Source organism: Oncorhynchus nerka, linkage group LG27, assembly GCF_034236695.1.
Source record: "Oncorhynchus nerka isolate Pitt River linkage group LG27, Oner_Uvic_2.0, whole genome shotgun sequence".
In the NCBI taxonomy this organism is placed as follows: domain Eukaryota; kingdom Metazoa; phylum Chordata; class Actinopteri; order Salmoniformes; family Salmonidae; genus Oncorhynchus; species Oncorhynchus nerka.
In genome coordinates this window covers 38,388,772-38,532,950 of record NC_088422.1, presented here as the reverse complement: position 1 = coordinate 38,532,950, position 144,179 = coordinate 38,388,772, and the positions used below count along the sequence as shown (strand labels likewise).

Here is a 144,179-nt window from a genome sequence, read left to right as displayed (position 1 = left end):
GAGCAAGTGCAAAGAACTGCAGGATGCACTCATAATTTTAATGGTCCACTGATGGTGAGATGGGCTAGGGCTTTCCTCTCTCTCTCTCTCTCTCTCTCTCTCTCTCTCTCTCTCTCTCTCTCTCTCTCTCTCTTCTGGCTTTGCAGTGATTGATTTCAGACAGGTCTGGATTTACAATCACAACCCTGCACCATTACAGAGCAGCTCTGTTCCAGCCGGCACCTCTCTTCTCATTGTGCCGGGCATAATGACACGCTGATGCACTCTGGGTAATAGGCAGAGGAGATGGAACACGTCTAGGAGTTGGAACGCCCTTGATATTTCAAATCAAATACCTTTCTAACCCTTACAGAAATTGATTCCTTAACCCCAGAGCCCACTCCACTTGAACTCGGAATTATGCCCTAAAAAAAAGAATAGGAAATGTGGAGTTATAGCCTTCTTTCACACTAGAAGGAGGTTTGTTTATGTAGAAGTTTTCTCTTGCAGAAAAATGTGGTTGTGGCATCAGCAGTCAGTCTTTCCAGATGTGCTACACTGCTAGGCTACATCATCCTATACAAACAAACTAACATCACTTCTCTTACACATCAGCAAACAAAGCTTTATTTATTATTTATTTATTTATTCTTGCTCTCCCTGAGGAATCTCCACTGATCTCTTCTATGATAGAGCTTTATTAGTGAGATAGGATGGGAGTTCTATCTATGGTGAGTCACAGAGGTGGCTGCTGGTATAGTGCAGATTAGGCTGAGTCCCAAACGACACCCTATTTCCTATTTAGTGTGCTACTTTTGACCAGACCTCTAAAGTACACTATATAGGGAATAGGGTGACATTTTGGACGCAGCCTAGGCCTAGATGTAACAGATTACCTTCACCATGTGCTGTGCCTAGCTGTACTGTGCCATCCCCTGCCTGTCCCTGGCCACCTGGCCTACTTCCCAGCCCACTGTTACACGCAAATTAAAGGCAAATTCAAATACATGCTAGTCTCTTTTTTTTTACGAGCCATGGTGCTATTTATAAATCCATGGTCTACATTTTTTAAGATATGATCATGCATTTTGTGACCTTTCGAAGAGAAAAGATGCTATGCAGTTGCTGGGGAAAATTAAACACTACAACAATTGACCTATACAGTAGTGATGTACTGTACTAGCATGAACCCTGGGTTTGTTGAATGCAAGCCAAACATATCCTACATGACCACTATGAAGTAATACCATATTTATATACAGCTGGCCTATATCAATATGTCAGTATCCCATACCACACAGTGGTTGCTATAGGTCACATTATAATGTACTTACATTTATATTTGTCTATCACCCAGAACCGCTGAATAGAATGCTATTTCACACTGGCACCTTGCAGTAAGGCACATTTATTGAAAAGCAAATGTTCCGTAGGACAGAACTGTGCTTCAAGAAGAGAATCACTTTGGTGAAATGAGACCTTGACTGACCTGTCACACTAGGTTTTTTTTAATGGGACCTGTCTTGCCAAATAGTGTCCCCCTCTACGTCACAATGGGATTCGATGAGTTCTAGCTTCTGTTGCTCGAACTTGCCAAATACTTACGGATTACATAATGAACCAAAGCATCTGTTGCTATGCTGGTTGCTTGACTCTATTTCACCTCATAGCGGTGTCATAAGGAAGGAGGATGCGGGCAGTTCTAGTTATATTTCACCGCATAAACGCTTGCTCAGTCCGTGCAAAATTATTACCTCAGATTTGCTCTCCAAGGACGATGTTTTTGAAGATGACAACCTGCTGCTTCAAAGGACCGAAATGGCTGGAAAGAGAACACTCTTTCTTTACTATATATTTGTCTTTATATAAGTAAATATTGTTAAATAGGAATAAATAATTTAAGATGTTTTATATTGAAGTTGCTAGCTATTGTACTTATTTACGTGGGCCTGCCTAGCAGTGGTGTAAAGTACCTAAGTAAAAATACTTAAGTACTACTTAAGTTGTTTTTTGGAGGTATCTTTACTTTACTATTTATTTTTTTGACTACTTTTGCTTTTACTTCACCACATTCCTAAAAAATATATTGTACTTTTTACTCCATGCATTTTCCCTGACTAACAAAAGTACAAGTTACACTTTTTTTATTTAAATTTTTTTAATATATTTTTTAATTTATAATACAAAAATACACTTACATTGCTACATCAAACATGTCTAGCAAACCAAACACAGGTATTAACACTACTCAAACATACAATGATGATGATAATGTAATGACCTGACTAGATCATAAATGAACAATTGTCCAGACAGAGGCTTGAGTTTGCGAATTGACGGTTTATTGAACCAACTTTACACAGGCTACTGTTTGGGCCGTAGCACACGCCAAATAGATGACAGATAACCCACAAGCCAATCGTGACCTTCTCTTGTGAAGCCCAGACGTAAGAGAGAGAGAACAAAGGCTGAACCTGGTCTTAACTTCCAATGCCCAACCCCCCTCCACGCCACTCCGCCAACCACCAGGATGCCCGGCATCAGAACATTCCAGGCATTCCCGTGATTGGCAGATAGCAGGTTGATTGACATGTCGGACCCCGCGAACACCGGGTACTGGTCAGTACAACACAACCACCTCCTAGCCTAGCACATAACACACAGCTGTCTGTGCGGGTCGCTACAATAATGATTCATGAAGATGTTATTCTTGTTGTTATTCACTAGGGTTAATGTTTTAATTCATAAGATAATTAGATTCAATCAGAAAAATGTGTAATTTTGGTATGGAATTTTGAATTTTTGTTTGTGTATAAAGTATTTGGCAACAATAATAAAAAAAAATAACAATAATTTCAGTGGTTTTGTTATCATTGAAAATGTAACATTTTATAACTTTTATGTCAAAAATATAGGTAAATATGTTCCCTGCAAGGTTTTCCCAAAATTCTGACACAAATTTACATTCAAAGAACAAGTGTGACAGATTCTCACCTTCTTTTTCACAGTACTCGTTACACTTTGAATGCTTAGCAGGATAGGAAAATGGTCAAATTCATGCACTTATCAAGAGAACAGGTGGGCATCCCTACTGCTTCTAGCCTGGCGGACGCTCTAAACACAAATTCATCTTTTGAAAAGCCCTTAGCCATCCGTACATTTTTAAAACAAGAAAATGGTGCCGTCTTTGCTTAATATAAGGAATTTTAAGGGATTCATATTTTAGCAATTACATTTACTTTTGATACTTAAGTATATTTTAAACCAAATACTTTTAGACTTTTACTCAAGTAATGTTAGTATTTTACTGGCTGACTTTCACTTTTACTTGACTAACTTTCTATTAATAAGGTATCTATACTTTTACTCAAGTATAACAACTAAGGGATACCGTTGAAGTGCAAGCTACATGCAAACAGAAAGCTACAACAACAGTTACAGTAGAGTAGATAGAATAACAAGAAGAAAACGTTAAAGTAGCTAGCTAACGTTAGCTAAATAAAACTATCTGGCTAGCTAGTTGGGTAGCTGGCTAGAATCTGTCTCACTTGTTCCTCCACTGCTGCCTAGTCAGCTAGCCAGCTACCCAACTAGCTAGCCAGACAGTTTTATTTAGCTAACGTTAGCTAGCTACTGTAACGTTTTCTTCTTCTTCTATCTACTGTAACTGTTATTGTAGCTTTCTGTTTGCATGTAGCTTGCACTTCAATGGTATCCCTCGAGGAAATTGTCTTTTATCTTTCCAACCAGGCGAAGTACTATGAAGACACCACTGATCTCGACAAGAGGTGCAACATTCAGGGAAATTCACAATTCAGGGTAACGTTGAGCAATTAACTTCTATTAGATAACTGGACGGATTTGGGTATGTACAACCATTTTCTAGCTAGTTGCTATATAGTTCAGTGGAGGCTGCTGAGGGGAGTATGGCTCATAATAATTTCAGTAATGGAGTAAATGGAATGGTTTCCATGTGGTTGATACCATTTAATTGACTCCATTCCAGACATAGTTATGAGCCGTCCTCCCCTCAGCAGCCTTCACTGATATAGTTCTATGTCTGTCATATTGATAAGTTAAACCTGATTAATCAAATGGATAGGTGTAAGCAATTATGGTCATTCCAAATGTCATTAACTAGGTGTATTCACCTTGGGGGGGGCCTTTTTAAGGGAGTTTTTCCTAGCCACCGTGCTTCTACACCTGCATTGTTTGCTTTGGGGTTTTAGGTTGGGTTTCTGTACAGCACCTTGAGATATCAGCTGATGTTTATTTACCTTTATTTAACTAGGCAAGTCAGTTAAGAACAAATTTTAAAATTCTTATTTTCAATGACGGCCTGTTCAGGAGAAGAACGACAAATTTGTACCTTGTCAGCTCGGGGGTTTGAACTTGCAACCTTCCGGTTGCTATATAAATACATTCGATTTGAAGTGATAGGCAGAACCTCCCACCCACAAAGCACCTCTATATATATATCTATATTCCACACACCAGAATTCAGTATTTTAGTCTATGATTGCCATGTGAGTGTACAACATATCTGTGAAAATAAATGAATGACACAACTGTACCAAAAACTATCAATGTTGATGTATTCAAATCTTAAATATTGGCAGGTTGGTTTTCAAAGCTATTTCACAAGGTGTTCATTATTGTAAGTTGTACGGTATCCTTTGGTGGTATTTATTTGTTCCACATTATTTGTTGTTATATCCTAGGACCTACAATAGATGCATATATATATATATTCAACCACAAGGGTGTAACGATGAGCTATGCGAGATAGAAAAAAAGGAATTTATAATCGAGGGGCAGGTTCAAATAAAAACATGGCAGCCAGACAAGCCAGTGTATGAATCAAATGGATTTGCATATGAATGGAGTGGAAATTAGCTGACTTTGTGACCTGTAAGATAAGTAACTTTGAAGTGTCAAGCAGATTAGACATATTCTTTGACATTTCCGAAATGCAAAGTTTAAGGCATGGATTTAATTTTGTACTGTTAATAACAATGTACGCAAAAGTAGTTTGAATTGATGTTTTAATTTGATTAGCTAAACAAAATTAGTTTAAATAGCGAAACTGTCATAGAAATCATCGTTGTTTGCATAGAGATTATGAAAAGTATGTAATTTAGGCTGTAATGATCTCCAAAAACGTAATCATTAGTTAACCACACCGTTGATATAGCAACGTTCACTAATAGTTTATGAAATCCCATTGAGACCCAGTGGGGGACACTATTTGGCCGCGGGACATTATTTGGCATGACAGGCCTCATTGTATTTGTCAAGGCTGTCTCTACATGTCAGGCCTGTTGTCTTTCATTTGGAGTGGATGGAGAGAAGTGTGTGTGTGTATGTGTGTGTATGCGTGCGCTCATGCGAGTGGTCGTGCTACTGCATTCAAGTGTTTGCATGCATTCACTGCCAGACCCCTCCCTATTGAGAATGAAATGATTGGTCATGTCCAAAGTGTCTCTGTCACCTTAGTCGCACAACAGATATGACTTACCAATTCACACCATCCATACGCCTCTGGTGTTAACTTGGCCGTTACAAATATGGAGAATGTAGCATAATGTGTGAAATATATGTCTGTCATTGTTATGAGTTATGAGAGAGTCTTGTCAAAAATAACAAATTGTTTTCGAAAACAGACATACTGAAAAAACGTATAGGGCTTTTATACCAGCAATGGGAAATTATAGATCATAATATGTGGGGTGGTAATTGAGTGAAAGGTGAAGATACTATGAACCAACATGAATTGTTTGCTTCAAAGGGAAATATTTGTGAGAAAAATAATGTTCTAGTGTACATATTGATTGGATATGCCTCGATTTTCCATTTCCTGCACTTTCTATGATTATCTCTGTGATTTATGGTGATTTAGGTCAGTGCTACACTCCCCTAGTATTGCACTTGAGGGTCTGAGTATTTCATTCTGACAGGAATACAAAATAAAAAATAAGAGTAAAATAAGTGTCTGGCCTTGCTGGTGTTTCTCCCTCTCCATCTTTCTCAATTAAGTTCAATTCTAAGGACTTTATTGGCATGGGAAACATATGTTTACATTGCCAAGCAGGTGAAATAGGTTAAATAAACAATCATAGAAACAGTGAACATTACAATCACAAAAGTTTCAAAAGAATAGAGACATTTTAAATGTTATATTGGATACCAATAAATATAGATTGTATTTAAAATGGTGTTTGTGCTTCACTGGTTGCCCTTTTCACGTGGGAATAGCTCACAAATCTTGCTGCTGTGTTTCACCTAATAGATATGAGAGTTTATCCAAATTTGATTTGTTTTCAAATTCGTTTTGGGTCATTGTAATCTGAGGAAATATGTGTCTCTAATATGGACATACATTTGTCAGGAGGTCAAGAAGTACAGCTCAGTTTCCACCTAATTTTATGGGCAGTGTGCACATAGCATGTCTTCCCTCGAGAGCCAGGTCTACATATGGTTGCCTCTCTCAATTGCAAGGCTATGCTCACGGAGTCTATGCATAGTCAAAAGCTTTCCTTCATTTTGGGTCAGTCACAGTGGTCAGGTATTCTGCCACTGTATTATGTTTAGGGCCAAATACCATTCCACTTTGCTCTGTTTTTTGGTTAATTATTTCAAATGTGTCAAGTAATTATATTTTTGTTTTCTCATGACTTGGTTGGGTCTAATTGTGTTGTTGAGTCTGTGTTGTGAACAGAGCCCCAGGACCAGCTTGCTGAAGGGACTCTTCTCTTGACTGATCTCTCTGTAGGTGATGGCTTTGTTATGGAAGGTTTGGGAATCACTTCATTTTAGGTGGTGGTAGAATTTAACAGCTCTTTTCTGGATTTGGATAATTAGCGGTTCTATCCTAATTCTGTTTTTGCAGAATTCTGAATGTAGAGTCGCGATTTGGTGTTTGTCCCAATTTGTGAACTCTTGGTTGGTGAGTGGACCCCTGGGCAATGGGTTCTATAACTGATTCAAAGTATTTTTTGCCAGATCCTAATAGGGATGTCAAATTTTATGTTCCTTTTGAAGATGTAAAAGGCCCCTCTTGCCTCTCAGATTGTTCACAGCTTCGTGGAAGTTATCTGTAGTGCCGATGTTTAGGCCGAGGTAGGTATAGTTTTTTGTGTGCTCTAGGGCATCAGTGTCTAGATGGAATCTATATTTGTGGTCCTGGCAACTGGCCTCTTTTGGAACACCATTATTTTTGTCTTACTGAGATTCACTGTCAGGGCCCAGGTCTGTGCAAAAGATCTAGGTGCTTCTGTAGGCCCTCCCTGGTTGGAGACAGCACTAGATCATCGGCAAAGTAGACATTTGACTTCTGTTTCTAGTAGGGTGAGGCCGGGTGCTGTAGACTGTTCTAGGTGCCCTTGCCAATTCACTTGTATATACATCCTATTCTCACCCCACGACTCTGCGGAAATAAATATGTGTTTTTTGCTCATTTTAACTACACAATTTAAGTTTGTGTACACATATTTTATAATGGTGCATGCTCTCTCTCTCTGTTTCTCTTTCTCGCACTCATTCTCTATTTCTATCGCTCTTGCTCTCTCTCTCTCTTATTCCCTCCCTCCTTCTTTCTCTCTCTTTCTCCATCTCTCTCCCAGCGGGGTGAGACAGGGCAGTGGAGGGCCAGGCCAGTGGAGGGTCAGAGGATGGTCTTGCTGTGCATGAGTTATGATCACACTGAGGTCCAAACAACTCCAGAAGCTACTGAGGCAGAAATAAAAGTCACACGTGATGTCTGCACAGGGTCCCTCCCACCGCCCCCAGCCAAGCCTCATCAGGAAGTCTAGAACACTGCTCCTCACTCAAATCTAATGTATCTAACTGGGAGAGGAGGGTGAGAGGAGGAATAGACAAAAGAGATAGTGAAAAAGGGACAAGTGATAAAATAGGGGGAGAAAGATAGAGATACAGTGAGAGTGAGCAGAAGAGAGGGGACAGAGCAAAAGGAAGGACAGAGAATAGAGAAAGGTGGACTGAGAGAGATAAAGACAGACAGGAGTGAGCCACACAAAGAAAGATGGACGTAGAAATGGCGAAAGAGAGCTCCAATAGAACTGTTGATGGGCTTAGTATGTTTAATCTGTGACGCCTCCTACTGAACTAACTGTGATAGGAGGAGAGGAGAGGAACCACTGGATACTTCAGATCCCCGTTTACTGTCTGATGGAGAAGTCCAATGAATTACATAATTGTAGTCATTGTGAGGGTGACACCCTGAAGAACACAATGGTCGTACTGTTTTTAAATGCTGTTGGTGTTTATGCTGCTACCTCTTGGTCAGAGAACAGGATTTAAAAATAGATTAATATCTTAATGGAACTCAACTGGATAAATGAAGGATACATAAAAAGGTGTTTAGTAGCATGCCGCCATTGCATTATTGTGGAGGCTCAATGTCACCTTGAGGCCTAGAGACCAAATGGGCTCTCTTCCATAGTGACCATCCCTTTAAATGTCTGTGGGAAAATCATCAAAAATAATCCCTAATGCCACCGAACGATTGCATCTGTGGCAACGATTGTTGTTGTAGAAGGTATGCCTAACGTGTACCTTGTAAGACCCATTATTTTAGAAAAGGTGATGAATCTTTTACGATTACTATAAATTAATGCAGTAAAACTGTGGTTATAGCCTGCTGTAATGGTGCTATAAATTGTGAGTGAGTTAGAGAGCCACTGAGGAGAGATGAGATGAGAGAGGCTCCTGAGAAACACAGCTGTAAGGAAGCAGCACATCTGTTCTGCAGGAAAGGGTCTCATGTGCCAATGACTATAGTCATTATACAATGCATATTATCCCAGGGAAACAACCACAGTGGCGGCTGCTGTGAATGCCTGTGCCTTAGGGGACCACTCAGAGCCTAATTTATGTTGTTGTCGTTATTGTTGGAAATCAATAGGCTTCCATGGATGTTGTGCGCATCCCAAATGGCACCCTATTCCCTATATTGTGCTCTACTTTTGACCAGAGCCCTCTGGGCCTTGTCACTATTTAGGGCATAGGTGTCATTTGGGATGAAGTCGTTGTTTTCCTGTACTGTAAAAAATATATGATTCAATGTACAATTATATGTACAATTATAAGGTAACCAGCTGCAATAGGATTCTGAGTTTGCAAAAATCTGGGCATATACCTGAATCAATCACATTTATTTCTAAAGCCCTTCTTACATCAGCTAATGTCACAAAGTGCTGTACAGAAACCCAGCCTAAAACCTCAAACAGCAAGCAATGCAGGTGTAGAAGCACGCTGGCTAGGAAAAACTCCCTAGAAAGGCCGGAACCTAGGAAGAAACCTAGAGAGGAACCAGGCTATGAGGGGAGACCAGTCCTCTTCTGGCTGTGCCGGGTGGAGATTATAACAGAACATGGCCAAGATGTTCAAATGTTCATAGATGACCAGCAGCGTCAAATAATAATAATCACAGTGGTTGTAGAGGATGTAACAGGTCAGCACAGCAGGAGCAAATGTCAGTTGGCTTTTCATAGCCGATCATTCAGAGTATCTCCACCGCTCCTGTTGTCTCTAGAGATTTGAAAACAGCAGGTCTGGGTGAACAGGTCAGGGTTCCATAGCCGAAGGCAGAACAGTTGAAACTGGAGCAGCAGCACGACCAGGTGGACTTAGGACAGCAAATAGTCATCAGGTCAGGTAGTCATACATTTTCATGTTAAATTGTATGTTCGCTCAACTTAGAATTTTAGGTTGAGTGAACGTATAGGTAACTGCCAAAATAAAGGAAACACCAACATAAAGTGTCTTAATAAGGCGTTGGGCCACCACGAGCCAGAACTGCTTCAGTGCACCGTGGCATAGATTCTATAAATGTCTGGAACTCTATTGGAGGAATGTGACACCATTCTTCAATAAGTAATTCCATAATTTGGTATTTTGTTGATAGCGGTGGAAAACACTGTCTCAGGTGCCGCTCCAGAATCTCTCATAAGTGTTCAATTGGGTTGAGCTCTGGTGACGGAGACTGCCATGGGATATTTACAATGTTTTCATGCTCATCAAACCATTCAGTGACCACTCGTGCCCTGTGGATGGGGGCATAGCCATGGTAGCCCCCCAGAAATGGCATGCCCAGCATGTATACATGACCCTAAGCATGATGGGATGTTAATTGCTTAAATAACTGTGGAAGCACCTGCTTTCAATATACTTTGTATCCCTCAATTACTCAAGCTTTTCCATTATTTTGGCAGTTAACTGTATAATTCAATTTAAGAATTTATTCTACCTTACTTGCATATTTCCCAGTGTAATATGTAAAAACACTTTTTTAGGGCCTAGTTACATCCACGTCAAGCCTGCATGTCACATTATTCTGGCTTACAAAGTGATGTGTCATTACTAATGGATTTCAGCCAGAGTGAGGATATCCAACAATTGGAACTTAGACTCACCTACAACATGCATTGTGAATAACTGCCAAGGTATAGAAGGCTGATATCGCTGTCTACCTAAATCATATAAACTGGAACAGCCATTTCAGTAACAGGATGCGGAAGTCCAAGTACTAATAGATTGGATTAGTTTAGAAAAATATGTTATTTATGTTTGTGTAGCATAACATTAATCAACTAATCAATGTACATGCAAAAACATTTATTGAAACCAACAATTTTGAAAATCAACCTGCAATAGAGCATGCTGGGAAATATGATAATGACAGGCATGGTTTTGAGTGGTTTTAAGCAAAACTACAGTTCTCTTCGAGCAGAATTTGTTGATTTGTGCTCAACATTTCAATCAAATCAAATTTAATTTGTCACATGCTTCGTAAACAACAGGTGTAGACTAACTGTGAAATGCTTACTTATGGTGTCACGTTCTGACCTTTATTCCCTGTGTTTTGTATTTAGTTAGTATGGTCAGGGCGTGAGTTGGGTGGGCAGTCTATGTTTGTTTTTCTAGGTTTTGGGTATTTCTATGTTTTCGGCCTAGTATGGTTCTCAATCAGAGGCAGGTGTCATTAGTTGTCTCTGATTGAGAATCATACTTAGGTAGCCTGGGTTTCACTGTGTGTTTGTGGGTGATTGTTCCTGTCTCTGTGTTTGCACCAGATAGGACTGTTTTGAGTTTTCACATTTCTTGTTTTTTTGTAGTCAGTTGTTCATGTGTACCATAACCCATTAAAAAGAACCATGGACACTTACCACGACGCATATTGGTCCTCCGATCCGTTTCGCCTCTCCTCTTCGGAGGAGGAGGAAATTCATTACATATGGGCCCTTCCCAACAATGCAGAGAGAAAAATAGAAACATAATAGAAAGATAATAATGCAAGGAATAAATACACAGTGAGTAACGATAACTTTATAAATGGGGTACCAGTACTGAGTCAATGTGCAAGTGTACGAGGTAATTGAGGTAGATTTGTACATAGGTAGGAATAAAGTGACTTGGCAACAGGATAGTTAATAAATCGTAGCAGCAGCGTATGTGGCGAGTCAAAAGAGTTGGTGCAAGGGAGGTCAATGCAGATAGTCTGTGTAGCTATTTAGTTAACTATTTAGCAGTCTTATGGCTTGCGGGTAGAAGCTCTTCAGGGTCTTGTTGGTTCCAGACTTAGTGCATCGGTACCGCTTGTGTGCGGTAGCAGAGAGAACAGTCTATGACTTGGATGGCTGGAGCAAAATTAATGATGGTGTAGGAGTCTTGCATGGCCACACAGTCATGGTGAACAGGGACTACAAGGAGGAGACTAAGCACGCACCCCTGAGGGGCCCCTGTGTTGAGGGTCAGCATTGCAGATGTGTTGTTGCCTACCCTTACCACCTTGGGCATAGTATATAGCTGAACCAACATATAGTGTTATCTTCCAAAGGCAAACATTAATTTGTAATTTGACTCAAGTTTTTATACAGTGGGGCAAAAAAGTATTGTCAGCCACCAATTGTGCAAGTTCTCCCACTTAAAAAGATGAGAGAGGCCTGTAATTTTCATCATAGGTACACTTCAACTATGACACAAAATTATCCAGAAAATCACATTGTAGGATTTTTAATGAATTTATTTGCAAATTATGGTGGAAAATAAGTATTTAGTCACCTACAAACAAGCAAGATTTCTGGCTCTCACAGACCTGTAACTTCTTCTTTAAGAGGCTCCTCTGTCCTCCACTCATTACCTGTATTAATGGCACCTGTTTGAAGTTGTTATCAGTATAGAAGACACCTGTCCACAACCTCAAACAGTCACACTCCAAACTCCACTATGGCCAAGACCAAAGAGCTGTGAAAGGACACCAGAAACAAAATTGTAGACCTGCACCAGGCTGGGAAGACTGAATCTGCAATAGGTAAGCAGCTTGGTTTGAAGAAATCAACTGTGGGAGCAATTATTAGGAAATGGAAGACATACAAGACCACTGATAATCTTCCTCGATCTGGGGCTCCATGCAAGATCTCACCCCGTGGGGTCAAAATGATCACAAGAACGGTGAGCAAAAATCCCAGAACCATTATGATGACAATTACAGGCCTCTCTCTTTTTAAGTGGGAGAAATTGCACCATTGGTGGCTGACTAAATACTTTTTTCCCCCACTGTACATTTAGCTCACTGTGAGCAAAGTTTGTTCAGTGAACATGAGATGCATTTCTTGTCCTTCTGAAGTCCATCCAACTCACAGGATAACACTGATTAAGCAATTGTTTAAGTTGGCTTTTTTTTACAGTGTGAGTGTTAGGCTGTTGTGCCGTGGGGGGATCCATTACTAGCTTACAGTTACAGAACCATCATCTCATCGTTCTGAGTCTGTCACAGCAGAGAAGTAGGGGCCATATAGTAACATTAAAAACACTGTTGATTTCGATTGAACGACTGCACTCTTAAGTAGTGTAAATCTCTAACTGATTAGTGGGCCTATGTGTGGCTTGCCAGGCCAGGCTTGATCATATGGAGAGCAGAACAGATCTTGCCAAGGTACCACTCACTCTCTGTCGTCAGAGAGCGTTTCTTTCCTGGAAAGGTAATCTCATTGCCAGGGGTGTACCCATCACCTTGTTCTAGCTAATACAGTCTCTGTAACTACGGATCACCAGGTGACGGTGTGGACAGCAGATAAACACTGTCAGAATGTTTTCATGTGATAACAGCAAATAGGAATGGCAGGGAACATGTTGTTTTTTGCCCGGGCTCCACTGCGAATAACCATTTGCATGAAATGAATATGTGAATGGGGAAGAAAATGGCTGAGCACTCAAGTTAAACTAATTAGCAAGCCCAGCAGGGGCATTTGTTCCACAGCTATCAAGGAATTCTGCGCTGAGCTTTTCATTATGCATTCAATTCCAACACTCCCAGTCTCTATTTGGTTGGATAAAAAGCATTTAAGTACTAGAGATGGGGAGAAAAAGCAATGCTTGGAGCAATATGTTAAAAGTGGTTGTTACATTTTAGAGGAGCCTTGCTTGTTTGTTTTTTGTTTTGTCTAAAAGGACACATAATTCAGATGTCACTGACGGGGTGTTAATGTTACTTTGTTAGGGTTGTTGCTTCCATTTTTGTCAATGGTGCTTTCATTCTCTGTAATTCATTTTTAAATAGTGGAATACTCAAACTAGGGCTGCACAACATGGCATGTTCTTAACTCCATCACACAGCCCTAACTTAAATTCAATTATTCCTCAGTTATGACTTGCAAAAAATGAATGCTTTCCTTTATCATGTCTTTTGTAGCATGTAAAAGGAGCACAACTTTAAACTCCCTGAACCACCCAGGACCTTACCGTTTTAGCATAGTACTGTGTAGATGCAGAAGGGAAATTCCATGGTAACGACATTAAGCTGAGACTCTGATTTTTCACTTTAAATGTGCACAGTAAATTAATAAATATATTTGCTGGAAAAACTGCAGATGCAAAGATTTGGTAACAGATTTATGGTAAAACTCAAGTTTTATTCTGTTACCAAACATTGCATGTGCACAGTGATTCCTGTAAATGTATTTTTGTAAAATGTTCAGTGGAAATTGTTAAAGGTTGTCCTTGTGCATAGTAGTTCTATGGTTTGTAAAACTTTGAAATCAATTGTTTGTGTTTCATAGTGAAATGATCCAAATTGTTAAAAGACCAGGAGATACGATACACAAGTTAATCCAAAATTGATGAGCGGTTGACTCTCAACTTTCCAATACTAATGTCTTCCAGACAGTCGCAGTGCTGATTACAATATTCAGTATGATTGATCCCAGACTGAGCCTTGCTGATAGTGATGTCTCTCCTCTGCAGAAGTGTCAACAGCTCAATATACTGGCCATGTCCCAAATGGCACCCTATTCCCTATGAAGTGCACTACTTTTTACAAGTTAAAAATGTTCACTCTACATGGGTGTCTGGTTACTTAAGTATTCCTGTAAGGTGAATGACTTTGAAGCAGTACATCCATTTTGTAGAAAATCTAGCAATGTTTATAGCACACAAAACATAAAGCTAACCTGCCACTGGAAATACCACAGTGGAATTTTTATTTTATTTACTTGTATTTAAATTTTATTTCACTAGCCAAGTCAGTTAAGAACAAATTCTTATTTACAATGACGGCCTACCAAAAGGCAAAAAGGCCTCCTGCGGGGATGGGGGATGGAATAAAAATGTAAAAATGCAAAATACAAATGTAGGACAAAACACACATTATGACAAGAGAAACAACACAACGCTACATAAAGAGAGACCTAAAGACAACAACATAGCAAGGCAGCAGCACATAACAAAACAGCATGGTAGCAACACAACATGATTGCAACACAACATAGTAGCAGCACAAAACATGGTACAAACATTATTCGACACAGACAACAGCACAAAGGGCAAGAAGGTAGAGACAACAATACATCACGCAATGCAGCCACAACTGTCAGTAAGAGTGTCCGTGATTAAGTCTTTGAATGAAGAGATTGAGATAAAACTGTCCAGTTTGAGTGTTTGTTGCAGCTCGTTCCAGTCGCTAGCTGCAGTGAACTGGAAAGACGAGTGACCCAGGGATGTGTGTGCTTTGGGGACCTTTAACAGAATGTGACTGGCAGAACTGGTGTTGTGTGTGGAGGATGAGGGCTGCAGTAGGTATCTCAGACAGGGGGGAGTGAGGCCTAATAGGATTTTATAAATAAGTATTAACCAGTGGGTCTTGCTACGGATATACAGAGATGACCAGTTTACAGAGGGGTATAGAATGCAGTGATGTGTTCTGTAAGGAGAATTGGTGGCAAATCTGACGGCCGAATCGGAAAGAAAACCTAGCCGCTCGAGAGCACCCTTACCTGCCGATCTATAAATTACGTCTCCCTAATCCAGCATGGGTAGGATGGTCATCTGAATCAGGGTTAGTTTGGCAGCTGGGGTGAAAGAGGAGCGATTACGATAGAGGAAACCAAGCCTAGATTGAACTTTGTGATGATATACAATGCCCTTTGTCCAGTGAGAGAAAAGAAAACAACATTGCAGGTTCTATATTTGTGATAAGGTCTAATTCTCCCTGCTTTTGTGTAATCAGTTAATCAATGTTGCTCCAGCCACCAAGACATAACAGGTTCCATGAAAAAAAGTTAATCTGCTTAAAAGAGACTCAAGGTTGTCACAGTGATAAAAAGCTGGGTAAATTCAATTGGATGAAATGAGTTGAGACAGTTAATACGAGAGCTGCTTGGCTGATGAAATGGATTCATTGTGACGGCTGCAGATAATAAGCTTTGCTCAATCAGCTTGAGAGTGCATCCAACTGCCATTTCAATTGCTGCTACCTTGCAATACTGATTGAATAGAGCCCTTTGTGTCTATTGGGGACACATACTGTCAGGGAGAACAGCACTGTATTGTAGTGTTATCAAAAGAGACCGCCATAGAGCTGGGTTAGAACATTTGAATCTGTTACAATGAGAAAAATGAACAATTTAATGTTAAAGAAATCCTTCAACATAGGGGTTTCAAATACAAATGATTGTTATTATTGCGCAATACACATCCAATCCATTGAAAAGTTGAATTGTAATTTTCATTGAAAATGAATGGCTTGATAAACATATGGTAAACATCCTTGACAATATAGTAAGCACGTCCTCATTTCCCCATGCGAGACATGGTCCATGATCATCAATATCAACAATCCTTCAACAAATCACTTAACTGACCCTAGATCGTTATTTTGCTGTGTTGATCTTGATCACCCTTTAGCTGTGTTGACGCTGAAATGTTTTTTGGGATCGTCATTTATAGGTCATTTTAACAGGAGGATTTCAGAAAACTGGCTTTTCTCACAAATTACAATTTTATGCTCCACTCTATGAAATCAGGATGTGCATATGGTAGCCTGCTTAATAGTAGTTATCTTTTATCTTGTACACAAGCCACTACAGATAATCTTTTTATGGCCACATATGGTAATTGATTGGTTGGCACTGTCACAGGGTTATTACTTACCGTGATCAATTTTTAAAATCATGTTCATGTTACTAGAAAAGTTTTCTGCAATTCTCATTTCAATCCATATCCATTCACTTTATTGGAAGAAAAAAATCAATCGAACTCTCTCCAATGACTGTCAATGCAAAATCTTTCTGCCCCAAGCTCTAGTCTAGTAGTCACTAAAATGTAAATGAGGAATTCCTCAAACATAGCATTTGAGAAATGTTCATTTCAGAGACAGAGATTTCTTTTGGGGAAATATATAATGTGACTTCCACACAGTGAGACATTTTCCTCACATGGCCAACTGGAAAAAGTCTGTACATCAAAGAATACATATCTTAACATCATGCTTTTAAAATGTTCTATTTGCCTCAGGCAGAAGGAATTTTTCTACAATCATCTTCCAAATGCTTTGGGAGTCATGAAAACATCCTTTTACACAGTCAACAAATCCTTGACTGTGATGTCCTTCTGTTGTCTCATCTCAGGAGCTTTTAGGTTATTTGAGGATGTTATATGGCAGCCTGAGTATGGAGACTTATGAAGGCTGGAATCCCTGTCATGTCATTATTGATCATTCAGCAATGAAAAAGAACATGGACAACTAATGCAATATCTGCTGTCCATCCAAAAGCAGCCAACTATTCCACTGACAAACCAGCAGATAAACGGTTACCATACAGAATTATTGTGAAATGCTACACCCAATGACATTGGGCAGTAAATGATTTAACTCCAAACATACAGTATTGGTATAGCCTATAGTGTCCATACCATCCACCATCAGTGCTGGTTGTTGTTTAAAAAAAGCCTTGAATCAAGTCAAGTCGCAGCAGAGGGGCGACATGTGAAACACAAACATTTACTCTGGGAGATATCTCTGAATAATTACCTGTGTGTGTGTGTGTGTGTGTGTGGTTTCAAATGAAACAATTGAATAGTGCACAGATTAAAGGAATCCGTCCTCCAGCAACCATTAATCAAAGACATTCGAATTAACTTTCAATTGACTTTCTTACCTTTGGGGCTAAAATAGATGTCACACTGAAAAATGGGGTAAGCAAGCAATCTGTAATTCAAACTTGGTTCGTTTCTGTGCTCAGTCTGCTGGTAGGCCATTCAAAAATAACTTTTGAAAAATGCATTATCTAAAAGCCTGATGTCTATTAAATATGCCAAGTAGTTAGCATAATAGATCGTAAGCACAATTTACTTGTCACGCCCTGACCTTAGTTCCTTTTTTATGTCTCTATTTTGGTTTGGTCGGAGCGTGAGTTGGGGTGGGCATTCTATGTGGTTTTTCTATGTTTTCTTTTCTATGTGTTTGGCCTGGTATGGTTCCCAATCAGAGGCAGCTGTCTATCGTTGTCTCTGATTGAGTACCATACTTAGGTAGCCGTTTCCCACCTGTTGTTTGTGGGTAGTTGTTTCCTGTTTTGACCTTTCAGGACAGTTTTGATTTTAATTTCTTACATTCACTTTGTTAGTTTGTATTTTCATGTTCTGGTATAAATAATAATCATGGACACTTACCACGCTGCGTTTTGGTCCGATCCTTCCTACTCCTCATCCGATGAAGACGAAGATCGTTACATTACTATGTTTCTCTTGCCAATATTTGTATTTCTGCAGGCAATGGCAACACTTTACATCACATTGCTCCTATGTACCTGTATAGAAACACTATGCTTTACTTACTGTACTATAGTAATAGCATTATGCATGTAAAGTGTTACTTATGTATTGACCATTGCTATCTACATCATATAGGCCCTTATATTGTATAGCATATTCTGCTTCCACACTTCTTAATTCCATTACCACCTTTCTATTATACCACCTTTCTATTACCATCTTCCAAACACGACAGTGTCCTCCCAGGGGGTGAGGTGGTAAAACAGGGAGCAGAGAGAGAGAGTTCCATTGGGAGAGGAGTAGTATTGAGCCCCTGTAGTCCCCCCATATGTCACCCTTCCTCTCAGTCGTCTGCCCACCGGCGCCCTGCCTGTAGCCTTTTGCAGTCACCAACCACCGCCCTCCTGCATCAACTTCTCTCTTTCTCCATCGCCACACAATCATTTTCTCTGGAATAACTTCCCACGTCTCTGTCTTTAATTAAAATCACACAGACGAGGGCTTTAGCAAGGGGAGAAAGAGAGACACACGCAGCTTTGATGTCGGCTGGCTCCTGTGCTGTGTCTCCATTTTTTAAAAATGGCATTAATGCTGTCTGACTAATTCCCACAGTATATGTTTGTTCTCTGTTAAGTAAATAAGAACACATTCTTGCTGTTATTGAAAGTATGTTACAAAGGCTTTTGATAGGAGAAACGCGGATGTGATTTGGCCTGACACAGTGGCTCCCCAATGCAATGTTCCAAATGTGGATTTTAGTCTGGCCATCTGGGCTGCTCTGATCTGTGGTGCCAATTCCCACTTTTGGTGGATTGATCTGGATGCATGCACTAGGTTATTCATAAATCCACTCAGTAGCCTTGTTATTAGGTACACCCATCTAGTACCGGGTCGGACCCCCCTTTGCCTCCAGAACAGTCTGAATTCTTTGGGGAATGGAAACATTGCTCAATTGGTATCAAGGGACCTAACCGCCACAAGGCTGTACCGATGACACCAGGCAGGATGTGGTAATTGATTCATGCTGCTTACGCCAAATCCTGTCTCTGCCATAAGCATGACGCAACAGGAACTGGAATTTGTTTCTCTACTCCTCAATTGTTGAGTGTTGGTGATCGCGTGCCATCTGGAGCAGCTTCTTCTTGTTTTTAGCTGATAGGAGTGGAACCGGTGTGGTCGTCTGCTGTAATAGTCCATCTGCGACAAGGACCGGCTAGCTGTTTGTTCCGAGATGCCGTTTTGCACACCACTGTTGTACTGTGCTGTTACTTGCCTGTTTGTGACCCGTCTGTTAGCATGCACAATTCTTGCCCTTCTCCTTTGACCTCTCGTCGACGAGCTGTTTTCTCCAACAGGACGGTGACTGGATGTTTTTTGTTTGTCACACCATTCTTGGGAAAACCCGAGACACTGTCATGTGTGAAAAGCCCAGGATGCCAGCCGTTTCTGAGATACTGGAACCGGCGCACCTGGCACCGATGATCATGCCACGCTCAAAGTTACTTAGGCCACTCGTTGTGCTCATTCTAACGTTCAATCAAACAGTAACTGAATGCCTCGATTCCTGTCTGCCTGTTTTATTTAGCAAGCCACGGCCATAGAGTACGACCTTTCTTCACACAGGAAGCGGCAAAGGACCTAATCTGGGCACTTGCCATCTGACGTCTGGACTAATGAAACTCTCTGTTGGCTGGGCTCCCCGCTTGTGCCATCAAACCCCTGCAACTTACCCAGATGCTGCAAGCACACCTGGTGTTCAACCTTCCCAAGTTCTCAAATGTCACTCTGCTACTCTGCACACTCCACTGGCTTCCAGTCAAAAGCTCTCATCCACAACAAGGCCATGGTGCTTGCCTATGGCTAGAGGGAAATTCTCCTCCCTACTTCCAGGCTATGCTCAAACCCTACACCCCAACCTGAGCACTCCGTTCTGCCACTGCTGATCTCTTGGCCGTCTCACCCCTACGGTGGGTAGGCTCCTGCTCACCCCAGTCAAAGCTATTCTCGGTCCCTGGACCCCAAAGGTGGACCGAGCTTCTCCCTGACGCTAGGACAGCAGAGTCTCAGCCCATATTCTGAAGATGTTTGTCTTTTCCTACGGGCACTGACTTTGCTGGAAAAATGTACTTACTACAACTGTGATATGTGTTTGTCTCACCTATCCATCTTACCAAGCTAAATGACTCAAATGTAGAGACCTTCGCCACAAATACACACGCACCCTCACACCAACACACACACACACACACACACTGCACAGTAGACCCACATGTGGAATGCACACAGTACATGTGGATGTTCATTCCAAGCAGCCTGGCCAGGACGACTACAGTAAATTGTTAACCATAAGAAATAATGATCTTTCTATTTTAGCATTCAGACAGTAAATCATAAACCATAAGCTTTGGGAACGTTCACTGTCTCCAGCGACAAACCTACAGAGACCCAATCAATCTGCATACTTACAGGAACAGAGCTGGATCGTCAGTATAGAATAATGATTAGTGTGCACACAGGGATTTAAAACAACAATCTGTCTGGAATAATGATGAGGTAATATGGATAGTCCATTTATCTTTGATTAGATTTTTGATGCAGTGATTCATTCCCTTGGCCAGCTGTTTCATTATTATTTCTAATTACCTGGACCGATCTCCTATCAACGCTCGCTACACTGGCGAAACGTAATTGCATCTGCCATAAATCAAGAAACATTTCAGGGGAGTCTGGAGCGTTCCCACCCTAGTCAAATGGAAAAAGTCAGGTTTATGCTTGTATTGAATTGTATTGATAAACCCCATAATTTCAGTTTGACATCATGTCCATACCTTTGAGCAGCTGTCCGAACAACCATCTCAGCTCAAGGCCAATGTGTTGTGTTGTTGTCAAACAGACAACCTCCCTCAAGAGTGTCTGTTTGGTCGAACTTATAAAAAAAACGACTTGCATCTGAGACCAGAGTGGTTAAGAATGATGAATTATGGGTAGCGGTAGACTAGTGTATGAAGCTCAGCGAGCACATTGTCTCTTAATGAGGCTTGTTGCTTAATAAACACTCCGTCCAGTCGGCCGGCTCAGCTGCCTCCTTTCAGTGAGACTGCATTAGTCTGGGAAAAACAAAAGCGCCATCAACCCATTTCAAACTTAACAGTCCACAGGGTTTTTCATATTGTAATTGACGTTAAAGCATTAGGCAAATCAACGGTCCCATTTGTACTGCAGGAGAAGTGGCTTGGGCGGGTCAAAATCAGCCAAGTTAAGGCAGATAGATCTGGGTTAGCCTGAGGTCAAAGTGATAAATTATGAACTTAGAACTGGCACACTCTCAGGGCAGGCACCACTGTACAGGAAGGTATGTTTAAACGAGACACAGTTTTTGCCTGTATACGTGTACATCTGAGAAAAGCACAGTAATTAACTCTGCATCCACTACCAGTTATTGTAATCCCAGACGCACATTGGTTTTTTTTCTTCTGTATTGTGTTAGTTGCTTTCATATACTGTACTCTGAAATGTACACCTGTTGTGTTGGCACTTTATTTTGCAGTTCAGAAATGATCATTGACATGATGAAATTGTAATTACACAGTAATTACCCATGAATTCTTTGGTAGCAAAAAACATTAACCATATGCTAAAAGAAACAGTAGCCACAACTTTGTCTAATAGGTAAGGAAAAGTTACATCAAAACCTCCATTACAAGTGGACAAAAGGCTGAACAGTGAAACATCCTTTAACACCTCCTACCTGCTAAAGTAGTGCAATAAACTCTACATTTGGCCCTTGTCATCTGTTTCCTGAGAGTGGGTGTCTATTTGCACTCTGTCTGCTGTTTCCTTTGGTCTGGACATTTCTACAGTAGACTCACAGCGTGGATGTCCATGATCGGTCTGACCTCTGGGTATTCTTGCATAATAGCATCTCTTCTGACCACAGTACATCTCTAAAGGATTCAGCAGACTATGTATGTGTCCCAAATGACACCATTTCCCCTATGTAGTGCACTACTTTTGATCAGGACCCATGGGGCTCTGGTCAAAGGTAGTGCACTATGTAGGTAAAAGGGTGCCATTTGGGATGCAGACAATGGCTGACTCCTGTGAACCACATGCGGACGGAGAGAGGCTTCAGAGGATGAGAACGTTCTGCGCACTCATTTAAAAGCATCCGTTCAAGGTTGGGGAAACAAGTTGTGTAGACTAAATGGCTCACAGGAGTTTTCCTGACTAGGTGACTGACTATAGTTACATGAAAAACTGTAGGCCCGTATTGAACATTTCTACTTACAAGTTCTTAACATTGTAGGATATTGTATATATGGGGACATTTCTTTAGCATACTAATACAAGGGACACATGCTCAATTACAGCGTATTAAAACATTCCAAATTGAGGCATTTCTTGTCAAATGTCAATTTGATTTGATTTGGGGCTCTACATAGAATATGAGGCTCCGTAGCCTCCTCCTCTCCATCATGTCACTTTCATAGGTTTGATAGAGAAGTGCAGAGACACTGTGAGGTGGATGAGTAAGGTGTGTCTGACAGCCTCCAAGGCTAACACGGCTAAAAGGCCTCAGAGCTAGTTTATGTCTGGCTAAGCTGTCTTGGGCTACGTGCTGAATACACAAAACAGGAACCGGTCACATAGAAAGTTTAGGAGAGGAGGGGAAAGAAGGGGGAAGAATGAAGGTCGCACAATAATATACTATATTTATGTAAATTAGGTATTTCTGTTTTTCTATTTTTAATATATTTGGGTAAAATTTCTAAAAACCTGTTTTCGCTTTGTCGTTTTGGGGTATTGTGTGTAGATTGCAGCAGCAGCAGTGATATTGGTATCATAATCGTAGTCATAATAGTAGTAGTAGTAGTAATACTAATATTAATAGTATGAACAGCAGTGGTCCAGTGGGCTACTGAATGAATTCCTCTGTTTCAGCAGCAGACTTCACTCTCCACAAACCAAATCAGCGTATTTTGTAATGTGATTCATATTCAGCAGGAAACCTCATTAAGTTCTGCAGATAAAGCCAATTATTTCAAATCTACTTGTCATGCAGAGCATAATATCTAAAGGGATAGATACATGTGTATGAATAACAGCCGAGGAGCCAACATGTTACCTAATGTGTTACCTCTTCTGAGCCTAGCAGGATAGACCATGGCCTATCATTATACAGTTGTGAAGTTCAATAGATTAATGTCTTTCATTAACATTGAATGTCAAACAGTCCATATGTCCTGTTTTATCTCATAAATTGAAAATTCACTATTCAGATTGGTTTCAACTAGAATGGCTTCAATTAAGTAAAACATATGCTTGGTTTAGGGGGAAAGGCTGTATGTACAAAGGATGTTGTCATTCTTGATTTGGAGATTGAAGAAAGTAATGGTGGGGCTAATGAGCACCCATATCAGTTTGATGTATTTTGGGGGCATTAAAATGCCATTACCAATGTGGGAAAGTTTGAAATGAGAAAGATCTCCCTGATAAGTCTAACGCTGGCAACCAAGTTGTCCTGATAAAAGAACCACAGTTGTAAAATGAAGAATGCTAGTTCTTGAAGGCCTTGGTATCAGACTAGTTTCCTGAAGAAAAACATGGATTGGTAAAAAGAAAAGGTCTGCAGGGACTATCAACCTCTATCTGTAAAACGTTTATCTTAAAATGTCTCAAGAAATGTACTCTAGTGCGAGAAAACATTTATAAGCCTTGAGCTCTCCGTACCCCTACCATTCAATAAGCGTTTTACAGTTATAGCCCAATTCTAATTGTATTGGAAAGTCAAACAAATCAAAGAGCATAAATCTGCACTTGGCTCCTCTGAGGAGAAAGGCCAGGGATGAAAATGTTTTGGAAGGCCCTTTTCTGGGTTACTCTAATCAAGAGAAAGTACACAGGGACTGGCTCTGTTGACTGTAATTTACTAGAATCGTGATTTATTTGGAACCACTGATCAGGCAGCAGTTGGTCTCTGGCAGGCAGGGTACACAGTGGTGAGCATAGATAAGAGCTTCAACTGGCAATTGGGTAGATGGAACCTCCATTCCGAGGACTGGGGGACTGATTTCTTGGAGGATTGTGTTCTTGAAATAGGAAACCTTTTAGCCATTGAAGTCAGAGGCTTGAAATCAAGGAATTTGTCTGGAAATGTTGTAAAAAATAAAAAAATAAGTAAGGAAAGAAAATAGAACACCCTTTTATAGGCTATTATCAAGGGTATTAAAACCTTACAGTATTTACAGTGCCTTATGAAAGTATGCATACCTCTTGACTTATTCCACATGTTGTTGTGTTACAGCCTGAATTCAGAATGGATTTTCTAACCCATCTACATACAATAGATACCCCATAATGAGACAAAGTAAAAAAGAAATAGTATTCATTGCAAATTTATTGAACATCAAATACAGAAATATCTCATTTACATAAGTATTCACAACTCTGAGTCATTACATGTTAGAATCACCTTTGGCAGCGATTACAGCTGTGAGTCTTTCTGGGTAAGTCTCTAAGTGCTTTGCACACCGGGATTGTACAACATTTGCCCATTTATATATATTTTTTATTATTCAAGCTCAGTCAAATTGGTTGTTGATCATAGGTAGACAACCCTTTTCAAGTGCTGACAAATATTTTCAAGTTGATTTAAGTCAAACTGTAACTCAACCACTCAGAAACGTACACTGTCTTCTTTGTAAGCAACTCAGTGTAGATTTGGCCTAGTGTTATAGGTTATTGTCCTGCTGGAAGGTGAATTCATCTCCCATTGTCTGGTGGAAAGCAGACTGAACCTGGTTTTCCTTTAGGATATTGCCTGTGCTTAGCGCCATTCCTTTTATTTTTCATCCCCAAAAACTTCAGAGTCCTTGCCAACGACAAGCATACCCATAACACGATGCAGCCACCACCATGCACTCTTACAAAAAATGGTTCCAAAAGGCTTCATTGGCTCTCCCCATAGGATAAACTATTTTGGGTTTCATGTAGAATACTTTGTGTAAAATGTTCTACATGGAACTCAAAAGGCTTATACAGTTTAAGTCGTAAGTTTATATACACTTAGGTTGGAGTCATTAAAACTCGTTTTTCAACCACTCCACAAATTTCTTGTTAACAAACTATCGTTTTGGCAAGTCGGTTAGGACATCTACTTAAGTCATTTTTCCAACAATTGTTTACAGACATATTATTTCACTTATAATTCACTGTATCACAACTCCAGTGGGTCAGAAGTTAACATACTGTCACGTTCTGACCTTTATTTCCTTTGTTTTGTCATTATTTAGTATGGTCAGGGCGTGAATTGGGTGGGCAGTCTGTTTGTTTTTCTATGTTTTGGGGTATTTCTATGTTTCGGCCTAGTATGGTTCTCAATCAGAGGCAGGTGTCATTAGTTGTCTCTGATTGAGAATCAAACTTAGGTAGCCTGGGTTTCACTGTGTGTTTGTGGGTGATTGTTCCTGTCTGTCTGCACCAGATAGGACTGTTTAGGTTTTCTCACGTTTGTTGTTTTTGTTAGTTATCTCATGTGTAGTTTCTTTATAAATTAAAGAACTTGAATATCCACCACGCTGCATTTTGGTCCGCTTCTCCTTCACCACAGGAAAACCCTTACACATACACTAAGTTGACAGTGCCTTTAAACAGCTTTCAGAAAATGATGTCATGGCTTTAGAAGCTTCTGATAGGCTAATTGTTACGTTTTTCTTCCGTCGAAGGAGAGTCAGACCAAAATGCAGCGTGGTTAGTTCGATACATCTTTAATGAAGAAAAAACACGAACAATACAAAAACAACAAACGGAACGTGAAAACCTATACAGCCTATCTGGTGAATAAACAAAAGACTGAGACAGGAACAATCACCCACGAAATACTCAAAGAATATGGCTGCCTAAATATGGTTCCCAATCAGAGACAATGAAAATCACCTGACTCTGATTGAGAACCGCCTCAGGCAGCCATAGACTATGCTAGACACCCCACAAAACCCCAAGACAAAAACGCACCACAAAAACCCATGTCACACCCTGGCCTGACCAAATAAATGAAGACAAACATACTATACTTCGACCAGGGCGTGACACTAATTGACCTCATTTGAGTCAATTGGAGGTGTACCTGTGAATGTATTTCAAGGCCTACCTTCAAACTCAGTGCCTCTTTGCATCACATCATGGGAAAATCAAAAGAAATTAGCCAAGACCTTAGAACAAAATGTAGACCTCCACAAGTCTGGTTCATCCTTTGGAGCAATTTCCAAACGCCTGAAGGTACCACGTTCATCTATACAAACAATAGTACACAATAGTACATATAAACACCATGGGACCACGCAGCTGTCATACTGCTCGGGAAGGAGACGCGTTCTGTCCCCTAGAGATGAGCGTACTTTGGTGTGGAAAGTGCAAATCGATCCGAGAACAACAGCAAAGGACCTTGTGAAGATGCTGGAGGTAACAGGTACAAAAGTATCTATATCCACAGTAAAATGAGTCCTATATCGACATAACCTGAAAGGCCGCTCAGCAAGGAAGAAGCCACTGCTCCATAACCGCCATAAAAAGCCAGACTATGGTTTGCAACTGCACACGGGGACAAAGACTGTACGTTTTGGAGAAATGTCCTCTGGTCTGATCAACGTTATGTTTGGAGGAAAAAGGGGGAGGCTGGAAAGCCGAAGAACACCATCCCAACTGTGAAGCACCATGTTGTGGGGGTGCTTTGCTGCAGGAGGGACTGGTGCACTTCACAAAATAGATGGCATCATGAGGACGGACAATTATGTGGATATATTGAAGCAACGTCTCAAGACATCAGTCAGGAAGTTAAAGCTTGGTTGCAAATGGGTCTTCCAAATGGACATTGACCCCAAGCATACTTCCAAAGTTGTGGCAAAATGCCTTAAGGACAACAAATTCAAGGTATTGGAGTGGCCATCACAAAGCCCTGACCTCAATCCTATAGAAAATGTGTGGGCAGAACTGAAAAAGCGTGTGCGAGCAAGGAGGCCTACAAACCTGACTCAGGTACACCAGCTCTGTCAGGAGGAATGGGCCAAAATTCACCCAACTTATTGTGGGAAGCTTGTGGAAGGCTACCCAAAACATTTGACTCAAGTGAAACAATTTAAATGCAATGCTACCAAATACTAATTGAGTGTATGTAAACTTCTGGCCCACTGGGAATGTGATGAAATAAATAAAAGCTGAAATAAATCATTCTCTCTACTATTATCCTGACATTTCACATTCTTAAATTAAAGTGGTGATCCTAACTGACCCAAAACAGGGAATTTTTACTTGGATTAAATGTCAGGAATTGTGAAAAACTGAGTTTAAATGTATTTGGCTAAGTTTTATGTAAACTTCTGACTTCACCTGTCCCTGGAACCAAAAATGGTTCTTAAAAGGGTTCTCCTATGGGGACACCCAAAGAACCCTTTTGGTTATAGATGGCACCTTTCTTTCTAAGAGTGTGTTTGAAGAGTGTGTTTAAGAGTGGTACTCAGTGATGTGCTGCATTTGCCCCAATTATAACACTTTGTATTCAGGACTAACATGACACAGGATAAGACCCAGATGCAGACACAGGAGGCAGACAGTTCAAGTCTCAGAAAACCGGGGGCAGGTAAACGGCAGGTCCAGGGCAGGCAGAGGTCAGTTATCCAAGAAAGGGTCAATAAGGGATAGAACAGAAGGCAGAATGGTCAGAATCGGGAGGACTAGATAACAGAAACTAGAAATACTGGACAACAGGCGAACTTGCTGGTAAGACTTGACAAGACAAACTGTCAACAGACCAACAGAAAATGCAGGTGTAAGTACACAGGAGATAATGGGGGGAAATGGGAGACACCTGGTGGGGGGTGGAGACAAGCACAAGACAGGTGAAACAGATCAGGGTGTGACAAGGACAAAAAGTTCATTTATTTTCCAGATTTTTTGCAGTATTACTTTAGTGCAATGGTCACCAACCTTTTCTGAGTCAAGATCACTTTCTGAGTCTAAATGCAAGCTGAGATCAACCACTCAGATTTGTTTTTAAACGTGACTTTAAAAAAAGTAAGCCTATGTAATATCAACCAATTAAAACAGCTCTATAGCAATGACGTTTGTGCAGTAGGCTATAGGCCCAATACATTACCACTGCATACTATTTTTTAATGGACAGGTGGCCTGCATCTGATGGTCAGTCTGAGGGGAGGGAGGGAGCAACCGTGAGGCTTTGACCCGACTCACCGTCCCTCTCCCTCCCTCCACTGAGTAAAGGGGACACAGTCTTCTAGCTGATGGTGAAACTCAAGTCACACTGCATTATTTCTGCCTCAAGCACCAATTCATGTTGTTACTCCTATGACCAGAGAAAGTGAAATATTCCTTGATATTATAAGACACAAAATGCTTAAAATAACAACGGAAGATTATCGGAACACTTTGCTCATACTCATTCATTGCAGCTGGTTGTAGTGTGATTGGATTTAGGGAGAATGCACATTTTTTGGCTTCCAAAAGTATTGACAGTGCTGAATAACAACTTTAACATGAACTTACTAAAAAAAACAGCAGGTCTTTGCTGTATTCGTTGAGTCTCTCTAGTCATGGTTTTAAAAGTTTTGTAATCTCACATTATCAATTTTGCTGCACGTTCAAGGCTTCTTCTGGGCCTGCCGTGTAGGTAGTGTTCTACCTTCAAACACATGAAATGGTTCAACATGGGAACACTGCCTTCCCAGCGCCAGGGCTGCTTAATCAAGTGCACCTACCGCCAACAACGCCAAACAAATCAAATCATTTGGAACGCAAGGCTTTATTGTTTTTGTTTTTTTACAGAGATGCTTGGTGATTAACTAGGAATGACTTGGAGATCGCTATCGACTGGTTGGTGACCACTGCTTTAGTGCCTTATTTCAAAGAGGATACATTTTTATTCTTTACAGGCTTCCTTCTTTTCACTCTGTCATTTAGTTTAGTGTTGTGGAGTAACTACAATGTTGTTGATCCATCCTGTTTTCTTCTATCACAGCATTTTAATAACTCTGTAACTTGTTTAAAATCACATTTGGCCTCATGGTGAAATCCCTGAGCGGTTTCCTTCCTCTCCGTCAACTGTGTTAGGAGGAAGGTGTATTGATTCACCACCCAAAGTGTATAATAATTAATAATTTCACCATGCTCAAAGGGATATTCAATGTCTGTTTTTTTACCCATCTACAAATAGGTGCCCTTCTTTGTGAGGCATTAGAAAACTTCCTTGGTCTTTGTAGTTGAATCTGTGCTTGAAATTCATTGCTTGACTAAGGGGCCGTACAGATCATTGTTATGTGTAGGGTACAGAGATGAGGTAGTCATTTGAAAATCATGTTAAACACTTATTGCACACAGAGTTATTCCATGCAACTTATTATCTGACTTGTTACACAAAAGTTTACTCCTGAAATCATGTAGGCTTGCAAAGGGCTTGAATACTTATTGAGACATTTCAGCTTTTAATTTTATATTACTTTGTAAAGCTTTCAAAAAACATAATTCCAATTTTGACATTATGGGGTATTATGTGTAGATCAGCAACACAACATCTACATTTAATCCATTTTAAATGCAGGCTGTAACACAACAAAATTTGGAAAAGTCAAGGCACTGTACATTATATTTTGCATTGGTAGGTGATGTCAAGCCCTGATCTGTTTCACCTGTCCTTGTGCTTGTCTCCACCCCCTCCGGGTGTCGCCCATCTTCCCCACTTATCCCGTGGGTATTTAAACCTGTGTTTTCTGTTTGTCTGTGCCGGTTCGTCTTGTTTGTTTAAGTCAACCAGTGGTTTCTCAGCTCCTGTTTTCTCCCAGTTTTCCTCTTTTTCCTCATCCTCCTGGGTTTGACCCTTGCCTGTTCTGACTCTGAGCCCGCCTGCATGACCACTCTGGCTGACCCTGAGCCTGCCTACCATCCTGTACCTTTGCCCCTACTCTGGATTATCGACCACTGCCTGACCTGACCCTGGGCCTGCCTACTTCAACACAGTCTGCACTTAGGTCTGATAGGTGAAGTTGATACACCTTTTTACGTCATAGGCTACTTACACCTGTGATACCTGTTTGGATTTTGTGTAGCCTAACTAAATTAAGATATCTCTAAAGAGGTTGACTTGAAATCAATCAGCAATCAATTAAATCATATACCAACAATAATTGATAAACCATTTTCTGGCTGTTGTTCTGAAGGGGAGATGAAAAATATATAGGTTATGGTATCTCAATCAACCTGACTATTTTGTGTGATTTATTCTGTTGGTGTTAGGATAATACAATCAATCTCGAAGTCAATGCCAGGTCAAACGTGTTTGATTCATTTGATATTAATTTTACCCTCTAGTATTGTCCTTAAAGGTTGTTTTTTTTAAAGCTGCCTGAGACCTAGCAAAAATAAGTTGGGGAATTATATATTTTTTACATCACAGAAGTCTTTGGGGTGAAAACCATATGTTTCAAAGACACTGTAGTGGTCATTAGGACTTGGTTGATAGTAAATATGAAACATTTTCCAATACAGTAAATGGGTCAGTAAGTAAAAAATATAGTTAAAATGTATGCATATGTAGCAAAAAAGTAGTAATAAAAACTGAAAGATACTTGCCCTAGCCATAGAGAGGCTTTTATTCTCTATTTTGGTTAGGCTAGGGTGGGCATTCTAGTTTCTTTATTTCTATGTTTTCTATTTCTTTGTTTTTGGCCGAGTGTGGTTCCCAATCAGAGGCAGCTGTCTATCATTGTCTTTGATTGGGAATCATACTTAGGTAGCCTTTTCCCCACCTGTGTTTTGTGGGTAGTTGTTTTCTATATAGTTGATTTGCCTTACAGAACTGTTCGTTTTTTCTCTGGTATTTTGTTCGAGTGTTTTGAGTAATAAATAATCATGCGCACCATGTCTCCAGTGCGCAGTCACAGCCCGGTGCACTATATTCCAGCTCCTCGCATTGGCCGGGCAAGAATGGGCATCCAGCCAGGACGGATGGTGCCGGCTCAGCACTCCTGGCCTCCAGTGCGTCTCTTCGTCCCAGGATATCCTGCGCTGGCTCTGCGCACTGTGTCTCTGGTACGTCTGCACAGCCCAGTGTATCCTGTGCTAGCGCCCTGCATTTGCCGGGCGAAAGTAACCATACAGCCAGGACGGGTTGTGCCAGCTCTACCCTTTAGACATCCAGCGCGCCTCCACGGCCCAGTGTATCCGGTGCCTGCTCCACGCACCAGGCTTCCAGTGCATCTCCCCAGCCTGGTAAGCCCTGTGGCAGCTCCACGCACCATGCTTCCAGTACGTCTGCTTCCTGTTCCGGCTCCACGTAGGAAGCCTCCAGTGATGATCCATGGCACGAAGCCTCCATTGATGATCCATGGCAGGAAGCCTCCAGCGATGATCCGTGGCCGGAGCCTGCAGCAAGGATCCATGGCACGGAGGCTGCAGCGAGGATCCATGGCACGGAGGCTGCAGCGAGGATCCATGGCACGGAGGCTGCAGCGAGGATCCATGGCACGGAGGCTGCAGCGAGGATCCATGGCACGGTGCCTGCAGCGAGGATCCATGGCACGGTGCCTGCAGCGAGGATCCATGGCACGGTGCCTGCAGCGAGGATCCATGGCACGGTGCCTGCAGCGAGGATCCATGGCACGGAGGCTGCAGCGAGGATCCATGGCACGGAGCCTGCAGCGAGGATCCATGGCACGGTGCCTGCAGCGAGGATCCATGGCACGGTGCCTGCAGCGAGGATCCATGGCACGGTGCCTGCAGCGAGGATCCATGGCACGGAGGCTGCAGCGAGGATCCATGGCACGGAGCCGCCGCCATGAAGAGATGCCCACCCGGACCCTCCCCTGTAGAGGAGTCCGCATCTTTGGTGGGGGGGGGACATTTTGGTTAGTACAGGGTGTGACTAGGGTGGGTTTTCTAGTTTCTTTATTTCTTTGTTTTTGGCCGAGTGTTGTTCCCAATCAGAGGCAGCTGTCTATCGTTGTCTATGATTGGGGAATCATACTTAGGTAGCCTTTTCCCCACCTTTGTTTTGTGGGTAGTTGTTTTCTGTATAGTTGATTTGCCTTACAGAACTGTTCGGTTTTTTCTCTTTGTTATTTTGTTCGAGTGTTTTGAGTAATAAATAATCATGAACACTTACCACGCTGCGCTTTGTTCCGATCCTCATTCTGACGAGAGACATGACATATATATATATATATATAACTATATATATATTTACATTACATTTACATTTAAGTCATTTAGCAGACGCTCTTATCCAGAGCGACTTACAAATTGGTGCGTTCACCTTAAGACATCCAGTGGAACAGCCACTTTACAATAGTGCATCTAAATCTTTTAAGGGGGGTGAGAAGGATTACTTTATCCTATCCTAGGTATTCCTGAAAGAGGTGGGGTTTCAGGTGTCTCCGGAAGGTGGTGATTGACTCCGCTGTCCTGGCGTCGTGAGGGAGTTTATATATATAACGCATCCTGGTGTACATTACAGATAACATGTATTAACAAGCTCTTATTTAGCTCTTATTTAATGTGAAACATTATTACACTACTCTGAAAACCCACCAAACTATTCCTGAGATATTTGCATATTAGAAACAAGTGTGGTGGTAGTTGTGATGCTAGCCATTTTGAAGAACCAGAAAAATGTATCAAGGTGATAAAAGCCTCTCAAAGGTACAACACAGTGGCATGTAAAGGCCTTAGAGATATGAACCAAAAACGAATGTCCATTAGAAAGGACAAAAATTAGGAGCAGATGTCCTCTGGAATGTGTTGGCAGACTGGACATAACAACTAATGCTGCAATGGGAAAAACAGTAGCTATGATACTTACAAGCTCATCAACTCGAGGTACAATAGTCAATACACATAGTGGACATAGCCTAGGGTTGCATAATATATTTTCTAATTACATATTAAGGTTATCATGTTATGTTATTATTAAGTGGCCGGAAACAGTGCACCGTAGGAATTCAAAGAAAATAGATTTTTATATTCATGTGTATTTTATCCCCGAGACAGCTCGTGAATATTCATGACTGTGCCGCTAAACGTCACAACGCAGTAGCGCTTTCCCTGCGCTCTTCCTCGGAGAGACGTCTGAACAGAGTGAGGGTGGGATGCAATACAGCATGCGAGAGCTGGCAACAGAGAATGGTTGGCTCGCTCACCATGCAGAGAGGCAGTGCGAGCATCGGAACCGTTTGACAGCATTTGAGGACAAACCCGTTCTGAACTTCTGTCACCACCTCAACGTTCTATTGCGACCAATGGTGGATTGATGGAAGAAACTCACTGCATAATTGAGGGAGGCATGTGCACATTTTGAGATACATCCGAATCTGTTTCAGGATCAGGCCGAATGCTGTGACCACAACGCCTTTGAGAGAGGAAATGTCTAAGCAGTGATATCCAATGCAGCTTCGCAAATACGGTATTATGCACTGTTAAGGATGGACGAGCTGATGTTGTCCTTGTGACTGACATTTGACGACTTACCACATTACAGTGCACGTAGATATGTCTTGCTACAGTACATATGATCTCCTATTTAAGACTTTGGTTCGTGTCTGACGTAATGTATTTATAGTGGACACCACAAGACATTTCTCTCCACCAGCAGTGAGTCTGTAAAGGTATAGGGGTACTGCGTTGATCTAAAGAGAAAACATTGTTTTGTCCAGCATGCCTGTCAACCTTCAACTTCTACAGTACAGCATCTGGATACACAGTCTGGGAGACCATAAGCTTGAACAGTAGTAGCTCCACACCAGCCCTAGAGAAGCTGCCGCCGGTATCTCAGTGGTGCTGAAAAGACAGCTCCTCGTTTCAGGACTCCCAAAGTTGACTTCCACTGAAAGCGTCTGCTTTTCACTGCTACAGAGCCGAGAGTTAGCTAAATACTCTAAATGGGATATTATTTGGCTTGAAGGAGTAAGCCCGACTGTTCTCTTAGGTTACATGGCTGTGGCACGCAAAATAAAAACTTTGCTCACGGTTAACATTTTTGTTTTTGTGGGGATCATATTGTTCTCAGTGTACTGCAGAATACAAGACCGTTCTGAGGAACTCATTCAGATCGGCAGGATATCAGACCAGAGACTGAGAACCAGGAATGGAAAAGTGTCCAACTTAGTGGACAGGCAGTCTATACTCCAGAGGCTGGAGCGGCTCGAGGACGTTGTCTACAACCAATTAAACGGTATGGAGTATACTTACTTAACAACATTCAGTATAGTCTTCACTCAAGTATGAGATCTTTTTTTAATTGTCAGTATTAATTTTGGAGACATATCTCTATAGTTATGTACATCCTGAGTTACTGTCATTTTACTACAGAGCAACTATAAACAGCCCATGTTTGTTTACATTGGACTTGATCAGACAATGGTCAATAAGATATTATGCAACTGGTATATCAGCCAATCAGATGGTGTCAGTCAGTATGATACAGTTATTTTGTGCAGCGTGAGTCATCCTGTAATGGATGGTGGCTCTTCATGGTGTTACAAACTATTGCCAACTAGTGAATATATTTTACTCAAGTAGAATCAATGCTACAGTTCCTAATATGTTCACTTAACTTGGCATGATCCCTATCAATAACTGAAATCAACGACCTTAGCCAATAGTTGTATATTATTCCCATAGGGGAAAACAACCCTGCCTCTGGCTACTGAGTTCTGCTTTTCTCATTCCCTTGGCCCCAATACAATCATCTTGATGGGCTGTCTGAAATCTAAAAGAAGTTCAAAAAAAATGGTTCTTCATCAAATGAAAAAACAGCTTTATTTTTGTTATGTTGCCATTAATCACTGAAATGTATTGTAGGAGATTTGGTCTGCCTGGCAAAACAGCATCCTTTAAATCGTGTTAAAAACATCTGTGTGTTCCATGGTCCTACGCACTCATGAAACATGAGAGCCATAGACTGAAAAGTCCAACATTTAATTTGAGAGGTCCTTTTAACCCTTGTAGAGAATATTGAGTATGCAGCATTTTATACAGTCAATTCCCCAAATGCAGTAAGAATCAGCCATATGTTATCAATAGTATATACAAATCCTATTATAAGCAGCCTGTGCCATTACTGATTTGTTTGAAGTAGCGAATCATTCCCTCAATCTCCCTATTCAGTCGACGTCAACAAAACTCCGCTTCAAGGTGAAAATGTTAACATAAAATCATTTCCATAGAGGCAGGTTCTTAAAAGATAAGTTGTGTACTCACTGTATCAAACCACCATAGTGAAATTGGGCCTTGGTGCCCAGCAAAAGGCCTATTAATGCCGGCACTATTGTATTTTGAACAGGATTTTGGTGAAAGTGTTTGTAGTCAGTTTATTCCCTTTCTCAAGAGTTGTCAAGGCCTTTGGAGCAAAGCCAGGAGGCACTGCCTCACCAAATATATGATGCATCCTCACATTCAGGGGGCTTTATCTAGTGTAAGGGGCCGGGGAGCCACCATGTATTTATGTATGTAGGGCAGCAGGTAGCCTAGCAGATAGAGCACATGGCCAGTAACCAAAAGGTTGCTGGTTCGAATACCTGAGCCGCCAAAGTGAAAACTCTGCCGATGTGCCCTTGAGCAAAGGACTTAACCTTAATTTGCTCCAGAGCCACTGAACTACTATGGTTAACTGTAAAAAAAATAACATTTCACTGCACCTATCTGGTGTGTGACAATAAAAACATTGTTATTCCCAAACATTTTTTTATGTATGTTCTCTAAATATATTTTCCAGTAATGATAGTGTGGCAAAAAATGTATTTAGTCAGCCACCAATTGTGCAAGTTCTCCCACTTAAAAAGATGAGAGGCCTGTAATTTTCATCATAGATACACTTCAACTATGACAGACAAAATTATCCAGAAAATCACATTGTAGGATTTTTAATGAATTTATTTGCAAATTATGGTGGAAAATAAGTATTTGGTCACCTACAAACAAGCAAGATGTCTGGCTCTCACAGACCTGTAACTTTTTCTTTAAGAGGCTCCTCTGTACTCCACTCATTACCTGTATTAATGGCACCTGTTTGAACTTGTTATCAGTATAAAAGACACCTGTCCACAACATCAAACAGTCACACTCCAAACTCCACTATGACCAAGACCAAAGAGCTGTCAAAGGACACCAGAAACAAAATTGTAGACCTGCACCAGGCTGGGAAGACTGAATCTGCAATAGGTAAGCAGCTTGGTTTGAAGAAATCAACTGTGGGAGCAATTATTAGGAAATGGAAGACATACAAGACCACTGATAATCTCCCTCGATCTGGGGCTCCACGCAAGATCTCACCCCGTCTGGTCAAAATGATCACAAGAACGGTGAGCAAAAATCCCAGAACCACACGGGGGGACCTAGTGAATGACCTGCAGAGAGCTGGGACCAAAGTAACAGAGCCTACCATCAGTAACACACTACGCCGCCAGGGACTCAAATCCTGCAGTGCCAGACGTGTCCCCCTGCTTAGCCAATACATGTCCAGGCCCGTCTGATGTTTGCTAGAGAGCATTTGGATGATCCAGAAGAAGATTGGGAGAATGTCATATGGTCAGACTTTTTGGTAAAAACTCAACTCATCGTGTTTGGAGGACAAAGAATGCTGAGTTGCATCAAAAGAACATCATACCTACTGTGAAGCATGGGGGTGGAAACATCATGCTTTGTGGCTGTTTTTCTGCAAAGGGACCAGGACGACTGATCCGTGTAAAGGAAAGAATGAATGGGGCCATGTATCGTGAGATTTGGAGTGAAAACCTCCTTCCATCAGCAAGGGCATTGAAGGTGAAACGTGTCTGGGTCTTTCAGCATGACAATGATCCCAAACACACCGCCCGGGCAACGAAGGAGTGGCTTCGCAAGAAGCATTTCAAGGTCCTGGAGTGGCCTAGCCAGTCTCCAGATCTCAACCCCATAGAAAATCTTTGGAGGGAGTTGAAAGTCCGTGTTGCCCAGCAACAGCCCCAAAACATCACTGCTCTAGAGGAGATCTGCATGGAGGAATGGGCCAAAATACCAGCAAGAGTGTGTGAAAACCTTGTGAAGACTTACAGAAAACGTTTGACCTCTGTCATTGCCAACAAAGGGTATATAACAAAGTATTGAGAAACTTGTGTTATTGACCAAATATTTATTTTCCACCATACTTTGCAAATAAATTCATAAAAAATCCTACAATGTGATTTTCTGGATTTTTTTATTCTCATTTTGTCTGTCATGGTTGAAGTGTACCTATGATGAAAATTACAGGCCTCTCTCATCTTTTTAAGTGGGAGAACTTGCACAATTGGTGGCTGACTAAATACTTTTTTGCCCCACTGTATGTAGATAAGGAATCATCTACCAAACATTTTCAGGAACAGATGATAATCATTTCATCAGTTCCTGTCTTTAGGAATTTGAATCTCCAATGAATTCACCGCCTCTTCTGACAATCTGCATTCTATCGACAGGATAATGTCACTTTGGGAAGAGCGAAAGATTTCATACGGTGGTTATTTTGAAACTTGAATTTGATTCCCTACAAAGCCCTGATATGAATATGTCCTTGCCCTCCTAAATGAGAGGTTAGATCCTGCTCCTATCTGGACATTTCACTGAACCTATCTGGTGTGTGACAATAAAAACATTGTTATTTAAAACATTTTTAAAATGTATCTGCCCTGAAGTGTACAGAGTCAGACAGAGTTTGGAGGAATCCTCCCCCCCTGTCACCAACCCCTCCATGTTTAGCATCCAACTATTTATTGACACACTTAATCATACATTTATATCCCGATTTATTGCCCAATATGTAAATGGGGCACAGACCACTAATTGTATTCTATTGCAATTGGGATTGGCTGTACAGAGTGAGAAACTTGCGTGCCAATAACTATTACCATGTCCAGCAGCGATTTGAGGTAATTGCCCATTTTTCAGTTGTTTATTGTCCAACAGTGACATGCCAATGGATTAAGACAAGGCCCAATTAGATTTAGAGGACATTTAAAATGCCCAATCTTCTATTACATGGCTTTGCAAAGTGATGCAGCTCCTGTGCATTGTGCAAGCATTTGTTCCAGTACTGCTCAGTCAGTGATTTGGACAATGTGCCCTCATTTTGTATTTGACTTTATGGTTTAAATATTCCATAGATTTGTGAACCAGTCAATTTGGTTGCAAAGGCCGCTTCACTGGCATCACAAATGTCACTCTACTTCCTATAGTTAGCACCCTACTTCCTATAGTGCACTGCTTTTGACAAGGACCCATAGGGCAAGTAGTAGTGCACTATACAGGATAGGGTATAGTGACATTTGGGATGCAACCACTATCTAATATCATCTAACACTATCTAATATTTCAATGAGGTCATTGCTCACAAAAACAACAGTGAAGTGTGTTATCAGCAACTCTTTCAGTACGGAAATAACTGACAAGAGGGTTATCAGCATCTCTCCTCTGCTGAAGAGGCACTATCCTCTAATGGATAAGCGTCTATCTGGGTTTAAGCTTCTGGTTAACAGGCTTATAGGACAGTGTTGTGACCTAAACAGTATATACAAAATGCCAGATCTCTACTTACTATCAGTGCAACTTTAGATTCACAGATAGATCCTCTCTGATCGGTGTATTCATGTTAAGGCCAAAAGTGTATTTGTTTATCAATAATCATCAATAAATACAGTGCCTTTGGAAAGTATTCAGACCCTTTGACCTTTTCCACATTTTGTTATGTTACAGCCTTATTCTAAAATTGATTAAATCGTTTTTCCCCCTCATCAATCTACACACAATATCCCATAATGACAGAGCAAATAACAGGTTTTTATAAATGTTTGCAAATGTATAAAAATTTTTTTTAAAACTTTAACACATTTACATACTGCAAGTATTCCGACCCTTTATTCAGTATTTTGTTGAAGCACCTTTGGCAGCGATTATAGCCTGGAGTCTTCTTGGGAAGGACGCTACAAGCTTGGCACACCTGTATTTGGGGAGTTTCACCCATTGCTCTCTGCAGATCCTCCCAAGCTCTGTCAGGTGGATGGTCACTGTTGCTGCACAGCTATTTTAGTTTCAACATCAGTTGCATTCAGATGTCACAGCCTCCAACCCAATGCTGTCCTAAAACAGACAGGCTGAGCAGAGCAGGGCTGAGTGTTTGTCATCAGTGATTCATGTCACTCTTGGTTTCATCCTGTGTTAGTGGAGGTGATGAGATGGCATGGACGTGATGAGATGGCATGGACGTGATGAGATGGCATGGACGTGATGAGATGGCATGGACGTGATGAGATGGCATGGACGTGATGAGATGGCATGGACGTGATGAGATGGCATGGACGTGATGAGATGGCATGGACGTGATGAGATGGCATGGACGTGATGAGATGGCATGGACGTGATGAGAGGGCATGGACGTGATGAGAGGGCATGGACGTGATGAGATGGCATGGACGTGATGAGATGGCATGGACGTGATGAGAGGGCATGGACGTGATGAGATGGCATGGACGTGATGAGAGGGCATGGACGTGATGAGATGGCATGGACGTGATGAGATGGCATGGACGTGATGAGAGGGCATGGACGTGATGAGATGGCATGGACGTGATGAGATGGCATGGACGTGATGAGAGGAATGGACGTGATGAGATGGCATGGACGTGATGAGAGGGCATGGACGTGATGAGATGGCATGGACGTGATGAGATGGCATGGACGTGATGAGATGGCATGGATGGCGTGATGAGATGGCATGGACGTGATGAGAGGGCATGGACGTGATGAGATGGCATGGACGTGATGAGAGGGCATGGACGTGATGAGATGGCATGGACGTGATGAGATGGCATGGACGTGATGAGATGGCATGGACGTGATGAGATGGCATGGACGTGATGAGATGGCATGGACGTGATGAGATGGCATGGACGTGATGAGAGGGCATGGACGTGATGAGATGGCATGGACGTGATGAGAGGGCATGGACGTGATGAGATGGCATGGACGTGATGAGATGGCATGGACGTGATGAGAGGGCATGGACGTGATGAGATGGCATGGACGTGATGAGAGGGCATGGACGTGATGAGATGGCATGGACGTGATGAGATGGCATGGACGTTCCATCTGCAGCACTAGATATGACTCATATCTATAATGCCCAATTGAAGAGTTTAATTTCAAAACGCGATATATATACATTTTCTGAAACATTGGTAACTTAGCTTTAGGTTTTACACAAATGTATCAAATAACCACTTCTAATTAAGACATTTACAAATGATACATTTATGACGTCAATATTAAAAAACTTCAATACAGTAAAATGAGATCTGTATGTAAAACATTTACATTTGACATTTTAGTCATTTAGCAGATGCTCTTATCCAGAGCGACTTACAATAAGTGCATTCATTTTAAGAAAGCTAGGTGAGACAGTCAAATATACAGGATACGAACATTCCATTTCAACTGAACAATGGATATATAGTGTTTTGCAAAAAAATGGATTAGTACAAATCTGAGAATTGTAATATTTTACACACCCATGAAGGTACCAATATGCAATAATTTCTAATGAAAATAAAAACAAATGTGAAAAATTGGTGGGTAAAGCATTTGGGAGATAAACTCTTCGATTATGCTGCAGTGAGCAATGTTGTTAATAAAGCCTGGGGGGAGAGAAATCCTGACAAGGAATTAGAAATGTAATTTTGTCTCATCTCCCATACCTTAATAGTATTCATCAGTAATTCTACAGTATATTGGAGAGCCCACAGACAACGCCCCAGCAGATTGGAGTGGGGGAATGGAGCCTGTGAAGGAATCCAATATATTTTCCAGTAATGATATGTCGATAAGGAATCATCTACCAAACATTTTCAGGAACAGATGATAATCATTTCATCAGTTCCAGTCTTTAGGAATCTGAATCTCTGTAATGAATTCACCGCCTCTTCTGACAATCTGCATTCTATCGACAGGATAATGACACTTTGGGAAGAGCGAGAGATTTCATACGGTGGTTATTTTGAGACATGAATTTGATGATTCCCTACAAAGCCCTGATATGAATATGTCCTTGGCCTCCTAAATGAGAGGTTAGATTCGTGTGAAAAATATTTCCTTTTCATTAGGAAACTGGCATATTACATCATTTATAGACAGATATACTGTACCAGATTAATAAAGTATTTTTGCCTTATAAATGCTAAATGGTGCTATTGTGCACTTCTTCTTTTGAAACAGGTCTTTCCACTCTCAGACCTTTGCATGTGTTTCCATGCAAGCTTAGATTGTTGTGATGGCACATTGGGTCTCGAGATATCATTCTGATCATTTCCAGATACGAGTCACCCCTATGACTCATTGGTTTGTGTTTTTTGAAAAGAGCAGAAAATGAGGACTTTATGTGTAATGCCTTTTTTCCCACGTTGCCAATGTTTTATGGATCGCCCACATTGTAGCTTTTACAACCAACCACAGGGAGTTATTTTCCTCTTCTTGAACAACAGATCACTCGACCACATCCAAGACATCAATATTTATAACATCTCAGCTTCACTTTTGACACGCATAACTCCACTTTTCCTTTAAATCATTCACAAAATTGGGATGTCTTTTAGTTTGACATCTATCGAAAAAGCCCAAGTTAGACACTTTTTTAAGGTTATTGCATAATTGATCACTGTAATGCCTTTAATGTATCATGTTGCGGGCGCCTCTGTCAAAATGGATTCTGAGGTGAGCGACTGAACATCAAGATAGATATGCACTTGGACATAGTGCACCTAGATTGATGTTTGATGGTAGTCAGTCTTTCTCGTTCTCATATCTGCACAGACACATCTGTCCATCTGAGTGCATAGGAACAGTACATCATCCTCCTCTGAGTCCCAAATGGCACCCTATTCCCTATAGAGTGCATTACTTTTGAACAGGGCTCTGGTCAAAAGTAGTGCACTATGTAGTGAACTAGGGTGTCATTTTGAATGCAAACCTTTATCTCCCAATAGCGTGCTGCAAATCTCGTAATACAGGGAATAGCACCTGTGTGTTTACGGTGGAACAACCAGATGTTTCCCTGTAATTATCTCATTGTGGGATAATTAAGGTGTTTTGCTAATGTGTAGTTTGAAGAATGAAACTAGAGGAAGTAGAGGATATTGGGTTGAGGATGTGTCAGTGATACAACATGAATCTTCACAATAGGATAGGATTACACACGTCTGTTGATATGCTTGTGTTTACGCTAAAAAGCTTGACGCTCTTTTTGGTGGCTTTGCCATAGTGAATAAGCAATGTACAGTTTTACCCCAGACAGAAAAGTCATTTAAAAGTGCCCTATAAGTCAGTCTAATAAACCTGTTGTCATTGTCCTGGACAAATCTTGTATACCTGATTCCCCCTACCCTTCCTTCCCAGATTTATTCTGCTTCATAGTCACAGAACGACATCATGGTAGGCATATTGTCTGCCTTGACTGAACAAATGAATGTTTCTGCACATTGTATACAGGTCCAACCCAATGGAGCAAGCACAGTGCTCAAACACTGTGGTCAACTGTACAGTAACACGATTAGTCATAGAGGTGCACTGACATTCAGAGTTCTGGCCAAACACTGTGGTAGCTGGAGCATATGCCATTCTTGTTTCCCCAGTAGTTTGCCCAACCTGATTCACAATAATCCTTACTCTGAACGAGAGTCCAATATATTTCAATGATGAATCGCACAAGCATATTACTGTTGTATTTTGTTGCCTTGTCTGAGATGTCTCTCATTGTTGTAGATAATGAGTCAACCTACTCATGGGTTTTAGTGAATGCAATCATTCAATGTTTGATTCGGTCTGGAATATGAATTATATTAAATGGCTTGAGGCTTGTCTAATTTAATATATCAAGTAGCTTTACACACTTAGCAATATCTACCGTACCAATTCAGAGTGGTTTGTAATAAAACCCAATTTAATTTATACATCCTTGTAGCGGACTTGTCGTTTTTCATCCAAAGCTTAACCCCTCTGTTTACACTATTAAGTTGTGGCATTGTAAGGATTCCTTGCTTTGCTCCAATCAACAGAATGTTCACCCTCAAGAGAAAAAAAAACATGAAAAGATGAATCAGCAGCAGAGTGAGAAATTGTAACTACAACAAATTGTTCTCTGAGGTGTTATCAAAGCCCAAATGTTTTGGCAGCAGCACAACAAAGGCAGCTCCAAACCAATCACCACCAAATCCCTGAGCCGGTTCTGTTTGCTGTTGCTGCTCAATAATGTGTAAAACCAACACAGGATAAAACCAGTACTCTGGACCACACTCCCATGATGAGCAGTGATGTAGTGGTAAAAAAATAGGAAGGTAAACTCTGATCCTCAGTCACGGTGAAAAAAATAACGTTCCCTAGACTTACAATGGATTTTTCTGCAAGGTGGGTTAACTGTCACGCAAAATAGAAAAACTGTATTTACCCTCCACTACACCACTGATGATGAGTAACATTGCTTTAGACGTAGAGTTGCATTGGCTTCCTGGACCACTGACTAAGATTTAGCTTAGCGGGCTAATGTGCTCTTGTGACGTGTAAGAGACCAGGGTTGGAACCATGTCAGTAGCACGAGGCCTATGTTGAAATACCTCTTCACCACTCTGTCAGGCAGCAGCAAATGGCAGACAGACTTCCTGGCTCAATGTGCATCCGCTCATCCTCTAATGGAATTTTCTTCAACCAGCTAGAAGAAGCGGAGAGTGAGGGGAGCAAAATAACAAGGACTGCGGAAAACAAAACCGCGGGGATGTTAGGCTGTTTCCGAGTCTCACGCAGAGGCACTCCAGATTTTACTTTCAGTTGCTTCTTAGATTGCCTCAGTGTTATGAGAGCGGCGATTGGGATTCAGACTGGGTTCATAACGCTACTGAACCCCACCCAGGGTGTCAGATGACACCACTGCGTGTCCCCTGATGTGATCCCTCTCGTGACAGGTGACAGCTTGCAACCGCCAACCGTTCAGCTCCAATGGCAAATCTCCCAGAACCTCAAAGCCCTCATCCCCAAAATGTTTTCTTTGCAATGGCTTGGGGAGAAGATCTTCATTAGTATGGCCTGTTTACTTGCTGTTTCTTTTCATCTGTTGAGAAGAGGCAACATGGTTTACCTGTGGAGATCACACTGGAAGTATGACACACAGATACAATTAAGCCCCTACAATGTCACTGTGCAGCATGGTTTAACATATCCAAACCAGAAACGCTATGAGACTTCATACCTATAGTAGACAAGGTGCAGCAGAGTATCCATACTTAAACAGACAAGGTTAAAGGTAAAAAAAGAAAGAGCCAGGAATATAAATACAAACCAAAACTATCATTAAGAGCCAGACTTTGAAGTCGTTCTGGAAAGTTTAACAGCAAAATATCACTGTCTGTGATTAAAGACTGAACTTCCAAGAGCATTCACTTGATGAGTTAAATAAAGGTTAAATGATTTTTAATATTTTTTAAATGAGACTGAGATCTCGGAAAATCTAATTTCTGATAACCCATTGTACCCTTAATTTCTGATAACCCTTTCCCCTTTACAAATGTCACAGACAGGGGAACAATGTATGATACATTCAATCGGATGTCAGTCACAATCAGTGCTGTAAAGTACTTAAGTCAAAATACTTTAAAGTACTACTTAAGTAGTTTTCTTTAGGTATCTGTACTTTACTATTTATATTTTTGACGACTTTACTTTTACTCCATTACATTCCTAAAGAAAAGAATGTACATTTTCCCTGACACGCACAAATACTTACCAGGACAGGAAAATGGTCCAATTCACTCACTTCACTCATCAAGAGAACATCCCTGGTCATCCCTACTGCCTCTGATCTGGAGGACTCACTAAACACAAATGCTTTGTTTGTAAATGATGTCTGTGTGTTGTAGTGTGCCCCTGGCTATCCGTAAAAAGAAATCTGTCTGATGTGCTTATTATAAGTAATTTGAAATGCTTTATACTATTAAGGAAGGTGTCTATACTTTTACTCAAGTATGATAAGTGGGTACTTTTTCCACCACTGGTTACAATAGTGGGAGACTTAACTGACAAATGTATTTCTGATGTGTGATCCACTGTGCACAGTAGACGTCAATTCAACATCTATTCCACATTGGTTCCACATAATTTCATGAAAATGACATGGAAACGACGTTGATTCAACCTGAAGACGTAAAATCACTTAGTGAACGACCATCAATGTGTAGTTGAAAAGCTGTTTTTGTTTGTTGATAGATTTTGTATTTACAGCGCTGACCCCTTCCTCTGCAGGGAATTATAACAGTCTAGAGAACTGCAATAGTGACCAATAGTATCTGTAAACCTGTCAGTCCCAATCAGTTTCTGTCTAATTCTAATTAGGTTATAAGGAAAGCGTATCTAATGTGCTTCTCCAAATGAGGATAATTCCAACAGTGATTTTAGACCTGATATCCTGGAAAATGATCAGTACCAGGGAAATGTAGACTGAGTGTACAAAACATTAAGAACACCTGCTCTTTCCATGTCATAGACTGACCAGGTGAATCCAGGTGAATGCTTTTATTCCTTATTGATGTCACTTGTTAAATCCACTTCAATCAGTGTAGATCAAAGGGAAGAGACATGTTAAAGATTTGTTTTAAAGTCTTGAGACAATGGCACACATACACAATCCATCTGTATGTGTGCCATGGATTGTGTATGTGTGACATTGAGGGTAAATGGGCAAGACAATATATTTAAGTGCTTTTGAACAGGGTATGGTAGTAAGTGCCAAAACTCCTGGGTTTTTCACATTCAATATTTTACCTTTTTAACTAGGGAAGTCAGTTAAGAACAAATTCTTATTTTCTAAGAATTTAGGAACAGTGGGTTAACTGCCTTGTTCAGGGGCAGAACGACAGATTTTTACCATGTCAGCTCGGGGATTCGATCTTGCAACCTTTAAATTACTAGTCCAACGCTCTAACCACTAGGCTACCTGCCGGCCCAATAGTTTCCTGTGTGTATCAAGAACGGTTTACCATCCAAAGAACATCCAGCCAACTTGAAATAACTGTGGGAAGCATTGGAGTCAACATGGGCCAACATGGGCCAGCATCCCTGTGGAATGCTTTCGCCCCCTTTTTGATTCCTTGCCAACTCAATATTAGGAAGGTGTTCTTAATGTTTTGTACACTCAGTGTTCATATCTCCAATGCAATGCTTGTGCCATAGAAGTAGAATGCAGATGTTATACTTTATATGTCTCTCTATGTCTTGCACCACTGTTTTCTTCTCTGCTGCTCGCTCTACTCTGTCATCTTGAGAAACCCACGCCCAGGCTGGTATTTTCAGCACCTTTAAAGACAGATAGGGTAATGATGCACTCCCCATGATTCTCACAGCCCATAAATGTCAATCACCTGTCCCTCTGTATGGCCTCTCCTCTCACCTACCACTCTCTGTCTCTTTTTTTGTCTGTCCGTCTCACTCTCTCTGTGTGTGTGTGTCCTCTAGGGCTGGCGAAGCCCATGGGGCTGGTGGAGGGGCCTGGGGGTCTGGGCCAGGGAGGAGCAGCTGCCACTCTGGGGGATGACAGCCATGTTGACGGGGAGGGGAAGTACGAGGAGTACGGCTACAACGCCCAGCTCAGTGACCGCATATCCCTGGACCGTAGCATCCCGGACTACAGACCCAAAAAGTAGGTTTGACTTTATTTATTTATTCATTTAGTATTTTGTATTATATTTATTTGTGGAAAAGAAAATAACATTGTCTGTAGGTAATAGAAGACCCAACTGAATTGAGGTAAAACAGTGAGAACCCCAAAATGGGTTTTTAGATTTGTCTTGTCTCCGTACAGTAGCTAGGCCAGGGCAGCTGCATTAGACATGAGTATTCCTTACATGGAAAGACATTGTCCCAGACAGCCAGAGAAGATGTTGATAGTGGGGCGGCAGGCTAGTTAATAATGCAATAAAAGAGAGAGTCCAGCAGTATTTCTTATGAAAGAGACCGTGGAGACCCCAGTAGGAATATTAATGGCCTTTTTAAAATGAATCTTATATTTAGAATGTGGGACTACATCTGTGATACAATGACTGTGAGCGAATAATAAGGCATGCCACTGGTGTTCAGACCAGCCCGTGTCAGAGAACAAAAACAGACAGACAGAGAGAGACGTCCAGAGACTTCTTTGGGCTTTGCTGGGGATAACAATTCATTTCATCCACATCCGCTTTGTAATCCCCTTTCTTTCATGCTGGAAAATCAACGAGAGGAGAGAGCGAGCAAGGGAAAGAGTGAAAAGACGGGTTACTAATTAATAACCAGCTGAAAATTGCTTGGTGGAAAAGAGGATTTGAGGAAATGATTCTTTATGAGGAGGATAACGTCTACAGGAAGTCAGTGTTAACGGTTTGATCAAGTGTACAGGAAGTCAGTGTTGAAGGTTTGATCGTGTGTACAGGAAGTCAGTGTTGACGGTTTGATCGTGTGTACAGGAAGTCAGTGTTGACGGTTTGGCTAGACCATGTATTTCCATATATTGTTTACTCCCTCGTGATAGATAATCATACCCCCAGTCCTGTGTTTGACATATAATGCAAGGGGCAGCTGTATGTTATGTATACCCTGTGGAAATAATAATGATTCATGCAGTTCTATGCTGTGTGTGTGTGTGTGAGACGTGTGTCTCTATTTCAACACAATTGGTCACGCCATTAACAAACATGTGCAGCAACATATGCTCTTTCTTTAGATGTCATTCCAGAGGGTGAAACCCTTCCCCAAAGCCAAGCAGTTCATAACAACCATATAGACACAGTGTTTGATGAAGATACAGTGGGCTCCCTATGCATAAAGGAAATCAATATGTTTAAGCTTAACATATTCATGTCTCACTGTTCTGCGTATTATTGCACCATGGCTGGAATGATATAAAACAAACATTGTCCCTGCACTTTGAACGACCTTGTTGGGGTAATTAATTAGACATAGGTAGCAAGATGTCTACTGATTGGAACAAGACAAGGACTGTGATTGTAATCAAAACATGGGTCCTTGGTGCAGGAATGGGATAGGGCTATTTTCATACCATGTGGGTGCATTGCATTGCGTATTGGACTGAATTGGGCTGTGCAGAAACACACAAGACACACCTTCAATATACTGACACCATTTCCACACTACTGAGCCGAGCCAAGCCGATCTGTACCGCATTGCCCTGCTTATGCGGCCGCCTTGATTTCTGAAACATTGCCTGAAAGGACAATGTGAAAAGAAAATACCTTAGCCAGCAAAGTATAGGATTGTGGTCTGTAGGATAGTGTGGAAAGGGTAACACAAGACACCTCTGGTCAAATGCCATAATTGCACGGGAGTCATGGAGCGGAGAAGGGGGGAGATTATTGAATGATCTCTACATCCACACTCCTCATCCCCTCTGTATTACACTGTCTTTCTCCTTTTGTAGGGTTTTAAGACCTACCTCCGATATATTCATTCTAATTACAGCCCACTATCATCATGGTCAAATCAAGACTTGTCAAGACGGACCATTTTCCTAAACCCTTTTATCCCCCATTCACTGTCCAGTGGTCTGAGCTTTATGTTGCCAATCCTTCCAGCGGTGACATTTTCTAACATTGATCCAGAGGAAGTTAACTTGAGGCTTTATTATCCCATCCAGGAACTGATTTCACACCACACCATGTTGCCCATCCTTTGGTGGCCTGTAGCACAATGCTGCAATACTATCTCTTAGAGAAGGGATGGGCCAATAAGAATGATGCACTAGCTAGCACCTGAGGTTCACAGAGGGCAGAAGAGAATAGCATCTGAATGAGAAAGAAAATGAAAGACACGTCTAGCCTATACCTCACAGACAATGTGAAAATGTCATTTCCATGCTGTTAGCTCTCTGTTGCTCTCTAGTTTGGCTCTTTTAGCCCCTGATGCGAAGTTGTACAATATTTTCTATTTCAATTCATCTATATCATCTGTAATCATTTGTAGCAAGACATGTCACAATTTTTCTCCTATATTCATTGAGATCAAGCAATGCAACAGATGTTGAGGTTGGTTCCCCATAGACTTCCCCATAGACGTATCTGGGACTTGGAGAACTAGACTATAAAGCAGGAAGGTCACGCGGCTGGGCGCTACCTAATTTCTTAAGCCTCTGATACCCTGGAATGGGATCGCAAGGTCACCGCAGCGGCCATTTGTAAGTAAAAGGCTTCAGCTCTAATGTTTCTCCCACAAAAGCTGAGTTTATCTCCTCAACAAGGCAGCGAAATGACAAGGCAAACTAATGTCTTTTTGAGAACAATCTTTTCTATAGGGGTAGAGTTGCTTTCATTTCCTGTGCAGCACAGGTTATCTCAGGTTAATGTGAAATTTCAAAGCGAATAACATGGCTGTGAAAAGCAGGCGGGCCGGCCAGCCAGCGTCGCAGGCCGAAAAGGGAGTGTGATGGGAATAAGTCTTAATCTGGCGCTCTGTTTCTGTCACAGATCGTTCTAGGTTGAATTATGAGAGCTTGCCAGTGCGCTTAGTTCCATTACAAACAGATGAGTCGATCGCTCATACTGTTATGGACCTACAAACCTCCCCGTTCCAGCAGACAGGCACAAATTTAAGGTTGAGCAATGTCCTAAATTGAATTCAGTAACTAGGGCATTGGAACTACAATATCACTTAACAACCTCAATACTGAATTTGCCCATAGACACAACTCAGCTGAAGTGATCTGGTGCCTTTCTCCAGTCCCTTCTGGCTTTTATTCTTATGGTAACCATATTCATACACATACTAGCCATGACAAATTAAACTTTGCCCAAATAAAACATACATCATTCGATTTGGCATGGTTGTCAGCTTGTGGCTGTCCCCCCCACTAAAGGAAAACTATTGCACAAAGATTCACTTGTATTCACTGCCAGACATGGCTTCGTGTTTACGTATAAATGCATGTATGGCTGATTGAAAGAGGCAGTGGAACAGCTATGAAAGAGAACAAAATAAACTTGCTGAGAGAAAGGGAATCCTTTTGGAAGGATTTCAGGAATACACTGAAAAGCTTATCAATCAAAACAGTCCTGTTTGCTATTATTGAGAGGAAACATGGAACTTTCTGTATAGAATCAAAAACAAACTAGGAAACCTACAGTATATAAACTGATATGTAAACCAATTCTGATTTTCAATCAAATCATTTCCTGACAGAATAAAATAGAAATGGACTGTGACTGAAATAATTGTATAGAACTTCACTTTGAACTTGAAAAGGGTCATATACTGAAAATAATACATTAACAGTATGACCCATTTAGACAAAATAATGTACAGTACAGCGTCAGTTGTTTTGTAGCTCTGCCTTGGAGCGTTGTAGGGAGAAGGATTGTTTCCCCCTTTCAGTCCTGAGAGCGGAGGCTGTAGGATTGTGATTTTTGTTGTTAGTGAGGAGCAAAGATATGAGTGATCTTGCATAAGTTATGAGCCTAAGTGCTTCATGATACACTGTGGCCAGCACCCTAAAGGTACTGGCGGAAGCTTGCATGTAAACAGTGTCACCAGAGTCCAACACAAATACAAGTTCCTTTCTAACTGACATAGAAAAACCTGATTTTTGTTTTTCAAATAAAAACCTATTTTCAGTTTCTACGCCAAGTTTTTAATGTGCTGTTTTTAAAATGGAGCTTTTCATTTAACCAGATGCCACTTAACCATTTATACAAGAGGCACAGGAGTAAACAATTGTGTCGTCAGCATACAGGTGATGTTTTAAACATTCCTACCAACATCATTTGTGTACAGTTTAAAAAAGGACAGGCCCTAAAATGGACCCATGTATAACACCCTTACAGTCTCCTCCTCTCCATATCACTGTACATATCTCTCCTGTCATTTCCCATTGCTGTGAGGTGAGAAACAGTTAGTGCAGGCCAAACACACACACACACACACACACACACACACACACATCATTGGTTTATGCAGAACTGACTGACTGCACTATTCTCAAGTTTAGGTGGGTAGACAGGACGCAGAGCAATGCTGGGTTCCATCTGATGCACACACACACACACACACACACACACACACACACACACACACACACACACACAGGGTCAAATATTATACCCCCAAGACATGCTAACATCCTCTGTTGTTGGTAATGGTAAGAGGTTAGCATGTCTTAGGGGTATGATCTTTCACCCTCTAACTTTCTCACTCATCATTATCCACGGTTCATTCACGATTATCCTTAATCATGGTAGCATCCACATTAATGTAGAAGTGTTTAGAAACATATTCTATTCTTATTTACAAAAGAAGTGACTCCAAATCACACAATATATTATTTACCATTAATTTCTATTGGGCACAAAATAATATGAAACACAACCGAAACTAACTGCAAATGCATCCAACAAGTTTGTCACAAGCTTGATGTAGTCATTGTGTAGTAGGAATATGGGACAAAATACTAAACTTTTTGTGGGGAAGATTATGGAAACAGTAGGGAAAACAGCGCCACTGTCTGCCCCACGGCTGTTGTTTTTGTTTTGTTCATGAAGCAGAGCTGGGGATCCTCGTGCTTCGTGGTAAAAATAATTGCAGCACATATGCTGCTGTTCTATTATGCATGATGTCTAAGGGGGAAAAAAACTGTGGTCGTTTGTAGTAAAAGTCTTTGTTGTTGTAATTTCGCAAACGGACTGTGGCAGTTTCACCATTAAGGATTCCAGCTTTAAATGACTAATTGTGTTTGTGACCTCTGCTCTCATCTACTCAGAGCCAAGCCGATTTAAGTTTTGAATTAATTTGTTGTGTTGACGTTTTGCCACCACCGCCTCATAAACCATTCATTTCAACCATAGGTGAGAACATTGTTGAAAATATAAACACATCTTATTGTGACTAGTACTTCATTAACACCTAATTGTGGTGCAATATGATTACACACCAAAAGAAATCAAGATGAAATAACACCCCACGTCAATTGAACGCCTAGTCCACGTTGGCTCAACGTAATTTCACAGAAATGATGTGGAAACAACGTTGATTCAACCAGTGTGTGCCCAGTGGGACAGCAGTTGAAATATAATTAAGGTGCTGGTGGGGGATGGTTTACAAAATGTGGTTGTTGCCATAGGAATCCGTTTCAGTATGACCAGCTTTACCTTTAGATGCCTGCAAAGCCTTATGCTACTGTGAAAGCCCTAGGGAAACGCAATGGGAGGAGTCAAAAAGACTATGATGAACTGCATATAAAAATATACAAAATCTAAACGCTACTGTATGGTGCCTGTTTACGTGCTTGTGTACAGCAGCAACCACTACTGTGGGCGTGTGCAATTCATTCCATTAACTGGGTCATTGAAAACGACAACATGAAATTGGATTGCAATCACAAGAATCACTGCTCCACAGCTCCAGTTACCATGCGTTGGTGTGAGAGGCCTAATCAGTGGCTGCAAGAGCGTTTTCTCTAGTTGAGATCCTGGGCTGTAGAGAGAGAGTTGTGGGAGATGGAGGGAGGAGGGATAGGGAGAGACACAGAGAGATAGACTTGGCTCTGGAGACTGGAGAGGGAAGCCAGAGAGAGAGATAAAGAGAGAGAGGGAGGAAAGGCCTAGCCCGTCAGTGTTGGTGTCATTCCCAGCCCTGTTCTCTACACCTCATCTGCCTCTCACCTCCAGCTTATAGATCTAGCTAGCCAGGAAGGGGCTGCATCTTTCATTTGCAGCCAGGCTGCAGCTTTCCCTTGCCACAACCCTCACATTAAAGAGTGTTCCTATTTCCCCTACTTTGCTTTGTCAGAAAATGTTTCGGGACCGTGGTATGCTTTAAGGGGAATCGACTTAAAACACTATTAATTCACTGAGCATACATACACAAGTCTTCCTATATTAAATGTATGAAGACTTCTGTGTGTATGCTCAGTGAATGAATAGTGTTTTATGTTTGAATGTTCTGAATATATGCTATTTTTTTTTTGCATTTCAATATCTTCCTTTTACAATGAAAGTTCAGAACTTTCAAACAAGACTTGGTTTATTCAAATGAAAGAGGGCAGCTCACTTTTACCGGTTCACTGGCCAAATCCTGAATTGTGTTCCATAATTATAAAACCCTAGGATTTGTTTCCATACAGGTGCAAGCAGTTGACCTACCCAGAGGACCTCCCTCAGATCTCAGTGGTTTTCATCTTTGTGAACGAGGCCTTGTCCGTCATCTTGCGGTCCGTCCACAGCGTGGTCAACCACACCCCGGCACACCTTCTCAAGGAGATCATCCTGGTGGACGACAACAGCGACAGTGGTAAAATGTCTAGTTCAGATGCTTCTTTAGCATAACCATCTAACTGTTCATTCCCTGTGACTGTGCTCAATCAAATGATCAATCAAGTGAATGTATAAAGCCCTTGTTACATTTGTCACAGTGCTGCTACTGTTACCTGACCTAGTGTTTTGCTTCCCATATCTCATTTGAATAACCACAATCCCCGTATTCCTGCATTGTTTTTTTTGTGGCTAATTGCTCCACAAACATTACCTCTCCAATTCATTTTTGTCTCTTTAAAAGTGTAGGGTGGAGTCACAAACATAGGATTGCATCTGTTTGTGTTTGGGGAAAAGTGCCAAAGGAGTCAATTCCCTTATAAAAGAAATAAACAGCCGTGATCGAATAAGTCAAGTTAAACAAAAATACATTACTAACTTAAGTGTTATTCTCTCCCTCTCTTTCTCTCTCTCTCCCTCCCTCTCTCTCTCTGTGTGTTGGTTGTGCATGTGTTCAGAGAAGAGAATGAACGAGGGCAGAGTAGAGAGGAATGGAGAACCCTTGGGGGTGTGCTCTTAAACACTGTTAGTGAGTTTAAAAATATCCAGAAAAAAAGAGTGGCCTCTATCCTCTGTTGAACTGATGTGCAGTGCACAGCCTTCATTGTGATTTGGTCGACATGGGGCTTTGGTTGCTTCCACACACCTGCATGGCCCGTGGCAGCCGGTCCCGCTCAGCCACGACTCCCAAGATCCTGCCTGTTTCAGAGAGGGACAATGAACTAGATTCCAAACGACACTTGGCCCTCCATCACTTGGCATGGAGCTGGATTTAAGTCCCAGTTTCCCCCCGGCAGGCGTAGAGAGGAGGCACAAATAACGTACTGAAAGAGGACCAAGTAAGAGTCAACATTAGCACCTGCCTACTCTTCATGTAGAGGCTCTTAATTAGGCATCCATTTAAACCAAACAAAGTAGGCACAAATGGCAGCCGCGGCAAAATACCAAACCAAGGACTCCCCCTATCCGTCTACCCCAATATTTACTGGTTGTGATTGGTGATGATAATTTGTGCAGATGTTTAAGCTGTTCTCTCCAGTGACAGACGAGTAATATGCAGGCTAGGCTACTTGACCTTTTCTTGCTGGCTATGCCTGTCACCTCTCATTTGACCACGGCTCTGAGAAATGACTAGAGGTAAGGCACAGAGGCTCACTTGGTGCATAATGAATCACACACAGGGAACATCTCACTGGGCACAAACTGGTTGAATCAACGTTGTTTCCACGTCATTTTAATGACATTGCGTTGAACCAACTTGGAATAGACGTTGAATTGTCTGTGCCCAATGGGATGTTTGCCTTGTCTTTTTGACATATCCTTTAGCTGGGACAGAGTGACAGTTATTGGGCTGCTCCTTTGCCTTAGTGAGCGCCGGGCGCGCGGGGAAACTAAATGCTTGTTCTACTTGATGAAGTTTAGCTAGCTGTGTATATCATAACAGTAACAGTCACAAACACTCATTCATTGTTGCAGCTTAAATATTATCAGAAGTACAATGTTTCATTAATAGGCCTTCTGGAATTTCAACTCCAAATATGGCAAGTAAATTAATAACTTAATGGATCATATAATGAAAATAGCATCCCAGCTGACACATTTGGTTCCATGGAAGTTGATGGAACGTACGTTTTTGGTTTCCCATTGGTTCTGGGAACGAAGCGTTAAGTGTCCTGAATGGTAAAACTTAATGTTTTTTTAATGTACTGAGAACAGAACATTTCACCTGTTCTGGGAACGTTTTTAGGTTGCAGGGAGGTTCTGAGAACATTTTGCTATGGTTCCCTGAAAGTTTTCCTGGGAGATTCTATTAATGTTCTTAGAACTGAAATTATTAATGTTCTGAGAACATGTTTCAATAACACTTTTAATAACACTGTTAGCTTAGTTTGGGTTAACTGTTTTGAACTCCAAGCACAGATAGGACACATGGAAATTCATTTGCTTAGTCATTAATCATGCAAAATTGGTGAGATTCTGTTCTCTATCCATGGAATTAGTCCACACAGGATGGAGCTACATCCATTTAAAACTCCTATTAAGGTGTTGATTTTAGTCTATTCAAACAGACCCCATTTTAAAGGAAACAAGCACTCATTAACATGAGTTGTGGCCAGTTAGTGCGCGCGGCCAACACACCTGAACACACTTAACAAGATAGAAGATCGAGAAAGTTTGGTTGACGATGAGAACAGAATGTGTATGTTTCTAAATAACTTTTTTTTGCTAGCTGGGCATCCTGCACCATTCCCAGAATCTTGTGTTTTGTTTGTATGCAAAAATAACTGTAGGACAACCACACTCTCACCAAGCTCTAGGAAACATATGGTTCTCAGAACGTTATGTGCTAGCTGGGATCTGTTGAACTGAAGCGAAATTGAGTGCAGCTCATAACGTGACATGAGAGCTGAATCCATTAAATACAAGTGGATTGCAGTTGATCATCAAGACAAGAAATATGACCAATCTCTCCTCTCTCTTTCTCTCTCTCTCTGTCAGTGGTATAGGCTATATAAGTTATGTAATATATGATGGAACCCGCTGCCAATTGACCTTAATCAACATGGCTACACACTGGCCTTTGATCTCTGGTGACCACACAGGACATATGTGTCAATAGGCATAGTCTAGAAGTCATTCATCAAAATAAACCACTTGATATACATGTATGCAGTTGAAAATGTGTAAGCCTTTAGACTGATCAAATAAAACCAATGCATGTGAGAAAAATCTATCAGACACAGCAGAAGGCCTCTCACAATCTGAACATTTCACCCTGAAATCATTTGGCTCCCTATATGGTGAAATATGTATTCATTCCATATTCACAGTATGATGGATAGTTATTTATTCTTTGCTGTTTTGCATCGTCGATCCCTTTAAAACATAGTCCATGGTCCATAATTCTCCAGTGCCACGGATGCAATCCACATTTCTATTTGTTTGCTGGGCACCAGAGGGGATCCTATAACGTTTCTCCCCCCAGCAGAAGAGCCATGCAATTATTGCGCTTTTTGTTGGGTTTCGTAATCTTTTAGCTGCATCAGTGGTGCCGCAGTTTTCACACAGTTCACAAGCCATTCTAGTAAACTTAAACATAGACAAACAGAAAAAAAGCCCAGGGGAAAACTTCAACTTAGGGTGTAGAGGTCAGGTCACAGTCGTCTATCGCTACGGCCCAGTGTTTTTCGTGGTCAGATCACATGACCCGGGAAAAACATTTGGTTTTAGTCATTGGTTGTCTGTTAGTGTCATATTGTAGTCAAAGGTTGCTTAATTAAAGGCGCAATCAGCAGTTGCTACATACATGTTTGGACTTATAAATGAATGATATGTACCCATTCTTGAAGAATATAACTTATAATATAAATGACACATGAGATTTGTTCAACTGTCGTACCCCATCAGAACCCAAATATAAACTTGTTTTACCCCAATGTTTGTGAACAAACACTATGTAGCCTCAACACATGGTTCAACCTATAATGTTTATAACTATGAACTATAAGGTTTATATCATGGTTGGTCAATCCTTGCATAGCTCCATAGCTCTGCCTATGAATTTGAGAGTGATTACATTTCTCCAGGCGCATCCCTTAGCTTTTTACCAAACCAGGGGTGCGGAGGCAGCTTTGTAAATGTTTCTACTGATGATTGCCACTTTAATGTTATAGGCAGACCAGCTTTACCCATTCTGACAAAAAGTACTGAACACACCTCCAATGACAGCACCTCCTCTATCCAACTGAGACCTACAGATTAGACCAGGTGTTCTTTCAGAGGTTGATTTATGTACAGAGCAGGCGTCAGCTCCAGGCATCAGATCCATTATGAAGCTTTGCTCGCCCTTATTATTCTCTCTCTTCCATAGAAGGTAGAGCACTCTGGGGGGAGAACCTTAAACACTCACCAATCCTCCAAAAACATTATGTGGGCTCAGACAGTCGGGCCATTTGTGGAACTGCTTGTTTACCTCACAGACTTTATTTGCAGGTAAGATAGCGACACGGAAAGAAAGCCAGGCTCATCCCTTGGAGTAGAGTGAAGGGAGAGGGAGAGAATGTTTTTACAGTACAGAAATAATAAAGTAATCTGTGTTGTGCTGGGTCGCTCTAGTTCTACTTCTACATAACTCATGATGCTGAGCTCTGTTGTGTTCTTCTTGGGGCAATTCATTACCCCATTTTTATTCAGACAAACCATGCTAATTGATTGTTGTATACCAATTCACACAACACTTTCTGCAAACTTTGCATTTGTGGTGAAGCCAATACTATTTTTTGTTGTTGTTTTCCAACAGAACTGATTCTCTTTTTCTTGTCTCTCCAGTGGAGCTGAAGTTCAACTTGGACCAGTATGTGAACAAGCGTTACCCAGGCCTGGTAAAGATCGTCCGCAACAGTAAGAGGGAGGGCCTGATTCGAGCCAGGATACACGGCTGGAACGCTGCAACAGCCCCGGTCGTAGGCTTCTTTGATGCCCATGTAGAGTTCAACACTGCCTGGTAAGAACTGTGCTTCATCTTCATACACTCTTCATTCTCCTTTTCCCTCTTGGGGTTCATGTTAGAGTGCAACGGCTGTAGTCCTTCATAATCATCAATGAAATATGCGGGTCGCTCCTTAAGCATTTTGATTAAGAGTCAGCTAAACAGTGCTTACGCTACGAGGAATTCTTACTGAGGCAGCACATTCAGGGAATATGACCTTCATTTTGAAAGAGTTAGAACTGTTAATAAGCTTTTCCTCATCACTCCTGAACTGTGACTAATGGCCAATAGAAAATACATGTTGGGTTTCAACGATGGTATGGTACGGTACTGTACTGTGCTGTCCTGTAAGTCGCTGACGTTTTAATAGAGAGCAGCTCAAATGTTGTGTTTGTCACACTGTTCCCACCCTCCTCAGGCCTTAGACTTTAGTCTTATAAGCATGATGGGGGTCTCAACCCAATGTCTGGCTGACAGTCATGGTTACCACCAAACATGTCACTCAAGCTCATTGTAATTGGCACCTAATTTGAGCCTGTCATCCTGTCAGGCTTTTTAAGACTGAGTGTGTGGTGTGTTCCTGGGGAAGCTAGGGGGAAGCTGTGGGGAAGCTGGATGAGGGCTGGAACCGAAGGTTTGGGTAATAAATTGTTTCTCTGCCTCCCTGGTTGTAGCTCAGGTACTTCACCTAACAAGATACTGCCATTGCTGCATAACTCAAACATCAGACATAACAGGAAGAGAAGACAGATGACAAATATTTGCCAAATATATTTACTTATCACTTCAATAAAATTGTGGTTAAATATCTTGTTCAAGAGTATTGAATGGCATCATTTGTAATGAATAGGGCCTAGAGTTGCCCTGGACCAGGAAAATCTAGGGCCTGGAGTAAGGTCACAAGTGAGATCACATGGTCATAAAAACTCCTTGTCCCCTCCTCCCTAGTTATGAGTAAACGACTATGTGATTCCTACACACATTTGACTATAACAAATCAACATACAGCATTAAAGGTAAAAAGGCTCAAGGCCTTCTGAGTTTAGTCTAGTCCTCTGGAGGAGAATCTCATGTACCTTGATCCTGGACCAGGAGGGCTTTTAGTCGACTGTGATCTGATCCGCTATACATTCATCACCGCCGACCTTTCAATTTCTGGGCGGAGGAGAATCTCATGTACCTTTATCCTGGACCAGGAGAGCTTTTAATCTACTGTGATCTGATCCGCTATACATTCATCACCGCCGACCTTTCAACTTCTGGGCGGAGGAGAATCTCATGTACCTTTATCCTGGACCAGGAGGGCTTTTAGTGGGAACTTAATGGCCACACCAAACCCAGCTGTCTCTGCCAGCCAGCTACATGGGGGAGTCGGTTGGTTGGTTTCATCAGGACTTGGAGTGAGTGATGATAATTGATTCCCTGGTGGTTCCCTCATCTGTTTCCCCATCTGCTCCTGAAAAAAATGGATGTGCTTCTCCATCCCCTCACCACCCTTTCACCTCCACAGGAACCACCCTCCTTGTTTCTGATGTTCACTCTCTTGTTTTACATGCAGGGATCAGTCTGAATTTCTTTTGATTTAGTTCACCTGCTGCCTTCGCGACTCACACACACACACTTCACGTTTCACTTTTTTTATAGTGTTGCTTCTTTGTTTGGTACAGCAGCCATTCATTTGTTTTACTACATGAGTCTACATTATATTTGTACATCAGCTTATGAAATGTACAACTGTGCCCTTGGATTCGACTTATTCTCTCAAAGAAGCCATAGAATGTAGAAAAAAAGAATGATATAGACGAGATGAAAAAACATCAGGCACTACATCACTCTAGGAAATATGTTTTGGTTCATCCTTGGCATCTGACCGCAAGGCGCTAAAGAGGATACGGCGTACGGGCCAGTACATCACCGGGGCCGAGCTCCTTGCCATCCAGGAACTCTATACCAGGCGGTGTCAGAGGAAGGACCTAAACATTGTCAAAGACTCCAGGCATAAACTGTTCTCTCTGCTACCGCAATGCAAGCCATACCGATGCACTAATTCTGGAACCAACAGGACCCTGAACAGCTTCTACCCCCAAGCCATAGCACTGCTAAATAGTTAGTTAAATAGTTAACCAAATAGCCACCCGGACTATCTGCATTGACCTTTTGCACTAACTACTGTTTATTATCTATCCTGTTGCCTAGTCACTTTATTCCTACCTATATGTACATATCTATTTCAATTACCTCATACCCCTGCACATCGACTCGGTATTGATACCCCGTGTATATAGCCAAGTTATCGTTACTCATTGTGTATTCATCATTACTTTTATTATTACATGTCAATACTTTTCTATTATTTCTCTATTTTGTTTCTCTCTACATTGTTGGGAAAGGTCCGTAAGTAAGTAAATCACTTTTAGTCTATACCTGTTTACGAAGCATGTGACAAATAGAATTTGATTGAAATTGATTTGTGTTGCATACAGCACATTTTTGGCCCTTCAACTGTGAGTGTGCTTCTGTGTTTGCACAGAGCCGAGTATATAGATTTCAGTGTGAATAGCAAAAAATATGACACGTGTTGAATGTACAGTATGTGGCGTATTATGCTGCAAGCCCTTATTCAAATACTAGAAGAAACCTTAGATGTGTCCATTCGCTGCAATCACAAGCCCCTCTATTCATCATCATATGAATATGCATTATGGCACATACATAAGTGATAAGTGAGATGGATTGTTCCCCTGCTTTTTGTCATGAGGCATAGTGAATAACCTTGTTAGAGCTAGTAATGCATGCAGGCATCCAGTTTTCTGAGCCAAGTGAATGTGCTGGCACTCTGAAGCCAAGAAACTGTCCAGTTGATATTGTTTACCCTTAGCATAGAATTGATTATACACATACGGAATTCTAGGACAATTTGATGTAATTGCATCATAAAATGTACTTTGACACTTTCAATTTCCTTGAACCCATGTTGGTTTATTAAGTATGAATAGTTTGCGTTTGAATAGTTTTCATTGTTGGAATGGATGGAACAAATTTACATTCATTTTGACATTTTCCTCGATGGGTAAATGTTATATCATTGCATTGCATTATTGCTGTTATCCAAAGCCACAACAGTACAACTATACATCCAATGCTGAGAAACTAGGGTCATCCATTCCGAGACTAACCTCCATTTTTCTGTAAATACAATTAATGTGGTGGAAATACGACAGGGTTATAATGAGCATCCGTGCCTCTTGAACTCTGAACTCCCACAGGGGGAGCAGCCTCAGATAAATGTATATTTATTTGTTTTTTGAATTCTGCACTATTTCAATCAGGTTATTAATGATTCATTATTAGTCCATGCGAGCGGCGTATGTGTGTGGGGGAAGATTAAAGGCTGTGCGTGTTGGATGTAGGCTGCATGGCTGTAATGAAATGCACAGGTCACAACCCCACGCTTTGATGGTGCTGTGATGCTGCTACACCTTGTGATCCGACCGTATCCCAGGATTCAGATTGAGGTCAGAGAATGGAGAATAGGAAAAATAAGAGACCGTTCCAACCTCTTCCAAGGACCTCTCAATTGGTTTGGATTGTGTGCTTTGCATTCGTTGTTCAGAAAATTGAAATATATTTTAACAGGATTCAATGAGGTGCTTTTCTTGGATACATTTGTGAACTAAACACTTGATTTCCCCAAAAAGTTTTTTTTTTAAATAAAATAAAGGTAGATAATATCTCATAGACCTTATACTGAGTAGTTCATCTTTTCATTGTGCAAAACAGTTTAAAAATCGGACATATTTTGACACTTGTGGTCTCTTCTCAAAGCTTGTATCTCTTTTAGTGGATATAATGAGCTCAGTCTGCTTGCTGTGCAAGTGTGCTAAAAGTATTATTTTTCATTTAACAGTACTGAGCTCTAGAAACCCTGTGGCCTTTTTTTCACAGCTAAATTGAAACATGTCTTACCTTTCTTCTTGCTCTGACTGACTGGTCTTGGTTCAGTGTTTATCCGTCTTGAAAGGAGGAAGATGGCGTAACGCTTACACAGTGAGTGCTTCACAAACCACACACTAGGCGGGCATCCAAAAATACAGAATAGACAGAGATTTATCCTGCTAATACTACAGTATTATCAGCTTTTATCCCCAAGCATATATACCTACCAGGTCAACTGAATATGATCAAAGTAATATCAAGACATAAAAGCTAAAGGTAGATAGTATTGCAAGCTCCTAACCTCTATAATGATATTGCCAAAACCTTATTCAGTGGACCTGACACTAACTTTAAATTCAGTGTGAATAATGATCCCTACAGATGTAGAATCTTAATTTGAGACAGTTTGCTACAGCAGGAAAATACTGTAGTGCTGCAGCAACAGGAAATGTGAATTATTATGTGTATTATAATTCATGCACATTTTTATAGGGGTTGATACATTTTTTCGTAACGGAAAATCAAGTCTGAAATTTCAAAGTGGAAATTACAAACTTCAAAAGCATTTTTAAACCTCAAATACATGAAAGGTTTTTAATTTCCTGCATTGCAGGAAAGTTCTCCTGCAACAGGGTGATCAATTTAAGATCCTACATCTGTACATTTCATTCAGCCATTTTTACAGGAGTAGTATTGCCTAATATGAATATTTTTGCTACAGATTCATGCATTATCTATCCAAAACAGCCCTGAAGACAACTGTGTGACTGGGCAGTCCAATATCTGTGCACAGTGTGCAGTCTTAATGTGCTAGAACATGGCTGGAGGCGATGAAAGGCTTCTCACATGCAGACACCACACACACACACACACACACACTCTCTCTCTCTCTCTCTCTCTCTCACTCTCGCTCGCACACACAAACAAATGTGCATGCACACACATGCTCACATCTACTGCGCTCATAAAAGCTACAGTAGGTCACAATGAAATCCCCTCGACTTTCTACATGGGCAACTCACGTGTTCTGGTGCATTAACCTGTAAACGAATGAAACAGATCCTGTTTTAGGCACTTAGCGCCTGCAGTTCTGTGGCTGCAGATTCCATTATGTGATAAATCTGTGTTTGAGAAACTTTCCAATATTCAAGATGTGTCACACAGGAATTCCATTAATCTGGAAGAATGGAGTCGTAATCTCAGCGGCCTGCGTTCTGGGCTCTGTGCAGAGGACAAAGGTAGGACAGATAGGGAGAGAAGCCATCCTCAGAAGATGGCACGTAGACTTAAGTACACACAGATTGAAATCAGGGCATTTCTATCCTGCCATATGATGCTGCTCAACCCCAGGCAGGCGTGTTTGCTTAGGTCAGGAAAATAAGTGATCGCAATATTAGACATCTTCCGTTGTTTTTGAGTGGGTTAAAAAACACGCAGGGCTGTTTATTTTTTTTTGCATGTAGACATCAAGTAAACAACTCATAAAATGTTCCATTTGTCCAAAATGTCTGTACATGTATATGTTGAAAAAGGCTTGAGACCAGACCAGGTAGTAATAAAATGAGAGAAGCTCCAGAAAAACAATGAGACCTATTGCGACAATGTATTTGAACAAGATTACACTAGTCATCACTGTGGGGAAAAAACACTACTTGAATATGAAACCAAATTGAATCTGGACCGATGTGGGTGAATAACCGTCACGGAGATGGTGCAAATGAAATGATAGGAGAAGAAGAGGGGGGAGGGGGGAAATGAAAAACCTCAGTCATACCTGATCCTTCATTGTTTCTGAGGTACCTGGTGAAGTAGCTAGTGTTGAGCACGCTGCTAGCTAGCGCTGGGCTGCTACTGTACTGTCGAGGGACAGGTGAAGATGAATGACTGATGGAGTGTACTGGATGGGGGGTTCTGAGATCTCAAGGTTAGAGAATGCATATAGGATCCACCAAAAGCAAGATCTCAGCATGTGTGTAAACATGAATCAATATAACCACGCTGCGTTTTGGTCCGTCTCTACTTCACCACAGGAAAATCCTTACAGAATCACCCACCTTAACAGGACCAAGCGGCGTGGTAAACAGCACCTCCACCTCGCCCTGCCAGTGCGGCGAGGTGGAATAGCCCGCACTGGGCTATGCAGGCGAACCGGGGACACCGTGCGCAAGGCTGGTGCCATGTAAGCCGGCCCAAGGAGACGCACTGGAGACCAGATGCGTAGAGCCGGCTTCATGGCACTTGGCTCGATGCCCACTCTAGCCCGGCCGATACGCGGAGCTGGAATGTACCGCACCGGGCTATGCACGCGTACTGGGGACACCGTGCGAACTACCGCATAACACGGTGCCTGACCAGCACCACGCCCGCCACGGTTAGCACTGCTAGGAGCACTGTAGTGCTGAGATGGCACAGGACGTGCAAGGCTAGGGAGATACACAGGAGGCCTGGTGCGTGAGGCTGGCACAGTCTTCACCAGACCCCTAGCACGCACCTCAGGATGAGTATGGAGAGCTGACCCAGGTGCCATTAAATCCCTGACACGCTCCGTCGGGCGAATGTCGTGCCTCATGCACCAAACCAGCAACTCCCTCATATCTCTCTCCTCCAATTTCCCCATTAACTCCTTCACAGTCTCTGCTTCGCTCACCTCCAACACCAGCTCTGGTTCTGAGCTCCTCCTTGGCTCCTCACGATAAACGGGGGGAGTTGGCTCAGGTCTGACTCCTGACTCTGCCACACTCCCACTGTGCCCCCCCCAATAAATTTTTGGGGCTGACTCTCGGGCTTCCGTCCGCGCCTCCGTGCTTGCTTCGCCAACCTCATTCTCCTGTAACCTTCAGCGCACTGCTCCATCGAATCCCAGGCGGGCTCCGGCACGCTCCCTGGGTCGACCGCCCACCTGTCTATCTCCTCCCAAGTTGTGTAGTCCAGATTCTGCTCCCATGTCCCGAAATCCTGACATCGCTGTTGCTGTTCCTGCTGCTGCTGCCTCTGTTCCTTCTCCTGCTGCTGCTTTTGCTGCAGCTGCTGTTTACCACGCCGCTTGGTCCTGTTAAGGTGGGTGATTCTGTAAGGATTTTCCTGTGGTGAAGTAGAGGCGGACCAAAACGCAGCGTGGTTATATTGATTCATGTTTAATAACAACAGATAAACATGAACACTACAAAACAATAAACGTGGAAAACCAAAAACAGCCCTATCTGGTGAAAAACACAGAGACAGGAACAATCACCCACAAACACACAGTGAAACCCAGGCTACCTAAGTATGATTCTCAATCAGAGACAACTAATGACACCTGCCTCTGATTGAGAACCATACTAGGCAGAAACATAGAAATACCCCAAAACATAGAAAAACAAACATAGACTGCCCACCCAACTCACGCCCTGACCATACTAAATAAATAAAAAACAAAGGAAATAAAGGTCAGAACGTGACAATGTGGTAGATATACTCTATTCATCCTTGACTATCCATGTTAGGCACTTGGCAATATGACGCTTCCAGAAGGTTGTTGAGGGAAGTAAAACTTAGCCTACTCATTCTAAGTAGAATTAACTCCATACAATATTTATTTGCTGGCTGAGAAATAACATATTGGCAATAGATATCTCAAAACTAACCTGGGGATTAGGGCTACACAAACATCCTAGCGTTTAATGAATCTAAATGCAGTCGTTTTCAATTCAAGTGTTCAGTGACAATAAGTTAGCGTTGCAAGATTTTTTAGCCCCTTTCAATTATTACGTTTTATTACTTCATCGTTCAAGTTTGACTGTTCAAAGCATAGTCGGTAAATTATGTTTGTCAGAAAATGTAGCTCATCAACACATTTCTTTACCTGGACACTGACCAACTTTCCAACAGCAGATGGGGAAGTCAACCCCTCTCCCACGCATACTTTTATCCTTTCCATTACACCTTAAAGTAAGTAGAGGCCCAGGTCTCTCATATGCCAATCTTTCCGAATGAGATGGGAAGGTTTTTACAATCATGCCGCTCTTATTAAATGATTGCTTTTACTTAGTATTGCATCTGTCAGTCATTTTTACCGGAAACCCACTTATAGCTCCATTTGGATCCATTCCCCTGCACTCTTTCCACTACCCTGATGTGATAAAGAATACTTCTGCTTTTGGAAGATAAATGGGTTTGGTTTTTAAAGAAATAGAGAGAAAGGGGAGGGAGAGAGAGAGAAGGGGATAAGAGAGAGAGTTTAAGAAAATATGGTGAGAGCGATAGAGGATGAGAATGGAGGGAGATGAGGGAGAGGGTATTCTAAAGAGTTACGGTAATTATGGATCATAATTGCAGCCTGTCAGATTGAACATTGTGCGAAATGCAGCTTCTAGGTATGAGTAGTTGCTCTGAAGCTGTACTGAAGCAGAACTAACATTAGACAGATGATCAAAGTACATGTATATCCAGGGCTAACAGTATGGCAAATGAAGAGACCCTTGGCAGAGACCCTTATTCCCCTTCCATCTACCCAAAGGTATCAGCATGCATGCCATAGGCCAAGTGAGTAGGAAATGAAGGGAACAAACACACACACTCTGTAGCCAGCCACTTCAATGACTAGGGGACAACAACACCAAGGGTGCTGCACACAGTTTGATGTACTCTGACACCGAACGTGGCAAGCAAAACACCCTAGAGTAAGCCACTGTTGAAAACTTTGGCAGGCTTTTGGAAAAAGGCTTTTATTGAGAATCCCTGGCAACCCTGTAGAGGAGAAATAAAGATTTTGAGGGAGCCAACACTGCTTTTTTTTATTGCTGGCCATATGTATTACATTTATTTCTCTGCAGTGTTTTAAAGGGATGTTGATGGATGATTTTTATTTATTTATTTACTTCACCTTTATTTAACCAGGTAGGCTAGTTGAGAACAAGTTCTCATTTACAACTGCGATCTGGCCAAGATCAAGCATAGCAGTGTGAACAGACAACAACACAGAATTACACATGGAGTAAACCATAAACAAGTCAATAACACATTCGAAAAAATTTAAAAAGAGTCTATATACATTGTGTGCAAAAGGCATGAGGAGGTAGGCGAATAATCACAATTTTGCAGATTAACACTAGAGTGATAAATGATCAGATGGTCATGTGCAGGTAGAGATACTGGTGTGCAAAAGAGCAGAAAAGTAAATAAATAAAAACAGTATGGGGATGAGGTAGGTAAATTGGGTGGGCTATTTACCGATGGACTATGTACAGCTGCAGTGATCAGTTAGCTGCTCAGATAGCAGATGTTTAAAGTTGGTGAGGGAGATAAGTCTCCAACTTCAGTGATTTTTGCAATTCGTTTCAGTCACAGGCAGCAGAGAACTGGAAGGAAAGGCGGCCAAATGAGGTGTTGGCTTTAGGGATGATCAGTGAGATACACCTGCTGGAGCGCGTGCTACGGGTGGGTGTTGCCATCGTGACCAGTGAACTGAGATAAGGCGGAGCTTTACCTAGCATGGACTTGTAGATGACCTGGAGCCAGTGGGTCTGGCGACAAATATGTAGCGAGGGCCAGCTGACTAGAGCATACAGGTCGCGGTGGTGGGTGGTATAAGGTGCTGTAGTAACAAAACGGATGGCACTGTGATAAACTGCATCCAGTTTGCTGAGTAGAGTATTGGAAGCTATTTTGTAGATGACATCGCCAAAGTCGAGGATCGGTAGGATAGTCAGTTTTACTAGGGTAAGTTTGGCGGCGTGAGTGAGTGATTGTTTGATGGTTGTGACAGTGTCACAGTACAATAGCTCAACCCTGATGTCTCTCTTCTCTTATCAAAGGGCGGAGCCTATCCTGACCAGAGTGAAGGAGGACCACACCCGGATCATCCTCCCGGCCATCGACAACATCAAGTTCAACACGTTCGAGGTGCAGCAGTACGCCAACGCGGCCCACGGCTACAACTGGGGCCTGTGGTGCATGTACATTATCCCCCCTCAGGAGTGGCTGGACAAGGGCGACGAGACAGCCCCCATCAGGTAACACACCTCACCATAGTAGAGCACCCCCTCCATTTTGATGAGGAAACCTTGATATTGGGTCATTAGTGTAATTTCATACAGTGAGCGCTGTATATGACTTTAGTCTACAGTGTGGTGCTGTATTGTATGGAATAAATGTTGTCACTGTAATCACTGTAATCATAGAGTTGGTGATTATTACAGTAAATATTCACCTAGGAGCCTCAGGTAAATCATGTTTTATGTATTTTTATATGTTCAGCATTATTATTATCATGTCATATTTCTTAAATTACACAGAAATAGTCTTATTTCTCCGGACATGTGTTTGGCTGGGGCAAGGTCATGGCAATACACACAAATCAGGTCATAAAATAGTTGTAATTAATTATTCATATAGCCCCTAATGCTGTGTCTGAAGACTGGAGGTGACTGCTGAGCCATGTGCAATGGGCCATTTGTCTTCTGGTTGAGACATTAAAGCGTCATTTAGCTTATGATTCTAATTTAACACAATGTCAGAAGCCAACCAACAGAGACAGAAGAGACAATATGAGACTTCTCCTCTGAGGAAAATTTCAATCAGACTGTTCTGACATCATGGCTATGCTACTTTGCTGATCACTGTTTGAATTACAACCGAACCATGCTTTGCCAGTTAGAGACAGAAATGTTAAGCACTGGAAATAATGTCAAGCAGGGCTCTGTTAAGTGGTGTTACTGTTGCCCCTGAGACAGATTAAACGGACATACAGGAGAACAAGCATGAAAAACTAAACTTTAAATATTGTAAGAGGATTCCTTTTCATATGGACTACAGTAAAACAATAGTTTCTGTTGTAAGATATCAGTTGTAAGAGAACAGCAGTGGAATGACTGCAAACATTGCAGGTGCTATTTGCAGTCCTGTTATTGACACTCCACACCTCAAGAGGCAGGTGGAGTGTGTTGGCTGTGTTGATCCCTATTGGAGATCATTCCTGTTTCCTACATCTCTCTGCCCATCAACAATAATGTAGTGTAGGCCTATGGCTATTCAGAGCTGAGGTGTTTGGGCATCCAAAAATATATCCACAACAGTGCCTTCAGAAAGTATTCATACCCATTGACTTATTCCAAATGTTGTTGTGTTGCAGCCTGAATTCAAAATTAATTAAATTGTTGTTTCTTCTCAGCCATTTACTCACAATACCCCATAATGACAAAGTGAAAACATGTTTTTATAAATGTTTGCAAATGTATCAAATGAAATACAGAAATATAATTTACATGCAGTAAGTATTGAGTCATTACAGCTGTGAGTTTTTCTGGGTACGTCTCTAAGAGCTTTGTGTACAGCTGGATTGTGCAATATTTGCACATGATTCTTTTTTAAGCTCTGTCAAGATGGTTTTGATCATTGCTAGACAGCCCATTTTAAGTGTTGCCATGGAATTTTCAATCCAATTTAGGTCAAAACTGTAACAAGGCCAATCAACATATTTAAAGTCACCTTGGAAAGCAACTCCAGTGTATATTTGGCCTTGTGTTTTAAGTTATTGTCCTGCTGAAAGGTGAATTTGTCTCCTAGTGTCTGTTGGAAATCAGACTGAACCAGTTTTTCCTCTAGGATATTGCCTGTGCTCAACTCTATTCCACATCTTTTTATCCTAAAAAAAACTCCTTAGTCCTTGCCGATGAGAAGCATACCCATAACATGATGCTGCCACCACCCATGCATGAAAATAAGAAGATTGGTACTCAGTGATGTGGTGTTTAGGATTTGCCCCAAACATAATGCTTTGTATTCAGGACATAAGGTTAATTTCTTTGCCACATTCTTTGCAGTTTTACTTTAGTGCCTTATTGCAAACAGGATACATGTTTTGGAATATTTGTATTCTGTACTGGCATTTCACTATGTAATTTAGGTTAGTATTGTGGAGTTACTACATTGTTGTTGATCAATCCTCAGTTTTTTCCTATCAAGGTCAACTTCTTCAGGATCGGTGTCCCGTCCACGGGATGGTTGAGCTAACGTAGGCTAACGAGGTTGTACATAACAAGAACATTTCCCAAGTCTGTAACTGTTTTAAAGTCACCATTGGTGAAATTCCTGAGCGAATTCCTTCCTCTCTGTCAACTGAGTTAGGAAGGATGCCTGTATCTTTGTAGTGACTGGGTATATTGATACCCCATCCAAAGTGTAATGAATAACTTTATCATGCTCAAAGGGATATTAAATGTCTGCTTTTTATTAATTTTTTTACCCATGTACCAATAGGTGCCCTTATTTGTGAGGCATTGGAAACCTCCCTGGGCTTTGTGGTTGAATCTGTGTTTGACATTCACTGCTTGACTGACAGAGCTTACAGATAATTGCATGTGTGGGGTACAGAGATGAGGTAGTCATTCAAAAAATCATGATAAACACTATTATTGGACACAGAGTGAGTCCGTGCAACTTATTATGTGACTATGGATATTTTTTACTCCAGAAATGATTTATGCTTGCCATAACGAAGGGGTTGAATACTTACTAACTCAAGACATTTCAGCTTTTCATGTTTTATTAATTAGTTACACGTTCTTAAAACATAATTCCTCTTTGACATCGGGGTATTGTGTGTAGGCCAGTAACAATACATCTCAATGTAATCCATTTTAAATTCAGGCTGTAACACAACAAAATGTGGAAAAAGTAAAGGGCTGTGAATACTTTCTGAAGGCACTGTAATAGAAAAAACGTTGCTTTTATAAACTTTGACTGACTGAAAAACATCATAAAATAAGAAAAGGAGGTGAAAAACTAGACCGAGGATGAGTGTGTAAGCAGTTTGCCCACTGGAAAAGGGAGATTTTTGCAAGATATCTATAGAGCAGTGATTGCGCAGATGTTGGTTTGTGTGTGTGTGTGTGTGTGTTTGTGTCTCTCTTCCTTACCCCGCATAATAATTTCATAAAGCACACTCCATGCAGATTATTTTGGGAAGACAAAACTACTGCAATTATCGTCTAAACACGACTATATGCAAACAAATATAAACATGCACAGCATCCTTGATATCCCTAAACAACCTCCTTTTGAATATTAACACAGTGTCAATTAATCATTATAGCGTTCCCTCTTCATCCTCCCTCTCTAATAACCTCCTCCCGATAACATACAGTAGGGCCAGCCGTACAGAACTGCACTCTCCACTGTGCATGTTAATGTATGGTGTACTAGGCTCCATGCTGCAGTAGACTACAGCTACCCACTGATCAGATTGAAAATACGCTTTTTGACTCCATTTGTCATCGCACATCATGGACTGCTATATTTTTATATTACATTTTTATGAAGTCTATGTCATCGAGCACTAAATGCATTGGCTAAAGCCAGTAAAAGCAAGCCTAGGGTGACAGTGGCCGGAAATAAAAACAACTTTAGAGACCTAGAGAGAGCAGGCTGGAGTGGAGAGGACAGTGGCCCATCCATCAGGCCAGCACAGGTGGCTCTCATGGAGGTTTGTGTGTGTGTCTGACCGTCTATATTTACTAGAGGACCTTGTCCCCATCATAGCTTCCCTCTCATACATCCCTAAAGCAATGTTTATTTTTTTCCCCCCGCTGACCACTAGGCTACCTGCCACCCCTCTTCCTTGAAGAGCTTTATAGACCCAGTTCTATTGTATTATGGAGATGTCTCTGGAAGCTGGTCCTCTTGATGTTTTAACACAGACACTTGTGGAAAAATGCATATCGAAAGATATATCAAACGCTGAGCCTGTGATATTTTCACAGAAGGTCTGGGTGCACTTGTACCCCACATGTAGATGTACAATTAAGAGAGGAGAATGGTGTTCTCTGATTTGTAAAATGCATTGTTACTCAGGGGTTTTCCCAGGTTAATCATGCATAGATTTTTATGTTAAATTAAATGAAATCAAGTAAATAGTGTATCGGCCTGCAGTGTAGCCCAGGGTGCAAACAGCCTGGTGTGCAGTGATTATTAACATTACTATGAATCCTGTTTTATTTTAGTAAAGTGTCTACTCAACAGAGTGCACTGTGGGTGTCACTGAGGCTGATCAAGACAGACAGGGGAATGAACACTGTTTTTAAAAGCCTCTCTCCATCTGTCTTTTCATCTAGGACACCAGCTATGATCGGCTGCTCCTTTGTGGTGGACAGAGAATACTTTGGCCAGATCGGCCTCCTCGATCCTGGCATGGAGGTCTATGGAGGCGAGAATATTGAGCTTGGCATGCGCGTGAGTACAACACTGATTCATTCTGCCGATTGAATACATCCACATTCTTTTGATAGACTCAAATGGACACATTTATTTTTGAGAAGTTACAACATGAAGGTACAAAATCATAATCACACAAAAAAGAAGTGTCATTGGAAGTTGAGGTTGTTAATAAGCCTATTCAGCTAAAGCGAGTGGGATTGGAAAGGAAAGACTAGTGTGCTGGAACATAATACCAGTAATTACAAATCCAATATTAGGTACAGCGCCGGCTCACTTGGAAAGTCCTATTGAAATGATTTATTGTGTTTATATTCCCTTCTTTGGAATGGCTCACGATTAAGTTTCCTTATGTTTTGTAGAATATGGGTAGTAGCTTAAGATACAATACCCAAAGGCGTCAACTGAGAGGCGTCAACTGAGAGATGTTAGAAATATGTTTCTCAGATGGGAGGGAAAATCCTTAATGCAAATATTTCAGTCAACCCTATGGCTTTAAAGCCCTATACTGAAAATGTAAATCTCTTTGCAGCTGCTTTGAGTTGAATTTAACGCTTCATGTGAGCAGAGGCTTGGTTGAAGAATTGGTCGCGTTTAAATTCAGAAAATGTTTCTCCTCAGCCAAGTGGAACCACTCTGAATCTAAACTCACTCTGGGCTTATTGGAATGAGACGTGCTTGAAAAAGTATCCTTCATTAATGTCATCACATCCAGTTTAAAATCTTCAGATTGCTTGAACGGTGCTTCAGAAGGGTTTCTGCAGTCTTTGAAAATTCACTTCAGAGGCGAGGGGATAGATCTTGGTTAGTTTATTGATAACTCAACCCCTCTGAGGAACCTGGACGGAATATTATAGTAGCTGATGACCGTCTCAAAGTCCTCATCATTCTAAATGGACTAGCATGACATATCCTCATTAATAGAAAGGTTTTCCCGCTGAATAGTAAGAGACATTCAGACAACAAGTAAATGTTTGTTTCAGGTTTGTTACCAGTGAACAGTCACATTCTTCATTGAGCCTAATAGTAACTTCAATGTTCAGTATGCCACCCCCGAATTTCAGTCTTCAAGGTTAAACTCTGTTTTGTTATTCACCGGACCTGCCGTTATGCAGCAAACCTTGCCACTGAGTGGTCGTTTCATAAGGTAGGAGATTGATTCAGATACGGCCACTAAATAGAGTGTTATAAGAAACCCACTGGAGTGTGTTTTTTCTATACTGATGTACTCCACTTTGTCATTCTGCTCCATTGAATGACTTGCATCAGGTCTGACATGTGCACAATGCTTACATAAAGTGATTGCACTCTCCTTGATTCCATGCAATAATAACACCAATGTCACAAATGTCGTAACATAAGTCTCTCTTTGTCTTTCACCATAATGCCTATGCAAATACTAGTACCTTTTCTTCTCTAGTTCTGTCTTTGTGAGGAAAATGAAACAAATATACCTGTATAAGAATGGTTGAATAACAAATCAACTTTGATTCACCACCATAAATACTGTATTGTACAGCCTCTAATGGAATGGAGATTGGCTTCTCTGTTGCATGGGGCAATTATGTCTCTGAGGCCATCTCATTGATTGATAGCGAGCGTGAGAAGATGCTGGGTTCACAGGCCACAGTGGTCTTCTGTGTGGTAGAGGAGATCTTGGGGTAAGCAGTAGCTGAATAAAACAGTCATTGGAGGGAATCAAGATCAGAAGTGTATGATCTTATTGCATTTTTTCAATGTACGTTATCAATGGCGGTCAGTGATGTTTAAGATGAGGGAGGACAATTTTGATGAGCTTGGCCTTATTTCTATTACAGAATATTGGATGACTGTCATTCATATTCCATTCACTCAGTTCAATGTAACATCGATAGGTTTAGGCTACTACATGATACTATAATTTTCCATATTGCCCATCATGAGGTTGCTACAACCTAGCCTATGAATGAAAGTTTACAATGTATACAGAATAAAAATATATACAGTACCAGTCAAAAGTTTGGACACCAGTGAAGAGGAGTGGGACAACATTCCACAATCAACAGCCTGATCAACTCTCTGTGAAGGAGATGTGTCTTGCTGCATTAGGTCCAGATACTGACTGTTTTTTTGTATCTCTGTGACCAACAGAGGCATATCTGTATTCTCAGTCATGTGAAATCAATAGATTATGGCCTAATTAATTTATTTTAATTGACTGAGTTCCTTATATGAACTGTAACTCTGTAAAATCTTTGAAATGATTGCATGTTGCGTTATATTTTTGTTCAGTATAGATGCACAGGTCAAGAGAAATGTGAGTAATCAAGGGGTAACATTCATTTAATAACACGCAACACCTGTTGAATATGACGGGTGTCAGTAAATTGTTGCCAGCCGCAGTTACAGTCAACGCACTAGATAACATGAAAGCAGCCTAACCAGCTCTGCTAGGGCGAATAAAAAGGTCAGAGTGAGGTATTCTCTCATTTGTGTTCTTTCATTAGCAAGCTAGCCAACTTCAGTCAGTTAGCTTGGGTGCTGCTGTTGTGAGGTCAGAACGCTAGCTCGCATCAAACCTACTCTTTGGCCAGAGCGTCCAGTGTGTGTTTTAAACGCTCCGGGAGCAAAACGCTCTGAATTTTATGAACGCCCAAGAACGCACTAAGCAGACTCTGGCATTCCAGAGTGAATTTACAAACACAGCCAAGGCGACAGACAGCGACACATTCAATACCGCCTTGCACACTCTTGCCTGCCTGTGGGGGGAGTAGCCCATACAGGAGTGGAGGATGGGACTGACTGATGGACTGGCGAGCACAGGTGTAGAGGACAGAGGCCCAGGTGGTGGAGTAGCACGTACAAGAGTGGAAGCCAGGGGACTGACTGATGCAGCTGTGGACTGGATGCTGGTAGAGGGGGTGGGAATAGGACGAAAGGTGCCAAGAGGCAGGGCTGTCTCCAGCACTGGAAGTGTCAGGTCCTGAAATTCCACAAAGCCCTCATCCTCCCCTTGGACATCAGTGTATTTGCCTGGAACAGTGTAAGGAACCATAATCTTTCCAAGCATATCCTCCCTGAGGGTGTTGGCAGTGTGACGAAGGATGACACTGTAGGAGTGTGGCTCCTTCCTGTCACTTGTAGCTGCAACAGCATGGTCCTGATTCCACCGTGCCAATCCATCAACCAGGTATGTCTGATAGAAGGTATCACTGGCTAGTGTACCTGAAATATAAATTCACAAGGTTGGTACATTCGAATACAACCACCAGTTCAAACAGAGACAACAGTAATTGTACATTAAAAGTGAATTGTTTTGATTGTGTTTTTCCCCGGGAGGAATCGGTTCAGGTGAAGATGGAAGCATTCTAGTGATGTGGAACTTCTGGCACATCTGTATGTGGGCAGGGGAAGTCCTCCCTTGATGCTGATGCCAGTCTGGATATATAACTGGGCACCCTCTTGGGTCTTGCAGGCAGGCTACATGCTTGATCTGTGTCCTCCAGATGTCCTCCATCCTGCAGGAGTTGATCAGAGGCACACCCAAGGAGTCACGCCCCTTCTCACCATCAGCCATTGATGAGCTCAGTGATCAGAGCCTGGGTCTCCTCTGTGCCACGTGTGGTTCTTCGGCAGTGCAGGGCCAGCTCACTCCGAGTGATGTTACGCATGACATCAGCATCTAATGGACCCATGAGCTTTGCCTCCAGCTCTTTTCGTTTTGCATCCTTCAGTGCTTTTAGGTCATCCTGGTCGTACTGGAAAATGCACTGGCTGAGACAATTCATGAACGTTGCATACAGCTGGTGGGAGTTAGTGTTGCAACCAACTGCAATGAAGTTGCCACATGTCCAGCTTTATCTTCAGCTGTGGCCAGGCAGCGAACATCTTCTGAATGTGGCTTGCTCCGCAACAGTCCCTGTTCACATACAGGATGGAAGGTGTTGTGATTCCAGCATCCGCATACTTTTTGATTAGGCCATCGACCATAGGGCCCAGTCCTTTTGCCCTCACTCGCTGTGAGCACGGACATGAGGACTTGTCCATGCTCATTTCCTACATTAGTGGCCCACGCAGCAGTTTTGGCACTGTGGCTTGCCAACTTCTTTACTACCTTCTTGGTTGAGTCGATCTTGAGAACCGTGGGAGGTAATGCTGGCCTTGACCTCATCCAGTTGGGGCAGGACATCCTGGGTGTATACCTGCATTAGCCAGCGGTACTTGGGCACAGATGTCACCTTCTTTTGTATATGGCTGCTGCTGTTCCCTAGACCTCGCTGTCTCATCAGATGAACTACCTTGATGTCACAGACAGGTTTAGCTGTCAAAATGCAGGGAAACTGGATGCTGTGGCCTACGTCCAGCTGGGAAAGGATACTGTGTTTCCAACTGATGACCTTCGTACTGCACTTGGGACATTGAAGGTATTCTGCTGCCAGATAGTAAGATCTGTCCACATCCACAACCTGCCTGATCTTCTGGTGGAGTCCTGATGAGGTCAGCTCCCCCTAACAGCCAGAATGTGGGCAATACAGCTTCACCTGCAAGAGCTTCCTGGGTATCCAGAGCAGCAGAGGATGGACAAAGTACCTCTCCATCACCGGTGCTGAGCTGCAGATGAGGGGTGGTGGAGGGTTGTCCCACCACATTTTGTCAACCCTGGCAAAGTCCATCTCTGGAATCCTATTCCCCGACCACCTGAACAACGCCTTGGACACCCACTTATGGTCCACATCAGGCAAAGTGCGTTGCCAATCCTTGGGAAGGCATATTACGTCGCTCTCTGAAATCAAAAGACAACATCTCAACACAATAAATAATGTATTGATGATAAATTCCCCAAGGACAGGTCCTCATATCACATGAGACATACTGTGTAGGCCTGATACATTTTAAATGATGTAAGTCATCACTATAAATACACCACACAAACACGTAGAATGAGACTTAAAGAGGCTGAGCAGTGAGTACTATATGTAATAACTTCATACTTGTAACTCCATTGGTCGTGGCACGTCTGACTCCTGTGACTCAAGCTGCTCTGCTGCCATAAGGAGCTCACCATCATCAGGCTCAGAGGCTGGAAGGGCTGAAAAGTAGAACTATTCAATAAATTAGATCAACAGATTAAACATTGTTTTACTTATCTATTATCTCCATAAACTAAAATCTAACATTATGAAATAATTTATATTAACATAATATAGAGCTTACTAGGCTGAACCTTCCGAGGAGACATGAGCTTCCTTATTGTGCTGTCAAGAATCTGGGAGGGGCGTAATTGTCCAACCAGCAATGACCTGAGTGAGGATGTTGAGGACCTCTGGGAACCAGTGGTCATCTGGTCTTTGAATGGATGGGTGGTGGACTTAATCCTGATAGCCTCCCGGCCCTCGTGGAAGAGCTCCATGTAATTCCTTGAAAGCCATCTTATTAGCAGCATGGCTTTTGAAATCACTCCTCGCTGGCTGAGAGGCAGATTCTTTCTGCATCGATGCCACCAAATACCCAGCCCAGCCCAGCACATTTTCAACCACCCACTTGAAAGACTGCTCCTTACAAAGGCCAAACTCTATCTCATGCTGACCCAGCAAATGTGCCCTGCTTGTTGGGTTGCCACATCTGAGCAGTACAGCCCTCCTGGCTGATTCCACCACATTGCCTGGAGACACAGCCTGGCTCCACACTCTTTTAGTAGTTTATGTCCTGTAAATCCTAGAATCCTTACTGTCTGTTAAGACAAGGCTTCCATTTGGCAGTTTTCTGAACCCGGGCTCCATGTCTGCTGTGAAAATAAAGGGGAAAGTTTGTATTTAATAAGCATAAATGATATACATTTTAATCACAGTGAGCAGACTGGGTTAATAGATGGAACAATAAAATGAAGTATATAAACTCTAGCTACTTATGCTATCTTTAGCTACTTACTAAAGGACATTTCTACCACAAAAACACCAGCATAAGCAAGAGCATAGGATATCGCTCGTGCATTTTGATTCATAATTGACATGACCCTAGCCGATTTGATATGAAGACAGTGTTTGCCCTATAGCTATGTCTAGTCCAATTAGCTAAATTAATTAAAAGAGAAAAAGGAGATGTTTGATGATGCTGAGTTTAGTGACAAAACACAACTTTTAGCTATAAAATCACACTTTGTTTAGATAGCTAGCTACGGTAAAAAGCAAATAATAACTCCAGTTTGCAAATAGTGGGGTTAACAGACTATTTTGATGGTCAGAGTCATCGGACGTTAAAAGCTAGCTAATGTTACGTTACTTCGATAACCTGTGTCAGTGTCAATACACCAGTTTACTAACGCATTGGAACGGGTTACTGTAGCTACACTGTAAATCTTGTTAACCGTGCTAACATATTACTGTGGCCTAATACACTGATCTTACCTGCTAGATATTCCGATCGATGATGATGATTAATAAAAACAGCAGACAACAATAAAATTGTAGCTAACGTTACTTCAGAAAAGAAAGATAACTCGACAAAATTACCTGAGAGGAAATATATTTTTTCCATGGTCCTCTTCTAGCGTTTAAATATCCCGTCATAGCTAACGTTACTTCAGAAAAGAAATAACTCCCGAACAAAATTTCCTGAGAAGAAACGTATTGTGACGACCCTGGGGTTACAGTATTTTTCCATTGTCCTCTTCTAGAGTTTAAAGGTCCCGCCATAGCTATAACCTCGTCGGTTAATTCTTGGTTACCACTTGGTTGCACTGGTGTCTCGGATTGGTTGGCGAGTGCAATTCTTGGTTGCCGATGGAGATATGATTGGTTGTCGCAACCAGAAATGTCCTTGACCCACGGTTGTGCGCTAAGCGTATCTAGGGTGTACTCGTTAGTCCAACAGTTCCAAACTTGAGTTTCTTTGGGACAAATTCCGGTATGTTTATCCCCGTTTCGTTTGCTACCATTTAAGAAACGTTTTTAAACAGAATCAGCGGAATGAATTCACCCTTGAACCCACTAAAACAATGCACTTTCATAAGTCACCTACAAAAAGCGGGGAAAATGTGTTTGTTGTGTATTTCCTTCTCCTCCTTTCACTGTTTCCCTCCCCTTGTGGATGTCAGTGCACAACACATCAGCTGTCTGTGACTGAGAAGAAAAAAAACGTTCCAAGCCAACAGCTACACGGTTGTCACCATATAAGCGAATGACATTAGTAACGTCATGGTCAACATAGCTACTAGAACTAATGCATTAGTAAACCCGTTACAGTACAGTTAAGCAAGCAGTTACACCGGGGGGCCTCGGTATATATATTAATAAAACCAAAAATTGACATTGACTTTCCAGTGTTTGATAGCCATAGCAGCAGGGTTGGAGAGTAATGGTTTACATGTCATTCGTAAAAAAATAATAATAATCCCTAACAACTTGTTACCAGCAAAATATTGTAATCAGATTATAGATACTTTTGAAAAAGTAGATGATTACTTCGAGGATAACTTTTTTAATTCAGAAAGTTTGTTGTTTCAACTATGGATTTAAACAGCTGCATATTATCAAGACATCAAAGTGTCACCAACGAAAAGGTAAACAATAGGCCTATTGCAATTGCGGCATATGGCAATAATTTTTCACTAGTGCTCAGTGCATGCCATTCCATGAGCACAGCATTTGTTTTTCAACTTGATCAATGAGCCCTCCATGACCACAAAAGCATCAACAAGAGAGTAGGGCTGGCTAATAAATCCTTAGTTTTGGGGTTATGCTCAGGTAAAACCATTTGGCTAATCTATACTTCCATATTTCCAAGTCATATTCTTGATCAAAGGGTATAATATTTATTGGAATGACTGAAGTTCTGAGACTTTGGTTATTAATGTAAAGATATCATTTAATCATGTTATTATATTTAGTAGAAAGCGATAGGTGTCACGTTCGTTGGAATGAATGTCGGACCAAGGCGCAGCGTATGTTGAGTTCCACATAATTTATTAAAGAAGTGAAACTATAGCAAATACAAAACAATAAACTAACAAACAACGAACTGTGACAACAACATTAACTCAAAACAAACAATATCCCATAACCCACAAGTGGAAAAAATTCTACTTAAGTATGATCCCCAATTAGAGACAAAGATAGCCAGCTGCCTCTAATTGGGAATCATACCAAAACCCCAACATAGAAAAAACAACCTAGAACCCCACATAGAAAATATAAACTAGACTAACCCCCCTAGTCACGCCCTGACCTACTCTGCCATAGAAAATAGAGGCTTTCTATGGTCAGGATGTGACAATGGGTTACAAGAAGCCTACATAACCAACCCATAAAGTAAAATGTAACATCCCATATATGGCCAGCTATGTACATTTTAACATTGATTTATCCTGCAATAGATGTGGTTCAATTGGTAACATACATTTTTGTCTTCTTCGAATGAGTCTTAAGGGGAAAGTAATCTAAAAGTAACTGAATGTAATCGTATTACGTTTCTGAGTTTTGGTAATCCAAAAGTTACATTACTGATGACATTTTTGGGACAAGTAACTAATATATTACATTTAGAAAGTAACCTACCCAACCCTGATAGCCAGCTGGGGCAACCATACAGACTGCTGTAGAGGCTACTGTAGACCTTTATTCCAAAGTGTGTGTTTAATCAATTATTTGGTGACGTGAATATATTGGTCCTCCCCTGAGGAGCCTCCACTGAACAGTTTAGAGATTTATTTACACTACAGGGAATAGGAGAGGTTTTCATGTAAATGTGGGAGAAATCATAAAGAGAGGAAGATATAGACTATAGATGTTAAAGTAAATGTTTCTGCTGTATCTTGATATCACAGTACTGTATGTGTACAAAATAGTTAATTTAGTCATGATATTTAATGATGTTGATTATCGGTGCCATTGCAGCTCTTCCAAAATATTAGTATTAAAGTAGTTTATTTTTGCTGCAGTTCATTACATTACATTTACATTTAAGTCATTTAGCAGACGCTCTTATCCAGAGCGACTTACAGTTCACTTTGACTTATAAATAAGTCTAATTTGAAACCCATACCCTGGTATCAGAGATGAAAACATTGCTTACCATGAGGCTGAGTTTGCAAAAATAAAAACATATCAAGAAGGAATAGAAATGAATTCTGCCAGAGGTGTCAATACACATTTATTGCATCATGCATTTTCCATCTCTCACTTATTGTTTGCTGATACAGCATCTCACGAGACCAACACACAGCCCTTCATTTTCAAGTCCCCTCAGGAATATGTAGCTACTTCAACTGTATATACAGTGTGTGTGTATGTATGTGTATATTTACTGTATATATATATATATACAGTAAATATACACATACATACACACACACTGTATATACAGTTGAAGTCGGAAGTTCACATAAACTAGTTTTAATGACACCAACCTAAGTGTTTCAACCACTCCACCAATCTGTTCTTAACAAACTATAGTTTTGGCAAATCGGTTAGGACATCTACTTTGTGCATGACACAAGTAATTTTTCCAACAATTTTTTTAGACAGATTATTTCACTGTATCACAATTCCAGTGGGTCAGAAGTTTACATACACTAAGTTGACTTTGCCTTTAAACAGATTGGAAAATTCCAGAAAATGATATCATGGCTTTAGAAGCTTCTGATAGGCAAATTGACATCATTTGAGTCAATTGGAGTTCTACCTGTGGATGTATTTCAAGGCCTACCTTCAAACTCAGTGCCTCGTTGCTTGACATCATGGGAAAATCAAAAGAAATCAGCCAAGTCCTCAGAATAAAAATTATATACCTCCACAAGTCTGGTTCATCCTTGGGAGCAACCACGTTCATCTGTACAAACAATAGTATGCAAGTATAAACACCATGGGACCAAGCAGCCGTCATACCGCTCAGGAAGGAAACGCATTCTGTCTCCTAGAGATAAACGTACTTTGGTGCGAAAAGTGCAAATCAATCCCAGAACAGCAGCAAAGGACCTTGTGAAGATGCTGGAGGAAACAAGTACAAAAGTATCTATATCCACAGTAAAACAAGTCCTATATTGACATATCCTGAAAGGCCGCACAGCAAGGAAGAAGCCACTGCTCCAAAACCACCATAAAAAGCCAGACTACGCTTTGCAACTGCATATGGGGACAAAGATCATACTTTTTGGAGAAATGTCCTCTGGTCTGATGAGACAAAATATAACTGTTTGGTCATAATGACCATCGTTATGTTTGGAGGAAAAAGGGAGAGGCTAGCCAGCAGAAGAACACCATCCCAACTGTGAAGCACAGGGGTGGCAGCATCATGTTGTGGGGGTGCTTTGCTGCAGGAGGGACTGCACAAAATAGATGGCGTCATGAGGAAGGAGCATTTTGTGGATATATTTAAGTAACATCTCTAGACATCAGCCAGGAAGTTAAAGCTTGGTCGTAAATGGGTCTTCCAAATGGACAATGACCCCAAGCACACTTCCAAAGTTGTGGCAAAATGGCTTAAGGACAACAAAGTCAAGGTATTGGAGTGGCCATCGCAAAGCCCTGACCTCAATCCCATAGAAGATTTGTGGGCAGAACTGAAAAAGCTTGCGCGAGCAAGGAAGCCTAGTTACACCAGCTCTGCCAGGAGGAATGGGCCAAAATTTACCCAATTTATATTGGGAAGCTTGTGGAAGGCTACCCGAAACGTTTGACTCAAGTGAAACAATTTAAAGGCAATGCTACCAAATACGAATTGAGTGTATGTAAACTTTCTGACACATTGGGAATGTGATGAAAGAATTAAAAGCTGAAATAAATCACTCTACTATTATTCTGACATTTCACATTCTTAAAATAAAGTGATGATCCTAACTGACCTAAGACAGGGAATTTTTACTCTGGTTAACTGTCAGGAATTGTGAAACTGAGTTTAAATGTATTTGGCTAAGGTGTATGTAAACTTCCGACTTCAACTGTGTATATACGTATCTAGGGGTCAGGGTGACAATGCACTTGATGGTGTCTTCTTGAAAGTATAAGTGTTTTTATCTCAACTCATCTGTGAGTGATTGCACCATGGCACTTTTCCTGGGATATTCAAATGAACTCAACCAACCAAAGAATTTTTATTTTACATTTATTTAACAAAATAAAGTTGTAATAATTAGTTTTCTGAAAGCCCATCAAATGTATCCACACAGGCTCTCGTTCATCCCTGGCATATGGTCATAATCTCGCTTCTGTTTGATGTGGAATTAACTTAATTAAAACTCCAGAAACATCAACACAAAGTAGAAGAAAGGAAGAGGGTGATTGATCGCTCAACTCAGTTGGGTCCTCTCCTGCTCAAAAGATAAGATACGGCCAGATAGTTTCAGGTACTTAAGTGTAGACAAATGAACCCACACAGGACAGGGGCATCATTTAAGCTAAACCTAGAGTATGGCAAAATTACACACTTTTTAAACTCTAAAATCCAATTTGGAGAACAGCAAAAACAAGCTAATTTGACTCCAGCCATTATCACCTTGTTGCTGTAGCTTCATTCACCTCAGTCAATAAGGGACTTAACATTCTATAAACACACCCAGTCAGCACTCGGGAGGCCGGCGTCCCTCCAGGGTGGTCGAGTGCCACGCAACATCTGTTTTGCCCATTGCTTCATTCATGGGGCACCCGCAATAGGTCGCTTTGTCAAGTGGCAGACGCGCGCCTGTCGTTTTCCTACACAGCCTACCCACCCCTCACCCGTCATTCTCCCAGCCGGCGACACTACAGCTGCAAGTCGGAGGCAAGATGATTTTTCAGGGTCAAGCCAGTGGCGTGCCTACTCCCTTTCGACACTTATTTTTATACATTGTTAGGGCGGAGCCAGCCAGCCATACAAACAGCTGTCACGGTTTTCATGTGGTGAAGGAGAGTCGGACCAAAATGCAGCGTGTATATTGCGATCCATGTTTTAATAAACAAACGTAACACGAATCTAAATACAAATACTACAAAAACAATAAACGTAAAGAAAACCGAAACAGCCTATACTTGTGTAACCTAACATAGACAGGAACAAGGACACTAAGGACAATCACCCACAATACAACCAAAGAATATGGCTGCCTAAATATGGTTCCCAATCAGAGACAACGATAAACACCTGCCTCTGATTGAGAACCACTCCAGACAGCCATAGACTCTGCTAGATAACCCCACTAGCTACTATCCCAATACTTACACACCAAAACCCCCAGACAAAACACACCACAATACAAAAACCCCATGCCACACCCTGGCCTGACCCAATACATAAAGATAAACACAAAATACTTAGGCCAGGGCGTGACATCAGCCTTACCTTCCACTCCCCAGTGGTGGAAAACGTACCCAATTGTCATTATTGTCAGGATGTGTATGAAGTCGAAGTCAGGTGCAGGAGAGCAGAGTATGATTAAATAAAGCGCACTTTATTATAGTTCCAAACCGGGAGCACAACAAAACAAACGCGCTCAGAAAACGGAACAATAACATCACTTGACATGAAAACAATTACACACAAAACATGATGGGAAACAGAGGGTTAAATACAAATAGATTGATTGGGGAAATGAAAACCAGGTGTGTATGAAAACAAGACAAATGGATATATGAAAAATGGATCGACGATGGCTAGAATCCACGATCGCCGCCCGAACAAGGAGAGGAGCCGACCTCGACGGAAGTCGTGACAATACTTGAGTAAAAGTAACGATACATAGAATGTAGTTAAGCATAAAAGTAAATGTAATTGCTAAAATATACTTAAGTGTCAAAAGTAAATAATTTCACATTCCTTGGAATAAGCAAACCAGACACAATTTTCTTGTTTTTTAATATACTTAAAACTTCACTAGTTCTAGTTTCACCTCCGGATGAAAAGTGTGCCCAAAGTAAACTGCCTGCTACTCAGGCCCAAAAGCTAGGATATGCATATAATTGGTAGATTTGGATAGAAAACACTCTAAAGTTTCGTAAACTGTAAAAATAATGTCTGTGAGTATAACAGAATTGATTTGAGTATTGAGTATTTTTGTTTTTGAATTTGGCGCTCTGCAATTTCACTGGATGTTCGCCAGGTGGGACGCTAGCATCCCACGTACCCTAGTGAGGGTATCAAAAGTAAATAATTTCACATTCCTTAGATTAAGCTAACCAGACAGGACAATTTTATTGTTTTATTATTTTACAGATAGCCAGGGACACACTCCAACACTCAGACATAATTTACAAATTAAGCATCTATGTTCAGTGAGTCTGCCAGATCAGAGGCAGTAAGGATGACCAGGGATGTTTCCTTGATAAGCGTATGAATTGGAAACATTTTCTGTCCTGCTAAGCATTCGAAATGTAACGAGTACTTTTGTAATAAAAAGTACATTATTTACTTTAGGAATGTGGTGGAAAAAAAGTAAAAGTTGTCAAAAAAGATCACTAGTAAAGTAAAGTACAGATACCCCAGAAAACTACTTAAGAGGTACTTTAAAGTATTTAAAGTTAACTTCTTGATGCTACCCATCCCTGTCGCGGGATCATTTTCGTCAGCAACCGCTGAATAGCATAGCGCAACAGTCAAATAATATCACAAAAAAATATTAATATTCATGAAATCACAAGTGCAATATTGCAAAACACAGCTTAGCCTTTTGTTAATCCACCTGTTGTCTCAGATGTTGAAATTATGCTTTACAGCGAAAGCAATCCAAGTGTTTGTGTAAGTTTATCGATAGCCAAGCATAGCATTATGTACACTTAGCATCAGGAAGCTTGGTCACGAAAATCAGAAAAGCAATCAAATTAACCGTTTACCTTTGATGATCTTTGGATGTTTTCACTCACGAGACTCCCAGTTACACAACAAATGTTCCTTTTGTTCCATAAAGAATATTTTTCACTCATTTTTCAAAATAAAAGCCTGAAACTATGTCTAAAGACTGACACCTTAGGGAAGCCAGAGAAAAAGGATTATGGTTGATATCCCTTTAAATGGAGGATAGGCATGCAAAGGAACAGAAGGATTTCAAAATAAGAGGCACTTCCTGATTGGATTTTCTTCAGGGTTTCACTGCAATATCAGTTCTGTTATACTCAAAGACAATATTTTGACCGTTTTGGAAACTTTAGAGTGTTTTCTATCCTAATCTGTCAATTATATGCATATTCTAGCATCTGGTCCTGAGAAATAGGCAGTTTACTTTGGTAAAGTTATTTTTCCAAACATAAAAATAGTGCCCCCTAGCTTCAAGAGGTTAAGTACTTTACACCATTGCCTCTCCCATGTGTCTGCATCATCCTAAAGTTAGCCCTTTAATCCCGCTAAACTGTATTTACCCTTTAATGGGATTGGAATGATTTTAGCCTATTTAAAATTGTTGGTGTTGAGCTAGGGTATGGGTACTGCCATACCCTGGGATACCCAATTGACACCGCTGCCCTTAACTAAGACTGCCTTATTTTTTACAGGTGAAGATATTGGAGTGAGGTTGTGTCTTTTCTGTAATTAAAAAACAACAGACACAGATCTGAATTACTGAACCTGGGTAATGCCAAAGCTTTCAAGTAAAACACTCACAGCTTTGAAGTGGTGTGTTTAGATGCTGTGGCTAGTTTGTGGCCACTGTGCCTCAAACAGCAATTGTTTGTTCCTCTTGCAATTAAATGCTCCTTTTATGCCTGGGAGACCAAGTCTCTCCCAAATAAAGAAGCATGCTCACAAGGTTCTAAATGGGACCTGTATGGTGCTATAGATGGGTTGGTTGTTTAGCAAGAAAACGTATGCTTGCGCAACTATGGGACAAAACAGATGGGGTGGGCTTAGATTGTTGAGCACATCTAAACTATATTTCGTCTCCAATGTTTATTGAAAAAATAAATACATTTGCACAATGACTACTTGTTGTCTCTCAAATACATAATTACAGATGTTGGTTACCTAGCTAGCAATTTCTTTTGCCACATTGAAATTGACATGAAATCAGTCAAAACACCTCAAAACAAGACATGGTATCAAGAACAAGATGAAACTAGCTGAAACGAGTCACTTACAATTCCCTACATGGCAGTTTATTGTCATCGTTGGTAGCTACAGTATCTGGCCATCCAGAATCACAACAACTCACAGACGCCCCATTGAAGCGTGCACATCGTTTTTGTGACCTTGTCAGCTAACCCATCTATAAAGAACTCTTTCCTAAGGTCTTATAAATAACCATTCAAACGTATTCTATATAGCACCAAAACAGGGTTCTGCTCTGGTTGCAACCTTTTGGGGGGCTATAGATAACCCTTTTTATGGTTCTTTATAGAACCTTCACATCTGAAATGTTCTTTGTAGATCCTTTTGAAGAACCATACAGGGTTTTTCATTCCGGTCAGCCATTTGATATGGTTGATTATTGCGTCAGTGAACAATTATCGCAAGGCCAGTCTTTCACAAAACACAATCATTAGCCATAGCCATATATAATATGTAATGTCATAACACAAAACATTAGATAAACTGGTAAGACACTCTCACTCACGGTTGCACAAAAAGAGCTGTGAGCAAACCACGACCCCCCCATTTTCAAATGTAGAACCATCACCCTTCCCAAAGAAACCTTGATGAGCCATCACTTTTTAGTGTGTAACTACAGTTCATGCTGACCACAGAATTAATTAGTTATATCTCTATGATGTTGACAGAGCCACCACCATGCAGTAGATACTGGGAAGTATGTTCAAAATCATTATATCCGAAGAGGAGAGGGGATCTCTCTCTAGTGGTGTTTGCTTTACTTTGCTTTCCTCCATATCCTCACATCTATAGCATCTTCTATAGCAAAGAGAGAGTCACCTTGAAAAGGTCAGCCCTGTCTTTATGAGCCCACATTAAGCCTCAGCCATCTGTGATCACCAGCCATTCCAGTTCCATCCGCGGCTAGCTAAAATCACCCTCATGCCCACGTCCACCAGGCAGCAAATGACAAAGCGGCTGACCATATGTGGGCCCACTGAAACAAATAGACCATTTTTTTAAAAAGGGACTGATTTGAGCCATTACATGAGGGAATTTGCCCATTAGGCTACTCGTCACAGTCTGAAGGCAGACATGAAGAGTCATGGGAGAAGATGGAGATAGATGATGAGAAATATCTACATTTGTGTGAGAGATCAGTACAACAGGAGACCTGGCCTGTGTCGTATATCGACTACAAATATACTGTATCTCTCATGTGGATTTCTTCCTCTCCTTTCCGTTCCTCCACTGGCTCATCTCCCCGTCACATGAATGATTAATTCTCAGAGAATACAGTCCTTTAACTGAGAAGACGTGGGAGGAAAGATCTGTTTTTCATCAATAGGAACAGTGCAAAGGTAACAATGGGTAGACCATTTCATATTGATCAATTATTTGTCTTTTTCAAGACATACATTATTTAGAGGGCCTGAATCAATCTGCTGGGGCTTAATGGACTGAGAGGTATTTACTCTAGGCTTCATTACAGTAGGTTTTATCTCACTACCTCACCACTAGTCATAGGAGGGAGGACACAGAGGAGGGAGGAAACAGAGGAGAATAGGATATAGACCTTTCTTAAAATACCACATAGGAACTATTTTAATGCTCCATTCATTCAATGGTTTGAGTTTACAATGTGGCTATCCTAGTTGTATAAGTTAATATTGAAGTAAATAAGTATAAATAAATCAAGAGTTTATTTTTATAATGTTATATCCACAAATGTTTTGTGTTTTCTCATCAGAAATGATTGCTTATGGGTACCTTCATTTATATTTAAAATATTACTGTTCTCAGATCTTGAATTCGTATATTTTAGATGTGTATGAAAACATGTTTTTTTTGCTAAACGATATACAGGCCAATCCATTGTTTAGCTAGAAAGGAATGTCTGTATCCTGTATATTTGACTGTGATATGTGGTTGTCTTACCTAGCTGTCTTAAGATTACGGTAATACATTTACTGTAAGTTGCTCTAGATAAGAGCATCAGATAAGTGATTAAACTACTAAAATGTCAAATGTAAATGTTTTACATATAGATCTCATATTAGTGTATTTAATTATTTAAAAAAACACACATTTTGTGTCTGTGCGCACAGAAATTGGACTGGGTTTATATTGTTTTGTAAGGTATATTGCTGACCCAGAAATCTGCCACTAAATGCTTAAACAGGTCACGTTTTGAAAAGCAAAATGATTCCCTAACAACATCCCATCCAGCTTATTTTCAAGTATTTGAAATCCCCGAATGCCTTTTGGAATTTGACAAGGTTATGTGGGTTTCAATACATATTGTAGCGCTCGACAGCCAGACAGAGAGTTTTCCTATTCAGGGCCACAGGGAGTAGCAATTAGGCAGAACTTGTCAGCGCACTTATTATCTACATGAGTCATAAACTTCATTATAGGTCTCTTTCAAGTGTGACTGCTCTTGCACCTATCTTTAAACACACATTGACGAGGCAATTAAGATACTTTAAGACGTATTGTTCATTTCATAACCCTCTGTTTTCAGAGCCTGTTATGCAAAAAGAAAAAGTGAGCTAATTAACCATCCGACTCTGTCTGAAGTCACCATACTTACTTAAATAAACTTTAAAATCCACATACTTGAAATTGGATCATCCTTCTCATTATAGAAAACATGTTTTTAATTTGTTAGTTTAATTGGAGGGTGTTTGATGGTGTTAGATGTGTTTGACAAGATGGAAATGATTTTGACAGCTAATCTACTGTAACAAAAAAAAAAACACTTAAGTAGTGAGGAAAGCACTGGTATGTCAGACAAACTCACTACAATTAAGGGGACTGCCGATGAGAAAGCAGGGGATTCAATTGCTTTGCGCGGTTTGACAGTAGAGTTGAAAGCGCTGCATCACATCACTGAGACATCCTGATTTGAACTATACATTTTGGGTATGAGAGAGAGAGAGAGAGAGAGAGACCTTCAGTTCATTCTGCTTGAAACATCACTCATCTCATTGGACACCCCATTGGGAGGGGTGGGATAGACTCTGCATTACAACACATTATGATGCTGCTGCCTGGTATTCTAGTCATTCTTAACAGCTTAGAGACAATGGTCTGACTAGTTCTGAATGTGTTAACTATGGTGTTGCACGCATGTAAAATGGATGCTGACAAAAGCATCAGTTGAGGGGTGTAGGCCCAATGAATTGTGCTCAAACCAAGGTTTACCACTCATTATTTATTAGTATGGCCTGTTATAGAGGAAATGTTAAGTATTCTACTATTCAAGCTAAAGCTTTGAGGGAAAGATGTTATGCTATCATGCCTTTTTTGTTCTTCATATCCACATACTGAATCAATTGATGTATTTGGGATTTTCATGGAGGAGTGATTACATCAGTGGTTTGAATGCTATAGATGTCACACTACACGGTGGGGGTTCTCAAATTGAATTAATCTTTAAAGTCACACTGTACATCACAAAAACTTACAAGAAACAGATGTGAGGAGTATGTATTTCATTTTATAAAGCCAAACAGCTTCATGGGAGAATATATCACTTTGTGGTCAGGATTTCCTGCTATGTCTTTGAAATGGGCAAATCAGATATTACATTAAAAGGAAGAGAGCTCTCCTGGGTACAGAGACTCTAGAAGCCAGTGAGAAACATTTCAATTAAGAACAGAGACAGAGACACAAATTCCTAAGACACAACTAAGCACACACACACACACACACACACACACACACACACACACACACACACACACACACACACACACACACACACACACACACACACACACACACAGCTCAAGTGGTAAAACAAGCCCACAAATGCAAGTATGTCTTTCTTATTTTTCATTGTGAATATTTCCATTCTGTGTTGTAGTGTTAATCTCTGTAAGAGCTCTGGCGGTAAAACTGTTAAAGGAATTCACCTGGCTTTGTTTAAAAGGGATAAGATATCCCAATCCCTTTAATCCTCTCTCATCCATTGGTTGCTTCGCTCTGACTTGACACAAAATTGATCCCAGAATTGCAGCTCAGTGGCAGAAATGGAAATGAGGACCTTTAGGGCAGTCAGTGTGTCTCCCTCCCAACTATGGGTCAGGAGACACTGGTGGCTGGTCCCCTTGTGTCATGTGATAGAGCATGGAGTTTGTAATGCCAGGGTTATTGCGTTTAATTCCCAGGACCACCCATACGTAAAAATGTATGCTTGCATAAGTCTCTTTGGATAAAAGCATCTGCTAAATGGCATATACTATTATATTATTATTATTAGTATATAGAAGGAAAAGAGTATATAGAGTCAAAGCTAATTTATTTGACAGGTCACAAGAATATTCAAAAGATTGTAGGCATTGTAGCTGGGATTGTATATCTCAATAAAAAACAGGTTAAGAGCCTCTGTCTTTGAGAAGCTTGACTATTTACCAGAACTTTGATTATGCTAATTGGATACATTTTCAGTATGTAAGAGTGGGGAGAGGTGAATATATTTTTTGAATGTATCAAGTGCTAGAACTCAATTTCAATTATGTGATTTGTGTGATTGTCAATGGGAGAAGACCATTCATTAGCTAACCTAACGTGTAGATTTTCATAACCGTATGGCTGATGGCAAACCTCCCTGTAAGTATTCAGACCCCTTCTTTTTCCACATTTTGTTACGTTACAGCCTTATTCTAAAATTGATCAAAGTGTTTTTTCCCCCTAATCAATCCACACACAATACCCCATATATTTTTTAAATATCACATATACATAAGTATTTAGACCCTTTACTCAGTACTTTGTTGAAGCACATTTGGCAGCGATTACAGCATAGAGTCTTCTTGGGTATGGCCTGTATTTGGGGAGTTTCTCCAATTCTTCTCTGTAGATCCTCTCACGCTCTGTCAGGTTGGATGGGGAGCGTTGCTGCACAGCTATTTTCAAGTCTCTCCGGAGATGTTAGATCGGGTTCAAGTCTGGGCTCTGGCTGGTCCAGTCAAGGACATTCAAAGACTTTATCTTGGCCAGGTCACAATTGTAAATGAGAACTTGTTCTCAACTTGCCTACCTGGTTAAATAAAGGTTAAATAAATAAAATGAAGCCACTCCTAAGTTGTCTTGGCTGTGTGTTTAGGGTCGTTGTCCTATTGGAAGGTGAACGTTCGCCCCAGTCCGAGGTCCTGAGCCCTCTGTAGCAGGTTTTCATCAAGGATCTCTCTGTAATTTGTTCCTTTCGTCTTTCACTCGATCCTGACTAGTAACCCAGTCCCTGCAGCTGAAAAACATCCCAACAGCATGATGCTGCCACCACCATGCTTCACCGTAGGGATGGTGCCAGATTTCCTCCAGGCATGACGCTTGGCATTCAGGCCAAAGAGTTCAATCTTGGTTTCATCAAACCATAGAATCTTGTTTCTAATGGTCTGAGTGTCTTTAGGTGCCTTTTGGCAAACTTCAAGCAGGCTGTCATGTGCCCTTTACTGAGGAGTGGCTTCCATCTGGCCACTCTACCATAAAGGCTTGATTGGTTGAGCGCTACATAGATGGTTGTCCTTCTGGAGGATTCTCCCATCTCCACAGAGGAACACTAGAGCTCTGTCAGAGTGACCATCGGGTGGACTCCAATCCAGTTGTAAAACATCTCAAGGATGATCAATGAAAACAGGATGCATCTGTCAAGGGGTCGGATACTTATGTAATTAAGGTATTTTAAAAAAATTACATTTAAAAAAACAAAATACCTGTTTTCACTTTGTCATTATGGGGTATTGCGTGTAGATTGCTGACGATTAAAAGAAAATAGTTAATCAATTTTAGAATAAGCCTGTAACGTAACAAAATGTGGAAAAAGTCAAGGGATCTGAATACTTTTCGAAGGCACTGTACATGTATATATGATTACCAATCTCAAAACGTGTGCAATTTGCAGAACATTTTACAATACATTTAGAGTTGACTGTCTGTGAAATAGTTATGAAAAATGTATGTTCTTCATTTGGCAAATGCCCTCCAGTCCCCACAGTTTTCTGAATAACAGACATTCACAACATGAGGGTCCGCTGGGGTCATGCCAGGGTCCATTGTCCTTAGCTTAGTCAACCATGCTTACAATATGACCAATAAATATTGGCGCTTAACTCCGTGACCCTCCAGGAAGCTCCTATAGTCACTGAAAAGGACCAACTCGGCACAGAAGTTACATGACAAACCCCACTGCATTTTCTACACAAATACTTCTTGTAAGTTGAACTCAAAACTCAAAACTGTTTGTCTCAAAACTCAAAAAGTCATTATTACTTATGGTCGTGGTACTGACTCAATTAAATGTCACATCAACAAAATAAATTCAACATAACTTTGCAAGCGAAATCAAATTTATTTATATAGCTGTACAGAAACTCAGCCTAAAACCGCAAACAGCAAGCAATGCAGGTGTAGAAGCACGGTTGCTAGGAAAAACTGCCTAGAAAGGCCAAAACCTAGAATGGAACCAGGCTATGAGGGGTGGCCGGTCCTCTTCTCGCTGTGCCGGGTGGAGATTATAACAGAACATGGCCAAGATGTTTAAATGCTCATAAATGACCAGCATGTAATAATAATCACAGTAGTTGTCGAGGGTGCAGCAAGTCAGCACCTCAGGAGTAAATGTCAGTTGGCTTTTCATAGCCGATCATTAAAAGTATCTCTACCACTCCTGCTGTCTCTAGAGAGGTGAAAACAGCAGGGACAGGTAGCACGTCCGGTGAACAGGTCCGGATTCCATAGCCGCAGGCAGAACAGTTGAAACTGGAGCAGCAGGACGGCCAGGCGAACTGAGGACAGCAAGGAGTCATCATGCCAGGTAGTCCTGAGGCATGATCCTAGGGCTCAGGTCCTCCGAGAGAGAGAAAGAAAGAGAGAAAGAGAGAACTAGAGAGAGAATACTTAAATTCACACAGGACACCAGATAAGACAGGAGAAGTACTCCAGATATAACAAACTGACCCTAGCCCCCCGACACTACTACACTAAACTACAGCAGCATAAATACTGGAGGCTGAGACAGGAGGGGTCAGGAGACACTGTGGCCCCATCCGATGATACCCCCGGACAGGGCCAAACAGGAAGGATATAACCCCACCCACTTTGCCAAAGCACAGCCCCCACACCACTAGAGGGATATCTTCAACCACCAACTTACCATCCTGAGACAAGGCAGAGTATAGCCCACAAAGATCTCCGCCACGGCACAACCCAAGCGGGTGCGCCGACCCAGACAGGAAGATCACATCAGTGACTCAAACCACTAAAGTGACGCACCCCTCCTAGGGACGGCATGAAAGAGCACCAGTAAGCCAGTGACTCAGCCCCTGTAATAGGGTTAGAGGCAGAGAATCCCAGTGTAAAGAGGGGAACGGCAAGGCAGAGACAGCAAGGGCGGTTCGTTGCTCCAGAGCCGTTCCGTTCACCTTCACACTCCTGGGCCAGACTACACTCAAATCATATGACCCACTGAAGAAATGAGTCTTCAGTAAAGACTTAAAGGTTGAGACCGAGTTTGCGTCTCTCACATGGGTAGGCAGACCATTCCATAAAAATGGAGCTCTATAGGAGAAAGCTCTGCCTCCAGCTGTTTGCTTAGATTCTAGGGACAATTAGGAGGCCTGCGTCTTGTGACCGTAGCGTACGTGTAGGTATGTACGGCAGGACCAAATCAGAATGATAGGTAGGAGCAAGCCCATGTAATGCTTTGTAGGTTAGCAGTAAAACCTTGAAATCAGCCCTTGACTTGACAGGAAGCCAGTGTAGGGAGGCTAGCACTGCAGTAATATGATCACATTTTTTGGTTCTAGTCAGGATTCTAGCAGCTGTATTCACCACTAACTGAAGTTTATTTAGTGCTTTATCCGGGTAGCCGGAAAGTAAAGCATTGCAGTAGTCTAACCTAGAAGTAACAAAAGCATAGATTTATTTTCCTGCATCATATTTGGACAGAAAGTTTCTGATTTTTGCAATGTTACGTAGATGAAAAAAAGCTGTCCTTGAAACAGTCTTGATATGTTCGTCAAAAGAGAGACCAGGGTCCAGACCCTACCTGTGACTTGCAAGTAGGGTTACAAAATTCCAGAACATTTTCCAGGTTTTCCAGAAATCCCAGTTGGAAGATTCCTGGAAATCGGGGAATTTTGGATAAAGTTACCTGAATTTTGCAACCCAACTTACAGGCCACAAAACCATGAGTTTCAGGCCACTGAATGAGGGTAATGTAATGAACATGAGGCGAGACAGAGAGCTGGTTTCAAGCGCAGGGCGCAGCAGGTGTTTATTGCAAAGGACCACAGGGGCAGGCAGAAGGTCATACACAGGGGGTCCAAAAGGGCAACAGTACAGGCAGAGAACTTTTTTTTTTAAATTTTACCTTTATTTAACCAGGCAAGTCAGTTAAGAACATATTCTTATTTTCAATGACGGCCTGGGAACAGTGGGTTAACTGCCTGTACCTTGTCAGCTCGGGGGTTTGAACTCGCAACCTTCCGGTTACTAGTCCAACGCTCTAACCACTAGGCTACCGCAAGGGCTAGTAACATAGTCCGGGAGATCAGGCAATAGGCAGATAACAGGAAATCCAATAGGCTAAAGTACAGGCAGGGAAAAGGCTAGTAACATGGTCCGGGAGATCAGGCAATAGGCAGATAACAGGAAATCCAATAGGCTAAAGTACAGGCAGGGAATAGGCAAAAGGCATCATTCGTGAGGCAGGCAAAAACTATCATACACAGGAGGAGTGTGATGGAGTGCAAAGAACTGAACTAAATAATGTGTGATAATGACATGCAGGTGTGTGAACAGGTGACTAGAATTCAGGTGATTGAGATCTGGAGAGTGAGCTGCGTTCAGGGAATCGAGGTGTTTGAGAGTGTGAGCTGGAAAGTGGGCTGGAAAGTGAGTTGCGTTCAGGAGATCTACATGTTTGAGGGTGTGAGTTGGAAGCAGATGTTACAGGTAAAGCTAGGCCTCAAAATAAGGCCTTATGTTTTGTCATAAAGAGTTTCATTAGAATTATATTATTTGTGTTACTGAACAATTTTCCAAGCTGTCGGTCAAATCAGACAGCGACCAAGCAAGATGAGGCAGAAAATGAAGTCAACAGGACTTCAGGAAACCTTCTGATGATCCCCGACTAAGTCCCATTGCTGGGTGTTCCAACCTTTTCTCCTCTCCTTGTCTCCTTTTCTTTCCTTGTCTCCTTACTTCATGACTTCTGGTAGATTAGAGGGATTAAATGCAGACTCTGCGTAGCAGTGTTCATGAAAGAAAGTACATGGGAAAAGAAGGTTTGAAGAACACTAATGTAAGAGATCCTCTGAGTAACAGAACCTTATATAGACCTTAGATTATCCAATATGTTGGGTTAGTAGTGATACTGTGTAATGGTGCTGTTTCCAATTCTGTTTACTGCTGTTAATAGTTTTTATGGTTTTTACAGTTGATGTTTCCTATATCCCTCTAGGGCTTAGCTCACCCAAATGGTCCTGTGCCAATTAACTAACGCCACACAGCGGCAATTATATTAGCAATTAAATAACCTCTACATCAAAGTAAACAGTCTCCTATGTGAAGTGATGCGATCTCTATCCTGTGTTTAAATAGGAATTTATGCAAATCAGACTTCACTATATATTCCTATGAAACCATAGTAAGATACTTAAAGATGTTTGTTTCCTAATCTATTTAGAGGTGTAAAGGTAATGTGTGTATGATACTTCTGTGTTGGTCACAAACTTGCCCTGATGCATGGCTGTTGACTCCTATGATGCCATATGAATCAACAACCATATATCAGGGCAAGACTCCAATTTAACTTAATATATTTGAGATAATTGTTGTTTTACTGTGGTAGTGAGAAGTTTGATTACTGCTTATAGAAAACACTTTTTAACGTGACTTGACAGGCCAGATGATTCACATACAGATCAATTATTGTCTATTTGAGGAGATCAGGCGCAAGCTGTGCTGGCGAGGCTCTCTCAGCATGGCATAAATGTGTTTTCCACGCAGCCCTGGTGCAATCATCACATCATCATTATGCCTTTTGTGTCCAGGGACAAAAAGGCATTTGGTCTGATTTGTTTAGCTAATGCCCTGGCTGAGACCTCCAAAGTTACTAGAGAGTGGCAGCAGCGTCATAAGACATCCTGGAACAGACGTGACGTACATGAGAAGCCTGCAGTCTGCTCCTTCCTCTGCCTGGTCCTGGCCTGCTGCACGCCACCTGTTCTCTCTCGGATTGGTTAAAACTCTCTCTCTTATGCTGCAAAGGTCACATTATCACGGATGATTTTGTGTGTTTTAAAAAAAGGAACTGACCTGACTCTCCTCAGACTCCCATGTTCTGTGATGTCTGTTAGCTATTTATTTCCCAAACCTACCCTGTCATAGAGGATTTGTCTGGTCTGATCTGATTAGGCTTTTTCAATGTCATTCGGGCTGATTACCAGAATAGACAGAAAGGACAGAAAGGACATTCTTAGATAAACGCACACTGTTAAAACCATACGTGCCAAAGGGACGCATACCGACACGACACAAACAAAAATGCACACTCACAGACACACACTTTTACACTAATCCTTTGCTGCTGCTACTCTGTTCCTTATTTTACTCTTATTATTATCTATCCTGATGCCTAGTCACTTTACCCTGCCTTCATGTACAGTACATATCTACCTCATATCTCGTACCTCTGCACATTGATCTGGTACTTGTCCTCCCTGCATAGGCTATAGCTACATGCTTGTGTATTTAATTGTATTCCTCGTGTTACTATTTTATTTTTAAACTCTGCATCGTTGGGAAGGGCTTGTAAGCAAACATTTCACAGTAAAGTCTACACCATTTATAATAGGTACATGTGACAAATAGAACTGGATATGATTTGATACACCCACTCTGACACACTTGATTCTCCCATAAGTAAACAAGCATTACCTGTGCAGATCCATCTCTGCAATCACCAAATGCTACCCTACACAGTTTTAAAAAGAACACATTGAAAATGTCCTGACTGTAACAGAGGCCAAGCTAGGAGTTTCTTGTTGAAGCAGATAAACACCACAGAGGGTTATGATTTATGTATAGACTAAAGCTACAGCGTTTATCTGGCAAATCCCTGTTTACGATCCAGCTATTACTCTGGTCTGCAAATTGACTGAGAATGGAGGTGATTGAAGTGATTGTGTTAGCTGCGTTGTTGGCTAGCTCCCGACGAGTGAGCACATTTTCTATGCCAGGCAAAATTGCAACTCATTAGCTCATCGTTATGGATGTATCCAAATAAATGTCACTAGAAAACAGCTTAAACAAATGCAAATGCAGCTACTTTGCTGTTATTTTGGCTGCACTTTTTGACGTGACTGTAAGTTAGCTATAGTTGGCTAGTTAGCAAGCAAGAGATACGAACGTTGCCAGCCAGTTTGGCAATGAAACATTTAAAACAAACGACTGGGTCACGTCCATAGATACAGAGCAAAAAGAATGAACTACTGGGTAGCATCTCTGGCAACCGAACTGATAGAACGAACAACCAGTCGGCTTGGGTAGCAACCCTAGATTTGTGTGGGGACAATATCTTGTGGAAGGATGAACTAGTATAAATAAATTCATCAAAATAAAGTTAATTAAAATGTCAATCATTATTCGAATATGTTGATAATAGTGTATTACCACTACATGTTCATCAGTTAAGTGCTTGTGCTTTAGTAGAGGCAGGCTGGAAGATGAGTCTGTTTGTTTGATTAGGTCTTTGTTATTTGAAACCTAACCATTGATCAGTAAAATAGTAAGTAATCTATTAGTGAATGCAATGTCATCCACAGACACACAATGAATGCAAGTAGTTTCTTTTGTCGTAGCCATGAAGGAGCATATTGGTCATGTAATGGTAATAGCACTGATTGATTTATTAGTCCAGGGTCACTCCTCACTTCACTGCTGTTTAATCTAAGAGAGGGTTGATTGAGTCAAATGCGACCATTGAGGGTGTGAGATGGAGGGCAAAGGCCTTCACAGCTAGGGAATGGATCAGAAAACAAATATATTAATGCTATGCCTTTATTAACATTCAATGAAACACTCACCCACACTTGAGTGCTACTGTACAGTACATGCAAATTATGGTAACAGTGACTTGATTAATATTTGCTGTATTTAATTTCCATGAACATGGCACACAGTACCATATGGCATGGGGGCTTAGCGGCTCCAACATCTTTCCTCAATGAATTTCACAGACCAGCAAGAATGCATTTGGTTTATTTGAATACTTGATTTGACTTCTCCTTTTGTTAGCACTCAGCACAGCATACTCTATTTGTATAGTGCTTGTAATACAATCTCTCAACTATCTCTGTGTTATGTGCGGTGAAGTACAAGAAGTTCCAACATAAGCTGCCACAAACTGCGAGGGAAAAGATGGAGTATATGCTCTGCATAGCAGCAGTCTTTTTGGGGTCATACACTTAACAAAGGGATGTTTTCCAATGTTTTTAGTGTCAGTGGAAGGCCCAAGTAAATGCAATGGGTTTAATTTATGCAGCCCTGTCCAGCAAAAAGGGTGGAGAACAAACTTTTGCCGCAATGTATCCTTACTAGGGATCCATCAATCAATGGAATCTGAGCAATGACATTTCTCCTACTGACTCAATTCCCTCTGCTCTGCCTCATGCCCACACTCACTCAGTCGACCAACACGCGTCATTGCATGCAGTTTGGTATGAAACCCTTTTATGTTTGACGTAAAGTAGGAGCACAGTGGAATCCATGCTAACACAAAATATGAAAAATTTGTGGTACACCTACAGTAAGTCACAATCATGTCAAGTATTCCTTACTACCCCCTCCAAAACAATGGTGATGTCACTGCTAGTCTAAATGTTTGTTTTTTTTACTTTAGGGGGGGTGACTCATCAGTATGTAATTAAAAAACGTATTAGTATTTCGGTACTATAAATTCGACTGGTGGATGTCCTGGTTTCTTCAGGGTATTTTTCTGCGGCATGCAGGCAGTTATCTGTGTCCTCTTGTGCTGAGCATGAGGTAAATGTTGGGTTCAGTGGAATGTTAATGGTTTGGAACATCTGTTCTGCATTGTGAAGATTGTCATTAAGAGACTCTCGGAGTGCTGGTGGCGCTGCAGTTCAAAAGACAGGAGGACTACATTACCATATGCTGTCCTCTCTATCTTTCCTGCTCTGGTGTTGGAAATGTTCTCGTGTAAGTTCTCTCTCCCTCTCTACTTTTGATTTTCTTTTATATGCTATAATTTTGTGTCTGGGCAAGTGTTATCCTTATAACAGGTATGAAGGTAAGACCCAGATGCAGACAACATCGAATTAAAAATGATTTAATAATCCAACAGGGGCAGGCAAAAGACAGGTCAAGGCAGGGAGGGGTCTGTAAACCAGAGGTGGAGCAACGGTACCGGACAGCAGGCAGGCTCAGGGTAGGCAGAGGTCAGTAATCCAGAGGTGGGGCAAAGGTACAGGTCGGCATGCAGGCTCAGTGTCAGGCATAGTGGTCAGGCAAGCAGACGGGCTCATTTTCAGGACAGGCAAGGGAGAGCGAGAAAAAGAGAGACTGGGAAAAGCAGGAGCTGGGGCAAAAACACTGGTTGACTTGCCAGTTTGTCTTGTTTGTCAACAGAAGAACAGAGAACACGGGTATAAATACACAGGGGATAATGGGGAAGATTGGCGACACCTGGAGTGGGGTGGAGACAATCACAAAGACGGGTGAAACAGATCAGGGTGTGACACCTTAGGTTGGAATTGTTTTCCAATAACCTGGAAGAATTCATTCTGGTAGTCGTTGCTGATGATGCAGCCACTATTTTCCTTCCTTGAGTATTGAGTCAGTCACAGTTGAGTGTCACTGCATTTTTCAGGCCCGTAGTCAGTCAATACTTTTTGCAGTGATGGACGTTTTTCTCCAGGGTTACATGCTTTTACCACCTATTTTTATGTATTACCACTTTTTCACAGACAGACACTATTCAACCACAATCCAGTGCCAGGGTTACTGTGTGTCACAGGAAACTCTCTAGGGACACTCATATTTATGGGCCATTCCCATACAGACACATTTATCAGGCCTGTTTTCACCCACTTCAGCAGAAAATAATGGCCCGTGGAACCTAATTGCTGCATCAAGCAAACACCCTCCTCCGTAAAAAGATAAACAAGGAGGCAGCTATCACAGCTAGCAGGAAATCTTGCAGATACAGATGTTTTCTCTGTCTGAACTACTAAACAATCCTCTAGACTAGGCTTGACTCTGTCCTCTCTCTGCTGTCTCCTCTCTAGGTGTGGCAGTGTGGCGGGAGCATGGAGGTGCTGCCCTGCGCCAGAGTGGCACACATCGAGCGGACAAAGAAGCCGTACAACAATGACATTGACTACTACGCCAAGAGGAACGCCCTGCGGGCCGCCGAGGTCTGGATGGACGAGTACAAGTCCCACGTCTACATGGCCTGGAATATCCCTATGAATGTGAGCGTAGCCATAGTCTGACAGCGCCGGACCTATGGAGAAACATACGGCCAAGGTCAAGGCTATCATCTATTGATGATATAAATAGAATGACATTCTATGACAAAACAGGGCTTATTTCTGTTGATGATATAAATAGAATGACATTCTATGACAAAACAGGGCTAATTTCTATTGAGTGTAATGGAGGTGGTTCTATGAACCAAGCTCATGAGAAACCTTGCCTAAGACCTGAAGACTTGTGTTAGCTCATACCAAAGCTTTAGCTCAGCAGGGTAACACAGTATTATGGGGCACAGGAGACCGAGTTTGAACACAGTTGGTCACATGAGTCTGTCTGCTCTTTTACTCATCCATTCATCCATCCATCCATCCATCCTCACCACTTGTTCATTCAGACCAGCATCCTGTTCTGTGCCGGGCAGGGCCCCTCTAGAGAGACTATGCCTCAATAGAAATTCAGAATTCAGATTTCATCCCACTCAACCTTCAGAGCTGCTCAGTGAGATCTGAACGACGACGTCTGGCTCTGGGTGTTGGAGCTGAGAGCTGAAACCAAATTAATGAGGGGGCCTTTCATTTAATCAGAGTCCGCTTTCATACACATCAGTTTAGATGTAATTGCTTTCAAGAGCCATTGAGATGGGCTTGGAAAATAATAATTTTCAATAATAAAAAAATAAAAATAATAATAAATAAAAAGAGCTTAATGCAGAACACTAATTTCTGTACTGCAAATTATCTGTGTGTCACAGGGTGCGGGTGACAATGCTTTATTAAAACACAGCCTGGTAGAAATTGTATGTTTTTCAAAACATTATTGTCAGTAGAAACAAGCTTTGGATTGTGTTTCACTCAAACAAGGCCTCCTGCATAGGAGCACATTAAGGTAAGAATCCTAGGGAGGCCAATGCCTCTGTAAATGTGGCAGAAAGCTAGGGAGAAGAAGGGAGAGGTACAATGGATGTATGCAGGAGGAGCATCCTACTGATTGAAGGCCTCTGACAGTAACTAAGACAGCACCCTATAGACAAACTAGCTCATTGCATAACATTCTTTATGTAATTACAATCCCAGTGGCATGGTGCTTTTGCCTCTCTGTCCCATGGCACAGAAGTTATTTTATGTACTGTACAAAACATATAATGTTATAACTAATCCATCTCCCATTCCCTCCACCACACACACAGAATAATGGGTTATTGGTTACTCTGCTAGGAGGGCAGGGTCTATGATTCACTGTGGTTACCACCATCAGGTAGTCCAAATAACGTCTCCCAAATGGAATGCATCTGTTAGCCTAATGTTACAGCTAGTTAGAAAGACAGAGGACAATGCCATTATTCTCAGATATTAAAATATGGTTGATGCCTGTGGAAAGGGGAGATTTTTAAAGTCAGTGTGCCTCTTAACGAGGCAGTGTATGTCTGCTGCAGAGGCCAGGGCACAGTGCAGAGCAGTTATTAAGCAGCCACCTCCATGCACAACACCGGCCGGCACGGCGGGGCCGTGAGGACTCATAATTAAGCAGCTGATTAGAATTTGCACAGCATACATGTCTAATGAAAGAACAATGAGGGTCCCACATGACAGGCCACCATCCGTCCATCTCTAAACCAAATCCACTATTCCTCTCTCAGCTTCTCTTTTCTTTTCCTTTTTTCTACCCTTCCTCCCTCCAGCAGTCTTTCCAGGCCTCCATTTTTCTATTTAAACCACAAACAAGTGTAGTCACATGTTGCTTAGCTAAGTAGATAATAAGTAATAGCCTCCTGGATAAATGTTAAATGTGATTTATTTTCCTGTTGCTACCAGAACCCTGGGGTTGACTATGGGGACGTGTCTGAGCGGGTAGCCCTGCGGAAGAGGCTGCAGTGTCGGAGCTTCCGCTGGTACCTGGAGAATGTCTACCCAGAGATGCGCATCTACAACAACACAATCACATATGGGGAGGTGAGACATTCACTGTTCACTATTCACTATCAACGATAGCGATACAAAAACATGTTTTGAGTGGAATACCTATACTATATGTAGTGGAATACCTGATTACATTTTCACTATCAATGACACAATAAAAAACAAAAAAACAAATATTTGAGTGGAATAGCTGCAGCCAACTGTGTGTTTGAAGACACGTTCTACAAAAAAAAAACACATTTCAAATGAGTTAATTCGCAAACCCACCAATTCTTGAAATCTTCCCTTCAGTCTTTAGTTGAATTATTTGGCACGTACTTGTCTCTTGCAGTGATTGCAGGGTGTGCTTTGTTTTTTTTTCTCTGTATTTGCATAGAAGAGCTTCCATATAAGAAGCAGTGTTTTCTTTAATGTCACATACAGTACTACACAAGCTATGTTTACATAATGTACACTCAATCAATCTACCATTGACATTATATTTCACCGCTTCTGCAAAGATTACATGTTGAAGGAAATACATTCATTTACAGGGAGTCATCGAAAGGTAAATGTATCATGTTTCCACAGAAACGCTGCGCAGCTACAAAATTTGATGCAATTTCGCCCGTAATGAGTTTTAATTACACACTTATTAGCTTTCGATGCCGACTTGATTGTTTGGGCTCGGCTGCACAACCCTGCACAGCGGAAAAGATTATGACAGGATGAGAAATTGAGCGCAAGAAGTCAGACAGCCAATTCAGAATCATTGTAAAATAAAAAGACTTTTACTTATTGATTTCGACATCAGAGTCGGGGGAGAAAATCAATAAGCTTTTCAAGTTTATGGTCGGCATATATCAGAATTAAAATAGGCCGTAACTTCATCAAGCAGCACAATGTTGGCGGCCCTGGCCCCATGAATGCTGCTAGCCCTGCTTCTTGCAAATGGATTCAAGTCTTGGAACAGTTACCTTGTGTTGCCACACCGCATCAGCTGAACCACAGCTGCACCCCTTGCACTGACCAGACCAGTGGCCCAGTACATCACTGGGACCATGCTCCCATCCATCCAGGACATCTACTCGAAAACGGTGCCTGAGGAAGGCCCGCGGCATCATCAAGGACCCCACACACCCCAGCCACGAGCTATTCACTCCCTTACTGTCGAGCAGACGTTATCGGACCATGAGGTCGGATACCAACAGGCTCAGAGACAGTTTCTATCTACAAGCCATCAGACTGCTGAACACTTGAACTGGATTGACCACCAGCTCAGACATACACACATCCACACACACACAAACACATTCATGCTACACACACATCACAGCTGCTGCTACCAGTTTCTTACTATGATTTGTCAATACTGCACAATTTAAACATTTGCCCCCCCGATCCCCCCTTCCCCAAAACACGTGTCAACACATGACTATAAATTCTGCCTTCCTGTATTATACTTATGCTAAAATGTTTATTCTGTTCTACTGAGCCATTTACTTTATAGTTGTCTTTATTCTTGTGTTTTATTATTTCTTATTGTTGATTGTCGAGAAGGAAACTGCAAGTAAGCATTTGGTTGGACAGTGTATACCATGTGTATCAAATACATACGACTAATAAAACTTTAAACTTTAACCAGACAACACAACATGATAGATATCTTCATGTAACAGTATTGTTTCTGTCCCTCTCCTCACCACAACCTGGGCTTGAATCAAGGATCCTCTGAATACATCAGCAACTGCTGCCTACAAAGCATTGTTAGCTATCGCTTCACAAAAGCTGCAGCAGGGAAACAACTACTTTCAAGGTCTCAGAGAGAGTGGTCACTGATTAAAATGCTATTAGCACGCACTGCAAACTAGCTAGCCATTTCACACCAGTTACATTCACAAGGTGGAAATAAAGTGATACACATTCAATCACATAGTTTTAAAAGCACATTAACCCACACTACCATCTGGACTAGGAGGAGTCTCAGAGATTAGAGAGGTTTATTTTGCTTACATGATCTTAGATTAAGCCTATCAGTCCCGAGACCCCAGCAAAAATGGGCTTTTTATATATCTGACATTAATTGAGTTGCATGTTCAGCCCTTATACTATGAAGTGAGGCTAAATATAATTAGAACACAAAACAACACAAAACATTTATTTATTTATTTTATATTTAACCATTATTTAACTTCTTTGTGAACAGGGGCAGTATTGAGTAGCTTGGATGAATAAAGTGCCCAGAGTAAACTGCCTGCTACTCAGGCCCAGAAGCTAAGATATGCATATTATTAGTAGATTTGGATAGAAAACACTCTGAAGTTTCTAAAACTGTATGAATGATGTCTGTGAGTATAACAGAACTCATATGGCAGGCGAAAACCTGAGAAAAATCCAACCAGGAGGTGGGAAATCTGAGGTTTGTAGTTTCTCAAGTGATTGTCTATCCAATATACAGTGTCTATGGGGTCATATTGCACTTCCTAAGGCTTCCACTAGATATCAAGTCTTTAGAACGTTGTTTCAGGCTTCTACTATGAAAGGGGAGAGAATAAGAGCTGTTTGAATGAGGGGTCTGGCTAAAAGCTATGAGCTAAGTCTCGCCTGCGGCCGTGAGCGCGAGCTCCGTTCCTTTTAATTTCTAAAGACAAAGGAATTTTCTGGTTGGAATATTATTGAAGATTTATGATAAAAACATCCTAAAGATTGATTCTATACATCGTTTGACATGTTTCTACGAACTGCAATAGAAAGTTTTGACTTTTCATCTGGTTTTAGTGCCCGCGCCTTGTGCTTTTTGGATTACTGGACTAAACGCGCAAACAAAAGGAGGTATTTGGACATAAATATGAACTTTATCGAACAAAACACACATTTATGGTCTAACATGGAGTCCTGGGAGTGCTATCCGGTGAAGATCATCAAAGTTTAGTGATGAATTTGAACGCTATTTCTGTCTTTTGTGACACCTCTCCTTCTTTGGAAAATGGCTGTATGGTTTCTGTGGCTTGGCGCTGACCTAACATAATCGCAAGGTGTGCTTTAGCCGTAAAACCTTTTTGAAATCAGACACTGTGGCTGGATTAACAAGAAGTTTATCTTTAAAACTGTGGATAATACTTGTATGTTTGAGGAATTTTAATTATGAGATTTCTGTTGTTTTGAATTTGGCGCCCTGCAATTTCACTGGCTGTTGTTGACGCTTGCGTCCCACATATCCCAGAGAAGTTTTAACTAGGCAAGTCAGTTAAGAACAAATTCTTATTTACAATGACGGCCTGCCCCGTGCCAAACTTGGACGACGCTGGGCCAATTGTGCTCCACCCTATGAGACTCCCAATCATGGCCGGATGTGATACTGCGCAACTTGGGAGCATTCATGAATTTTATTGACAGATGTCAATTTTAAAAATAAGGTCTGCCAAAGCAAAAACCTGATAAAAAATGGATTTGTTTGCTCACTGGGAAATGAATATACAACTATTCAGTGACAACTGTGTGGAGTTTGGAGTTTGTGACAGCAACTATGTGAGCTTATTAGAGTATTATAGACACTATGTCCTGGGGTTTCCAATGATCTTCTACGTAGAAGAACCCCTTACCTTCTAATGCTTGTCAGTGTCATAGACATGTCCCGTGCGTATTCATGAGTCTCAGCTTTTTATAGATAGCTTTTACTAGCTCAAACTATTAAGACTCTACATATGTTTTTGTAAAAAGACCCGACTCCGGGTCCCTTCTGGTTCCGCCCTTGTCTCACAAACACAGAATAATGGTTGGTACAGTATATACGGATGCAGAAGAAATAGACAAATACAATGGTCCAGAACAAATCCCAGAAGTCTGTAGCTGTTTTAAAGGGGTCCAAAACATCCCGGTGTTACGGTGGGACTCATTGGGTTAAAATGGAATCTTTCATCACTGTAGTGTGTACATTCTTACTTTATGAGATGTGAGATGATAAAGTGCTGTTTCTTGTTACTAATATTTACAAAAATATATATTTTTACAGTATAAAATAGGTTCGATAAGACTGTTATAACAACAGTTTTGTGTTTATACCATTAATTCCCGTCTGAAAATAATAAATGCAAACTTTGCACAGACACATGCACTTAGTACATCTTTCCCTGAATCTAAGCATAGCCTGATTTCCATCTTCATGTGTGTATATCTGTGTTGTTTGGTGTGTTGCAGGTCAGGAACCGTAAAGTGTTTTTTGTATGGTGTGTTGCAGTTCAGGAACAGTAAAGTATCTGTCATGTTTGTATTGCAGATCAGGAACAGTAAAGTGTATGCATTGTTTGGTGTGTTGCAGTAAAGTGTTTTTTGTACAGTGTGTTGCAGTTCAGGAACAGTAAAGCATCTGTCATGTTTGTATTGCAGATCAGGAACAGTAAAGTGTATGCATTGTTTGGTGTGTTGCTGGCCAGGAACAGTAAAGTGTCTATGTTGTTTCGTGTTTTGCAGGTCAGGAACAGTAAAGTGTGTATGTTGTTTTGTGTGTTGCCTGCCAGGAACAGTAAAGTATCTGTTCTTTGGTGTGTTGCAGGTCAGGAACAGTAAAGTGTCTGTTTTTTGGTGTGATGCCGGTCAGGACCAGAAAAGTATCTGTGTTGTTTGTTATGTTGCAGGTCAGGAACATTAAAGCGTCTGTTTTCTTTGGTCTGGTGCAGGTCAGGAACAGTAAATTATCTGTTGGTTGGTGTGTTGCAAGTCAGGAATAATAAAGTTGATGTGGTGATTGGTGTGTTGCAGGTCAGGAACAGTATGTTGTTTTGTGTGTTGCATGTCAGGAATAGTAAAGTGCCTGTGTTTTTTAGTGTGTTGCAGGTCAGGAACAGTAAAGTGTCTGTTTTTTTGGTGTGTTGCAGGTCAGGAATAGTAAAGTGCCTGTGTTTTTTAGTGTGTTGCAGGTCAGGAACAGTAAAGTGCCTGTGTTTTTTAGTGTGTTGCAGGTCAGGAATAGTAAAGTGCCTGTGTTTTTTAGTGTGTTGCAGGTCAGAAACAGTAAAGTTAAGGTGTTCTTTGGTTTGTTGCAGATAGGGAACAGTAAAGTATCTGTTGTTTAGTGTATTACAGTTCAAGATCAGTAAGGTTTATGTGTTGTTTGGTGTGTTGCAGGTCAGGAACAGTAAAGTATCTGTAGTTTGGTGTGCTGCAGGTCAGGAACAATAATGTGTATGTGTTGTTTGGTGTTTTACAGGTCAGGAACAGTAGAGTGTCTATTGTTTGGTGTGTTGCAGGTTAGGAGCAGGAAATAGTCTATTGTTTGGTGTGGCAGGTTAGGAGCAGGAAATAGTCTGTTGTTTGGTGTGTTGCAGGTTAGGAGCAGGAAATAGTCTGTTGTTTGGTGTGTTGCAGGTTAGGAGCAGGAAATAGTCTGTTGTTTGGTGTGTTACAGGTCAGGAACAGTAAAGTATCTGTAGTTTGGTGTGCTGCAGGTCAGGAACAATAATGCGTATGTGTTGTTTGGTGTTTTACAGGTCAGGAACAGTAAAGTGTCTATTGTTTGGTGTGGTGCAGGTTAGGAGCAGGAAATAGTCTGTTGTTTGGTGTGTTGTAGGTCAGGATCAGTAAAGTGTCTGTGTTGTTTGGTGTGTTGCAGGTCAGGAACAGTAACGTGTCTGTGTTTGGTGTGTTGCAGGTCAGGAACACTAAAGTGTCTGTTGTTTTGTGTGCTGCAGGTCAGGAAGAGCAAAGTATATGTGATGTTTGGTGTGTTGCAGGTCAGGAACAGTAAAGTGTCTGTGTTGTTTGGTGTGTTGCAGGTCAGGAACACTAAAGTGTCTGTTGTTTGGTGTGATCCAGGTACAATACATTTTAGGTGCTGTTTTTGTGCTGCAGGTTAGGAACTGTAAAGTGTCGGAGTTTATTGTGTTACAGATCAGGAAGAGTAAAGTATATGTGGTGTTTGGTGTGTTACAGGTCAGGAACAGTGAAGTGTCTGTTGTTTGGTGTGTTGCAGGTCAGGAACAATAATGTGTATGTGTTGTTTGGTGTTTCACAGGTCAGGAACAGTAAAGTGTCTGTTGTTTGGTGTGTTGCATATCATGAACAGTACATTTTAGGTGCTGTTTTTGTGTTGCAGTTTAGGAACTGTAAATTGTCTTTGTTGTTTTGTGTGTTGCAGGTCAGGAACAGTAGAGAGTCTGCTGTTTTGTGTGCTGCAGTTCAGGAAGAGTAATGTACAGTGGGGCAAAAAAGTATTTAGTCAGCCACCAATTGTGCAAGTTCTCCCACTTAGAAAGATGAGAGAGGCCTGTAATTTTCATCATAAGTAAACTTCAACTATGACAGTCTTCACAGGGTTTTCACACACTGTTGCTGGTATTTTGGCCCATTCCTCCATGCAGATCTCCTCTAGAGCAGTGATGTTTTGGGGCTGATGCTGGGCAACACGGACTTTCACTCCCTCCAAAGATTTTCTATGGGTTTGAGATCTGGAGACTGGCTAGGCCAATCCAGGACCTTGAAATGCTTCTTACGAAGCCACTCCTTCATTGCCGGGGCGGTGTGTTTGGGATCATTGTCATGCTGAAAGACCCAGCCATGTTTCATCTTCAATACCCTTGCTGATGGAAGGAGGTTTTCACTCAAAATCTCACGATACATGGCCCCATTCATTCTTTCCTTTACACGGATCAGTCGTCCTGGTCCCTTTGCAGAAAAACAGCCCCAAAGCATGATGTTTCCACCCCCATGCTTCACAGTAGGTATGGTGTTCTTTGGATGCAACTCAGCATTCTTTGTCCTCCAAACACGACGAGTTGAGTTTTTACCAAAAAGTTATATTTTGGTTTCATCTGACCATATGACATTCTCCCAATCTTCTTCTGGATCTTCCAAATGCTCTCTAGCAAACATCAGACGGGCCTGGACATGTCTTGGCTTAAGCAGGGGGACACGTCTGGCACTGCAGGATTTGAGTTCCTGGCGGCGTAGTGTGTTACTGATGGTAGGCTTTGTTACTTTGGTCCCAGCTCTCTGCAGGTCATTCACTAGGTCACCCGTGTGGTTCTGGGATTTTTGCTCACCCTTCTTGTGATCATTTTGACCCCACGGGGTGAGATCTTGCGTGGAGCCCCAGATCGAGGGAGATTATCAGTGGTCTTGTATGTCTTCCATTTCCTAATAATTGCTCCCACAGTTGATTTCTTCAAACCAAGCTGCTTACCTATTGCAGATTCAGTCTTCCCAGCCTGGTGCAGGTCTACAATTTTGTTTCTGGTGTCCTTTGACAGCTCTTTGGTCTTGGCCATAGTGGAGTTTGGAGTGTGACAGTTTGAGGTTGTGGACAGGTGTCTTTTATACTGATAACAAGTTCAAACAGGTGCCATTAATACAGGTAACAAGCCTTTTAAAGAAGAAGTTACAGGTCAGTGAGAGCCAGAAATCTTGCTTGTTTGTAGATGACCAAATACTTATTTTCCACCATAATTTGCAAATAAATTATTTAAAAATCCTACAATGTGATTTTCTGGATTTCTTTTTCTCATTTTGTCTGTCATAGTTGAAGTGTACCTATGATGAAAATGACAGGCCTCTCATCTTTTTAAATGGGAGAACTTGCACAATTGGTGGCTGACTAAATACTTTGTTGCCTTACTGTATATGTTGTGTTTGGTATGTTACAGGTCAGGAACAGTAAAGTGTCTATTGTTAGGTGTGTTGCAGGTCAGGAACAGTAAAGTGTCTATTGTTAGGTGTGTTGCAGGTCAGGAACAGTAAAGTGTCTATGCTTTTTGGTGTGTTGCAGGTCAGTAACAGTAAAGTGTCTATGCTTTTTGGTGTGTTGCAGGTCAGGAACAGTAAGGCCAGTGGCTACTGTCTGGACCAGGGATCAGAGGATGATGACAAAGCCATTCTCTACCCCTGCCACGGGATGTCCTCACAGGTTAGCAGATTTCACTCTCTTTTGTATATTTACAAATAATATAAAGACTGTTTACATTTTCAGTTGGTTGAACATGAAGGTACCTTCTTTCTTCACAAAATAATTTAAGCATTATTCTTACAGTATGCAGTGTATTGCCTTGGTATAACACTTATCTCAATATTGACAGCCAAGCAAAATCTACAAATCACTTTTCATTTTGGGGAAATAAGCTCAGAATTGTGAATATATTTAGACTTTAATGAACAAAAATAGAAACGCAACATGTAAAATGTTGATCCCATGTTTCATGAGCTGAAATAAAAGAACCCAGAAATGTTCCATATGCACAATAAGCTTATTTCTGTGGACAAAATTGTTTACATCCCCTGTTTACATTTACATTTAAGTCATTTAGCAGACGCTCTTATCCAGAGCGACTTACAAATTGGTGCATTCACCTTATGACATCCAGTGGAACAGTAGTGCATCTAAATCTTTTAAAGGGGGGGTGAGAGGGATTACTTTATCCTATCCTAGGTATTCCTTAAAGAGGTGGTGTTTCAGGTGTCTCCGGAAGGTGGTGATTGACTCCGCTGTCCTGGCGTCGTGAGGGAGTTTGTTCCACCATTGGGGGGCCAGAGCAGCGAACAGTTTTGACTGGGCTGAGCGGGAACTGTACTTCCTCAGTGGTAGGGAGGCGAGCAGGCCAGAGGTGGATGAACGCAGTGCCCTTGTTTGGGTGTAGGGCCTGATCAGAGCCTGGAGGTACTGAGGTGCCGCTCCCCTCACAGCTCCGTAGGCAAGCACCATGGTCTTGTAGCGGATGCGGGCTTCAACTGGAAGCCAGTGGAGAGAGCGGAGGAGCGGGGTGACGTGAGAGAACTTGGGAAGGTTGAACACCAGACGGGCTGCGGCGTTCTGGATGAGTTGTAGGGGTTTAATGGCACAGGCAGGGAGCCCAGCCAACAGCGAGTTGCAGTAATCCAGACGGGAGATGACAAGTGCCTGGATTAGGACCTGCACCGCTTCCTGTGTGAGGCAGGGTCGTACTCTGCGGATGTTGTAGAGCATGAACCTACAGGAACGGGCCACCGCCTTGATGTTAGTTGAGAACGACAGGGTGTTGTCCAGGATCACGCCAAGGTTCTTAGCGCTCTGGGAGGAGGACACAATGGAGTTGTCAACCGTGATGGCGAGATCATGGAACGGGCAGTCCTTCCCGGGAGGAAGAGCAGCTCCGTCTTGCCGAGGTTCAGCTTGAGGTGGTGATCCGTCATCCACACTGATATGTCTGCCAGACATGCAGAGATGCGATTCGCCACCTGGTCATCAGAAGGGGAAAGGAGAAGATTAATTGTGTGTCGTCTGCATAGCAATGATAGGAGAGACCATGTGAGGTTATGACAGAGCCAAGTGACTTTGTGTATAGCGAGAATAGGAGAGGGCCTAGAACAGAGCCCTGGGGACACCAGTGATGAGAGCACGTGGTGTGGAGACGGATTCTCGCCACGCCACCTGGTAGGAGCGACCTGTCAGGTAGGACGCAATCCAAGCGTGGGCCGCGCCGGAGATGCCCAACTCGGAGAGGGTGGAGAGGAGGATCTGATGGTTCACAGTATCGAAGGCAGCCGATAGGTCTAGAAGGATGAGAGCAGAGGAGAGAGAGTTAGCTTTAGCAGTGCGGAGCGCCTCCGTGATACAGAGAAGAGCAGTCTCAGTTGAATGACTAGTCTTGAAACCTGACTGATTTGGATCAAGAAGGTCATTCTGAGAGAGATAGCGGGAGAGCTGGCCAAGGACGGCACGTTCAAGAGTTTTGAGAGAAAAGAAAGGGATACTGGTCTGTAGTTGTTGACATCGGAGGGATCGAGTGTAGGTTTTTTCAGAAGGGGTGCAACTCTCGCTCTCTTGAAGACGGAAGGGACGTAGCCAGCGGTCAGGGATGAGTTGATGAGCGAGGTGAGGTAAGGGAGAAGGTCTCCGGAAATGGTCTGGAGAAGAGAGGAGGGGATAGGGTCAAGCGGGCAGGTTGTTGGGCGGCCGGCCGTCACAAGACGCGAGATTTCATCTGGAGAGAGAGGGGAGAAAGAGGTCAGAGCACAGGGTAGGGCAGTGTGAGCAGAACCAGCGGTGTCGTTTGACTTAGCAAACGAGGATCGGATGTCGTCGACCTTCTTTTCAAAATGGTTGACGAAGTCATCTGCAGAGAGGGAGGAGGGGGAGGGGGAGGAGGATTCAGGAGGGAGGAGAAGGTTGCAAAGAGCTTCCTAGGGTTAGAGGCAGATGCTTGGAATTTAGAGTGGTAGAAAGTGGCTTTAGCAGCAGAGAGAGAAGAGGAAAATGTAGAGAGGAGGGAGTGAAAGGATGTCAGGTCCGCAGGAGGCGAGTTTTCCTCCATTTCCGCTCGGCTGCCCGGAGCCCTGTTCTGTGAGCTCGCAATGAGTCATCGAGCCACGGAGCGGGAGGGGAGGACCGAGCCGGCCTGGAGGATAGGGGACATAGAGAGTCAAAGGATGCAGAAAGGGAGGAGAGGAGGGTTGAGGAGGCAGAATCAGGAGATAGGTTGGAGAAGGTTTGAGCAGAGGGAAGAGATGATAGGATGGAAGAGGAGAGAGTAGCGGGGAGAGAGAGCGAAGGTTGGGACGGCGCGATACCATCCGAGTAGGGGCAGTGTGGGAAGTGTTGGATGAGAGCGAGAGGGAAAAGGATACAAGGTAGTGGTCGGAGACTTGGAGGGGAGTTGCAATGAGGTTAGTGGAAGAACAGCATCTAGTAAAGATGAGGTCGAGCGTATTTCCTGCCTTGTGAGTAGGGGGGAAGGTGAGAGGGTGAGGTCAAAAGAGGAGAGGAGTGGAAAGAAGGAGGCAGAGAGGAATGAGTCAAAGGTAGACGTGGGGAGGTTAAAGTCGCCCAGAACTGTGAGAGGTGAGCCGTCCTCAGGAAAGGAGCTTATCAAGGCATCAAGCTCATTGATGAACTCTCCGAGGGAACCTGGAGGGCGATAAATGATAAGGATGTTAAGCTTGAAAGGGCTGGTAACTGTGACAGCATGGAATTCAAAGGAGGCGATAGACAGATGGGTAAGGGGAGAAAGAGAGAATGACCAGTTGGGAGAGATGAGGATCCCGGTGCCACCACCCCGCTGACCAGAAGCTCTCGGGGTGTGCGAGAACACGTGGGCAGACGAAGAGAGAGCAGTAGGAGTAGTAGTGTTGTCTGTGGTGATCCATGTTTCCGTCAGTGCCAAGAAGTCGAGGGACTGGAGGGAGGCATAGGCTGAGATGAACTCTGCCTTGTTGGCCGCAGATCGGCAGTTCCAGAGGCTACCGGAGACCTGGAACTCCACGTGGGTCGTGCGCGCTGGGACCACCAGATTAGGGTAGCCGCGGCCACGCGGTGTGGAGCGTTTGTATGGTCTGTGCAGAGAGGAGAGAACAGGGATAGACAGACACATAGTTGACAGGCTACACAAGAGGCTACGCTAATGCAAAGGAGATTGGAATGACAAGTGGACTACACGTCTCGAGTGTTCAGAAAGTTAAGCTTACGTAGCAAGAATCTTATTGACTAAAATGATACAGTACTGCTGAAGTAGGCTAGCTGGCAGAGGCTGCGTTGTTGACTATGTAGGCTAGCTGGCAGTGGCTGTGTTGTTGACACTACACTAATCAAGTCGTTCCGTTGAGTGTAATAGTTTCTACTGTGCTGCTATTCGGGGCTAGCTGGCTAGCTAGCAGTGTTGATTACGTTACGTTGCGTTAAAAGAACGACAATAGCTGGCTAGCTAACCTAGGAAATCGCTCTAGACTACACAATTATCTTTGATACAAAGACGGCTATGTAGCTAGCTATGTAGCTAGCTACGATCAAACAAATCAAGCCGTTGTACTGTAATGAAATGAAATGAAAAATGTGATACTACCTGTGGAGCGAAGCGAAATGCGACCGGATTGTTGAGTGCGGAAGTTCTGTTCGGTAGACGTTGGCTAGCTGTTGGCTAGCTAGCAGTGTCTCCTACGTTAAGGACGACAAATAGCTGGCTAGCTAACCTCGGTAAATTAAGATAATCACTCTAAAACTACACACTCTAAACTACACAATTATCTTGGATACGAAGACAGCAAAGACAACTATGTAGCTAGCTAACACTACACTAATCAAGTCGTTGAGTTGAGTGAAATAGTTGTGCTGCTAATCGTTAGACGGTGAACTAGCTAACGGTGGACGTTAGCTAGCTGGCTAGCTGCAGGGCAGTGTAGACTGCGTTAGGACGACGAAATACGATAATTACGCAATTATCTATGATACAAAGACGGCTATGTAGCTAGCTAAGAAGAAATTGCTAAGATTAGACAAATCAAACCGTTGTACTATAATGAAATGTAATGAAATGTAATACTACCTGCGGACCGAGTGCAGATGCGACCGCCCGCTCCAACCCGGAAGTATGCCCTGTTAGTGAGCATTTTTCCTTGGCCAAGATAATCCATCCACCTGACAGGTGTGGCATATCAAGAAGCTGATTAAAAAGCATGATCATTACACTGGGGACAATATAAGGCCAGTTCTGTCACACAACACAATGCCACAGATGTCTCAAGTTGAGGGAGAGTGCAATTGGCATGCTGACTGCAGCAATGCCCACCAGAGCAGTTGCCAGAGAATGTAATGTTAATTGCCTTACCATAAGCTGCTTCCAATGTGGTTTTAGAGTATTTGGCAGTATGTCCAAATGGCCTCACAACTGCAAACCACTTGTAACCATGCCAGCACAGGACCTCTACATCCAGGTTCTTCACCTGCAGGATCATCTGAGACCAACCACCTGGACAGCTGATGATACTGAGAAGTATTTCTGTCTGTAATAAAGCCCTTTTGTGGGGATAAAATCATTCTGATTGGCTGGGCCTGGGTGGGCCTGGCTCCCAAGTGGGAGGGGCCTATGCTCTCCTGGGAACACCCATTTGCTGCGCCCCTGCCCAGTCATGTGAAATCGATAGATTAAGGCCTAATAAATAAAATAAAACATATATTGACTTTGTTCCTTATATGAACTGTAACTCAGTAAAATCGTTGAGATTGTTGAATGTTGGGTTTATCATTTTGTTCAGTAAAATTCATAATTCGATTGATTTTTTTCTTTCCCATTTGTTTATTCTAATATTTTAATCAATGTCCTCCCTGGTAGTTCCATTATAGAATATTCACTAGGTGCTGACCTGTGAGTGTGAGGGCAAAAGGGTCTTTGCAACTATTTTTCTGTGCCTGCAATCATGCAAATATTATTCATGGCTGATTTTTTTCCCCCTCTGGATGCGGAGTGACATGTTTATTATCAGTCGCATGCTGAATATAAAATAGTTGCAGTGTTGGCTGGCTCTTTTCCCCTTCCCTCCTCCGGAGAGAGCTCAGTGCGGTCCAGTAAAGCTACACTGAGTCTTTAATCCGACCCTCAGGGGAAATAAACAAATGGAAATGAATGTTATGTCATTGTATCATTAGATTACAAAGCTACTACACAGGATCCAATTCCATTTTTAGAGTCGTTTTGATTTTACTGAACTTTTCCTATTATGTATAAAAAATGTAATTGTGCGGAATAAATCTTTATTAGTCTCTCTGTTTCCCTCATGCCTCTTGTAAGGAGGTTTAAAACCAAGATGACAATGGCTCACCTTGTCCATTTGGGCTAATCCTGATATAGGGCATGGCAGAGGATGGGGATTCCAGGGCCAGGGTCGCCCCACTCAACCCACCTGGCTCATCCCAGCAGGAATACCTGATGTGTGTGGTGTACATGGAGCAGTGGAGGATGTTTGTTGCACTCTGTTTGAACCATTTATGCTAAGAGGCTTTTTAAGACCCCAGCAGAGGGATCTGTAGTGGTCAGGGGGTGCGTCCAAATGGGATAGGATGTCATTCTCATACAGAATAGAGTGGAATAGAGCCATTGTGGACGCAAGCAGGGTGTTTCACATCACACGCTGGTCTCCTGCTGTTGCTCAACCCCCATGTGTTCTGTCCAATGATTCTGTACTGTATGGTCGGCTTGCCTAGGAGAATATAACACAATAGAGATGGTAGGAGAAAACCCAAAGAAAAATCAACCGGATTTCTTTTTTTTTTGAGAGCCCAGGCTTGTAACTTCCAAAACGAATAAGAAATATCAGTTTTAGTACAGGGACACAGTCTTGGAAATTCATGTATTTGCTCGCAATGAAGACAGAACGCAACAGCTAAAATCGTTTTCCTATTGAACTTACTTCTTTTCAGCTTTCAACTGATATAAGAAACTTATGTACCTAAATGTTTAATATCCATCATTTTTATGATTATTTATTTGAATTGCGTGCCCTCCAGTTTCACTGGAAGTTGTCCCACTAGCGGGACCCCTAACCCAAAGGGGATTTATTAAGGGAAATTTCAACACTTTTCAACCTCATTTCATTATCTCCAGCACAATACCAGTGTCAACGTGTGAAAACAGCACATTTCTAAGTTTTGTAGAAAATAATATTTAAAGTTGAAAGTTCTACTCAATGTAGTGCTGAGCGATTAACTAAAATGTCAGTTACAGTGGAAGTCAGAAGTTTACATACACCTTAGCCAAATGCATTTAAACTCAGTTTTTCACAATTCTTGACATTTCATCCTAATAAAAATTCCCTGTCTTAGGTCAGTTAGGGTCACCACTTTATTTTAAGAATGTGAAATGTCAGAATAATAGTAGAGTGATTTATTTCAGCTTTTGTTTCTTTCATCACATTCCCAGTGGGTCAGAAGTTTACATACACTCAATTAGTATTTGTTAGCATTGCCTTTAAATTGTTTAACTTGGGTCAAATGTTTCAGGTAGCCTTCCACAAGCTTCCAACAAGAAGTTGGGTGAATTTTGGCCCATTCCTCCTGACAGACATGGTGTAACTGAGTCAGGTTTGTAGGCCTCCTTGCTCGCACATGCTTTTTCAGTTCTGCCCACAAAGTGTCTATAGGATTGAGGTCTGGGCTTTGTGATGGCCCCTCCAATACCTTGACTTTGTTGTCCTTAAAGCCATTTTTCCACAACTTTGGAAGTATGCTTGGGGTCATTGGAAGACCCATTTGCGACCAAGCTTTAACCTGACTGATGTCTTGAGAGGTTGCTTCAATATATCCACATAATTTCCCTATCTCATGATGCCATCTATTTTGTTAAGTGCACCAGACCCTCCTGCATCAAGCACCCCTACAACATGATGCTGCCACCGTCGTGCTTCACAGTTGGGATGGTGTTCTTTGGCTTGCAAGCTTCCACCTTTTTCCTCCAAACATAACGATGGTCATTATAGCCAAACGGTTAAATTTTTGTTTCATCAGACCAGAGGACATTTCTCCAAAACGTATGTGCAGTTGCAAACCGTAGTCTGGCTTTTTTATGGCGGTTTTGGAGCAGTGGCTCCTTCCTAGCTGAGTGGCCTTTCAGGTTATGTCGATATAGGACTTGTTTTACTCTGGATATACTGTAGATACTTTTGTACCTGTTTCCTCCAGCATCTTCAAAAGGTCTTTTGCTGTTGTTCTGGGATTGATTTGCACTTTTCGCACCAAAGTACGTTCATCTCTAGGAGACAGAACGCGTCTCCTTCCTGAGCGGTATGACAGCTGTGTGGTCTCATGGTGTTTATACTTGCGTACTATTGTTTGTACAGATGAACGTGGTACCTTCAGGCATTTGGAAATTGCTCCCAATGATGAACCAGACTTGCGTAGGTCAACATTTTTTTTTCTGGGGTCTTGGCTGATTTCTTTTGATTTTCCCATGATGTCAAGCAAAGAGGCAACAAGTTTGAAGGTAGGCCTTGAAATACATCCACAGATACACCTCCAATTGACTCAAATGATGTCAATTAGCCTATCAGAAGCTTCTAAAGCCATGACATAATTTTCCAAGCTGTTTAAAGGCACAGTCAACTTAGTGTATGCAAACATCTGACCCACTGGAGTTGTGATACAGTGAATTATAAGTAAAATAACTTGTCTGTAAACAATTGTTGGAAAAATGACTTGTGTCATGCACAAAGTAGATGTCCTAACCGACTTGCCAAAACTATAGTTTGTTAACAATACATTTTTGGAGTGGTTGAAAACAAGTTTTAATGACTCCAACCAATGACTCCAAGTGTATGTAAACTAATGACTTTAACTGTATTTTTTGTTTATTAAACAACTAATTTACCAATGTCAGTTCAGTTTAATTGAATTCCATTTTGTTAAGTTTTCTTCTGTGAGCGCAATGTGCAGTTTCTCTAGAGATAAATTTAGATCAAGCCCAAACTGTGAGATGTAGTAGGGAGTTGAGAGAAGAGACAGAAGAACGCACGATCTAGAGGGATATAGAGTAGTTGTTTCATGAGCTACCTATCTGAAAGTACACAATCTAAGTGATTGATAGTTGGTATTCAGCAGTCATAAAAATATATACTATTTACATTGAAAAGCTACTAATGCAGTGTAATTGTTCGGAGAGCATAGTCAGCAGCTTTATAGAAATGGGATGATAGGCCTCAAACTAATGTAATTGTACAGTGGAGTACAGTACAGCAATCTTAGAGTGGCACATTGCTGTCGCTCCGTGGTAGACCGAGGTGCGGAGGGGGGGGATTTCCATAGCAAGAAGTCTCACTCTGAAATACTTCCTGCTATACAATAACACACATACATCATATTTACTATACTGTACCCCAGCCTAGTGTTAATGAGCCAATTAGGAAACTCATGATTAGCCTGACCCAAAGAGGCTCCCACCCAAACTTTACTGCGCCAAGTAATTGAGCATCAGGCTCTAATGTTTTGAGAACAGGTTGATTGGCTTGGCATAATACTTTCCTTATGGTGGCAAATGATTTGTCATAGTCAGATTTTAATTGCGTTAGGAAATAAAGGCATCCACTCCCTTAACACTGTAAACACATTTGAACAGGGATTATATTGCTGGACTGTCTACAGTTCTCATTTCCACTACTGATGAATCAGTTTATCACGCCAGTTGCTACACATTTACACAACCCCTAAACACCAGGATGGAAAGTCAGTTGGAGGACATTTGAAAGGAGAAAAAAAGAAGAGTGAAATGAATGAATGACAAATGAAATCACATAATCGTTTAAGATGTATTCGTCTTGCTGCCAGGAAGGAATCCATGTTCAAACAGGGTTATAGTGATTAAAACAGTATGGAAAACGGCTACCACTTTGTGATACAGATAGAGCTGTGTCGGTCATGAACTTTTGTCAGATAGTAACTGTCAAGCAAATAACTGCCGGTCTCATGGTAATTGACCATAAATGAACATAAATACATTTAGCATCTCCAGGCTTCCACATATTGCATACAAGCCAGTGATGCAGTCCTTATGAAACATCTACATTTGAAAAAGTTGAGTAAATAAATGTAATATAGCCTACACCATCACAATACATCCATTATTATAGGCAGGTCTAAAGAAACATAATGATATGAAGAAAATGTGGATTATTTCAGAAGAACAGAATAGCATATTCTGAGTTGTCCTTATGTCAGGCCCAGATCTGGCTACGCCATATGGCTGTGGGCTACACTAGTTCATTTAGCAGATAAGATTTGCTTATAATTCCTGGGGCATTATTTTATATTATTATATGGTAAGAAGTAAACAATTGAATGTAGCTGAATAAAATAGAAAGGATATTTTCCCCAAACGATTTCTGAGGGAGTGTGCACATGCAGCTGTTCTTTAACAAAGTGATCATTTGAAACAGGTCCTCCTACATTGCCTTCAGAACGTATTCATGCTCCTTGAATTATTCCACATTTTGTTGAGTTACAGCCTGAATTCAAAATGGATTAAATAGATTATTTTCTCACCCATCTACACACAACACCCATTATGGCAAAGTGTGTTTAGAAATGTTTGCAAATTTATTGAAAATGAAATACCGAAATATCTAATTTACATAAGTATTCACACCCTGTGGCAATACATGATAGAATCACCTTTGGCGGCGATTACAGCTGTGAGTATTTTCTGAATAAATCTCTAAAAGCTTAGCACACCTGGGTTGTGTCGTGGAAATTTATACTGAGAGAGACTTTGTCATTTCTTCAAACAATCATCTTTATTTAATAGCGATTGATTATTGCAATAACGAAGCTGGTAAACAGCACACTCTGAAGTGCATGTTGCAGAGAGCTTAACCGATAATGAAAAAACAGAGATCTTATATAGGAGACCTAAAAATGCTTAGTCAGGGCTGGTTCCACCCCTCCTGTGCTGATTTAGGGGCACCACAAGCCACCTTGGGTTCATCTCCTGGTTATCTGCATAGATGTTGTTTTACCCCCAACCTGGCTTAGTTTCCCAGATGCTATTTGTTAACTATTAATTGTTAGCTGTTAATATCAAACAAATCAGGTAAATGTGTTATTTTTCTCTCACAGTTGTACAATATTTGCACATTATACAACACATGGGTCTAATCCTGCATGCTGATTGGTTAAAACCACATTCCAGCCGGTATCTATTCCACAATTTATAACCGGCTAAAACTATGATGTTGAAATGCCTATTTACTCTGTTCCATCTCACTGACCAATCCACTGTCTCATCAGCCCATGCAGACAATTTATAATCTTGATCTCCACTATAAAAGCATCTAGACATTATCTCCCATTTTTTTAGACTAGCATTTGGTTGTCAACAGCGGAGATTTGTATAAACCTTTCTGTCTGTCTTTCTGACATTTGTACATTGTTTCAGTACTGAAATTCGATCATCAGCTGTCCCATAGTAATGCACATGTCGGGAATTGGGTTGAGACAGACGGGCAGACCGCTTTTCTCAGCCAGTCGAAATCAAGAATCAGCTGGCTTAATTTTTATGGATATATACAAACAAATGCCAATAGAAAACATGTCAAACAAAATTAATTGTAGATAGTTTTCAGTCTTTCCAGATTCAGTTTGAAGTGATTGTGATAGCTGTGTTGTTGGCTAACTTAGCTTCTCTGAACAGTGTCCTGACGAGCACATTTTCTATGTCAGGTGAAATCGCGCATCGCCGTTTGATGTGACTGTAAGTTAGCCGTAGTTGGCTAGCTAGCAAACAAGGGATCAGAATGTTTCAAACCAATATGGCAATAACACATTTAGAACGAACAACTGGGTCATGTCCATAGATACATAGCAATAACACTTAGTCCCGGGCCTAACAACACCCGTGGCAATATATCCACCAAACACCAACTTCTCTGAGATAATTTCCTAATTATTATTTTTCATTTCTTCAATCTCTAACAAGTTGGTTGTTGATCATTTCTAGACAGCCACTTTCAAGTCTTGCCATAGATTTTCAAGTCGTCTTAAGTCAAAACTGTAACTAGGCCACACAGGAACATTCAATGTCATCTTGGTAAGCAATTCCAGTGTAAATTTGGCCTTGTGTTTTAGGTTATTGTCCTACTGAAAGGTGAATTTGTCTCCCAGTGTCTGTTGGAAAGCAGACTGAACCATGTTTTCCTCTAGGATTTTGCCTGTGCTTAGCTCTGTTCTGTTTCCTTTTATCCTAAAACACCTTTGTCCTTGCTGATGACAAGGATACCCATAACACTTTATATTCAGGGCATACTGTAAAGTTATTTTCTTTGAATATTTGTATTCTGTGCAGCCTTCCTTCTTTTCACTGTCATTTAGGTTAGTATTGTGGAGTAACTACAATGTTGTTGATCCATCCTCAGTTTTCTCCTATCACAGCCATGAAACTCTGTAACTGTTTTAAAGTCACCATTGGCCTCATGGTGAAATCGCTGAGCGGTTTCCTTCCTCTGTGGCAACTGAGTTGAGAATGACACCTGTATCTTTGTAGTGACTGGGTGTATTGATACACCATCCAAAGTGTAATTAATAACTTCACAATGCTCAAAGGGAAATTCATTGTATGCTTTTTACATTTTTTTACCCATGTACTGTACCAATAGGTGCCCTTCTTTGCTAGCCATTGGAAAACCTCCCTGGCCTTTGTATTTGAAATTCCCTGCTCGACTGAGGGACCTTACAGATAATTGTTTGTGTGGTACAGAAATAAGGTAGTCATTTTATTTAGGCTGACAATAACAAATGGGTTAAATATTTCATGTTTTATTAATCACTTTGACGTTATGGGGTGTGTAGGCCAGTGACACAAAATCTTAATTTAATCCATTTTAAATTCAGGCTGTAACACAGCATGTGAAAAAAGTCAAAGGGTGTTCATACTTTCTGAAGGCACTGTATGCTTAATTTATAACTGTATGAAGGATTTATGCAACTTTAGGATATATTAGAAATCAAAACATCTCGGCTAAGGTTTGTATCATAACTAAAGCTGCATGATGCGAGTCTGATGATGATTTGAAAAAAGTTGCATGAAACTTATCTGCTCTAGTCTACTAATTAGCCTACTAATATAAGTGTGGGAATTTGTTTTATTGAAAATGGCCCACAAAAAAAACATAGCATGCACTCGAATAGTGAATGGAGGAAGAGCTTCCGGTGGTTACAGTTTTTAATATGCCAGGTAGGTTACACCGGTTGTAAAGCGTATTCATGTGCTTACTTTTAAGAATTGAACAATAAATATACTGTATCACAAGAAAACTGGGATCCCCTTTTTAATAGTTGCAAGTCAAAACTGTTTTCACACGTGATTGCACATTGACTGGGTTTATAAAAATACATATTTCTGCACCTGCTGGGCATCATTCACAAGTGATAATATTCTCACCCATCAGACTATTCTCAATGTAATCTTGTCTTTACATGTACTTAATAATAAATGTGTGAAATTAGTTTTGATTTACTGTAGAATGGGCAATTATTATGCAACTGTCAGAACAGGAGCAGGGGGAAAATAGACATGCACTTCAATAACTAATGGAGGACACTTTTCCCGCTGTTCTTTTTCGTGCCAGCCAGGTAGGCTACTCCGGTTGTAAAGTGAAGCAATATGCTTAATAGGCTATTAGTAGGCCTAGTTTATAGAAAGCTGATGGGATCCTCCTCTTTTTAATAGAGGCCATCAAAAATCTGTTTTCTCACGCAATTACATAGCATAGGCAGTATATGTTGGGCTCATATGAACACATTTCATTCCATGCATCAACCAGCTATGAGGAGCAGGCTCTCGCTGCTCAACAGGTGATCCTATTCCGCTCAGACTCTTAATGCCAGGGCTCTGATTAAGTTTTTGATTTGATTTTCAATCCATTTGCATTGATGTCAGAGTGATTAGAGGGACAATAGAGTACCAATAGAGTACCAGGCCATTAGCGACTAGCCATTGGCAAGTTTGGTATGCTACTAATGACCATCAGCGGCATCAGAGCGCACTTTTGGAGAAGCCTATGGGGTCTCAACTGTCAGGTGGAGTTTGACTGGTCATGATTCGTGACTGCCGGTGTGTTGGCAATATGGTCACTTTAACATCCCAAGACACAGAAAAATATGGATAGAGTTTAACTTCAAGGATCGACTTTACTCCTCCAGGATATACATTGTACACTTGTTTTCAGCATGAAAAAGATTTGAAAAGATGGTATTTGAAGTACATTCCCTTGGTATTTCAATAGAAATAGTGAAAAGGCAATCAGCCACAGGACCTTCACCAGACCCAAGGTAGTAAAAGTCTGGACAAGTAAGTGATGAACCTATTCCACATTTTTCATGTGTTCCAAATTGGTGTCTCTTTATGTGCAGCACTCTGCACAAAGAGCACTCTGTCACCTTCAGCCAGAGCTCCAGGACAGCCACTGTCCCCACATGAGCTGGCTTGTATATTGTTTATCCAGCTCTAAGTATGTGGTTTAAGGGAGTGGTAACAGAAAATATCAGCCTGCAGCAGCAGCCATTCATTCAGCTGCAAGGCTCACATAATGTCCATCTAAGCCGGGTCGTCAACAATATGGGTTCAAAAGCATTCCGTTATATTGATCGACCCCGACCTCCTCTTGTTCTGGTTCATACAGTTACCTCCGTTACAACACCCCCTTTTACCTGGATGACTGTGGAACAATGGGGAAGAGCAGAATATTGCGATGTTGGGCTGTATTGAAGACCCACCTATCTTTATCTACTCATTTCTGTGAGAGGATCAGTGTAATGAATAATGGATGCTATTTCTACTGTATCCTTAAGTAACAGATACGACACACAGACACATACTCTTTCTAGTACTGGATTGAATGACCAGGGATTATGTCTGTTTGAAAAGATCTTTAGCATTAATAAACTGTGCCTCTGTTCTGTATTATCATGTCCTCAGACAGTAACATAGATAATAGACTTAGCAGCTCCATAAATATCTTAAGTCTGCATACAGCTAATGAATTGGCTCACTGAATTAGAGTTGGATGGTGAAAATACTTCCTGGTGCACTACTTACCAATTGTATTTGCAGCATTTACTCAAATGTACAGCATTTTGGATCCATGTTTCTTTTTGTTAATCAAATTAACTGCCTGATGTTCATCTCTGTTTTTCAGCTTGCCCGTTACTCAACAGAGGGTCTGCTGCAGTTAGGACCCCTAGGGTCAACCACCTTCCTGCCCAATACAAAATGTCTCATTGATGACGGAAGAGGGCGCACGCCCAGCTTGAAAAAATGTGACTCTGTTTCGCGGGTTTCGCAGAGGCTGTGGGATTTTACACAGGTAAAATCAAAACACAAATGGATTCAAATACAATAATTGATCCATGTTTCTGGAAGAGCCTCTAGCTTCTTCAAATGAACTGAGTCATGTATTGCATACATAGAGGAAAATAAATTGTTCTCTATAATAGTATGAGCTATGTGTTAAATGTTGTTACTGCTGATAAAGGTCCCTCCATTGTAGAAGAGTATGCCAAATCCCACGTCCATTCAGTGCATTTGCATTCACAACTGTCACATGACCGAGTGTGCCTGTATGGAGCGGGTAATAGTAACACTATAGAAATATAGAGAGTGATTTGAGGATACAAAGTTCTATTTCAATATCAGTGTTTTTGATAGGATCGTTTCGTGTCTTGTTTTGCAGAATGGTCCAATCATCAGCAGGGACACTGGAAGGTGCCTGGAGGTGGAGATGTCCAAAGATGCCAACTTTGGCCTTCGACTGGTGGTGCAGAGGTGTTCTGGTCAAAAGTGGGTGATACGGAACTGGATAAAGCATCCGAGGCATTGAGGCAAGACATTACCTCTGAGAAAATTATATAATTTCAGTCTTGGAAGACAAACCCATGGACAGACAGTCAGAGAGCATTTCGTATGAGATAGCTATAGGCCCTGGGACTGATGAGATGAGTACACAGTGTGTGGATTATTCTATGGACTGTGTGCACTGAGCCCTCCCCTTAGAGCAAAAAGCTTTCAACTGCTGAATCTTCAGATGAATATGATCAATATACAGTATGTGTTCAGCTGAACTGGGGGTCAAATGTGGAGACCATACCATAGGCTTACAGCGAGCTATATAGTACTGTTTGAAATACTCTACATTTCTTACAGAACATGTACAAAATAATAATAAGACACTTGAATGAAACTCCCAATGTGGTTCAACACTGACAATGACAAGAATTGTGATTTTGATATAAAGCCAATCCCAGGAATCTTTGCAGATGAGGTTGGAGCGAGTCATTTGGTTGATTCGACTGAGCAGATCAAAATATGAAATTGCTTATCAGTCGCCATATCAATCTGTAATTACTTCAGGCTGTCATTTGGATAATTGCTTTGGACATTTCACAATCCTGATAAGAGATTTTTTTTATATGACTCAAAAAGCTGTTCATCTTCCTGATGAACTTAGAAGAATGCAAAGCAACTACTGTTCTCACAAATACAAAAGGATATTATTTTGTATTTTTCTTTTGACTGTATTGCTTGCCACTAATTATCAGAGCAACAGCGTGCCTTTTTACATCCTTATGTTTCATCTGACCAGGGAATGTCAATTCCACAAGCATGTACAAATTATGTTAAAGTAATTAATATATAAACCAATGTAAAGATGTCTAAATAATAGTAATATATTGTAAAATAGAAGTTGGTATCAGTCCTCCAAGAAAAGTTAGGATAATAAAATGTTTTAATTAACTGCATTAATAAAAAAAAAAGCTATATTTTAAACCATTGTGTACAGAGCCAGGCAGTGTACATATTGGAACATTTCAGGATTTCTAAAGATTTTCCTTACCCACAATGATGTTCACTGCATGTTACATGGAAGCCAGGGCCTATTTTTACAGATGTAAAGCCTGATGCGGGTGGTTGTTTGACTTTGACAGTGTAAGCCCACTTACCTGCCTTTGTTGTGTTTCCACTTACAGCCTCCTACTGGATAATGGCCTCGCAACTCTCTAATCGTTAAAACCCACCCACAGAACAGGTCTTCACAAAGTACTGAAAGCGTTCCAATTTATTACGCTCAGCAAGAAACTCTTTTCCCACTGTATTTTCTGATGCCCGGCCAAAAAGTGAACAGCTTTGAAGATAAATAACTCTCTCTAAACCTTTTTTGGTGCCTCTCATATTTTGTCTCTCATTTATTTATACTGAATGGTCAAAATGTAGGTGCAAAGGGGATTGTGATTGCTATGACTCATGTGCCCATAACATTTTCTTTACAAAGGGATGATATTTTGAAAGCTGATGAATGTGACTTGCAAGAAATGTCATTGAATGTCATCTCGTGGATTAGCATTAAGCGGTTGAATATGAGACAATAGCTATTGTGCACCTCCTAGCGGAGAGCAAAGCGGTTCGTTGGACAGGGTATGCATTACACGTTTCATTCTCGCTCACGTGCCGTACAGACAGATAGTGTGACAGTGAGTGATGAGCTGGGTGGCAGAGGGGTGGTAGAAAGGGGAGCGGTGTGGAGGCGAGAGGTGCAGGTGGAAAAGGACACATAGCTCTCATGGGAAGGAGACCTGGTAGTTTCTCATTGTCATGCTGACAATAGTATTTTTATGCCTGGATCCCAGCCAACAGGGAGAGGTGACTTCATTATTCAGACAGACGAAGGGAGCACTCTCTGACAAATGAAGGGGGAAGGGTGAGTCACACAGGACCCATTGCGAAATACAGTCAGTCACACTGCTGTGAGATTCTGTCAGACTTGGTTTGGGAACATTGCAAACTATTGGCCTATAAACTGTGTTGCGTTGTCTGATCACATATATATGTAGGCAGCTTGTTACTGCAATCAGATAATTATTCTACAGAAACATTGATGGCAATTACTGGGACGTACAAGAAAGAGGAGAGCACTGAAGCATATAGTTTAATGAGGTTTCAAAATAAACATAAACCCACTGTAGGCTGTAGATATAGGATACTTTGAAGATATGTAAAATAAAATATCCCATTGGTCTACAGTAGAAAGCCCCAAAACATTCATTATAATCCATCTATTATCTATTCTGTTGAATCTTAACTCGTAATTAATTAAGAATAATAGTTCAGTTCAAGAAACACCCTGTGCAATTCCTGACTATTTGTCAGAGGTAACTTCATGTTGAATTTGAATAAGTCACGTCTAATGTATTAATGTTAATGTTTATGAGCTCCCTGAGATAAAATGATAATTTCCCCATCCAATATTTATTTTACTGTCTCATTCTGGCCTAACCAAAATGCACATAATTCTGGGCACCAAATCACTAAAAGTAAATACATTAATAAATGGGCAGCACATTTTTGATTTTTTTAATAAATTGAATCCTACCCTGAAATTTGTGTAATGGGTAAAAATCTGCATAGCTACAGTATATACAGTTGAAGTCGGAAGTTTACATACACTTAGGTTGGAGTCATTAAAACTTGTTTTTCAACCACTCCACAAATTTCTTGTTAACAAACTATAGTTTTGGCAAGTTGGTTAGAACATCTACTTTGTGCATGACTCAAGTAATTTTTCCAACAAATGTTTACAGGCAGATTATTTCACTTATAATTCACTGTATCACAATTCCAGTGGGTCAGAAGTTTAAATACACTAAGTTGACTGTGCCTTTAAACAGCTTGGAAAATTCTGGAAAATTATGTCATGGCTTTAGAAGCTTCTGATAGGCTAATTGACATCATTTGAGAGTACCTGCGGATGTATTTCAAGGCCTACCTTCAAACTCAGTGCCTCTTTGCTTGACATCATGGGAAAATCAAAAGAAATCAACCAAGACCTCAGAAAAAAGATTGTAGACCTCCACAAGTCTGTTTCATCCTTGGGAGCAATATCCAAACGCCTGAAGGTACCACGTTCATCTGTACAAACAATAGTACGCAAGTATAAACACCATGGGACTACGCAGCAGTCATACCGCTCAGGAAGGAGACGCGTTCTGTCTCCTAGAGATGAACATACTTTGGTGCAAAAAGTGTAAATCAATCCCAGAACAACAGCAAAGGACCTTGTGAAGATGCTGGAGGAAACAGGTACAAAGTATCTATATCCACAGTAAAACTAGTCCTATATCGACATAACCTGAAAGGCCGCTTAGCAAGGAAAAAGCCACTGTTCCAAAACCGCCATAAAAATCCCAGACTACGGTTTGCAACTGCACATGGGGACAAAGATCGTACTTTTTGGAGAAATGTCCTCTGGTCTGATGAAACAAAAATAGAACTGTTTGGCCATAATGACCATCGTTATGTTTGGAGGAAAAAGGGGGAGGCTTGCAAGCCGAAGAACATCATCAAGTTTCCGCCAATATCCAGTCACTGTGCACAGCCATTGAAGAGGAGTGGGACAACATTCCACAGGCCACAATCAACAGCCTGATCAACTCTATGCGAAGGAGAGGAGTTGCGTTGCATGAGGCAAATGGTGATCACACCAGAAATCGATTGGTTTTCTGATCCTACATTTGTTTAAGGTATCTCTGACCAAGAGATGCATATCTGTATTCCCAGTCATTTGAAATCCATAGATTAGGGCCTAATGAATTTATATCAATTGACTGATTTCCTTGTATGAACTGTAACTCAGTAAAATCTTAGAAATTGTTGCATGTTGACTTTCGATTTTTGTTCAGAACAGATAGTGATTTTAGGCACTGATAAACAGCATGTACGTTGTGCTGTATTTATGATAGTTTGACATCTTGTTGAAGTTGTAAACATGTTCTCAGAAATCAGTCTGGAATGCAGCAACCGATGACTCGATACTGTCTGCACTGCAGTGAACTACTTGTTTTAATGCATTTTTTTACTGGAGAAATATTGCACCAAACACCTTAGCTAGATGTAAAATTGTACAACTAAGACTTCCTTGACCAAAAAAAAATCGAAATTAAATACAGATTTCTTGATTTATCTAATTCTGACTATTTAGAGGGCGAAATGTTGCCTTCGTGACTCAAGAGGGACAAACAACTATAACTGCCAAGGTACGATATAGCGAACATGACACACCCACATCAAACCATACCCCCAAGACCAAAATATTTTTTTTCTGAACAATCAGCAGAAAAGCACGTCTGGAAGTGGTGCATACGGCCTCCGTATTATGCTGAGTGCCAAGCAGAGACACATCAGGTCCCATTTTTGCAGTCTTTGGTATGACTCGACCAAGGATCAAACTCGCAACCTTTCAAACTCAGGCTGGACACTCTAACCACAAGGCCACTGAGTTGGGCAGGTCAACTGGCAATGGCATAAAGATGGAGCCATGTAATTGAATTGTCACAGACAACCCCTGTACTGCCTGTCCATTGGCTCTCCTCCAATTCTCTAATAATACAGCTGAATGAAATCAATCTCCCCTAGTACTGAAGTGGTAATGCGACATGCATTATTTTATGTGTGCAGAGGGCTAAGTGGAATAAAGTACTGTAGTAGACTGGACACAGTTGAACAGGTGATCTGCGCTGATCTGTTCAGTGTCTCTTAAACCTTAGCGATGCACTGGACATTTGTGTTTGTGTGTGTATGTGTGTGAGTGCGTGTGTGTGTGCGTGCTTGCATGAATGATTGATTGTCTTTTTATTTTCGTCAATGGGAGTTACGTTTGCTATTTCAAGTCTAACAAAGTTAATTACATTAGTTTGCAGCACTTTGGTTCACAACGCTCTCCAACTAAAAGTACTCAACAGTCTTACTTTGAGCCAAACGTCCCTTGATTTTTCCTGAAAGTCACTAAAGAATTGTGCTGAAAATACAATATGCCTCTGCAGCCTATCTGATAAAGTACCAGCACTTATCATTGACGGAGGCTGGGCCCTTCAGTGTTCACTTAAAACCAAAGGAAGTGACTTTCGCAGCAAAACAAAAAAGAATTGACTTTCCCTACACAAAGAAAAGTGGTGTTACTTTCTTTGAATTGTACCTACAGTATATGAGTACTTCATAACACATTCATAACAGTGGGTAAGTGTTTTATAAATGCTAATGTCAACTGCCAGTTGTTGTCCACTCGGATCCACAGAAAATAATATTGTTGATTGAAAACAACTACAGAAAAGTCAGTAGTTTTCAATAGATAAACAGAACTGCAGATCCCATTCTCACTCAGACCACAGTCTTCAGTGAGCAGTATGTGCTGAAGTTTCTAGAATATGCTTTCGCTGTGGGACCACACTCTCTTATAAGCATTTTAATGTGTCACTCTTACCTCAATTAAGACTTACATTAGCGTTGGTGCTGCACTTACTACAACTTGTAGGTTCTCCTCCAATATCCATTCCAGCCAGAGCCACATACAAAGTAAAGGACGTCATAATGGCACCGACAGTTCATATGTAACTTTTAATATGTTCTCAGCACAAAATGTCAAAGCAGATGACTATGGTCATTTTTTAATTGAACTCGGCAAGTCAGTTTAGAACAAATTCTTATTTACAATGACGGCCTAGACCAGCCAAACCCGGACGACGCTGGGCCAATTGCGCGCTGCCCGATGGGACTCCCAATCACAGCCAGTTGTAATACAGCCTGGATTCAAACCAGGGTGAGATGCAGTGCCTTATAGACCATTGCGCCACTCAGGAACGAGGTACACTGAAGGTACACTGAACAAAATATAAACACAATATGTAAAGTGCTGGTCCCATGTAAAGAGCTGAAATAAAAGATAAGAGACATTTTCCAGACGCACAAAAACCTTATTTCTCTCTGCTTTTGTGCACAAATTGGTTTACATCCCTGTTAGTGAGCATTTATCATTTGCCAAGATAATGCATCCACCTGACAGGTGTGTCATATCAAGAAGCTGATTAAACAGCATGATCATTACACAGTAGTGGAGACAATAAAAGGACACTAAAATGTGCAGTTTTGTCACACAACACAATGCCACAGATGTCTTAAGTTTAGAGGGAGCATGCAGTTAGCATGCTGCCCCATGGTGGCGGTGGAGTTATGGCATGGGCAGGCATAAGATACCGACAACGGGAAAAAATGCATTTGATCAATGGACATTTTTAGGCACAAAGATACCGTGACAAGATCCTGAGGCCTATTGTCGTACCATTCATCCTCCGCCATCACCTCATGTTTTAGCATGATAATGCATGGCCCCATGTCGCAAGGATCTGTTCACAATTCCTAGAAGCTGAAAATGTCCCCGTTCTTCCATGGCTTGCATACTCACCAGACATGTCACCAATTGAGCATGTTTGGGATGCTCTGGATCGACGTGTTCAACAACGTGTTCAAGTTCCTGCCAATATCAAGCAACTTCGCACAGCCATTGAAGAGGAGAGGGACAACATTCCAGAGGTCACAATAAACAGCCTGATCAACTCTTTGTGAAGGAGATGTGTCGCGCTGCATGAGGAAAATTATGGTCACACCAGATACTGACTGGTTTTTGGATCCATGCCCCTACTTTTTTTTGTATCTGTGACCAATAGATGCATATAATATAATCTCAGGAAAAAATAGAAATGTCCCTTTTTCAGGACCCTGTCTTTTAAAATGTAATTCGTAAAAATCTAAATAACTTCACAGATCTTCATTGTAAAGGATTTAAACACTGTTTCCCATGCTTATTCAATGAACCATAAACAATTAATGAACATGCACCTGTGGAACGGTCGTAAAGACACTAACAGCTTACAGACGGTAGGCAATTAAGGTCACAGTTATGAAAACTTAGGTCACTAAAGAGGCCTTTCTACTGACTCTGAAAAACACCAAAACAAAGATGTCCAGGGTCCCTGCTCATCTGCGTGAACGTGCCTTAGGCATGCAGCAAGGAGACATGAGGACTGCAGATGTGGCCAGGGCAATAAATTGCAATGTCTGTACTGTGAGATGCCTAAGACTGCTCTAGAGGGAGACAGGACGGACAGCTGATAGTTTTCGCAGTGGCAGACCATGTGTAACAACACCTGCACAGGATCAGTACATCCAAACATCACACCTGCGGGACAGGTACAGGATGGCAACAACAACTGCCCGAGTTACACCAGGAACACACAATCTTTCCATCAGTGCTCAGACTGTCCGCAACAGGCTGAGAGAGGCTGGACTGAGAGCTTGTAGGCTTGTTGTTAGGCAGGATCTCACTGGACATCACCGGCAACAACGTCGCCTATGGGCACAAACCCACCATCGCTGGACCCGACAGGACTGGCAAAAAGTGCTCTTCACTGACGAGTCACGGTTTTGTATCACCAGGGGTGATGGTCGGATTTGCGTTTATCGTCGAAGGAATGAGTGTTACACCGAGGCCTGTACTCTGGAGTGGGATCGATTTGGAGGTGGAGGCTCCGTCATGGTCTGGGGCGGTGTGTCACAGCATCATCGCACTGAGCTTGTTGTCATTGTAAGCAATCTCAACGTTGTGCGTTACAGGGAAGACATCCTCCTCCCTCATGTGGTACCCTTCCTGCAGTACCCTTCCTGCTGGCTCACCCTGACATGACCCTCCAGCATGTCAATGCCACCAGCCATACTGCTTGTTCTGTGCGTGATCTCCTGTAAGACAGGAATGTCAGTGTTTTGCCATGGCCAGCGACGAGGCCGGATCTCAATCCCATTGAGCACGTCTGGGACCTGTTGGATCGGAACGCCAGGGCTAGGGCCATTCCCACCAGAAATGTCTGGGAACGTACAGGTGCCTTGGTGGAAGAGTGGGGTAACATCTCAGAGCAAGAACTGGCAAATCTGGTGCAGTCCATGAGGAGGAGATGCACTGCGGTACTTAATGCAGCTGGTGGACACACCAGATACTGACTGTTACGTTTGATTTTGACCCCCCCTTTGTTCAGGGACACATTATTCCATTTCTGTTCGTCACATGTCTGTGGAACTTGTTCAGTTTATGTCTGAGTTGTTATGTTCATACAAATATTTACACATGTTAAGTTTGCTGAAAATAAATGCAGTTGCTGAGTTTATGTACTCTAAGTCATGTGAAATCCATAGATTAGGGCCTAATGAATTTATTTTAATTGACTGATTTCCTTATATTAACTGTAACAGTAAAATATTTGAAATTGTTGAATGTTGCGTTTAGATATTTGTTCAGCGTAGTTTGTCAAATTATAAAAAGTATATGGACATCCCTTCAAATGAGTGAATTTGGCTATTTCAGCCACACCTGTTGCTGACAGGTGTAAAAAATTGAGCACACAGACATGCAGTCTCCATAGACAAACATTGGCAGTAGAATGGCCCTTTCTGAAGAGCTCGGTGACTTTCAACTTGGCACCGTCATAGGATACCACCTTTCCAAAAAGTCAGTCGGTCAAATGTAAGTGCTGTTGTTGTGAAGTGGAAACGTCTCGGAGCAACAACAGCTCAGCCGCAAAGTGGTAGGCTACAGAGAACTTGGCCGCCAAGTGCTGCAGCATGTAGCGAGTAAAAAATCTTCTGTCCTCGGTTGCAACACTCATTACCGAGTTCCAAACTGCTTCTGGAAGCAACATCAGCACAATAACTGTTCGTTGGGAGCTTCACAAAATGTGTTTCCATGGCTGAGCAGCCACACACAAGCCTAAGATCACCATGTGCAATGCCAAGCATCAGCTGGTGTGGTATAAAGTTTGCCGCCATTGGACTTTGTGTTTGGTAGATGCCAGGAGAACGCTGCCTGCCCGAATGCATAGTGCCAACTGTAAAGTTTGGTGGAGGAGGAATAATGGTCGTGGTTCGGGCTAGGCCTCTTCGTTCCAGTGAAGGGAAATCTTAACGCTACATTATACAATGACATTCTAGACGACTCTGTGCTTCCAACTTTGTGGCAACAGTTTGGGAAAGGCCCTTTCCTGTTTCAGCATGACAGTGCCCCTGTGCCCAAAACAAGGTCCATACAGAAATGGTTTATTGAGATCGGTGTGGAAAAACTTGACTGGCCTGCACAGAGCCCTGACCTCAACCACATTGAACATCTTTGGGATGAATTGGAATGCCGACTGCGTGCCAGGCCTAATCGCCCAACATCAGTGCCCGACCTCACTAATGCTCTTGTGGCTGAATGGAAGCAAGTCCCCGCAGCAATGTCCCAACATCTAGTGGAAAGCCTTCCCAGAAGAGTGGAGGCTGTTATAGCAGCAAAGGGGGACCAACTCCATGTTAATGGCAATGCATTTGGAAGGAGATGTTAGATGAGCAGGTGTCCACATACCTTTGGTTATGTGGTGTATGATTTTACAGGGATAGATACAGAAAGCAGAGCAGACAAAGCTCCTTGTCTTAAGAGCAAATGTCAATCCACTCCAGGACACTCTAAGCTTTGTTTAAATGCCAGTCAGAGATTAGTCTGGCATGGTTCCCTAACCAAATTAGGGAACCAGTTTCAACAGATGTGGCTCATATTAGGATGAGGAGAGAGCAGACTTTGACTTTGTTTTTCTGAAAATTAACCATTTCTTGTTTTCTCAAAACATTTCTGAACAACTATTGTTTGAATGTCTTCGTAAAATAACTTGACTGCTTCTTGGCTCTACTAAAGATATATTCGCTACCTGGATTTGGGCATAATCTAAGAATATTTTCCCGAACACAAGCCTTTATTCTGTTGTACGTACAGTGGCTTTCAAACTGGTATCATGCTGCCAATGAATATTAGCTATAAAACCAAGGACATGAATTTTAAGTCAGTGACTCATTTCTCTTCCTATTTATTGTTATTGTCATAGTGTCAATTTGACCAAGGGTGCCACTTATAGTCTATTTTCATTTGCAATACTGATACCCGCCTTGACTTGAGGCCACAATGTACTCTCCACGGCCATGTGAATGAAAATTATTCTCGCTTTATCTCATTCAATAATCAACCATGTCTGTTCAAATCTATGCATAACCCCTCACCCTTGATTTCGTTTGTAGAAGGGAAATTTGCACAGCACACATAAGTGACAAGGTCAGCAATTATACATACTCCTGTCTCTGTAATGACATGAGTCCACAGACATTTTCAAAGAGAACAAGGAGTTCCACTTTAGTGTGGAAGGAATTATAGCCTTCTACTACTACCAGGAGACAGAGAAGAGGGCTAGTATCCTCAAGGTCTTTCCTGGGGAGAGGGAGGGAGAGAGTTTTTCTTGCTCTTAGATTACCTCTGTAATCGGCCCTATGAGATGTGATAAAATACATTACCCGCAGCTTCTCTCAGATGGAAAATCAACATTTAATCACCATTTCTGTGCTGCACCAGGAAGATGATTATCATTAGGGGAAAGTAGCCCATTGTTTAAAAAGGGACTATGTGGACTAATGCATACCAATGTATTATACTCAGGAAACCAATGTATTTTACTCAGGAAGCACACAGGTAATTGGGAGGATGTAATAACACAAAGCACAGTCTGTCCATATAATCAAAACAGATTTTTCAGGTGTAACATTACCCATGTAATTTATTTTTGTTTGAACAGTGTCTACAAAAAGGTAAGAAATGATTAGCCCGATTAAATCATCAGCAAGCCATATGTGATGATATGGAAATAACATGTCATCTATCATTGACATGTAGATGTTGTTGTGCTGAATGTCTCACTCATGGAACTCATCATTTCAGTTACAGTTATTTTCAAATATGCCTTATGTTGGAGCCTATGAACAGCATGCTATCCCTTCGCTATAAGCTGTCCCATAATTGAAAAATTGCACTGTTTTTTAAAAAGTTTTTTAAACCTTTATTTAACTAGGCAAGTCAGTTAAGAACAAATTCTTATTTTCAATGACGGCCTAAGAACAGTAGGTTAACTGCCTGTTCAGGGGCAGAACGACAGATTTGTACCTTGTCAGCTCGGGGGTTTGAACTTGCAACCTTCCAGTTACAAGTCCAACGCTCTAACCACTAGGCTACCCTGCCGCCCCATTGTTCACCTTGTGCCCACTCTAGCAGCCATGTCATATCGCTGTAATCTGAAATGACACATGCCGTATTTTGCTTTTACATAACAATGCATTATTATTGGAAGGAGCCTGCTTCCTGTAGTACATTTCCTTGTCTCCTCATTTGAAAAGGGCAAATCTAAGTTTGGAGGAGAAATAATGCAATATTAATGATATTGTGGCATGCCACTGTCCTGGTTTACATGTAATGAACATTTCACCAACCTCAGACAATATTGCACAACCTTTCTTTGTTCTCTCATTCTTAGATTAAGAAGCAATGGGTGTGTACCAAATGGCAAGCTATTACCTATTTCGTCCGTTACTTTTGACCAGAACCCTATGAACCTATGGGCCCTGGTCAAAAGTAGTGCACTATACAGCATAGGCAATAATAGGGTGCCATTTGGGATGCAGTCAATGTATTCCAGTTCCACTCAGAGTGTAAAACGGCACATCAATTCAGATCGGAGTATGTTTTACAGGTTGGTCTGTGATTCCTCTGCCTTCCTCTCTTTTCCATCTTGCCAAATACCTCTCAATAACATACAAGCTGCTGTGTCTATATTGTGAGATGGGACGTAATTTATTTAGGCATTTCCCAAACTAAACTTTAAGTCTCCTTGACTTAAAGGCCCAGTGCATTCAAACATTTAATTTGTCTAGGTTTTATATATATTTCCAGACCATGAGGTTGGAATAATACTGTGAAATTGTGATAATTGTGATACATGCCCTTTTAGTTGTAAGAACTGTTTGAAAAGACCGCCTGAGATTTCAGCCTGTTTTAGTGGGATGGAATTTTGGCCTGCATGGTCACATCACCAAGAGGTACATTAGTTAATAGACCAATAAGAAAGATAGTTCCAATCCTCTGCCAATAACTGCTAATGTTCAGTTTTCCCCGTCCCCACTCAGACCACTCCCAGACAGTCCTAGCAAACTTCTTGCTTGAGAAATTGCTCTTTGCTATTTTTGTTTGTATTTGACCATTTTCATTGAAAAAATCACTTTAAGGTACTTCATTGTTACCCAGAAATGATTTGATATTGCGATCAGACCATCTGCATTGGACCCAATCTTCTTATAGTTGTTTTCTGTTTATAGTTTCTACTGTTAGTAGAACTGGTACTGTTTTCCCCCTGCCCGAATGATTAAAATCACTATGCATTTCCCTTCATTAATAGAAGGATGTAGCAGGGCTTATTCTGACTTCACGTCAGGGCTAGGAGTCTAACTAGTCCCCAAGAACAATTCATCAAAACTATGCCATTTTGCCCATGTAGTAAATACAATATTTTTAAAACTAATTGTATGCACTGGGGCTGGTAATTAATTGTGTTTTGCCAGAGGAGTGTGTACAACAACCGTGTTTTAATTTGGGATACTCAGGAATGGTCATTAATCTTTCCAGCGTATTGTATATCTAGAGTGCCTTGTTGTTTTTTATTCACTCCCCCCTGTATATGCCACATACAGGTTTCTAAGGGAAAATAAACAGGCCATTTTATCCCCAGTGCATCATTCAGAACATCAGAGCTTGTGAATTATGAAAGAGGTGGTATAGCTGCAGTCAATTTAACCCTACATTATGCGTGGTGAGTAACTAGGACAGTGCAATGATTCTGAAACATAAGTACTATGAAATAATATGTTAACCAACAACCAGATTCAACTTGAGTACAAGTAAATAAGGTCCGGTTATTCTCCATGTCATACTGATAAACATTACTCAGAGTCAGTGCTTTTAAGTTACAAAGAGACAATAGCAGTCTTACCAGCTCTGTTTCACAGTGTTTGATCCACAGTCGTTCTGAGACCGTTTGGGACCCCCAGGGTCTGAAAAGAGTAAGTGTTGTTGTGATGCCCGGGAGATAGAACATCAGCCACGGTCTCTCAGATCAGATCTGAGGGATCCCTCCTGCGTGCCTTGCCAGGCAGTCAAACAGCCAGAAAGCACAATGTGTGCAGGGTGTTAGAAAATACAGGGGAATTTCACTGCTACTTCTCACAAGGGAGCTCTTTACTCCAATGACCAATGATGACGAGACCAAGACACTTTGCTCTTTGGAGGGTATGTGTGACTTTGTTGTTTACACCCGACTGGGAGATTGAATAGCCATTATCAGACTTATTCCAGTGATTGAACTTCACCGACAGTACACCCACAATACAAATGCCCAAACAATTTTTTTATTTTATTTTACCTTTATTTTACTAGGCAAGTCAGTTAAGAACAAATTTTTATTTTCAATGACAGCCTAGGAACAGTGGGTTAACTGCCTGTTCAGGGGCAGAACGGCAGATTTGTACCTTCTCAGCTCGGGGATTTGAACTTGCAACCTTCCGGTTACTAGTCCAACGCTTTGTAGGCTACCCGGCAGGGAACAAAACAAAAACAATATTACATTTGAATCCATTTCCGTATTCTAAAAATAAAAAATCTAAAACAGGTTAAGCATCCCTCCAATGTCAAGGTTGAGAAATAATTCTCACAAGATTGCTTCTACCGTCTGATAACACATTGGAAATGTCTTTCATTACATGGCAAGGAAAATAAATCGGCCATAAAAAGCATGTAAGACACTGTGTTATGACATAGAAACGTATTTGCCTCTGTATTACTATCATAACAAGTAAATGTTTGTTTGGCATCAAAACAAAAACCAGATTCCCTGTCTCGATTGACATTTATTGTACAGTATGTGTGTGTATCCTCTCTACCACACCTAATTTCTATGTCTCTTACAGGTACCGTAGGAATGAATAGGGCCCGTATATGGATGTGTGTATATAACGTCATTACATTATCTTGACAGTAGAAACATTTGCAAACCTTGGGCTACTCTTCACTCTCAATTTCAAGGAACATGGAGGATGCATTTAGTCTGGTGCAGGAAATGAAGAGGAGGAGGAGGAGGAAGAGGAGAGGATGAATGGATGAAGATAAGCCGACACCGCTGCAGGGCTCCTATCCCTGGCTGTCAGGGTAGATTCCACTCTATTCTCCCAGTCTCAATGCAAAAGAAAAGCACAAGAGGTCAAACTTAGCTCTGGCAATCAACTGGAAACCCTCTCTGTATTGGCACATTATAAGACAAATCCTCAGTTACCGTAAATAACATTATATATTACTGACAACAGAACAAATGGATCATTCTTAAAGTTTTTGGTTACATTACGTTTCAATCTGGGGAATCTTGCTTAAAACATAGAAAGATTTGTTGATGAAGTTCAGAGAACACTGTTCAATTTTCCATTTCCTGCCTTTATATTTAAAAAAAAGTTGCAACTTTTGATGTCTAAATGAATCTATAAATTATGTGAATAAAAACATTAAGAATGTAATGCATCTATAGATGATTGTGTGATATTTATAATGAAGATATGGCTGGTTGCACCCATCGGCTTGTTCATTATATCACACTGATACGGTCACTTACTCCTCTCTGTGGTCTTAAACTCTTCATTGGAAAACTAATCATGAGTTTTTTTCCTGTGGTTTTACAGAAAGTATTTTTATAGGAAACAATACCTGGTAATTGTATGTACTGTAAAATAAAGCACAACCATTTTAATTTCTGGCATTACCACAGTGCCACCTCAATCAATCAATCAATCAATCAATCAATCAATCAATCAATCAAATGTATTTATAAAGCCCTTTTTACATCAGGTTACCTGCAGCATGGAGAGAGAGTGCACCACCAACTCCATGAAACTTCCATGGGGATTTAGAGGTCTACTTTATTCTTCCATGTGCTAGCGGAGTAAATAGATCCCTTTATTAAAAACCATACAGTTGATGGCCAAGGTGCACTCCAATAAAATGGAGCACGAGTAGCATTCACAGGCTGACAGCTAAGAGCTGCTTGTTGGAGAAGTGAGCAGTTGTGATGTGAAGGGAGTTTGGGTTTAGTTATGCAGTATAGGGTTTTGAATAATTCCTACACCCTATACTGTAATACTTCAAGACCTTTTATTAATACATAAGCCTTCAACATGTTATACATCCAAGTAAGAGTGTGACAAAACAACCCACTGGGCACACACTGGTTGAACCAATGTGGAATTGACGTTGATTTGACGTCTGTGCCTAGAAGGAAATGCATTTATGAGCACACAGTGCTATTTCATCCTTCAACTTTTTCCATGAGGAATTGAATAGGGTGACCTTTTCAAACAATTACTGTACTCTACTGTTTGTAAATTGGATCAGGAAGCATAGGTGACAAGTTGATTTAAAGGCGTACCTTCCTCATGTAGTGTTGGCATTGGAAGGCTGTGTGGACTGGACTGGGCTGATGGAGGAGAAGATGTGGTTGCTACATGCTGGCTGCTTTGGTTGTATATCAACACTCTGCAATGTCCTTCACAAGCCTATCGGCTCCGCTATTATAGAGTTGCACACTTTTTTTATGGAGGATGATATAGAACTTGGCCTTCTTTTAATCATTCATCTCCTTCAGGATTTCTAACTAATCTGCATATCATAGGCTACTTTGATGAATACACAGACTAAAATATATACAAACAGATAAAGTACACAGGAAACATCCCAAAGTCAAATGCCAGTTGGACCACCAATTTACTTGGCCACACTTGATCTAACTGAACCCATTCCTATACCAACCCCAGAGAAATTATTTATGGTACAGGTGGACCACTGGGGAGAGTTTTCTTACTTCGAGGAGATCTGAGGAGTCAAATATTTATCTGGAAAAACACTATAGGAGAGAGATCCATACTTGGTGGAAGGAGCAAAGGGCATTGCTGGCACTGCCTGCTTAAGCAGAGGGAGAAAAGGGAGCTAATTGAGCTGCCCGCTGTTGTGCCACAGGACACATGAAACACTGATGGACCTGATAGACTGGTGAGAGCACGAGAGGGGTTTGGGCGAGTGAAGGACAAGAGCTGACAGTGCTCTCACTCTGGGAGGGGGGAGGGATATAAATCCAGCCGGAACACAGTCTGTATAAGGTATGACATATCTCTCAGAAAGGGCTTATGAGAGGATACTCAGTGGAGAGGGGGAGATTGGTTTTAAGGATAAGCCCATGGTGTGTGGCCACAATAAGGTTTGTGTCAGCAGTAACCAGTAAGGTTACTACTGCTCAAACATAATGTGGTCTTGACTGATTTTGTTTGGTGTAATTCTTGTGTATTACTAAATTGTACATTTATACATTTTCCAATGCTTTCTTTGCAATCTTTCAATTTCAATGTAAATATATCCCCATTCATACTTCCCTCAGCACAGTATTTTAAAAATGTAAATTGAAACCATATCTCACACCAAAGCTTTAAGATCAGGCATTGATTTTCCTTGGTGTCAGTAATAAAAACATTTAAATAATTCCCTGATGCGTCAGAACCAACCAGGAGAAGCTCAAAGAACACAAAGATTACTGCCATTAAAGTGCAACTGAAGGCAATAAACAACTTCTCTGACAGAAAATGGCCTTTTAGTCAGAAACACTTATTCTAGTGTCGAAACACTTATTCTAGTGTCGAAATTGACAACAAAGCGTACATTTTTGTCATAATTTTTGTCATAAATTCTTGTCCAAAACGGAGTTTTGTGAGTATGTCATGACTTTGAGGGTTGGGATTTGATTTCGACAATGCCAAATTGCCCACTAACATGGGAAGCACAGCTGCAGTGATTGCCTCTATCCAATCCTATCGCAGAACACACAGCCAGTGAGACAGACTGCCCAGCAGCACATAAGACAACACGACACATTTTTTAAATTGAGACACACAGCACCAACCACCTTAGATAGATATAAACTTGTATGACTAAAACCTCCTCAGCAGAGCTAATTACAGATTTCTATTTTGTGGAAGTGATACAGGCTTTGTTCCTATAGTGTTTCATGGGGGACAAACATCAGTAACTGCCTAATTGAACCACACCCCCAAGATCACATTTTTTCTTAAAACCAGTTATGCATTAGGGGGCGCTATTAAAATTTTTGGATGAAAAACGTTCCCGTTTTAAACAAGATATTTTGTCACGAAAAGATGCTCGACTATGTATATAATTGACAGCTTCGGAAAGAAAACACTCTGACATTTCCAAAACTGCAAAGATATTGTCTGTGAGTGCCACAGAACTGAAGTCACAGGCGAAACCCAGATAAAAATACAACCAGGAAGTGCCGCATTTTTTGAAACCGCTTCATGCCAATGACTCCTTATATGGCTGTGAATGAGCTACGAATGAGCTTACGTTTTCCACGTATTCCCCAAGGTGTCTACAGCATTGTGACGTCTTTTTAGACATTTCCATTGAAGAATGGCCGTAAGGGACCATATATAGCATGTGGTCACATGGTGTCTCCCGCATAAAATCTTGCGTAAAATACTGAGGTAGCCATTTTTCCAATCGCTTCTTATGAGAAACCAATTGCCTCGACGGATATATTATCGAATATATATGTTAAAAACACCTTGAGGATGGATCCTAAACAACGTTTGCCGTGTTTCTGTCGATATTATGGAGCAAATTTTTTTTTAAGTTTGGCGTTATAGTTGTAGCATTTTCCGGTCGATTTCTCAGCCAAGC

At 41.4% G+C, this 144,179-nt stretch overlaps 1 protein-coding gene and 1 long non-coding RNA gene across 3 annotated transcripts; one reads left to right on the top strand and one right to left on the bottom strand.

Annotated features, from left to right (window-relative positions):
- The first annotated feature begins 33,247 nt into the window (after positions 1 to 33,247).
- On the top strand, positions 33,248 to 127,812 carry LOC115111747 (polypeptide N-acetylgalactosaminyltransferase 9). Its single transcript, XM_029638119.2, has 11 exons — positions 33,248 to 34,279; positions 46,600 to 46,783; positions 53,246 to 53,412; positions 57,762 to 57,936; positions 67,653 to 67,850; positions 71,949 to 72,066; positions 101,328 to 101,513; positions 103,329 to 103,466; positions 111,214 to 111,309; positions 125,823 to 125,990; positions 126,357 to 127,812. Exons 1-11 carry the CDS (start codon positions 34,039 to 34,041, stop codon positions 126,501 to 126,503), a joined length of 1,818 nt encoding a protein of 605 aa, XP_029493979.1. The 5' UTR covers positions 33,248 to 34,038; the 3' UTR covers positions 126,504 to 127,812.
- Positions 70,364 to 81,844, bottom strand: LOC115111748 (uncharacterized). Of its 2 annotated transcripts, none has more exons than XR_003860834.2 (4): positions 81,730 to 81,844; positions 77,242 to 77,812; positions 77,019 to 77,129; positions 70,364 to 76,810 (listed from the first exon to the last, which is right to left on the bottom strand). It is a non-coding gene; the product is annotated as an uncharacterized LOC115111748 (long non-coding RNA). The 2 variants fall into 2 exon arrangements; XR_003860835.2 differs by having other exon boundaries at positions 77,019 to 77,116.
- Positions 127,813 to 144,179: the final 16,367 nt, after the last annotated feature.

Bases quoted from the DNA above. Each gene is read 5' to 3' on its own strand.
- LOC115111747 (XM_029638119.2), top strand. From the start codon at position 34,039: ATGGCTGTGGCACGCAAAATAAAAACTTTGCTCACGGTTAACATTTTT. The intron at 34,280-46,599 runs GTATGGAGTATA...TGTGTCCTCTAG, and splicing joins TGTCTACAACCAATTAAACG to GGCTGGCGAAGCCCATGGGG. The intron at 111,310-125,822 runs GTTAGCAGATTT...TCTGTTTTTCAG, and splicing joins GCCACGGGATGTCCTCACAG to CTTGCCCGTTACTCAACAGA.